Source organism: Eumetopias jubatus, unplaced genomic scaffold (assembly GCF_037043125.1).
Source record: "Eumetopias jubatus isolate StellerSeaLion01/CBP00866 unplaced genomic scaffold, mEumJub1_p1.0 scaffold_9, whole genome shotgun sequence".
Lineage (NCBI taxonomy): Eukaryota > Metazoa > Chordata > Mammalia > Carnivora > Otariidae > Eumetopias > Eumetopias jubatus.
In genome coordinates, this window is record NW_028274815.1 from 117,253,381 (window position 1) to 117,359,965 (window position 106,585).

At 51.1% G+C, this 106,585-nt stretch overlaps 3 protein-coding genes, 1 long non-coding RNA gene and 1 pseudogene across 5 annotated transcripts; 2 read left to right on the plus strand and 3 right to left on the minus strand.

The window, feature by feature from the left end:
• Positions 1-2,242: 2,242 nt before the first annotated feature.
• On the plus strand, positions 2,243-40,155 carry CEP250 (centrosomal protein 250). The gene is made up of 32 exons (XM_088026760.1): positions 2,243-3,119; positions 3,583-3,639; positions 4,585-4,667; positions 4,898-5,063; positions 5,783-5,889; positions 6,118-6,369; positions 7,926-8,022; positions 9,772-9,873; positions 10,407-10,568; positions 11,130-11,308; positions 11,887-12,069; positions 13,992-14,136; positions 15,046-15,192; positions 15,893-16,123; positions 17,017-17,210; positions 17,433-17,560; positions 17,759-17,928; positions 21,219-21,386; positions 21,781-21,915; positions 23,232-23,375; positions 24,209-24,342; positions 25,901-26,039; positions 27,238-27,577; positions 28,211-28,332; positions 29,294-29,414; positions 30,452-30,573; positions 31,027-33,642; positions 36,106-36,198; positions 36,401-36,556; positions 37,026-37,127; positions 38,137-38,199; positions 39,587-40,155. Exons 1-32 carry the CDS (start codon positions 2,934-2,936, stop codon positions 39,848-39,850), a joined length of 7,308 nt encoding a protein of 2,435 aa, XP_087882886.1. The 5' UTR covers positions 2,243-2,933; the 3' UTR covers positions 39,851-40,155.
• LOC114220645 (uncharacterized) lies at positions 11,620-21,541 on the minus strand. The gene is made up of 3 exons (XR_003611604.2): positions 21,426-21,541; positions 12,803-13,025; positions 11,620-11,962 (listed from the first exon to the last, which is right to left on the minus strand). It is a non-coding gene; the product is annotated as an uncharacterized LOC114220645 (long non-coding RNA).
• A 1,329-nt stretch (positions 40,156-41,484) lies between the features above and the next one.
• Positions 41,485-48,917, minus strand: CUNH20orf173 (chromosome unknown C20orf173 homolog). Its single transcript, XM_088026643.1, is given in 9 exon segments — positions 41,485-41,533; positions 42,067-42,192; positions 45,308-45,404; positions 46,850-46,997; positions 47,453-47,543; positions 47,847-48,041; positions 48,122-48,300; positions 48,511-48,821; positions 48,824-48,917. Coding segments are annotated over 9 exon segments (1,290 nt in total).
• A 7,846-nt stretch (positions 48,918-56,763) lies between these two features.
• On the plus strand, positions 56,764-71,366 carry ERGIC3 (ERGIC and golgi 3). 2 transcript variants are annotated; one of them, XM_028118755.1, is made up of 13 exons: positions 56,764-56,921; positions 57,060-57,130; positions 57,235-57,322; positions 57,537-57,656; positions 63,288-63,381; positions 64,196-64,361; positions 64,506-64,563; positions 68,612-68,643; positions 69,872-69,968; positions 70,046-70,110; positions 70,675-70,811; positions 70,891-70,946; positions 71,149-71,366. In XM_028118755.1, exons 1-13 carry the CDS (start codon positions 56,834-56,836, stop codon positions 71,226-71,228), a joined length of 1,152 nt encoding a protein of 383 aa, XP_027974556.1. In that variant the 5' UTR covers positions 56,764-56,833; the 3' UTR covers positions 71,229-71,366. The 2 variants fall into 2 exon arrangements, with proteins under 2 accessions (XP_027974556.1, XP_027974557.1); XM_028118756.2 differs by lacking the exon at positions 57,060-57,130 and having other exon boundaries at positions 56,769-56,921.
• Positions 71,367-73,000: 1,634 nt separating this feature from the next.
• Positions 73,001-104,053, minus strand: LOC114220744 (fer-1-like protein 4; annotated as a pseudogene).
• Positions 104,054-106,585: the final 2,532 nt, after the last annotated feature.

Sequence of the window (106,585 nt, forward strand, 5' to 3'; positions counted from 1 at the left end):
CTGAGCCAGCATTTCTCAGAGCCACGGTGAGCTGGTTGACACAGCCGTGGTGGAAAGGAAGGGCAGAAAAGGAGGATCTTTGGAGTGTGGGGGAAGACTGCATTCACCCGGGTCAGAGGCTAGGAGGAGGCAGCCTGGGGTATTGGTGCCACCCTACTCCTGCTGCTTTTTGCACTTTCCTTATGCGCTACTACAGGCTCTTCTGTTGTCCAGGAGGTAATGTAAATTAGTAAACGGAGTTTTCCTCCATAACTCTTACAAGAAAAGCAACAGCACAAGTGCAATGATAAATGACAACTAAAATCTGCTATCAGTGTGAGGGAGAGAATGGGAGGGGGCGGGTGGGGAGGTGAGGGCAGGGGGAGACCAGTGAACCAGAGAGCATATGCCCTCTCTAAGGGGGCAAACACTTCACAGAGTGGTGGTTTTTGCAGCTGGTTGTTGCCTTGTAGGAATGCGGGTCACGGGTCACTGGGTATTCTGATTTTCCAAAGGAGTCAGAAATAAGAATTTTTTTTTTTAAAGATTTATTTATTTATTTATTTGAGAGAGAAAGTGCGCGTGCACAAGTGGGAGGGGCAGGGAAAGGGAGAGAGAATCCAAAGTGGACTCCGAGCTGCGTGCAGAGCTGGACTCGGGGCTCAATCCCACAACCCTGAGATCTTGACCTGAGCTGAAACCAAGAGTCAGCCCCTCAACCGTCTGTGCTACCCAGGCACCCCCAGAAATAAGAATTTCTGTACACTTGATCTTAGCCAAAAGGCCGAGAAGCGATGAGAAATAAGAATTTTTGTATGCATTCTCCCAGTGGTAAATGTTTGTACCTAATTTGAATTCTTTTTTTTTTTTAAGATTTTATTTATTTATTTGTTTGACAGAGAGAGAAGACAGTGAGAGAGGGAACACAAGCAGGGGGAGTGGAGGGGGAGAAGCAGGCTTCCCACTGAGCAAGGAGCTCGACGCAGGGCTCGATCCCAGACCCCTGGATCATGACCTGAGCCGAAGGCAGATGCTTAACCTAACCCTAACCCTAACCCTAACTCTAACTGAGCCACCCAGGCACCCCCCTAATTTGAATTCTTAAAAGCTTGACATGGGCCACATAATGGTTGAAAAGAACCAGCAGGCCTCATTTGTAACCTCTGCTAAGGGTTTAGATCTGCCTGGAGTGAGGCCCACATGCATTTCTTCAACGTACTAATGACCGAAATGAATTAGACAGCTTCTGCTTTTGAGGAATTCACAGATCAGTAGAAAAGATAAACAATAATGATAAAATGTAATATAGTCATTAGGCTCTCTCTATTATATACACAGTTATACATATAAATATCACATAGATATGATATATATATGTGTAATGTCATGTATGTAGCTATAAAAGTGATCAACTCTTCCTGGGTACATCTGGGATGACATGATAGGAGGTGGCATTTGAGCCAGGATGTAGGAAGTCAACAGTTTGGTGCATTAAAGGAATTTGGGGCCCCTGAAACTCCCACTGTATATGCAAATGTTAGATTTGCATTTGCTGTATATACTACTTTCTTCAGATGTTCACACTGATGGGCTGCTGGCTGGACCAAGAGGGCAGCTCTAATATTCTATTATCTTGATAGGTAATTGGGAAAACAAATATTCCTTAACCCTTCTGGTGGGTGTCTCATGTTTCAGGGTTAATAAAATAAGAACTCTAACCTACCCACCTCCTCCCAGGTTATCATGTATTTTAGAGGCCTCAGAAACTCAGAGGTCACGTGGCTGGAAGCCCTCATCTTTGGAGGAGGGCCTGAAAGGGCAATGGTATGTCCGAGATCCCAGAGCCCATTAGAGGCAGAGCTTGAATTGGCACCCCAGACTCTTCCTGACCACCATGCCTCCCCCTCTACTATGTCTCTCCCAAGCTCTCTGCTTAGGCTGGTGTCCCTCCCTCTCCGTCTCCCCTCTGCCCCTGTGGGTGGTGCGTTGCCCTGTTTTCGCCCAGTTTGCTATCCTACTGAAGCTGATTCCTTCCCCTGCGCACCCCCCACACACACCCCCCCTCTCTTAATGGGTCCCGGGCCTGAAATACCTGCTACTCTGTTTCTTCGTCAGAGAGTCAGACTTGCTTGTATTCAAATCCCTAATCGACAGAATGCCAACTATACGAACTTGGACAACTTGTTTAACCTTTTAAATTTCTTAACTGAGGTTTAACCTTTGTAAGCTTCGGTTTCTTCATCCAGGTACAAAGAGTTATAATATTACCTACGCTGAAGTGTGATAGGAAGGCATTGGAAGGTTCCAAGATTCTTGTGATGACAAAATGACCTCGTACGGGTAAAGCACTTAACTGTGACTGACCTGTAGACATACTTGACAAGGATTAACTGTGGTGATGATGATTCACACAGTTCAAAGACCACCGGATTGGGTTAAATGCCCTTCCACTGTTTTCCCTTACTATCCTGTAATGTCTCTGTTATGATTACACAGACTACATTGTGTTGTGATTGTGTCTTTCTCCCCTACTAGATTAGAAATGCCTTCAGTGATTCCTTCCACAGATGATTAGGCACTGTGCCAGGCACCAAGGGTAGGTGGTAAACCAGTCACTCTTGGTCTAGTGCAGAGTTCCAGAAGGCGTGCCAGAAAACACTGGTCCCTTAGCACCCCCCCCTTAGAGATTAGGGTCCATGTTAGTATTTTAAAGGCTCTGATGGGTCCTGTAGTAAAGGAACCCATTTACTTTGCCCAACCCCAGCTTTGCCAGACCTAGTGAGTATTTGATGAGTAAATTTGAATCACTTACACATTCCTTTCAGCTCTTCTGTGTGCTTTGGTCCCCAGCTCAAGAGGAGGCCCAAGTGGCACAGCAATGATTAGAGACCTTACTGGGAGTGAGCAGCCTCTGGCTGGATAGGGGCCTGTGGGCTTACCTGTCTGGTGCTCCCATGGAGACGGGAGGCCCTGAGTTGAACAGTATGAAGCCCCACACACTGCAGCTGGTGCTGGAGGAGCAAGTACTGGCGCTACAGCAACAGATGGCGGAGAACCAAGCAGCCTCCTGGCGGAAGCTGAAGAGCTCCCAGGAGGCCCAGCAGAGGCAAGCAAGCCTCGTGAGGAAGCTGCAGGCCAAGGTGAGGCAGCGGCCTTTGCAGGGAGGCAGAGAACACGGCCGAGCGCTAGGTGCTGAGTGGGATAAGGGTTCCAGGAGACAGAGCCTTGTGGTGGGAATGCCCCTAAACAGCCCCTCCTGTGATGCTCACGACTACTCCGTGAGAGATCTGTCCTGTTGCTTTTAAAGATGGCAGTCACAAGGGCTAAATGAGTTGTCTGTGTTTGCTCTCCTCAGCTAGAGCTAGGACCTGGCCCTGTATTTTCTGGTTCCAAAGCCTCTAATCTTACCTCTCCAATACCACAGGCATAGAGAGAGTATTATTAACCGACCAAATCGAAACGACAAGATGTTATGGCCTTACCCCACTGTTATCACCCAGACTCTGTTCACAGCAGGTTTGCCCCAAATCCTCCCAGGCCTTTGGTTTGGGGCTGTGTGTACCAGCCATGACCGTCACCCACACCCTGCTCTGTTTGCTTCAGGTGTTGCAGTACCGGAGCTGGTGCCAAGAGCTGGAGAAGCAGCTGGAAGCCACCGGGGTGAGTGAGGCTGTTTTGTGTTCCCCGGAGTCCTCAGTGACTATACCTGTAAGGAAGGCCTTGTTTGCTGACTGAGGGAGGTTGGGGTATGATAAGGCCATGTTTGGTGGAAGCCTCTCTCTCTTCAGCCCCTGGGAGCTTTATCACACAGATACTTTCATTGGATTGGCTATTCCAGGCCTGTCAAGATGCCAACCCTTGGCTCTCTGAGGACAAAATGCAGCTTCAAGAGATTTAATCAGACTGGAAAGGATGTGGAATCAGAGGAAAGAAATGCATTTTTCCTCCAGAAGGTGTCACTGTTTATCTGTCTTAGATGTGGGCCTTAGCAGGCCTAAACATGTCTGTGGCAGAGGATTTAGTTGTGCCGTTGGCTGGGTAGAACTGGCTTTGGAAAACACATTGCCTTTGTTCCAGCTCCCTCTCGGCACCTTCTCAACGTTACCCTCAGAAAAGTTCTCTCAAAGGAAGGGAAGAACCAAAACTTACTGAGCACCATTCTGTGTAGGCCAGGCACCGTTAGGCATTGTCGTATATAATGACATAACTCAATCTATGAGGCAACTTTCTGAAAGGAACGGTGTCTCCTTCATTTTGTAGTGAAGACTTTGTGGCTCAGAGAAGTTGAATAACTTCCTGAGGTCCAAAATGTAGTGTCGTAGAACTCAAGGCCGTTAGTGAAAGCTCTATCTTAGGCTTCTTGGGTTGAAAGCTCTTTTCACTACCCAACGCCATCTTTCAGGAGATGTGTCCAGTTTTGGAGAAGGGGATGCAGTGGATTTAACTTCAGGATGGAGTGATTGAGAAAAGAGGCATACTGCTAACAGCTAACACAGGCGAGGAGGAATAAAAAGATAGCAGGCGGCTGCAGAAGGGGGCATCAGGGGACTGGTCTGAATGGTGTTCTCCTTGGAGGTAAATAAGGCTTGTTTCTGTCTGGCGAAGGGACCAACCCCTCAGAGGTGGGAAAGCGTGGAGGATCCGAACCTGGAGCAGCTGTTGGTCCGATTGGAGGAGGAGCAACAGAGGTGATCAACCCCAAGTTCTCTGGCAGGGGCGATTCTGGTGGCCTGTGGGTCGAGAAGGCGGAGGGGGCACCTACGCCCTGAGCACTAACAGGGCTCAAACCACAGACCTCAGCCTTAGCCCTCCAATTCCTGGCAATGGAAAATTCCAGTGTTTGTCATCTTACTCCAAGAGGTCCAATGGTAGGATTAAGCCTTTATTTTGCACTTGCTCCTGCCCCTCCCCAGTGCAGGTGTGAGAGTCTAGCAGAGGTGAACACCCAGCTTCGACTGCACATGGAAAAAGCTGACATGGTGAATAAAGCACTTCGGGAAGATGTGGAAAAACTGACAGTGGACTGGAGCCGAGCCCGGGATGAGCTAATGAGGAAGGAGAGCCAGTGGCAGATGGAGCAGGAGGTAGGAGGAACAGGAGGGCTTGCACTCTGGGGCCTGGTCCGTGCTGGAAAAGGGTACCTTCAGGACCTGGATGGAAGCTGAGCTGTGGCTAGGGTCCCTGGCTCTCCTCCCCACTCCGGCTGGTGGCTTTGCCCTGCTTTGGCTCTTATCTGACTTCTGTCCTTACCTGCCTCGTCGAGGTTTTGCTGGTAGGTGGCATGACACTCAGAGCAGCTCTGTTCCTGCCTGAGGGACTAGCTTCAGTTCTAGAAGGATCTGAAAGCGTGCTGACTCCCCTCTTCTGGAGGTCTACATATCTAGATGCTAAGGAGGTAGCTGTTGAAACTGAATGGGGAAGAAAGACCAGATACAGACCCTGGGGAGTTTTCAGATCCCAGTGCAAGGAAACAAATGTTTCCTGAGCCTTTGCTGGGCGCCAGGTACTATGCTAGTCCTCATTGTAAGTCTGTGGTAATAATGGCGGTAGCAGCTGCTGTTTATCTTTTTCTAATCAGCTCAGAGGAAGGTCATATGCCATCTCAAACCCTTTGACCTCTTGACTACCACTGCTAGCTTTATTAAATGCTTCAGTGTGACCTGAATACAGACACCTGTTCATAAGCTATCTCCCGTAAGTCCCTCCTGCCCTCCCCCGAGTAGTCAGGAGGAATCCAAGATTCCTGTGCTGGCAAAAGACAGCCCTCTGCCCTTTAATGTGACCTGGGTTTCTGAATACACAGTTCTTCAAGGGCTACCTGAAAGGGGAGCACGGTCGCCTTCTTGGTCTGTGGCGGGAGGTGGTGACCTTCCGACGTCACTTTCTGGAAATGAAGTCAGCTACTGACAGGTTAGTGTGGGGCTAAGAAGGGAGGTTTGCCCTGACCGATTCTAGACTTAGGACAGGGGGCTGCTATGGAAGCAGGGGATGGGGGTGGGGGGGTGGAAGAGTGGATGGGGAGGGATGATGTTTTTGGATTCAGATGATTTTCCGCAGACCTGCTCCTCAGGCTTCACTGGGCCTGATCTCCATGCTCCCATCCCCACTGGAGTCCGCTCTTTCCTTGCTTATACTCAGAGACCTGACGGAGCTCAAGGCTGAGCATGTGAGGCTTTCAGGGTCCCTGTTGACCTGTTGTCTGCGCTTGACTGTGGGCGCCCAGTCTCGTGAATCTGATGGGTATGGGAGACTGGATGGGAGTGAGCCAACCCAGCTGCTGCTTCTACTAACCAAGACCCAGGAACTGGAGAAGGAAGCCCATGAAAGGACCCAGGAGTTAATACAGCTGAAGAGTCAGGGCGATCTGGAGAAGGCTGAGCTGCAGGATCAGTGAGTTGGACTGGGGTCCTGGGAAGGGGTTGCTGAGGGTGTTGACTCTCATAGGGAGATAGAGCTGGTGGGGGTTGGGGGTTGTGAAGAGCGTTCCTCCCAGCAGAGGGGAAGGAGAGGTGCCAGACAGAGTCTAGTTTGGAACCCAGTGCCACATGGGGCCATGTCGCTGCCCTCTGCCCTCAGACTGTCTTGCAGCTCAGTTTCTCGCCTGTTGATTTATACAGCTATAGCTGTGACCTACGCTGTCAACACCACACTACTCCCATTCCCAGAGCAGCCAGGCTCGTCCACGCTTCCCTGCCCTGGTACATGCTGATTTAGGCTGGACGCCTCCCTCCCTTCTGCCTCCACCTTATCCTTCAAGGCGTGGTTCTGAGAAGCCTTCTCTGACCTCAGTAGGCTGTTAAATTTCTGTGCCCTGGTGTAGTCTTTTGACCTGCTTGTTACAGCATTAATCTCACTGTTTCTCTCTGATTATTTAGCTTTTTATTTTTGGTTAGTTTTTTTTTTGGATTATGACAAAATAGATTTTTTAATAATAATAGTAAGAACAGGGACCTAAGCAAAGAGCCCCACTTGAATTTCTGGGTGGGTTTGGGCTAGGGTTGTGTCACCACCTATTGGTGGTGTATGTAAATGGCAGTTTGTTTTGGGTTGAGTTGGGAAGGCACTGGGAACTTAAGGACAGAGACCATGGCTCAGTAAGCCTGTGTCTCCAGTGCTTTGCGCTTCATCTGCCGTATAGTAACATTCAATGAATGTTTGTTGAAAGATACAATGATTAAACGAATGGCCATACAGTGATGAAGGCTATTAGAGATGGTACAAAATAAAATTATTAAGACTTTGAAAAAAAAAAGAATTTTAACTCCTGAATAACATTCGTTCAAGAAATATTTATTTAGGGGCACCTGGCTGGCTCAGGAGAGCATGCAACTCTGGATCTTGGGGTCATGTGTTTGAGCCCCACACTGGGTGTAGAGATTACTTAAAAAAAAAAAATCTTAAAAAATATTTATTTAGCTACCCATATAATACCAGGCATTGAGCTCCAGGGTATAGCATTAGGTGATAGTTGTATGATGCTTTCCCTGAACTTTGAAGTCAATATCACAGAGGTTGACCATAATCTCCCCCAAATTGCCCCTCCATTTTCCTTATCAGAGACCCTTGGGCTGGAGGGACGTTGGGACTGTCCCATTTGGCAACTCTGGTATTCTTATTGGCTTCAGGGTGCTTGACTTCAAGATCAAGCGGGGCCTGGAAGGGCCTGGTCCAGGGCTTTCCTTCAGCTCTCGGGCCCCCAAACACGAGTTCCAGCCTTGAGATGTGGTAAATCCCTGCATGTGTCTGAGTGGCTTTTGACTCCTCCCCTTGCCCCCAGTTCAAGGCTATAGCATCATGTGGTATTCAGGGAGTGCAGGGGCTGGGGGTGCCCAGGGGTCTCTGGGGGGCTGCAGTGGGAGTGTCTGTTGGGGCTGGGGTGTGCTGCATAGTAGCTCTGTCCATCTCAGTGGGCCGCCCGCATGACAGTGTTGTGTTCTTCTCTTCAGGGTGACCGAGCTCTCTGCTCTGCTGACCCAGGCTCAGAAGCAAAATAAAGATTATGAGAAGATGTTAGAGGCTCTGAGAGAGACAGTGGAGATCCTGGTACATGACCCTTTGTTCTGGAAAGGAGTTGGGAGTGGGCCTATAGGTTCCTTGTCCTTTATGGACAGATGATGCAGGATACCAGTTAAATATTCCTTGAATAAAAGCAAAAAAAAAATAATTGTTGGCTGAATATGAAAATTAATTAACTCATTCATTTATTCATTGATCAGTAAATACTGTGTACCATCCCTACTGTATTCCTGGGGAAACTACCATGACGTGCGTGTGCAGTGTGCCCTCATCAGAGAGAGTGGGCCACGCGTTACGAGGCACACTGGCAAAGGATGGGGATGTGTGAGAGATTCAAAACCTAGTCCTATGGGAAACAACTGAGGAGTATGGCGACGGTCAGTCTGGAGAGAAAAGGGCTTGAGGAGGACATAATGGCTGCCATCACAGATCTGCAGGACTGACATCAGGGGAAAGAGTTGGCTTAGTTAACGTTGTCCAGCCGGCACAGGCAGTGTTGGTGACCAGCAGCTACAGGCTGCTAGAGTTTGTCTAGCAGCAAGAGCTGCCCAGTAGTTGAGCAGTCTGTCTTGTGGAAGAGTGAGGTTTGTGTCCCTGGCTTCTCATCTGCCAGAGATGTTATCAAAGGGACTCTGTAAGGTTGGACTAGTTAAAACCTCTGACTTGATTGCACATGTCCTTTCGTTTCTAAGAATTTTCAGATCTCTCTCTTTAGGCAGATCCTGAATGACCATCTACATGCAAACCTCTAGTCTTCTTATCCAAGCCGGGATCAGCAGGGACTCAAGAGTTGTTGATACCTTTTTGTTTCCTTTTGGTCAGAAATTTGCAAATTCAAATGTCCACAGTGCTCAGATAATGCCAAAGAGTGCAGTGGGTTCAATTGTAAGGATTCTGATTGTCCAGCACTGTCATAGTTTTGAGTACAGTGGAGGACACTTGATTTCAATATTAAGGAAACGATGAGGCGTCAGGGACCATGGGACCCCAAAAAATACATGTCTCCTCTGAAGGTGGCACCCACTGTTCAACCTCAGGAAATTATTGCCATGTAGGAATGGGGGCTGGTGTGGCCCATCTGTTAACTTTTTGAGAAAAGCCAGAAAGTCAGCATTTCTCAATTCATAAAATCTCTTGAAATCTCTCAATTTATAAATGTTGGTTCAAGTTTTGTGCAGGCCAAAGAAAACATTGCTGCAGGTCTGTGTCTTCAGGCCTTCACTAACAACATGATCAGAAGGAACTGAGGAAATCTTGACTCTTCAGGTTCATTGCCAGCTCTGGGGCTAGGGGTTTCTCTGATCTACCCTTAGGTCTCCAGCATTAATTTGCTGTTCGGAGACAACTGCCATCCTCCCTCCTATGATGGCTGACATTGATTATTTTCTTTGTGCCAGGCACTGTGTTCAGTAATTTACAAGCATCTTTTTCATTTAAGCCTCAACACAAACCTGTGAAGTAGTTGCTCTTAATTACTCCTTTTTTAAAGAGAAAAGCTCAAAGAAGCAGTTGCCTAAGGTTGCTAAGCTAGGACGTGATAGCGTAAGAACTCTAATCTAGGCAATCCAGTTTGGAGCTCTGATTCACTTACTCTGAGCTCTTACTCACCACATCACACTGTCCTCAGAGTCCTGAGACAACAGTAGCATTCACATGTGGTCAGGGAAAAAGTAGGGTTGACCGAAGAGACAGAATGAGATTCCGGTTGCTTTGGGGCCTGGAATGGTAGATACTTCCGTGAGTTTGGCTCACAGCTCTATCTTGTTCCCTGTTCAGGAGGCAAATCATGCAGAATTAATGGAACGTGAGGCATCTCTCAGCAGGAATGCCCAAGAGGAGAAGCTGTCTTTACAGCAGGTGATCAGGGACATAACCCAGGTACTGGTAAGCCTTCTGTCTGTGGAAACCGGGTCGTGGCTCATGCCTCCTCAGGCCTCCATGTCCTCTTAGTTGTGCCTAGATTTTCACACTTGGAGATGTTTGGGCTTAGGGTCTTTGAGGAATGAGTTCTCTGAGTGTGTCCGAAGACTGACACCCTAAGGGGTAGCTAAGCATTCACATGCCGGCCCCGCCTGCGGGGACAGGCCCTCTTCATCACTGCCACCTGCAAGTCTCAGGCCAGTGGCTGGATTCTGGTCTTTGTTACGTCAGTATCCTCTCCTTTCTTCATTTCTTCATTTATTATTACCTCAGAGAGTGCTCTAGGCTTGTTGCTAGTCCTAGGTTTGGGTGACCAAAGGTGAGGAGCTGGAGGAAGCAATCCTTTTTGCTCTCAGATACCCTCCTCCCACCCGCAAGGGAGAGGACGTGAGAAGAAAAACATCAGGTTTGTCCAGGACGTAGTGTTAATCTTCCATGTGGACTCTAGGCCTTGGTCAGTAGGGTAGCAACTCCGCTGTACTGGGTTTCAGGTCATGGTGGAAGAACGGGACAATATGGCCCAAGGCTGTGGTCAGGATTGCTCCTTGGAGTTGGACGCTAGTGGCCTCTCCTCGCAGTTTGATTCCCAGGACCCAGACAAGGCCCTTACTCTGGTGCGTTCAGTGGTGACTCGAAGACGCCAGGCTGTGCAGGTGAGGACCCCACCATTCCTCCTCAGCCACGGGTGTGGGTGTCTGAACTGATCTGTGCCCCAGGTACCCTCCTTGCCTGGACTGCCCCTTTCACTATGTTGACCAATTATGAGGTGTTGGGTCAACACTCCCAAAGTACTCATTAGAATCTCTCAGTGTCTGCCCAGTTGTGCTTGTGGCTAATGGGCACACTCTGTGTGCCCTCTGGTACGCTTCACTTTGCGTGCCATCTTCATATAGCACTACACAAAGATAGGCAACCAGAGCCCTGGGAGACCATGGGTAAGTGTCCCCGACTCTGAGGGTCCCAGCCACACTTAACCATCTCTGTGACGGCCCCTCACCGCACATCTGAAGATGATGGACCCTGCGACTCCAGGCACCACCGAAGTCCAGTAATCTCTGATCCTCTGTCTTCTCGACTGGCCACACCTCTATTCTTAGCTTACCCTTGTACCAGCCCTCAGCCCCCTCGCCCAGCCCCACTCTCAGGCTTCTGACACCCCTCCTTCACTCTGCCCTCTTGCTCACCATCTCACTTCTGTCACTCTCCCTCCACAGGACCTGAGGCAGCAGCTTTTGGGCTGTCAGGAAGCTGTGAGCTCCTTGCGGCAGCAGCATAATCAGTGGGAGGAGGAGGGCAAGGCCTTGAGACAGCGGCTGCAGAAGCTCACCGGGGAGCGTGACACTCTGGCAGGGCAGACCGTGGACCTCCAGGGAGAAGTGGAGTCTCTCAGCAAGTGAGCAGGGGGCTGTTCATCCCCCCCCTCCTCCCTGGCTCAGTCCTCATCCAGCCATTTACCCACTCCCTGTACGTTTCTGGTTGCCTAGCCCTGCCGTCCCTGACACCCAGGGCTATCTTGCTTTGTGCTCTGCTTATTCCTGCTCACTCACTTTGGGGTTTTTGTGATGATTAAAAAACAACAACAACAACAACAACAAAGCAGTTTCCTGCTCAAAAGGGAAGATGAGATTTTTTTTTTTTTAAAGTATACAATGTTTTCTTTTTTTTTTTTTTAGAATTTATTTATTTATTAGAGGGAGAGAGAGAATGAGAGATAGCACGAGAGGGAAGAGGGTCAGAGGGAGAAGCAGACTCCCCACTGAGCAGGGAGCCCGATGCGGGACTTGATCCCGGACTCCAGGATCATGACCTGAGCCGAAGGCAGTTGCTTAACCAACTGAGCCACCCAGGCGCCCGGGAAGATGACATTTTTAAAGGAAGCAGACACCTCTCTCCTTTGATCCTGTGATGTCTGCTTCCAGGAAGGATTTGAGGCTCCAAGGTTTCTGGTCACCTGTGGTCTCCTTGTTCCAGGGAGCGAGAGCTCCTGCAGAAGGCCAGGGAGGAGCTGCGGCAGCGGCTGGAGGTGCTGGAGCAGGAGGCGTGGCGGCTGCGGAGGACAAACGTGGAGCTTCAGTTGCAGGGGGACTCTGCTCAGGGCGAGAAGGAGGAGCGGCAAGAAGAGCTACACCTGGCGGTCCGTGAAAGGGAGCGCCTGTAAGTGTGCCCAGCCCCCTCCCCCCTGGGGCTTGGTTTTCCCTTCAATTCCATACCCTCCTCCACCCATTCCCAACTCAAAGAAAGTGGAGTGAATTGAAGCCTGGCGTGCAGTGGGTTCGCATTAGCTTCCTGCCCCTTCTTCTGCAGCAAGATGAGTACAGGAGGTTCAGCCTGGCTTTTCTGAGCCCTGCTTAGGGCTGAGACACCGCGGGGGTACAGAAACAAGTAAGACACGGGCCCTGATCTCAAGCAGTTTGCAGTCTAATGGGGAAAACAGACAAGTAAACAGCAAACTGTGGCATGAGGCCAAGTGAAGTATGAGTGAAACAGAGCTTCCAGCTAGGGCCTTTGGGAGTGTGGGAGTGACAGTTAATAATCGAAAGCCTCATGGAGGAGAGGGTGGCCTTTGAGCTGGGCCTTGACATATTTTGATGGGCAGAGAGTGGAAGAGGGGCAAAAGGGGCAGATTAGCAAAAGAAAAGGAGGTTCATGGCATGTTCAGAGTAGGCTAGGCTGGCTGAAGGGTAGGATTTATCCCAGGTGGTAATGGGAAATGAGTTGGTCAAGAAAGGGAATTTCAGAATCAAGAGACCTAGCGAATCTATAAATTCCTCTGTATAATGTCACAGAAAAAGCAAGGACTTTCGAGCTGGCGAAAGCTTGGTTAAAATTATGGCTCCGCCACCTGGGCAGATTATTTTATTTGTGAAACGGGGATGTGAGTATTTACCTTGAAGGATCACTGGGAAGGTTAGAGCGCTGTTTTGCAAAATGCTGGCGTAGAGCCTGGCATGTGGCAGGTCTTCAGTAACTGGTAGCAGGGACTGTGTTCTTCACCCCTGGTAGATCCCCACCCTCTCCTGCACTCTTGCTCCTTGCAGCCGGGAGGCACGGATAACAGAATCTTGGAGGACTGCTATCAGGATCATGACTCATGCAAGGAATGGTCTCCCCTGTGCCAAGGAGAAGAATAGACAACCCACAAAGATAATTATATGTTTTTAAATTTAATTTGCGTGAATCGATCACACATTTATCAATATTTATTATGACCTGAAAGTCAAAACTATTTAAAAAGACGAACACGGGTGCCTGGGTGGCACAGTTGGTTAAAGCACCCAACTCTTGGTTTCGGCTCAGGTCATGATTTCGGGGTCGCCCTGCGTCGGGCTCCGCGCTGGGCGTTGGAGCCTGCCTAAGAGTCTGTCTCTCCCTCTCCTTCTGCTCCTCCTCTTCCTTTCTCTAAAAAATAAATAAATAAATAATAGACAAACACAGAGATCCTCTTCTCTGTTTCATCCATCCCATTTCCCTTCCTTCTGCAGGCAACCACTTAAATTGCTTTCTTTTTTTTTTTTTTAAGATTTTATTTATTTATTTGACACAGAGATAGAGAGAGAGTACAAGTAGGCAGAGAGGCAGGCAGAGGGAGAGGGAGAAGCAGGCTCTCCGCTGAGCAGGGAGCCCAACGTGGGGCTTGACCCCAGGACCCTGGACCATGACCTGAGCTGAAGGCAGCGGCTTAACCAACTGAGCCACCCAGCCGTCCCTTAAATTGCTTTCTTGTTTATCTTTCCAGCTGCTTCATGCAAATACATGCATATTTTCTTTTTTATAACTAAATTTTATTTTATTTTATTTTTTTTATTTTAAGTGGGCTCCACCTCAACATGGGGCTTGAACTCATGACGCTGAGATTAAGAGTTTCATGCTCTACCGACAGAGCCAGCCAGGCACCCCTGTGCATATTCTTATTTCTCCCAATGTCTGGCTTTTTTCACTTTGTATGTCGCGGAGGTCTGGTTGGTTTTTAGAGACCTTCATTCTTTTGCATGGCAAAGGTAATCACACTCCTGTTACCTTTTGGAGTGCGGCCACTCCCTGAGATTGCCCCCAGCCTCCTCTCCTTTCTATCCTAGTCAGGAGTCGCTGGCGGGCCTGGAAGCCAAACAGTCAGAATCACTCAGTGAGCTGATCACTCTTCGGGAGGCCCTGGAGGCAAGTCGCCTGGAAGGAGAACTACTGAGGCAGGAGCAAACAGAAGTGACTGCGGCGCTGGCCAGGGTGCGTGGGCTTCCACCCCTCGCTTGCTGGGGGCGGGGAGGGGGCTTAGAAAGTTGTGTCTCTAGGCAAAGGGCATGCAGCCTGCTTCATTCTTCACCTTCCCAGCCACGACCCTTCGTATTCCCTGCGTCATTTACTCGCCTCTGCTTTTGGCTTCTGTCCCTCCTAATGTACTCTCTACGTTGGGGTTTGAATGGTTTTCGAAAGTGTAAATCCGATGACATTGGTCTCCTTCCTGTAACCATTCGGTGGCTTCCGAGCTGCTTGGGGACACGTTCAAAGCCCTTTGCATCTGCCCCAAACTGCTTCCAGCCTCCTTCCCTCTCCATATCCTGTGCTAACTCCCTACTCCACCTTGGTTCCCGCCACCCAGCACTGATTACATCCTCAGCTTCGCCCTGCTCCTTCATGACTCCGCTGCTTCTGGGTCCCGCCACCCAGCACTGACTACATCCTCAGCTTCGCCCTGCTCCTTCATGACTCTGCTGCTTCTGGGGTCCTCCTCCCTTTGCCTGGACTGCGTCTTTCCTCTCCCTCTAAGCACAAACTCTTCCTCCCCTCTCAATGCCCACCTTCATTGCCGGCTCTTCTACCAAGCACTTTTGATTCCCCCAAACTGAATAAATGCTTTCTTTGAGTTTCCAGAGCACTGGGTGCTTACATTGTCTATGACGTCATTGCGGTTCTAGTTGTTTATACATCCTGGTGTCTGTGCCTCTGTACTGTGAGCTCCGCTCCTTCTTCTCGATGATTGAATGAGCGAATGAGTGAGGGAAAACTTGTTTCGAATGTAAGGGAAGGAATGGTCTGATCTCTGTACCAGGACAGCAGCAGGTGTTGGGGACGTGAGCTGCTCACCGTGGCGAGGGAGCTGGCACAAGACAGTCCCTTAACTCTCTTTGTTTTTAGTCAGAACAATCCGTTGCAGAGCTGTCGAGTTCTGAGAACAGCCTGAAGGCCGAGGTCGCCGATCTTCGGGCTGCCGCTATCAAGCTCAGTGCCTTAAATGAGGCTTTGGCCTTAGATAAAGTTGGACTGAACGAGCAGCTTCTCCAGGTGAGCAAAGACTTCTCTGATCCACAGGGTAGGTCTGGGCCCTGACAGAAGGCAAGCCAGTGACTGATAAAGCTGATGCCTATGACAGGGGAGAGTCCGTAATAGATTAGCCCAAGACAGATCAGCTCCCAAATATGGTCCCGAAACGAGCAAAAGGAACATTGGTGGTGCAGAGGACAGCCAAGACCATAAGGCCTGAGCTTAGCCATTAAAAATAGTCCCGTTTCACACCTCTGGCAGAACCACCTTTGGGCTGTAGAGTAAAATCACCAGGGCTCATGTCCTCTGGAAGGAAGACTAGGTGTTTAATCCCATTGCATGAGGTAACAGCAATCACCAGAAAAGGATCTGCTGAAGAGCCTACATCTCAAAGAATCTTCTCTAGAGGTTGCAGATTTAACATGTCTCTTCACTACTCCTGTTACGTTGAGCCCTAGAAATGTTCCAGATTCCCTTTATTCTGAATTCTATGAGAGTAGGGTTTTTGCCTTTTTAATCACCATCCCCAGCATCAACCCATCCAGTACCTTGAATACTACAGGCACCAGAGCAAATGAATGCATGGTCCCCCTCTTATATAAGGCCCTCCTGTGTTCCTCTTTGGAGAACAGAGTCTCATCTCACTTGGATTTCTGTCTTAGCACTTGATCCATAAACTGTAACCGTTTGTCCTTGACGCCTTTCCCATTTTGACCAGTAGTTAGAACAGGAGAACCAGTGTGTGTGCAGCAGAATGGAAGCAGCAGAGCAAGCGAGAAAAGCTTTGCAGCTGGGCCTGGCAGAGGCCGAGAGGAGCAGGGAAGCCCTTCAGGAAAGGAACACTCACCTGGAGGCTCAGCTGCAGAAGGCAGAGGAGAGCGGGGCTGAGCTGCAGGCCGATCTCAGGGGCATCCAAGAAGAAAAGGAAGAAATTCAAGAGAAACTAAGTGAGGTGCGTAGACAAAACTGATTCCATCACACTAAGGTATTGAACGTACTCGTCATAAAAAATGAGAACTCTAGGGGCACCTGGGTGGCTCAGTCGTTAAGCATCTGCCTTTGGCTCAGGTCATGGTCCCAGGGTCCTGGGATCGAGCCCTGCATCGGGCTCCCTGCTCTGTGGGAAGCCTGCTGCTCCTTCTCCCATTTCCCCTGCTTGTGTTCCTGCTCTCACTGTGTCTCTCTCTATCAAATAAATAAATAAAATCTTTTAAAAATAAAAAATAAAAAATAAAAAAAAAGAAGGGTCAGAGAGAGAGGGAGAGAGACACTTAAGCAGACTCCGCACTGAGCCCGGAGCCAATGTGGGGCTCAGTCTCACAACCCTGAGATCATGACCTGAGGCGAAACCAAGAGTCAGACACTTAACCGACTGAGCCACCCAGGCGCCCCTATTCCTCCATCTTTTAACAAAATGTCTTAACACAGCAACAACTCAGTAAATTTTTTTCTGAACCAGTGACTCAGCTCACAGGTCATCTTTCTCCTCTACCAAACTTCTCCCTGCCCTAAAAATGATAATCTTCCTTCCCAGAGTCCCTTTCTCAGAGACTGATCACTTTCTTCCTGATGTCTTGTGTGTCTTACTACTTAAGACTAAAAGCTCCTTAGAGGTAGTTCTCTTGCAGCCCTAACACACAGGGTCTTGCACAAAGGAGAGCATGCTTCCTGGGCTGGAAGTTCTATAGGTTGATGCAGGAAGTAGTATTTGTATGAGCAAGCAACCACCAGGACGCACAGAGCTGGGTCCAGAATCTCTGAAGGGCCAGTGGCCCTAACCTGGTGATAGCAACCCCAGGGGAGACGCTGCCTCCGCTCTGTATCTTGCCGATTTCTTCCTCTCAGGCACGTCATCAGCAGGAGGCAGCCTTAGCTCAGCTGGAGCAGCTGCATCAGGAGACAAAGCGACAGGAAGAAGTGCTTGCCCAGGAAGTCCAGGAGAAGGAGGCCCTCGTACGGGAGAGGGCAGCCCTCGAGGTACGGCTGCAGGCTGTGGAGCGAGACCGGCAGGACCTCTGTGAACAGCTACTGGGGCTCAGGTAGGGCCCAGACCCAGTTCGGCCAAGGGCAGAGGGAGCATTGTGAGGCAAGGGGTAGCCAAACTAAGTTCCCTGCTCAAAGTATATGGGTCCTAAATGAGTTATGAGTTTATAATTGCCCCATAATTTCTCTGAGTAGTCAGTACTTAGAACCCATCTCCTCTTAAGGGAAGTTAAGGGGCTTGATGGGTAAGGACTCTTCCTGATTCCTGAACCTGACAGCTCAGCCAAGGAGCAACTGGAGAGCAGTCTGTTTGAGGCCCAACAACAAAATTCTCTGATAGAGGTCACCAAGGGGCAGCTGGAGGTCCAGATTCAAACGGTCACTCGCGCCAAGGAAATCATTCAAGGTGAGACCCCAGCTGGGATGGGGACACTTCATTCCATGGGGATGTGGAAAGCCAGGAAGGCAGTGAGAAGTTATCAGAGGTCGTTCTCTAGCCAGGCCCAGGGCCTCCGCAATGGGAGTTGCTCCCAAGATCTGGGGAGAGGGGTGCAAGGGGGAGGGCAGAGGCCTAGTGGGAGATCACCTGTCTCTGGCATCTCAGGGGAAGTGAAGTGCCTGAAGCTGGAACTGGACACCGAGCGGAGCCGGGCAGAGCAGGAGAGGGAGACAGCATCCAGTCGGCTGGCCCAGGCTGAGCAAGAGGGGCAGACTGCCCTGCAGCAGCAGAAGTCAGCCCATGAGGAGGAGGTGAACCAGCTCCAGGAGAAATGGGTAGGTCATGGATGTGGCTGGGGACAGGAGAGGCAGACATGGCCTCCCTCCGGTGAGTACTCCACCTGCTGACTCTTGGGCCAGATATTGCTGCTTTTAAGAGTAAAATCTGAGTAGGACTAACCTAGTAACCAAGATGCAAAAATCCAGTTTCTAGCTGTAAATGAGTAATATATGGAGAACCCTGAGAACAATTTCTGACATATAGCAAGCTCTATATTTGGGTTAGCTGTTATTGTTGTTGTTTTGCTAATGTACAGAGAATTAAGCATGGATCCTGGGATTTAGGATTGTTAAACTGGCCCCAGGATGTAAAGGGAGCAGAGGAACGAACGCCTCGGACCCCTTCTTGCCCAATTCAGAACTGTATTTCTTTTGTCTTTTAATGATATAATTTAGTCCATTTGCTTTGATTGTCACTATAGGTATATTTGGATTTATTTCCACCATCCTATACTATTTTTCCTGCCTTTTTCTATCTTTTTGGGGTGGGGAAGTCCCATTAACTTCTTTTAGAGCGTTCAATTGGATGATTAAGTTGTAGTCTTTTCTCAGTTCTTTTTTTCTATTACTTTGATGGTATATTCTCTAATTTAAAAAAATTTTTAGTTGTTTCTTTTCATATTTAAAAATATGTACTTAAGGCGGCTCAGTTCCCGGGGTCCTGGGATCAAGCTCCGTCGGGCTCCTTGCTCTGTGGGAGGCCTGCTTCTCCCTCTCTCTCTGGCTGCTGCTCCCCCTGCTTGTGTGCTCTCTCTTTCTCTGTCAAATAAATAAAATCTTTACAAAAAAATATGTACTTAATAAAATCTCAAGTGAATCGGTATGTTTACCATTTTCTGAATGACACAGGGACCTCAGAACATTTTACCTGCGTTCACTCCTCCTGACTCATATACTCTTTTATGCAATGTGTTTTAACTAGTTTGTTAACACCATAAATGATTTTGACTTTTTGTTTTATACAGTCAATATTTGTTTAGATACACTGAAAAAATGACATTTTTTCCCACTCATCATTCCTTCTTGCATATCAGACTTTCTCTTTAGATTTATTTTCCTCCTTGAAATAGAATTTCTTTGGTGAGGGTCTGTTGGTAGTTAATTGTCTGAAAATGTTCTATTTTACTTTTATTCTTGAAGGATAGTTTTACTGGGTATAAAATTCTAGGATTATTGTTATTTTCTCTTAGCATATTGATTATTCATTTGTGGGTATCAAGAAGACCCTGATCAGTTGTGTGTCAGACCTTCTTACGGTAACCTCCGTGTATCTTAACTCTTACATTTTTTATGTTCATTTTTCTTTTTCTATATTGTGTTGTAGATGATTTTTTCAGATCTCTTCTCACTAACTCCCCTTTCAGCCATGTCTAATCTGCTATGTAGTCTTTTTGCCAAGTTTTAAATTTCACTTACTAAATATTTTTTTATTTCTAGACATTCTATTTGGTTATTTTTTCAAATCTTCTTGGTCATGTTTTAATCTCTTTTCCCTGTTTTATATCTTAGTCCTCTCTTTTATTCTTTCAACACATGAAACATATTTTTATGCTGTCTAATAATACCAATAACTAAAATCTTTTTGGGCCTGACTCTGTTATATGTTGTTTCCATTGGTTCTCACTCATTGTTTTGTGATTCTTGACTCTGAGCTCATGTTCCTTAGAAATTTTTCTTTGGGAATCCTTTTAGGCCTAGGGTATAGGGGTTTTTCTTCAGAAGATTTGCTTGCACTTCTGTTAGGAATTTCCCAGCAGAAGAGGAGGACACTGTTGTTATCCCCATTTTTATAGATGAGGAAACTGAGGCATAGAAATATGATAGAAATTAACTCAGGTCACTTATACTAGTAGTGTTGGATTAAAGGTTCTAGCATCCCAGAACCACCTTAAAATAAAATTTAAAATAAAATGAAGTAAAATTTCTGTTGAAAATGTTTGGGGTCACATTTAGGCCCTGCACCCACATGAAGACCAGGTTGTGGTTGACTCCTTGAGGGAGATTTTTTTTTACCCTGTGCCAAGATTGAAACAAATCTTGCTATTCCCTTCTGTGCGGTTTATTGTTTTGTTTTCTCTCCTACTTTCTCTCCCTTTTTCTTCCCCATTTCTCTCCTCTTTCATCTCTCTCTCTCTCAAGTTTATCCTTCTACTGAGAGCACTATAGCCCAGAGATAGGCAAGTTTTTGGTAAAGGGCCACGTACTAGGCTTTGTGGACCTTATGGTCTCTGCCATAATTACTCACCTCTGCTGTTGTAATACAAAAGCAGCCATAGACAATATGTAAGCAAATGAGCATGTTTGTGTTCAAATAAAACTAAGTGTGGACACTGAAACTTGAATTCCATATAATTTTCACATGTCACAAAGTCTTTTTTTTTTTTTTTTACTTCTTTTTAACCATTAAAAATGTAAAAACCACTATTAGCTCACAGGCCATGCAGCAACAGGAGGCTGGCCAGATTTGGCCCACATGCCACAGTTGTTGACCCCTGGTTAGCCCTTCGGGGGCCCAGCTTTATGTGGGAATCTTCTGCTGGACTCCCCACCCTTGTCTTCTGTTTTCTTTTCCCCACATAGCATTAAGGTGAATTTTCAAGGTTATTAGGTATAGCAGATGCCTCCAGGAGAAAGCCAGTTCTGTGCTCATTTACCTCTTTGGGTCACAAGTCTTGCTTTGGTTTTTGACTCCTGTGAAATTCCTGCTGGCTCACTTATACGTTAAAACATATATTTAATATTTTATCCAGTATTTTTTGCCATTTTGCAGCCAGAGGGTTCAGAGATCTTGTTTGTCAGATTTCTGGAAATGGAAGTTGACTTGTGCCTTGTGTGTATTTGTGATTTGACTCTTATTACAAGGCAGACTTGCTGGCAAGATGGCAGCCAGAAGTTTGCTTCTTTGGGAATTATGTGCCTAAAGTAGGGGAGAATGGGCAGCAAAGAGCCAATCTGCTTCCTCAGTTCCTAGTTATAACATCAACTGTGGTGTGGTTGGTTTAAAATAACAGATATTTGTAACTTATATTAGGGAGAATTGCACTTTAGAAAAGACTTTTTCATGTATTGTATCATTTGATTTTTTTTATAAATCTCATTTGATTCTCATGAAATTTGATGAGATAGGTAAGGCAGGAGTTAGGAACCTCACTTTATCGATGGGGAGACAGGCCAAGAGAGGTACCAAAGACTCTCAGCTGGGAGTGTGGACCTTCTCTGCTCCAGCCCCCCTCCTGCCTCTTCTCCTCACCCACCGGGTTCTAACAGTGCTTCCTTCACGTGACCAGGAGAAGGAGCGCTCCTGGCACCAGCAGGAACTGGATAAGGCCCTGGAAAGCCTAAAGAGGGAGAAAACAGAGCTGGAAATGAGGCTGCGGGAACAGCGGGCAGAAGCCGAGGCCATCCGGACACAGAGGGAGGAAGAACGGGCGGAGGCCGAGAGCGCCCTCTGCCAGGTGGGAAGCTGGGGACATTGGAGCTGCGACTTCCCGTACCTCTGACCACTTCCTTTTCCACTCCCGAGGGTGCTGCTGTAGGGGGCTTCCAGAAGAGAAGTGCCTGCTCCCTTTGCTGCTAGTGACCAGGGTGGCCCCCGTGTTAGCTGCAGGGCAGACAGCATGTCACACTTCCTGAGGGAGGGCCTGTGCTCACCACATCCTGTCAGCTCACAAACCAGGGACAATCTTGGCACTTCCTGGTTCTTAACAAGCAGGTCCAGACCTTCTTTGACCCTCACCCCCCTCCCCATTTGCTGGAGGAGCCCAGAGCAGCTAGAATGTGCTTGCGGCCTAGTGGGTGAGCATGGTGACCCCTGAGGCAGCAAGCCCTTGCCTCCCTGCCCCTCCACAGATGCAGCTCGAAACAGAGAAGGAGAGGGTGTCCCTCCTGGAGACGCTGCTGCAGACCCAGAAGGAGCTGGCAGATGCCAGCCAACAGCTGGAGCGGCTGAGGCAGGACATGAAGGTTCAGAAGTTAAAGGAGCAGGTATGGAGGGCGGTCCTGGGCAGGGAGGAAAGGCAGCGTGACCAGCCCTCTGGTGCTTTTGTGCACCAGGTCCTGGGCGAGGTGCCATCCCAGGACAAACATCAAGGTGCACACAGCAGTGAACGTGACACATGTGGTCCCTGTCCTCAGAGAGCCTACGTTCTAGTGGCAGAGCAGACAAAACGCGCAGATAGAGAATACATGAGCTAATCGCAGGCGGTAAGAGGTGCTGTGAGGGAGACGGGTAGGGTGAAGTAATCGAGAGTGAGTCACAGGAGGCCAATTTGAACGGGGTGGTCGGGGGTGGGGCTCACTGAGAAAGTGACATTTTGGGCCGGGACGTGAAGGTTGACAAGAGCCAGCCTCAGGCAGCACTAGAGATGATCTCTGACAGCATTATGCTTAAACGGGTGAGTTGTGTGATACGTGTATCTGAGTACTGTATCTCAGTAAAGCCCTTTTATTTTTATTTTTTTAGGATTTATTCGAGAGAGAGAGAGGGAGCATGAGCGGGGGGTGGGGGGCAGAGGGAAAAAGAGAAGCAGACTCCTCACTGAGTGGGGAGCTGTGTGGGGCTGGATCCCAGAACCCTGGGATCATGACCTGAGCCGAAGGCAGACGCTTAACCAACTGAGCCACCCACGTGCCCCTTAGGAAAGCCCTTTAAAAAAAAAAAAAAAAAGGAAGCCAGCTATTTGAAGAACAGTTTCAGCAGGGGAAATAGCCATCATAAGGGCAGTGGGACAGACAGAAGGGGCTCGGGGGTGCCAGGACAGAACGGAGGCTACGTGGCTCCAGCGTGAGAGGTTCAGGGGCGAGTGGAGAGGGATGCAGGAGCCCAGGAGCCCTTGGTCAGCCATGGGAGGAGCTTAGAATTTGTTCTAAGGGCAGTGGGAAACTGTTGGATGGTATTTAAAAAGCAGAGTGGGACATGATTTACTACATGTATTTTAAAAAATACTTTAGCTGCTGAGTGGAGAAGTGTGTGTGTTGGGGGGCATGCGTACAGGGGGTGGTGGCATGGAGTGGGAGTAGGGATACGCAATGGGAGCCTGCTGCAGTGGTCTGGGTGAGAGACTGCTACTCAGGGGCCCTGACGGAGAGAGCTGGGGTGAGCCAGCACGCTTAATGAGGGAGGAGATGGAATAGGAGGTGAGGGTTGAGGTGGCATCGTGGAAACGGGGTGAATTGCTGGGTCCTGCCTCAGCTTTTGCTGCCAACCCAGTTGAAAAGCCAGTATTTACATGACAGAGACTTTAAGATGCAGGCCCTAGTGGGAGCTTTCTTCTGCTCACTGTGGTCTTCTCCCTTTGCAGGAGACCACCGAGATGCTGCAGACCCAGCTCCGGGATGCTCGGCAGGAGCGGGAGCAGGCAGGCCAGCGGAACAGAGACACCCTTGCTGCCCTCCAAGAAGAGTGCAGGGCCCTGCAGCAGGCTAAGATGGAGCTGCAGGAGCAGGTGCCTCCTTCTCTCTCCCAGCCCTGCAGCCCTCCCCCTAGCGTAGCCAGGCTCTCCCGCTCCTTCTGTAGGAAAGGTGGAGCCCTGGCCCTGCTTGGGAAGGAGAGGAAAATGGAAGGGTGGTTAGAGCAGAGCACATGCCCTTAGAGCCCAGGGATCGTCATCTCTCCCTCTGTGACCACAGAACTTAGGTTTTTCTCAGGCAGCCCCAGTGCCATCATTCTCCCACCCTCCCCAGAGATCTAGTATTTTCATATACCAGGTTGCTTTTCCTACTCTGATTGCTTTTCCTTCTCAGAATCCCATATCAGCTGGTGTTCTGATTGAGGTTATTTTTTAAGATTTTATTTATTTATTTGACAGAAAGAGAGAGCACAAGCGGGGGTAGCAGCAGGCAAAGGGAAAAGCAGGCTCCCTGCTGAGCAGGGAGCCCAATGTGGGGCTCGATCCCAGGACCCTGGGACCATGACCTGAGCTGAACATAGACGTTCGACCGACTGAGCCCCCCAGGCGCCCCTCTGATTGTTTGTTTTAAAAAATACAATTACTATCCACTTGCGCATCACTTATCACTTTGCCTTTGGGTGGTTATATTCAGCCAAGATTTTGATTTGTGCATGACTTTACGCAGCAGGCGTGAGGCTGGAAGACAAGGGTGAGGCTGAATGGTACTGGGGAAGGGGTGCTAAGAATAGTGTGTAAGCGTTGGCGGAAACCCCCAGAGCATTGGAAATGGGCCAGTGACTGGGACCTCAAAGGACCCTGGAGCCCTGGCTGAGAAGCCTCCCCGCCGCGGGCCCCCTGTCCTTGACCCTCATACGTTATCTCTCCAGGTGGAGGACTTGAAGTCTCAGCTGGTTTCCAGGGATGACTCCAGGAGGCTGGTGGAGCAGGAGGTTCAGGAGAAGCTGAGGGAGGCCCAGGAGTATAGCCGAATGCAGAAGGAGCTGGAGAGAGAGAAAGCCAGGTAGGCAGGACAGGCCGTGGAGTAGGCTTTTGCCTGTCTAGCTACTGTGGTCACTGTGAGGTGGACAGTTCTTTGCTCAGGTAACCTAGCCTCTCATGTCTCCAGCCCCGGACAGTACAGGTGGCTGTGTGGAGAGGATGTGGTCCCTTTAGCTTACACTTCATCCATGTAGTGTATAAACACTTAGAGAACACATGTTAGGCACCAGGCAGTATGTCAAGGGTTGGGGATGGCCCCCTGCCTCAGCAGAACTTACAGTTTTGTGGGAAAGACATTAATTAAGTAATCCCCCAGAGAAATTATTGTAGGTTATGTTACATGGTGTGGAGGGAAGAAACAGGATGCTAAAGTCAAAATGCGGGGTGGGGTTGTACTTTATTTTTTTTTTTTAAAGATTTTATTCATTTGTCAGAGAGTGCAAGCAGGGGGAGGGGCAGAGGGAGAAGCAGGCTCCCCGCTGAGCAAGGAGCCCGATGTGGGACTCGATTCCAGGACTCTGGGATCATGACCTGAGCCAAAGGCAGACACCTAACGACTGAGCCACCCAGGCATCCCATGGGGTTGTACTTTAGATAAGATTTTAGGGAAGGCCTTCCTCAAGGAGGTTGCATTTAAACTGATCACTGAAGATGAACTGGAACCAGCCAGGCAAAGGGGTGAGGGAGAGCTCTGTGGCAGGAGCAGAAATCTCAGTGGCCCAGAGGCGGATCAGAACTCAGGGTATTTGGGGACACTGGAAGCACTATGTGACTGGAGCCTGGTGAATGAGGACGGGTGCATTACTTGGGCAAGTCTGTGTCATTCAGGATTTGTGGGGCACGGCCAGGAGTAGGTAGTTTAGTAGGAAACCACTGGAGGGTTTTAAGCAGGGAAATTGACACGATCCAGTTTATGATGTATCGGAAGAGGTAGTGATGGCAAGAAACCTCAGGAGTGAGATACGGCCATCCAGGTGAAGCATGGCGTGTCTTCTCAGTGATGTAAGAGCTTAAAGAGGGACAGATCCTCTTGTTGATGCAACCATAGGCAGCAAGACATGTTAGGAGGTGGGTGCAGTTGTCTGCCTGAGAAATATAAGGCTGCACCAGGGTAGGGGGAGGAGGGAAGGAGCTCAAGGGAAGGAGTTCAAGGGACGTTGAAGGAGTTGGAGTCTATTATATATGTCATCACTGATTGGACAGAGGTGGGATAAAGGGAGGACTCTGTGATGTGGTCAAGGCTGCCAAGTTGGAGCACTGGGTGGATAAGGGTGCCATTCGCTGAGCTAAGGAGCGTAGTAGTGATGGCTGGGGGAGGGAGGTGCAGAAGGGATGGGAAGAATTGGACACGTCGAATTTGAGGTATTGCATAGATATTTCTGGAATCTGCCAGAGAAGAAGAAACAAGCTGAAAGGAGGTATCACGTGCATGAAGTACCTGGGAGCACTTTTATTGTTATGCTGTCATGTTATTTTACTATCTCTCTCTTAAGTATTAATGCTGTGTTTAGCACAGTCAGATGAGAAAGTCGTTCTTCATTCCCTGAGAGAATGACCTTAGCCCTCTGGCCTCTCTTTAGCTTGACTCAGTCGCTGATGGAAAAGGAACAGAGGCTCCTTGTTTTACAAGAAGCTGACTCTGTTCGACAACAAGAGCTGAGCTCCCTGCGCCAGGACATGCAGGAGGCCCAGGGAGGGCAGAAAGAGCTCAGTGCCCAGGTACTCCCCGCGCCGCTCATGGGCCCTGTTCCTTGGTGGAAGCCTGCTCCTGGAGTGGAGAAGCCGGTTGCTCAGGATCCTTCCGTAAAGAGGACCGTTCTCTTATTGCGTATTACAGGGTGTGCTGGGGCTTCAGCAGCCCTGGCAGGAGGTGCAAGTCAGAACTGGGTGGGGTGGGGGCTTGAGAACCTGACCCAGAGTTGAGAACAGCCCCTGTGAGGGGCCTGACAGCCCAAAACATGGGGCCTAGAGGGGCGGAGCTCACACGGGCCTGGGTCAAGCATGGCCACGTCTAAGTGTGCTTGGTCAGCCTGGCAAGACTCAGCAGCGGGACAGGTCATTACACAGATCAGGTAAGCAGCAGCAGGAAAACTTCAGGACCCCGTCTGCTCACAGCAGGACCCCAGACCTTGGGCACAGAGGAAAGCCGGAATTGGGAGGGGCAGAGAGAGCCGGTCAGAGCTGGAAGGGAGACTAGCGTGGAGAAGGACCAGGTGCGGTCATTAGACAGTGCTGGATTTGGCTCCCAGCAATCCCGCTTCCAGGTTGCGTGAGCATCAGTTTCTTCATCCATAAGACAAGGATGACAGTTCTTAGCAATTATAGGAACATATAAAGTGTCAGAACAGAGCAGGTATTCTCTATATGGTAGCCATTATCGTGACGGGTCTTACACAGGCTCAGTGTCAGGGTTTCGATTTCTGAGTTCGAGTTCTGATGGAAGCAGGGGGCCGACATTGCTGCCAGGGGGACTAGGGCTACAGCCCATTTGCATCTCCTAGGCCCACGTGACAGGAGTCAGTCGGTGGGCATGCAGGTCAGATTGAGGGTAACGCTCCTTCCAGAGCCCTCCTTTCTTTTTTAAAGATTTTATTTATTTATTTGACAGAGAGAGAGATAGCGAGAGATGGAACACAAGCAGGGGGAGTGGGAGAGGGAGAAGCAGGCCTCCCGCCAAGCAGGGATGCCGATGCAGGGCTCGATCCCAGGACCCCGGGATCATGACCTGAGCCGAAGGCAGACGCCTAAGGACCGAACCACCCAGGCGCCCCCTTCCAGAGCCCTCCTTACCCGCTAGAGAGCTGAGCCTCCCGGCCCTGACCAAGATGGGCCAGGCTTAATTGGGGTGAGGCCAGGGAGGGTCCGATGAGAACGTGTCCACTCCCCGCTCGGAGTGACAACACCGCCTTCCCGGCAGGTGGAGGTCCTGAAGCAGGAGGTGAAGGAGAAGGAGGCTGACTTTCTGGCTCAGGAAGCACAGCTGCTGGAGGAGCTGGAGGTGTCTCGAGTAACAGAGCAGGAGCTGCGAGCTTCCCTGCGGGCCCTGGAAGCCAGGGCAGCCCAAGTCCAGCTCCGACTGCGCAGCACAGAGAAGCAGCTAGAGGCGCTGGTGGCAGAGCGGCGGTCCGGGCATCGGGCCCAGGCCCAGCTGGCCAGCCTCTGTGCTGTCCTGCAGCAGGCCTTGGGGTTCTCTTGGGACAGCCGGCCTGAGCTGCGCGGCGGGGGAGACTCTGCTGCCCTCTGGGGCCCTGAGCCAGGTACGGCAGCCACCCATGGACTCGGGCCTTTGGGCGGAAGCCAGGCCTGGCTCCCTCAGGGGGGAGAAGGCGGGAGCCCGCGGGTCCTAGGGATTACTGCCTCAAGGCTAAGGCCACAGACCCTGGAATTAATTCAGTCCTCTCTGAGCTTGATTTTTTTTTCCTAGAAAGAGCGTGCATGCACAAGCAGGGGAAGGGCAGAGAGAAAGGGAGAGAGAATCTTAAGCAGACTCCCCACTGAGTGTGTGGAGCCTGACATGGGGCTCGATCTCATGACCCTGAGATCACACCTTGAGCTGAAATCAAGAGTGAGACACTTAACTGACTGAGCCACCCAGGTGCCCCATCTGTCAGGATTTTTCTAAGGCATTAATGAGATTACATAAGTAAAATAGGTCACACAGTTCCCGGCATTTACTAAATGCCTAACAAATAACAGCTAGTATTATCTAATGCCCACCATAGCTCCTGGCACATAGGAATGCAGAAAGTTCATGATGAATGAACTGCTCAGAAGGGGTTCTTTGGGGAGAGGAGGGATCCTTGGGAAGGGCAAGGCCATATCTGGGGAGGTTTGGCTATTTTTCCTTTCATAGTGCAGCCAAGTGAGGAGGTGTTTCCTCATTTTTTCAGACCAGAATGGAGCTAGGCTCCTCCTTAAGAAAGGGCCCCTCCTGACAGCCCTGTCAGCTGAGGCGGTGGCATCTGCCCTCCAGAAGCTTCACCAAGACCTGTGGAAGACTCAGCAGGCCCGGGTACGATGCTCTGCTCTCCTTCCTTGAACTCTTCACTCCCCAGAAGAGGACTCATGAAGCAGTTTGAGCTGTTTTATTCCCAAGTTGGGATGAGTTCCGTCCCGATCCTTTCCTACCTGGGCAAGCATGAGCACAGCATTTGGTTTCTTAGGCCTGGGTTTCACTAGTCAACTGAGGCAAACCATGCCTGCCTTGGGGTTGTGAGGATTGAGTGGGTGAGGGATTGAGTGGGCTCTGAACTAAAGAAGCCTGCACAGATGGGGGATATTGTTTTGTACCATTTTCCTCTTAGCTGTGAATTACTTATCCTTGGTGCCAATACCTCCAAAAACAACCCGACAGACAGGGACCACTGAGATTTGAGGTTGCCATTTATAGGAACATTCCAAGCCTAAGACTGAACTAAAAATCCCATAAATTCCACCTCTCGGTGAACCTATCATTCAATTAAAATTGAACACCACCTCTGTGCCAGCCACTGTGAGCTGATGGTACAGAAGGGAGAAAGACCAGATCTCCACCCTCGAGAAGGCTGAGGAAAGAAACTGCATTCTAAAATAAGCAGAACTGATAGAATTAATTGGATCAGTAACAGATGCAACTGATGATAATAGGAGGAAGGGACAATTCATTCCTCCTTGGGGACGGTCACAGGGAAGGAAGAAGGGACCTTTGAGTTGATCTTTGAAGTAGGAGTTTGGGCAGAGGAGAGGTGACCCTGGGCTAAGACTCCAGCAAGTCGTGTTTTAAAAGGCATACAGTGGTCAGACAGGGATTCTAGGCTCCAGTCAGTTGAAGCAGAGCATGTCATGGTTCTGGGGAGCGATCTGGGAGTAGATCCGTGGGGACAGACCCCGCAGAGGCTGAGAGGAAGTTGGGGGGGCGGTGTTTGGGTCTGGGGCCGGGATAGCTTTGTGGAAGATGAAGAGGTTGGAGTTTAGCCTCACCCTTCCTTTCCCAGGATGACCTGAGGGAGCAGGCTCTGAAGCTCGAACAGCGTCTCGCTGATGCAGAGGCCGAAAAAAGTCAGGTCTGCACAGAATTGCAGGATTTGCAGAGACAGCTCTCCCAGAACCAGGAAGGTGAGAAGCGCAAGGCAGGTAGGGAGATTTGGAGGGAAGAGAGAGGAGAGGCTGGAAGCCCAGAAGGGGCAGCCACTCTTCACTGCTGGCTCCCAACTATAGGTAGCTACCTAGAGACCTCTCCAAAGGGGTGATGACCCCCGTGAACTGTTTTTCTGCTTTGCTTGGCCTTTGAGGGCCATCCTAGAAGAAGAAATTCAGGGGGACAGAGTGGGTGAACCGAGAGAAGTTCCTGCCTAGGCTTCCCCCTTCTCTGTCTGCGTATTAAAAAACTGGCAATCTAGGGCCAGGACTGTGAGAACATTATAAAATTCTGTGTCTTGTCACTTATCCACGTTACTTATTTTTGTCATCTCCAGCTATGTTGTCAAAATTATTCACCTTCAACAGCAGAAGGATCATGGACTTGTTTGGGAGACAGCAAAGTGGGGGGATCTGGGGAGAATGTCTGCCCCACCACAGCCAAAGGCATGGGTGGTGACTATTTGGAAAAGAAAGGAGAGGGCAGGTCTTGGGGGCCAAAGCTCTGTGGTAGAAGAGAAGAAGACAACTTGGGGAGGGGGATCTGGGTCTTGAAAGTATCCCGGAGGGCGCCCTGAGAGCCACACGCACAGAGCTGGGTTCTGGTGCCTTTTGCAGAAATGGGCAGCCAACAGAGCAACAGTGGTCTCTGGGAACCTCTGCAAGCCATAGAATTAGAGACTAGAAAGGCCCTCCAGCGTCATCTGGCTCCCCCCTGGTTGGGAATCCGGGGTTGGAGATCTCCACGTGGTCAGGATGGGGCAGTGTTGGGAGGATAGTCAGGAAAGTGCTAGCACCAGGTGGCGGCTCCGGACGTGAGTGTGGGAGTCGCAGGAGCCCTGACAACCAGGAAAGTTGGCAGATGGGTGCTGTGGCTGTGAGACTGGATGTAATTCTCTCCTTCCTGGCCTTCTTCCCCTTTGATTCTGTTCCTCACCCTCCATCTGCCTCCATGTCCCTCTTTTCCTCTGCCCTCCACCCTGGGCCTCACTCTGCCACCTCCCCTCTTCCCAAAGAGAAATGCAAGTGGGAAGGAAAGCAGAACTCGCTGGAATCCGAGCTGACGGAGCTGCACGAAGCTGTGGCATCATTGCAGGGTCGTCTGCAGCAAGCAGAGCTGCAGGGACTGGAGGCCCAGGTGAGGTGACCCTGCTCCGGGGCAGGAGGAGGAGGCCTCAGGGCCCAGGCTGTAGCTCCAAAGCCACCTGGGCCTGTCCACGGGTAGTGCCCAACGTTCTTCAGCAAGGGGCTCAGTTTCCCTGGCTATCTCACTTGAGATAGCCTCTGACTGGCTATCCTTGAGGGCCAGCATGAAGGCCCCGGCGAGTTTTCCTGAAGGGAGGCAGAAAAGTTTGTCCCTTGCCCTGAAGGACCAGAGTCTGGGATTTCTCATTTGTCTCAGGTTTTCCCTTCTGGGCCCTAACGGAGCTGTGGAATTCAGTAGGGATGATCTTTTACTGGATCAGCTTAAGTGGAAGGAACCAGTTCTCTTTGTCCCTCCTTGACGGGGCTGGGGCTACCGAAGGGCCTGCACCGGGGTGATAGTATCCGGGAAGTGTAGCCTAAGGTGGTTTTTCGTCTTCTTTTCCAGAAGGAGCGAGGGCTCCTGCAGGCAGCCAAGGAGAACCTGACAGCCCAGGTGGAACGTCTGCAGGCGTCTGTGGCAGAAGCCAGGGCTCAGGCCAGTGCCGCCGGGGCTCTGGAGGAGGACCTGAGAACCACTCGCTCAGCCCTGAAACTCAAGAGCGAGGAAGTGGAGACTGAGCGTGAGCGAGCCCAGGCTCTGCAGGAGCAGGGTGAGCTGAAGGTGGCCCATGGGAAGGCTCTGCAGGAGAATTTAGCTATCCTGGCCCAGAGCCTATCCGAAAGGGAAGGGGAGGTGGAGGCTCTGCGGGGAAATATCCAAGAACTGGAGAAGCAACGGGAGATGCAGAAGGCTGCTTTGGAAGTGCTATCTCTGGACCTGAAGAAGAGGAACCAGGAGGTGGGCACGCAACAAGAACAGATCCAGGAGCTGGAGAAGTGCAGGTCCATCTTAGAGCACCTGCCCCTGGCCGTCCAGGAGCGGGAACAGAAGCTGGTCATGCAGAGGGAGCAAATCCAAGAGCTCGAGAAGGATCGAGAGACCCAGAGGAGCATCTTGGAGCATCATCTTCTCGAACTTGAGAAGAAGGCCCAAGTGATAGAGTCCCAGAAAGGACAGATTCAGGATCTGAAGAAGCAGCTGGTTACTCTGGAATGCCTGGCCCTGGAACTAGAGGAAAACCATCACCAGATGGAGTACCAACAAAAGGCCATCGAGGAGCTGGAGGGCCAGAGAGAAATGCAGAGGGTGGCTCTGACCCACCTGACGCTGGACCTGGAGGAGAGGAGCCAGGAGCTGCAGGCCCAGAGCAGCCAGATCGACGAGCTGGAGAGCCACGGCACCCTGCTGGCACGAGAGCTGCAGGACAAGGACCAGGAGCTGAAGTGCCAGCGACAACAGATCGAGGAGCTGCAGAGGCAGAAGGAGCGTCTGGTTCAGGACCTGGAGAGGAGGAACCAGGACATGCTGCTCCAGACAGAGAGGATTCGGGCCCTGGAAGACCAGAGGACGCTGCAGACCAAGATCCTGGAGGAGGACCTGGGACAGATCAAGCTGTCGTTGAGGGAGCGAGGCCGGGAGCTGGCCTCTCAGAGGCCGCCAACGCCGGAGCGGGCAGAGGAAGGGAAGGGCCCGGGTAAAGCACAGCGCGGAAGCCTCGAGCACATGAAGCTGATCCTGCGGGATAAGGAGAAGGAGGTGGAGTGCCAGCAGGAGCGCCTCGGAGAGCTGAGGGAGCGCAAGGACCAGCTGGAGCAGGAGCTCCAGGGCCTACACAGGAAGGTGGGTGAGACCAGCATCCTCCTGAGCCAGCGAGAGCGGGAGCTGGTGGTCGTGCAGCAGCACCTGCAGGACGCCAGGGAACGGGCGGAACTGAAAGAGCAGTCACTTCAGGGTCACCTGGAAGAGGCGCAGAGGGCCCTGGCTCAGAGGGACCAGGAGCTCGAGGCCCTGCGGCACCAGCAGCAGCAGGCGCGGGAGCAGGAGGAGGAGACGAAGGAGAAGGCGAGCATGCTGCGGAGCGCCCTGGAGCGGGCCCACGCCGACCTGCGGGAGCGCCAGGGAGAGCTCGAGGGCTACAGGGAGCATGTGCGAAGGCTCCAGGACGAGCTGGCTGTGGAGGGACAGCGCGGGCAGGCCCTGGAGGAGGTGTTGGGTGCCCTCAGGGCTGAGTCTCGGGAGCAGGGGGAGGCTCTGCTGGCCCTCCAGCAACAGTGTGCCGAGCAGGCCCAGGAGCACGAGGTGGAGGTCAGGGGTCTGCGGGATCACCTGCTGCAGGCGGAGGCCACGCTCAAGGAACGGGACCAGGAGCTGGAGGCCCTGCAGGTGGCCGGCCGCTCCTCCCAGCAGCGGGAAGAGACTGCCCGGGACCAGGCCAAGGCTCTGCAGGAGGCCCTGAACAAGGCTCAGGCCGCCCTGCAGGAGAAGGAGCAGCGGCTGCTGGGGCAGGCGGAATTGAGCCACAGCCTGGAGGCCAGCACGGCCACCTTGCAGGCTGCCCTGGACTCCTGCCAGGCACAGGCCCGGCAGCTGGAGGAGGCCCTGCGGAGGCGGGAAGGCGAGATCCAGGACCGGGATCTCCGGCACCAGGAGGCCGTGCAGCAGCTCCAGCGGGCACTGGCCCAGAGGGACGAAGAGCTGAGCCATCAGAAGAGGCAGGGGCAGCTGCTTGAGCAGTCTCTGGCCCAGAGGGCCCAAGAAGATGCCATCCAAGAGAAGCAGGGTCCAGGCCGGGAGAGAGAAGAGGAAGAGATGGGGGGCCTTCGTGAAAGCCTGAGGGAGTTGCAGCTGACTCTAGCCCAAAAGGAAGAGGAGATTGTGGGGCTGAGGGAGGCCCAGCAAAGGAAGAATCTGGAGGACTCACCCCACAACCACACAGCCTCCCCAGTGGAGGAGCCCTCTACAAACATTGACACTTTAGGACCCCGGCTGCAGGACGAGCTGGAGCGACTGCGGGCAGCACTGAGGCAGACAGAGGCCAGGGAGATCGAGTGGAGGGAGAAGGCCCAGGACTTGGCGCTGTCCCTGGCCCAGAGCAAGGCTAGCGTGAGCAGCCTGCAGGAGGTAGCCATGTTCCTACAGGCCTCTGTTCTGGAGCGGGACTCAGAACAGCAGAAGCTGCAGGTGAGTCACTCCACGGGTAGTACCGGCCAGGGGGACAGAGCCTGTCTGGCTGAGCTCAGGGGCCTCCTGCCACCCTGGGCTTGTGACACCTCAGGGTGCCAGAGGGTGGAGATATGTGGAATCCAGGGTATTGTGCTAATATGGGGAGATATGGAGAGAATAAGACAGCCACAGTTCCTGCCCTCATAAAGCTTATAGTCTAGCAGATAAGCAATTAGAGTGCAGTGTCTGGTTCTAATTAGAGCCTCATTAGGGAAGTTTAGTGTGCTCTGAGCACAGAGAGGGCACCCAGCCAGCCTTTCCTAGTAGTAAATCCTGGAAGGCTTTCCAGTAAAAGCAGGGTTTAAGATTAGATCTGATTCGACCAGTAAGGAATTAGCCAAGCCCAAGTCTGGGAGGAGCTTTCTGGGGAAGAGGAAAGAGGGAGGAGAGCACGGGGCATTTGTACAAGGACTTCGGGCTGAATGGGACACAGAGGGGCAATTGGCAACAGACAAGGCAGCAGGGGCCCCATAGTTCAGGGCTTCTGAGTCGTGTCAAGGACCTGGGTAACCAGTGGGGCCTGGATGAAGTGTTTGGGGTAGTGGAGGAGGGTGACACATCCGATGCAACAGTAGATCTGGGGAGACCAACAAGGACGCAGGTCATCGAAGTCGCAGGACAGATGGTGACCTAAGACAGTAAGGGTGGACGGTGATGTGGGGGTGGGCCTAGAAGCTCACAGGACTTCTGGCAGTTGACTGGCTAAGAGACGGGGGAGTGAAGAAGGGGCAGAAGGAAACCAAACCCCCAGGTTTCTGCTCAATGGCAGGTTTCGGGAATACTATGGAATGGCAGTGGAGTGAGGGGCTTACAGGACCCGCAGGGAGTGACATCCAGGGGGCAGGTCTGTAAAGTAATCTAAAGGTGAAGGATGATGCTAGGGATAGAGACTTGGGGTCCTCAGCAGTTAAGGACAGGTGCACTCCTCTAGGCGGAATATCGAGTGAGAAGAGAAGTGGACCTTAGGGTACAGCATTCAACCTCAAGGTCAGGGGCCATGTGTTAGTCCCCTTTGCTTCTCCAGCACTGGGCACAAGGCCTGCACAGAGTAGGCAGTCAGGAAAGCAAGGTTGACTTTTGGCCATAGAGAGGCATTGTCTCTTTTGCCAAGAGGAGCCCAGCCCATTTTTCCCAGGAAATTGACTCCACATCATGGGGCCTTGACCAGGGTTGAGCCCCAGAGAAACCCCTCCATCATCTGAGACACACAGTGCTGCAGGGACTTGCCTTTTGGGAGCAATGTGCAGAGAAGGGGATCCATGAGTGAACTTTGGAGTCAAGTTCCTGGGTTTGCAATACTATCCTATGGTTTATAGGCTGTATGACCCTAGATAAGTGCCTTCACTTCTGTGACTCTTGGTTTCCTCTTCCATAAAATAGGGAATGACAATACCAGCCCCATAAGGCCATTTGAGTATGAAATGAGATAATACATATAAAGTGCATAGGAAGGAAGCATTCGATAAGTAGAATTCCTTTCCTATTTCTAGGCTCATTCTTACAGGCACAGAACAAGTAAGGTCTGTTGCAGGGCAGGAGGGTTACTGAGAGTAGCGTAGCTCAGGTCAAGGTCCCCCTGCACTCCCCCCCAAACACTCAAGAACATCTTTCAGATGCAGCCCTTCATCGCAGTGCTATCATTTCTTATCTTAAGCATTTTCCATGCCATGCACAGTTACTCTTGCTTCCTTCTACAACAACCCTGAGAAGTAGGAATTATTATCTCCAGTTATAGTTCAGAGAGGCCAAGTAACTTGTCCAAGGTCATACGGCCAGTCAGTGGCAGAAATAGATCTAGGGAATCTGACTCCAGAACACAGCCTGTTGACTGCCGGGCGCTCCCTGTCTCCCAGACGACCTAAATCCATGTACACTCCCTTCCTCTCATCTGTCTCTTTTCTTGACCATTATCATTTATGAGACACATGGTGCCTAGAGAATATCTAGCACTGGGGTCCCCACTTATCAGGAGGGATTTAACCCCAGAGGCTTGATCTGTGCTTCATGGAGCATGTGGTCATTTTACAAATGAGGAAGTTAGGTTTTGGAGTGAGCTCATATCTTGACCCAGGTCATATAGCCAGTAAGTAATGACAGAATGCCCAGCTCTGTGTGATCCCAGAGTCCATGCTCTTTCTACAACACCTCAGTGCTCCAGGTTGTTGCTTAGCTTATGGAAGATCTCAAACGAGCCAGGTTTTAGTCCTAGCCCACCATGTATTTTTGAATAGACCCCTCTCTGCTTCTTTGCTTTGTCCATCTGTAAAATAAAGATTCTGCACTAGAATAGCTCAGAGTATCAGGAACAATAAGACTATAACCTGATGAGAAAATTAACTGGTTTTTATGAGGATGGAAGGTAGTGTGGGTCTGGATATGAGGTTGCCGTGGTGTGATTTGCTCCACAACTTGATATCCCAGGATGAGTTGGAGCTCGCCAAGCAGGCTCTGGAGAAGGAGCGGCTCCTCAGCCCTAGCTCAACCAGCAGAGCGGAACGGGGGCCCAGAGCAGAGGTAGGTGCACAGCTGGAAGAGGTGACCTGGGGGCCTGGTGGGAACTGTGGCCAGGAGGAAGCTTCTTTCTAGGGGCTTGTTCCCCTCCTTTGGGAATTGGGTCCCTGAAGCTCAGACCTGCCAGATTGGTCCCTTTGTCCTCTATCGGTTCCCCATCTGTCTAAGGAGCTGGCCAGGTGAGAGCCCCAGGTCTGTCCTGCAGGTGTCAGGAGTAGATGCTGAGCCTGGTCTCGGGAGGGAGGAGAGGCAGCTCTGGGGACAAAGGCTGGAACACCTCCAGCAAGCCGTGGCACAGTTGGAGATTGACCGGAGCAGGCTCCAGCGCCACAATGTCCAGCTGCGGGTCACCTTGGAGCAGGTGAGTCCTTTCTCCTGTCCTCAGCTCCCACGTCTGGGGTCCGGTGTGCAGGCATCTCCGCTTCTCATGTAGCCCTCAGAGCAGAGTGCTAAACTGTAGCCCAGGGGCCACATCCAACACTGCCTTTTGCTGAAAAGCAATGTTCATGAGAGACTGCAATAGTGCAGTTGAATAGTTGTGCCAGAGATTTGGTGGCCTGCAAAGCCCAAAATACTACAGAAAGCATTTGCTACGCCTGCTTGGAAGGCCTGAGAGGCGGGCCCTACCTCTTCCGCCCCGGCAGCATCTCTGTTCTCAGGGCTGCTCTGGCCTGTGCCCTCCTCATCCCAGTTTAGCTTCTCGTGGTTGCTGTCCCTTGCTCACACCTACACCCGCAGCCGAGCCCACACCAGCCTTCTCTCGCAAAAGGCAGTTCTGCTCCAGCCCCAGAGCCAAGCCAAACCCTGACTTCTCACCTGCATCCCGGCAGGTGGAGCGTGAGCGCAGGAAGCTGAAGAGGGACTCCATGCGCACATCGAGGCCCAGCGTCCCAGAGGTCAGGGAAGCCACAGCTTCACCCCCCACACAGCAGGTATGCCTCTTTTTCTTGACTGCAGCCTCCAGAGAGCCCACATGCGGCCACCAGAAACTGCGCCCTGCAGTGCCTGCCCCAGGCTACCCCGAAGGGGGAGACGGCCATGTGAGCCAATCTGGGGAGCCCCCTCCTGGCTGGCTTCTGCGAAGCTCAAGTCTGTCCCTGACCCAGGAAGGAGGCCCATCCTCAGTGGGTGGGGATGGAGTCACGGCTTGCAGCCCTACCTTCTCAGGAGCTCAGAAAGCCTTCCCTGATGTATAACCTCCCTGCTTCCAGACCAGGGCTTCAGGCTCATCCAGGAGTGGGGCTTATCAGGCTTTTGGTCAGAATCCCAGGCGAAGGGGTGTCGGGTGGTACTTGCCAGAACCTAATGTGCCTACGATCCTGATAGCAGCTTTGTGGGCCTCTCGGATCTCCTCCCTTGTAGTACTGAATTTACAAAATTAGAGTCCATGGTATTTCCTGGGACTAGACTCCCTTTTTGGGGTAAGGAATTGGGGGAAGACTTCCCAAACCAGCACTCTTTTAGCTGGGTTATGCCCATCAATAAACAGCGCTGCAGCCTGTTTGGGAGAGACTGCTTCTGGTGGCTGAGCATCTCCTAGCTCTCCATCCCCCTTCCTTTATAAAAAGCTTCCCAAGGGCAAGCACCTTGTCTTACTTCCTTTCTGCATCCCTAGGTCACAGCCCAGGGCTGGCACAAGGCAGATGCGTGGCATACTTCTGTAAATGAAAAGGTGACTCAAAGAAGCCAAGCCATCCAAGCCTTTTGGATGTTCAGCATCAGGTCTCCAATGGGCGTCATCCACTAGGCTGCCTTGGGCCCTCCTGGGCTTCCTTGCCCAAGGGTCAAGGCACCTTATGGAGTCCAGTCTGATTTCAGGCACTTCTGGCCCGTAGCCCTTGCCTTGGCCCCCAGGATTGGGATGAGCTGGCTGAAGGTGGCCTATAGAACCCCCAGGGCGGGAAGGCCTATTCCAATAGTAATGGCATTCGTCTTCCATAGGATGGAAGGGGAGGACAGAAGGGCTCCTCAGATGCTAAGCACATCGCTGAACTGCAGAAAGAGGTATGTTCTAGAAGGATCAGCTTTCTAAGCCCCTTTTCCCTCCCTTGCAGTCAGGCAACAAGGCGTGAGTGTCTGCTGCATGCTTGACTCTTTATGTCCTTCCAGCAGGGAGATGGGAAATAGTTCCTCCCTCAGAGAACTTCAGTCTCTGTGGGAGGCAAGAAGAGCCCAGTCCCAACTCAACCTCCCATCTGCTTAGGGTAGGAGAGGGGAAGAAAGCACACTCTAGACCCCAGACTGCCAGGCTCCTACCTAGGAAGGAGAAGGAGAAGGAAGAGCGTTGAGGAGCAGACGGAAGATTCTAGAGGACAGAGGAAAGCAGACACGAGCATCCTGGCCTCCTCTGCCCTCACATGCACCTGTGCACGCAGGACTGTTGCCAGCACACCAGGCAGAGTAGCCTGGCACCAGCACCAAGATCCATACCTCAGAGCTCAGCTCCAGCCACCACGGCAGAGAAAGCCAGGATCAAGCGCCTTCTTGCCTCATAGGCCTCACCTGAAGGCTCACCCTGTTTCTCAAGGCCCGGGAGTCATAAGAACTGTGGAATTTTTATTTCTGAGCCCGTTTCAGAAACTAATAGTCACTACTGGCAGAGCCTAACTATACAGCTAGACTCGGCTATTAATTTGAATTCATACAAAAAAGCCCTGAGATGGGGCCCGGACTAGGACAAGGCAAGGGAGGCACACGGGGTGAGAATTTAAGGAGATGCTCGCTGTCGACCTGGAGTCCCTTCTTAAATTTTACGCCCCACGTTCCTCTCTGCCTCACCTTAGTCCTGGCCCTGCCCTGAGCGCCCAGTAACCACCTTCTGGTAGTCTCAATGTACTCATCCAAGAAATAAGGGTTCATCACTGATTCTCAACCCTGGCTGCACATGAGAACCACCTGGGGAGCTTTGAAAAAAATACTGATGCCTAGGCCTCACCGCAGTCTAATTAAGTCAGAGTATTTATCAAAAGCTTCCAAAGGGGCACAGTAGAGCTTCCTGCAGTGATTAAAATATCCTGTATCTTGATCGGAATAGCGGTTATAAGTGTGTATGTAGATAATCAAACTCATCACAATGTGCACTTGAAATCCCAGCATTTTATTATATATAAATGATCCCTCAATAAAGTGGATGAGCAGTTCTGTTGTTGCTGTTGTTTTTAAGGTCCCTACTTGAGTCTCCTATGCAGCCAGGGTGGAGAATCACTGGATTTCCCGTGACTCCCGAGGCTCTTCTTGCCTCCCAAACACCCCAGAGCCTGATCCTGAGATTTGTGTGTGGTAGTTGATTCAAATGCTCTCTCCCAAGAGCCCCAAGAGCGGAGCAGGGGGGACTTGGGGCAGCTTCAAGGCCCTTAATTACTCTTTCCTTCTTGGTTCCCCCCCACCGCAGGTGGCCCTGCTGCGAGCCCAGCTGGCCTTGGAGCGGAAGCAGAGGCAGGACTACATTGCTCGCTCGGTGCAGACCAGCCGTGAGCTAGCGGGCCTGCACCACAGCCTCTCCCACTCACTGCTGGCCGTGGCCCAGGCCCCCGAGGCCACCGTCCTGGAAGCCGAGACCCGCAAGTTGGACGAGTCCCTGACTCAGAGTCTGACATCCCCAGGGCCAGTCCCGCTGTGCCCCAGCCCCAGCACTACCCAAGCCATCTCCAGATAGCAGCCACAGTCAGGGCAGGATCCGGGTCAGCCTGGGACTACATGGACGGACATGTAGTCCGTCCATGTAGTTTGTCGTGGCCCAAGGAGGAGGGAAGGAAACCTGCAAGGCTGGGGAAAGGCCCCGGCTCACATGGGAATGAGGCAAGTCACAGCTGCCCGTAGCCCACAGAGTCACCTAGAGGAGTTTCGCTCTGGCCAAGGGGCGTCTGCTGCCTCTTGTCTCGAATATATTATCTCAGCACCCACCGAATCTTTCTCCTCCCCGCCAACAATAAACCCCGCGTCTCTGCCTTTGTTCCCTGATGCTGTCTCCACTTTGTCACTGGACGGCCGCAGCACAGCAGGGCAGCTGTGAAGGAAGGATTTGCTAAAGATTCCTGTCAGGTGGCATGAATTTGCTGTCTGCCTGCATTCTGACAGAGAAGGCAACAAGACAAAGCCCCTGTCCACAGGGAGCTTGAGTCCAGTTGGCAAGAACGCTCATCGGCGAGTCACAGACCGTTCTCTGTGCTGACCAGAAGTGCATAGAAATTCCGGGGACCGAGGAAGGAAGGCATGAGCTGACCCTTGAAGGATGGACGAGTCCGGCGGGGTTGCTAAGCCTGCTGGTGAGATGGGTCGGCCTGTGGCAGAGTGTGCTGGGGCTAAGGTTGGATGGGGAAGCAGGGAGATTATAGAGGGCCTTGGAATCTAGATTTGAACTCATGGATAATGAGAACCATCATATGTTCTTGACTTAAAACCAGTTCTAGGCCTTCAAAAACACTGAGTTGACCTTTGGCTAGTCGGTCTCTAGAGTTCGGACACTCCATCTGGCCTCATCCCCCTTCTGCTCTGGGTGAATGCCCTTGGTGTCCCTTCCTGGGCATACCAACTGGGACCAACTCTGGTCCCCCGTAATCCAGCCACGTGTCAAGCCAGTAAAGAAGATAGATAATGGCAGAATTCGTCACTTAGGGACTGACCCTGGTAGAGGCACCCTGGACTGAACCTCGTTCACTGGCTTAAGACATTGTTGGCAACTTCTTCGAAGCCTAAGAGAACTGTTTTCTTTAAAGAAGCTGGGCTTGGCCTTCCTCTGGCCTTTCAACTGTAATCTGGAATTTCCTAAGCCTGAGGATGGAGCTAAGGCCCAGTTAAGAATGTGGGGGTTTGAGAGCAGCACTCCACTCCCCCAAACCTACTTACTCAGGGTTCAGGCCCCTTGTATTCCATCACATCACACAGAGCAGATGGGGGGCTGTTCACCACAGCCAAGCTTTGTTCCAAAAACTCATGGTATGGGACTCCACAACAGATGCTTAGTAAAAAGTTGCAGTTTAGAACCCCCCTCCCCCAGAACTAGATCTGGGGCCCCAGAGATGCTGGGCCCTGGGCGCCACCTCTAGTCAGTTTCCCTATGACTGAGAATCCTCACCTGGTCTTTTCTGTGCTTGGAGTTCTCAAGGGCAAACAGGACTTCTCTTGGTTCCTTACTTTTTGATCCTTCGCCTCCAGTTCTTTAGCTTAGAGAAGAGTGTGGACCTTCCAGACAGGACCCAACCTTGCCTAAAGTCATCGGGCCAGAGCTTTCTCTGCTTCTCCTTATCACATGCCACAGCAAGTCGGTGGTTGGGAAATGTCCCTGACCAGCTAGGTCTCGTGGATGTACTTGAGGACGGTGAAGTTGGTCACCAGAACCCTGAGGGGAAAGGTCAGAGCCAAGCACAGAGGTCTCCTTTCACAAAACTTTTCTCCTCCCACCTCCTCCTCATCTGTTTTGCTAGAGGCTGGTACAGGCCAGAAAGTCCTGAGAGTAGGAGGGGACAAGAGCTGAGCCAGCGTCTGGGCCACGTTCTTGTTCCTGGGGAGTGCCTGGGTCTGGTGGGTGCGGCACCCCATTCTCTCAACAAGTCTCCAAACTTGGCTTGTTACAACAAGGATCACCAGAGCATAACCTAATTACCTTGCCTCCTCTGCTTCCCTACTTGGGACTAGCAGCAGCTTAAAGGCAGAAAAGCTGCCTAGCATGAGGTAGGGAAGGAAAAACTGGTTGTATGTTAGCAAGGGGGGTGGGGAGCGCACAATCACAGGCGGTAGAGTGACGGCAAGATCAACATTTACACCAAAAAGCCAAGGGCTGTCCACTCCAGGCCTGGGGCCTCCGCCAGTCACACCACCTGATAAAAGGTGCCCTTGTCCGCCTTCGCTCAAGACCCCTGCAGTCCACACTACATCTGGAGCTTCAGCAGGCGCCTGGATATTCTTGCCAGCTCACAGGCGTTCTCGGGTCCTTTATGTGCCCGTAGGCTCTGTTTGTTGCCCGTGTTCCCTGAACCTAAAAACAGGGCCTGGTTCATTCTGCAGAGATAGGAAGTGAGGAGGGCACTGGAGCTCACAGGCCAGCCCTGCTCACCACCCTCATCCCCCCGACCCCAGGACACAGTGTGGTGCTCATCAGTGGCTCGAAGACTGCAGACTCCCCGAGTCCTGCACTGTTTACCACAGGACTGGCGTGGGCAGGTCTTGGGGTTTTGCTGGGGCCTGGGGATCAGCTGAAATAGTTCCTCCTTGGCCTACTGGCACTGGGTTGGGTCTCCCAGCGTCGGTGCCTATGGAGAAGAGCACAGACCACTAGCCGCTTGACCTCCGTGTTCTCACACAGAGAAGGCTGGACTTCATCAGAGTAGAGAAAGGAGTCAGAGAGGGGATACAGCCCAGAGCCCAGGAGCTCTGGAGATGGTGGTCTCCAGCTTCCTGAGGAGCTTCGGGGCCCATCTGGAAGCGCTGGTCAAATGAGGCAAACAGCCTGCCAGTGAAAGCAGGCTATGCAGATGTGGCGAGCAACCTCAGAGCCTCTGCAGCTCTGGGGCCCGTGAGAAGCACCTGTGGGGGTGGGGATACTTCACCCACAAAAGCATCAGGGCAACTCCCAGGCTAAGACTTTGCATGCAGGCCTCCTCTCAGCCCATGGAACAGGTCCCTTTTCAGCCAGCTGGTTGTTGAATTGGTCTTTGGACACCTTCATGCGTTGTGTCCCCCCACCCCCAGCCCTCAATACCTCACCTCCTACCCCCTGACCCACTGACCACCTGTTCACTCCCCAGGCCCAGGGAAGGGAGCAGCTGAGCTCCGTGCAAACGCTAGCCCTGAAGAGCAGGGGTTTGTGGCACAAGGAGGCAGGGGACCAGAAGAGCAGGGGCAGTGGCGCGCGGGGGCGGTGGTCCGGAAGAGCAGGGGCAGTGGCGCGCGGGGGTGGTGGGCCGGAAGAGCAAGGGCACGGGGAGGCGGGGGGGCCGAGAGAGCAGGCAGGGGGTCGGTAGAGCAGGGGCTGTCAGTGTGCCGGAAGCAGCGACGTCCCCTGTGTGATCCTCCTGCACAGTGGGGAAGGAGTGCAGGCTCAGCTCAGCTCTGCTCACCACACTTAGAAAGTAGACAAGGGAACATAAAGAACATAGGGTCTTACTTGGGGCCCTGGAATTTCCTCCCGTCTACCCTGCTGGGACCCGGGTTTGCCTAGACCCAGATGGAGGTGAGGCTCGGAAGGGAAGCTCCTCCAGAGAAGGTAGAGCGCTGCTCCCAGGTCCCATGGGTCTCACCCAGTTCATTTATATCGGTAGCCTGTGTGGACATGGTGACCTTCCTTCTTAGTCCTTTGTTAACCAATGTTAGCAGCTTTTTATATGCCTTCGTGAGGCCCGAAGCTTGACACGGATGGGAGGGCTTGGAGGTAAAAAGGTGAATGAGTCAGGGGTTCGAGGAGAGTGCGTTTCCCCGCTAGTGCCATGCATCGTGTCCCACTGAGAGTGGCTGCTGTCTGATCTCAGCACGTGGCCTTGTGTGTGGAGGCGGGGAGGGAGATGAAAACTTGTATTCAAATTTGGTTCTTCCTTAATTACTGCTAGTTGTTGAGGTGAGGGAATCAGGGAAGGCTTTTATCCAGTGCCTGATAATCCATACATCACTCTTATACCTCCTATCTTGGTTTCCTGTCATAATCTCTCCTAGATCTGAGTATTCCAGCCCTACCTGGCAGCTCCAAGAGCCTAAGGCTTGTGGCAGGCCAAGACTAGCCTCACATTCTAGCTGGCTGGTTCCCTGGCCTTCTGCTGTTGCATTGTGGCTTAACAAGTACTGGAGTGGATGTAACGCCCTTCTCTGTATAAGGGCCCACCTCTTGTCTGCCCAACTCCAAATATAGAAACCTTGTGGAGAAAATGGGCTGGTTGCTGCCCCTGCCCCTAATCCAGTTCTTCATTCACTTGGCAAATACTCGTTAAACCTGCGTGTCACGAAGCTGCACAATGAGCACTGAAAGGAGGAGCTCTTCTCCAGGGAAGGCACGCCTGGACATAGACAAACACTCACAGAATGAACTGGAGGTCCAGAAGAGACTCACTGGCCGCTTGTTGAAGCCAGAGAAAGTGTCACAGAACATCTTGGTGGAAGAGAGGGCTGGAGAGCCCTTTCAAAGTGTTTCCAAGCTGATTGTATGGATACACTGGGTTTATGGGGTCCAGGGGTGCGCCTGTAGGTCCCAAGAACAATGGCAGGCTCTTGGAAGCTCTACCAGCTAAACCGCTCAAGTCAGACCTTCCTGACCAGAGCAGAAGCATCAGTCACGGGTGAACATCAAGGCAGCCCACGAGCCTAAAATCCACCATGAAGGCTTCATTACTGTCCCACGCTCAAGGCCAAGTGGCAGGCTAACTCAGACACCAAACACTGGGAAAGGTAGGAAGCTGTGGTCACCGACTTCACCAGCACCCCACTGTGCCGGCCGCCTCCTTCACAGTCACCTGCTAAGCTCTACAGGATTCGTCCCTGGAGGCTGAGAGGAGGAAGGGGAGAGGCAACATTTGGTGTGTCCTGTGGCCTCCCTGTAGGAGAAGGGGCTGGTGCCCCATGGGGTTCTTCATGCCAGCCCGATATCAGGGACCCCACCACACAAGTCATGTTGTGAATTCCTGCATGGAGGCCTTGTGGATAACCGCCTTCCCCTTGGCATTCAGCCCAGGGCCCAGCAGACAAGGGAGGGCTTGGAAATCAAGTGTAATGGGGACGGGAATAAAACAGGCAAGATTGTGTGCCAAGGCTGGCGTGGGGTACCTCTCTGAGATGGAGGCCTCTTGGCGGTGCAGGGTTGCTTGGGCAGGAGGCAGACGGGGGAAGGAAGAGCCTCCTGGCCCCTCTTGAGAAAAGAATCTACAGGAAAACTTCGTGATGTGGTTAAAAGTACTTTTCTGTCCACTCAAACTTTTTTTTTCTCCGCAGATTTTTGTTTCGTTTATTTAAAATGAAACCAGTGCATGCACCTGGTTACAAAATTAAGTAGAAAAGAAGGTAGCAGTTTCCCATCCAATTCTTTTCCAACCTCTCTCCGGGGACAGCCAATTCTTGAAGACGCTATTTTTGTAGTGGGTAATGTTATTCCTCTAAATAATATGTTTATATGATGTCATGATGGGTCCAGTACCTTGGAATAACATGACGATGGGCTGGGGCACTGCTCACACCTTTGGGGATTTTTGGACTCTGGCTCCACGCTAGACCAGCCAGTACGCCGCAGCGCCCTTGGGGAGGCGGGTACATGTGCGCCTGGTCATATGAGGGTATATGCATTTTGTTAGTGTGTGTGTGCTTATTGGGCAGACAAGGAGGTAGAATGTAGTGGATATTTGTTTTACACACCCAGCAACCGCACACCCTCATTGACTGAGGCTATTTGGTTACCTTGAACCACCGTTTCTACAAAGAAAGCAGGATAAATGCTTCCCCCTCCCCAGTTGATGTAATAGTCTCCGCCAACGAATTGTTTTTATTTCTGAGTCTCATTATGGACTCGGGATTTTTTATATATTCCCTGTAAGTCCATCACGACAAGTGCTATTTTTGATGTTCAGATCTTCCCAACTTTGAGGTCTGGGTTTTCCTTCTACTTTTCCTGTCCAGACTTGGAATCTTTTCATGGGAAAGAAGTGTTTAGAAAACAAAATCTGAGTTCTGGGATTGATCATTGCTACTGATATGTTCAGGCTTTTAGACCGTTCAGATGACAGAGCAGAAAGTGTATTTGGAAAATCATGAGTTCACGGTGGTGTTGGTTGCACAACAGTGTGTACTTAATGCCCTTGAACTGCACACTTTAAAATGGTTAAAATGGCAAATGTTATGTATATTTTGCCACAGTAAAAAATAACTTAAAAATTGAGTTTATAATATTTCCAGTTTGAATTTAATGTCACAGGGTTTTTACCTATCTTTGTATTTGGTTCCTAATAATATTAATATAATTACTTATTTACTTTATTCCACGATAGTCATCATATAGTTTCAAAAATAATACCAATATTATAATAAATCTACTGAGTGAAGTTTAAAATTTCTTTGTAGTGGGAGCCTGGGTGGCTCAGTTGGTTAAGCGACTGCCTTCGGCTCAGGTCATGATCCTGGAGTCCCGGGATCGAGTCCCGCATCAGGCTCCCTGCTCGGCAGGGAGTCTGCTTCTCCCTCTGACTCCCCCCTCTTGTTCTCTCTCTCTCTATCTCATTCTCTATCTCAAATAAATAAATAAAATCTTTAAAAAAATAAAATAAAAAATAAAATTTCTTTGTAGTTCTTTTTGTACACAGAATATATCCTACAAAGGATACACAGTGTACTGAATTCCAAAGGAACTTGAAATAATTCTTTTCTCTGGTGCTTATGTTATCAATTTGATATACGGTTAGATCCATTTGATTTGTTCTCAGCTTTAGGGTTTGCTTGTTTCCCCTTTTGATTTGATTATATTTATTGGTTATATATATAAATATTTATTGGTGCTATGCTGTTAAGAATCTGGAATAGAATGTAGCCCTCTAATACCACCAGGAATCCAATGAGAGAAATAAGCTATAGTTTTATTTAGCAGCAGATCTATATCTGGGGTCCCCTTTCTGATGCTGTGTGGTCTCCTTGACTACCTGTCAGCTCCCAGGGCCTCCAGGGGGCTGAACAGGTTGGAAAACATTCCAACAGTAGATAACAACCTTCCCCTCACACTGCAGCTTGAGGATGACCTTCTGTTCTTTGAAACTGTGCATGTTATTCTCGAACCAATATTTATCATACCAGTAATGGGACCACCTCATGAGCTGGTCTGTCCCCAAACCAAATAAGGACACCTGGGAAAGAGGATAAGACAGGAGAGAGCCACAGGGTCGCAGTCCGGATCCTGTCCTGCCCCCATGTCCACCAGTCACCCTTCAGCACTCATTTAACATCTAGTGTGATAGGCTTCCTCTTAGAGCTGGGAGAGCAGAGCTCTCCTTCTCCAGGGAAGACACACTCTGAACACACAGTGTGACCCCGGAGCCCAGCAAAGAGCATCAACTAGCTGCTCCTCCTCCTCATATTGGAGGAAGAGAGAGGACTCCCCAGGGAGACAAGAGAAGGGCATTCCAGGCTGAGGCAGCAGTGTGTGAGAAGGCAGGAGGCAGCTGGTGTTTGGGGAACACCGAGAAGCCCCGTGTGTGAGCCTGGGAGAGAGGAGGGGAGGGGAGGGGGTCAGATGATGCAGGGTCTTGAAATTTTTTAGACTCTATACTTGTGTGAGAAATAGACCAGAATCTTTCCTAACCTGGTCATGGGTGTGCAAGGCACAGAACAGAGCCATGAGCCCCAGGAATGCATACTGACCCTGATCAGCCAGCCAGTTGCCCTGGTTATACCTGAGGAAGGTGGGGCTGATCACCAGGAGGTGGAGAAGAAGGGAGAGGGGGCCGACCTGGGCCCCTGCCCACAGCAGCCCACAGCCCCGTCTTCCTCCCTCCTGTCCCCTTACCTGGGCTTTGCTGCCTTCCGTTCCATTAGGGAAGAGGACCACCTTCCAGAATCTAAGATCATTGGGAGGTGGGGGAGTTTCAGCAGTCTGAGACCTGGGAAGGTTCTGCAGGTGCCCCTAATAAGCCAGCAGAGGGTCTCCCTGGAGCCCCTCTGTCCTCCCCTGCAGTGACCTCCCCTGACCCCCGTACCAAGAACGTCTGGGTTCCCAGACCATCACCTCCTCACTCGGGGCATCTGAAGTCCACGCCAGACCAGAAAGCTGCAGCAGCAGCAGCACCAGCTGTCTCCAGGAGCCCCGGATGCTGGCGTTCCAGGGATAGACGAAGCATCCTGTGGTTTGGTTCCCCGCCGTCTCAAAGCTCTGGGCATGGTCCTGGTTCATCCTGGGAGGGAGAGCAGGAACTGCCAGCACTCTGAGGGCAGCCCTGACCTTCCCATGCCCTGCGCTCTCCCCAGTACCCACCTGAAGGCTGCGGTGCACTGGTTGACGTTGTGGCTGAGGCCAGAGGCCCGCAGGGTCGTGGGGTCCCCCACCAAAGCACAAGTCCCACAGTAGAGATGGAAATGGCTCACTGACGGCCTGGGAATCACCTTGAACAGCTTCTCCCACATTTGGCCAAGTCCACTTGCTGAGTTCATGCCCTGGAAACAGCAGAAAGGAGATTGGGGGCTGGGACCTGGGTATCACCTGGTAGTGGGTGAGGCCCTGTGCTGGCGGTCAGAGGTCAAGGCCGTGAAGATGAGAGGTGCGCTAAGCCAGGGCCAAGGGCAGGGGCTTGGGTGGGAAAGTGGGACGTGGGCTAGGCTTTGGAAGGACAAGGGGTGGGACTGAGCTCAGGGTTCACCACTGACCAACCACCAGAGCACAGGGGTCAGGGACTCTGTCGCCCCCATCAGGTACTCTACGGTCTTCCCATAGCATGCAGCAAACCCGTTCCCCTCTCCAACTCTGTGGTGCTGGAGGGAGGAGTTTAGCATTTCAGATGGGCAGCCACTTGTCCTGAGTTTGAGCCAAGGGCGGTTGCAATGCCGGGGTACCAAGACCATCAGTTTCTCCTGAGGGGCCGATTCAGGTCTAGGATCCAGACACGGGGCCATCAGCCACAAGAAGAGCACCCAGAAGACCCACAGGACAAAAATCTGCCACAAGTGCTTCGTGTTCAGCCACATGATGGGTCCCGTGGCAGGCAGCACACTGACTTCTCTACCTGGGACTGGGAAGGAAGAGGAAATGAGGCCCCTGCATCTCTCTGTCCCATCAGCCCCAAGGGCTCCCAAACCCTCCACACAACACCACACCACCTCCCAGCCCCTCATCTCCTGCCTCCCTAACTATTTGCTCACCTCCAAAGAGGACTTTGGCTGGCCCTGGGATGGAAGGTGCTAGGGCAGAAAGATAACATATGGTGGGTCCCGTATCCTCCCCACAGGAGGAAGGCTTAGCTCTCAGGGTGCTCCTCCGTGCCACCAGTTATACCATAGACCTCATCACAAAGTATACATTGTGACCTCCGTCCTGTAGCCTGCCTGGGCACAGCCGCCACCCTATCCAGTCTGTGATACACCAGCGGTCTACACTGAATGTAAGACCCACGAGGACAGGCACAAACCTGTCTTTTTTAGCTCTGCATCCATAAGACTTAGAATCATTTAGTAAGTATGTATGGGATCCATGAGCAGAGTTGAGAGGGAATTTAAATACTACTTAGTGTAAGTGTGATGCCCCCTCTCCAGTTGTGTAACTTCGGCTCAGACCTCTCTTCTTCTATTCTCCAGACCTCATACCCAACAACCCAGTGGACTTCCACTTAGATGTCTCAGAGACCTGGCCTGCAGAACAAGCCTGAGGCTAAACTCAAGATTTTCCCTTTAAACCAATCCCTTCCCAAGACTCCTCCATCTCGATAAACGTCCCGCCAGTCACCGAGTTGCTGAAGCCAGAAACCCACGTGCTCTCCTGGAGTTCTTCTCCTAGGATTTCCAAAACCATTTTCCATCCAGTTGTTTCTGTCTCCCCTTCTTCTGACCACCTTCTTCACCTCCCCTGCCACCCGCTTAATTCAGTCTTCACCGGCAGAAGATATTAAAAAACAAAATGACAGGGATCCTGGGTGGCTCCCTGTTGAGCATCCAACTCTTGATTTCAGCTCAGGGCATGATCTCAGGGCCATGAGATCAAGCCCCACATCGGGCTCCATGCCCAGCTTAAGAGTCTCTCTCTCCCTCTCCTTCTGCCCCTCCCTCCTCTCTCTCTCTTAAAAAGAAAGGCAAATTTTCAGTTGTTTCTAAGGTTTTAGAAAAGAAAGGTTCAGAAACCTTTTTTTTTTTTTTTTTGAATCAAAATGTTTTCTTCCCTAGGATGAGAACAATAGAACCGTTCAATCTCAACTAATGGAAATCTGCACTGGGTATTTTATAACTTTTAAAACAATTCGCCAAAAAATTTTGAGTAAGGTCTGTAGGTTAATTAATTATATTGTACCAATGCCAGTTTCCTGGTTTGGACAATGTACTGCTGGTACGATATGGTAAGATGCTACCATTAAGGGAAACTGGGTGACAGGTACATAGGACCTGTCCTATTTTTGCAATTTCTCATGTGCCTATAGTTATGTAAAAATAAAAAGTTGTGGGTTTTTGGTTTTTTTTTTTTAAGATTTATTTACTTATTTTAGAGAGAGAGAGACAGAGAGCAGGGGAGGGGTAGAGGGAAAGTCCTAAGCCGACTCCTCGCTGAGTGCAGAGCCAGACTGCTGGCTCTCACAACCCTGAGATCATGACCTGAGTCAAAACCAAGTCAGACACTCAACTGACTGCACCCCCTAGGCACCCCTCAAGATGAAAAGTTTTTTAAAACCCTCTAGAATGCTGAGTGAAATAAGTCAATCAGAGAAAGCCATGTATCATATGACCTCACTGATATGAGGAATTCTTAATCTCAGGAAACAAACTGAGGGTTGCTGGAGTGGTGGGGGGTGGGAGGGATGGGGTGGCTGGGTGATAGACATTGGGGAGGGTATGGGCTATGGTGAGCGCTGTGAATTGTGCAAGACTGTTGAATCACAGATCTGTACCTCTGAAACAAAATGCAATATATGTTAAGAAAAAAAAAAAGAAGATAGCAGGAGGGGAAGAATGAAGGGGGGGGAATCGGAGGGGGAGACCAACCATGAGAGACGATGGACTCTGAAAAACAAACTGAGGGTTCTGGAGGGGAGGGGGTGGGGGGATGTGTTAGCCTGGTGATGGGTATTAAAGAGGGCACGTTCTGCGTGGAGCACTGGGTGTTATGCACAAACAATGAATCATGGAACACTATATCCAAAACTAATGATGTAATGTATGGTGATTAATATAATAAAAAAATAAATAAAAACCCTCTAGAAAAAGATGCATAGTAAGCTTTATTGCAGTTTCCTTTATAACCAGTTATATCTTCTTTATTCTGCTAAAACATTCAAAAAATTACCTTTGCAACCCTTTTAAAGTGTACAATTCAGTGACATTTAGTACATTCCCAGTGCTGTGCAGCCACCACCTCCGTCTAGTTCTAGAATGTATTCATCCCCACAAAAGGCAGCTCCATTCCCATTAAGCAATCAATCCCCATTTTCCTCTTCTCCAGCTGCTAGCAAGGTAGGACTTTTTAAAAGTTAAAACGTCTTGAACCATTAGCTTTGCTTCTCTTCTTAACAACTTTGTTGAGGCACAATTTACGTGTCAAAAAATTCACACATTTTAAGTTCAATGATTTCCTAGTAAATTTGTACAGTTGTGCAAACATCACCACAACCCAGTTTAAAACATTTCCATCAGAGACCCCTCATTCACATTTACTGTCAATCCTGCTCCTCATTCCAAGCAACCTCTCACTCACTTCCTCTATAGATTTGCCTTGTTTGATCATCTCATATAAATAGAATCACACTATGTGTAGTTTCTTGTATCTGACTTCTTTTTCTAGCATGTTTTTGAGGTTTATATTGTAGCACTATTGCCTATCATTAATTCTGGCTAATTCTTAGCTATACCTTTCAAATATTGCCTCTCCCTCCTTCCTTCTTACTACTTTCTCCTACTGGAACTCCTATTAGTCAGATGTTGGATTTCTTCAGTCTGAATCTCTCTCTTATAGTTATGATTTCATTTCTCTATACTATATTCAGCTCTTTGAGTTTAATATTCCTCTCTTCGACTGTCTAATTGGCTGTTTAACCCTCCCCCTGATTTTCTAACTTAAATTACTGTATTTTTCATTTCTAGAAATTCTTTTAAATTTCTTTTCCTGTTGTTTTGTTTTGTTTTGTTTTTTTAAGAGAAGTGGGAGAGGGGCAGCGGGAGAGAATCTGAAGCAGGCTCCATGTGGAGCCTGATGTGGGGCTCAATCTTACAACCCTGAAATCATGACCTGAGCTGAAATCAAGACTCAGACACTTAACCGACTGAGCCACCAGGGGCCCCAAATTTTATTTTCAAGTCTTCCTGGTGTGATACCATTTTTACATCTTTATTGTTTCTTAAATGTTAATTATTCTAAACATAGTGGGGTGTTTTTTGTTTTTGTGGTTTGGGTTTTTGGGGGTTTTTCTAACACGGAGAGAGAGCACAAGCAGGGGGAATGGCAGGCAGAGGGAGAAGCAGGCCCCACCCCCTGCTGAGCAAAGAGCTAGATGTGGGACTTGAGCCCAGGACCCTGGGATCATGACCTGAACTGAAGGCAGACGCTTAACTGACTGAGCCACCCAGGCGTCCCTCTAAACATAGTTTTTATCTGAAAGATCCATGATCTCAGGTTCACAGGAGTCTAATCATGCTGATGATGGTGTCTATTGACTCTTTCTCATGAGGGATTGTGTCCTTATATATTTTGGAAGATTAGGTCAGTTGCTCATCTTTAGCAGAGTTTTATCCTTGAGAATGCTATGTGGCTTAGGTTGAGGTGTGCTTCCTGAGAGCAGTTTCATGCATGCTTCTGCCAGGCACCCTCAATTATAAGTTAATTTCTCCACTTTGGAGCTTCCAGACTAAGCAGAGAATATAAATCCAAACACCAAACTTATATATGAGGACAGGCCTGTGATCACAATGTCCAGCAATACTTTGTTTTTATGTTTTTGTATTCCTATCAAGGACACAAGTTGAGACAACCTCAAGCATTCTCTTTCTCTTCCTGTACAAGTGGATGCTTTGTTTTGTTTTTTCTGGCCTACCCTCTTTCTAAGGGCCTAGCTCTGTTAAGAAGCCATTTTTTAGGGCGCCTGGGTGGCTCAGTTGGTTAACCGACTGCCTTCGGCTCGGGTCATGATCCCGGAGTCCTGGGATCGAGTGCCACATCGGGCTCCCGGCTCAGCGGGGATCCTGCTTCTCCCTCTGACCCTTTCCCCTCTCATGCTGTTTCTCTCTCTCTCTCTCTCAAATAAATAAATAAAATCTTTAAAAAAAAAGAAGCCATTTTTTATTGAGGCCTGGAGGTATCATCTCCTTTCCCTACATAGGTATTAATAACCAATACCCAAAAAGGACATCCCCCATCTATTTTTGACAATGATTATAAGGCAAGTACAATATGGTCATGGAAAGTTCAGGCCACACTGACTAAAAAATATTTTATGAAACCATTATCTTCCCATCTATTTGATTCCAATAAAAAATATTCAGTTCCTTCCAAAGCCTTCCTAAATTAATGTAGCATCTTACCACATGATAGCTACCAACACATTACTCTCCAATGTATAAGATCTTTTGTATGAAAGTGCTTTGTGAGCTATAAATGTCTATGTTACTATGAATTATTATGTGCTAAGAACAAAAGAAGAAAACCCAAGCTTGTAGATTACTGACACCCAGCCCCTTAGCCACCTCTCCCCGTCCCATCCCCAGATTCATAAAGTCAGCTCACAAGTTTATTGCTTTTTTCAACTCTTTTCACTTCTAGCCCCTGGGAATTTCTCTTACCTTTTCATGAGTCAGCTGTATGTTCCGAAGGATAATTGTTATTTAGCATTTCAAGATGTTTTTCAGCAGGAAGGTTTCCAGGATTAAGTCTACATATTATTGGAACTAGCATCTTTATAATTAGCTTGCTCACTGGTCATTGTTTTATGATTTATGTAATTATTTTTTTAAGATTTTATTTATTTATTTATTTGAGAGAGAGAGAGCACAAGCGGGGGGAGGAGCACAGGGAGAGGGAGAAGCAGACTCCCCGCTGACTGAGCACTGACCTGACTGAGCCACCCAGGCACCCCTGATTCATGTAATTACTTAAATGATGTTTTACAAACATTGAAAGAAGATCCTTCCTTATGTGGGTTGCACCACAATGCATATAAAAAGTATTTGCTTGAGACTTTTAGCCCAGTGCTTTCCAAACAAGAGTATGCCTCAGAATCACCTGGAAAGCTTAATAAAAGAATGCTGAGCCTCATCCCCAGAGTTTCTGACTTCGTTTTTCTGGCGTGTGCCTGAGAATTTGCATTTCTAACAAGTTCTCAGGTGATGACGATGTTGGTGGTAGTGGGGACCACACTTTAAGAACCACTGTCTTGGCTTAATAGATCTACCATGGAAAGGATTTTACAGAAAAAAAATGATTCCTTTATAGGGGACGCCTGGGTAGCTCAGTCAGTTAAGCGTCTGCCTTCGGCTCAAGTCACGATCCTGGGGTCGTGGGATGGAGCCCACTTTGGGCTCCCTGCTCAGCAGGGAGTCTGCTTCTCCTTCTGCCTGCTGCTCAGCCTGCTTGTGCTCTCTCTCTCTCTGTCAAATAAATAAATAAATCTTTTTAAAAAATGATTCCTTGATTAAAATGGAAGCTCATGTTCTAATTATATTTTTGCTTTCTAAAGAGAAGTTTATGTTTTCCTTCCACAACCTACAATAGCATCCTAACTGGTATATCTACTTCTGTTCTACCCATCCCTTATCCATTCTTCACCTAGCAACTGGCATGATCTTAATTTCCTGCTTAAATCCTTAAAATGGCATCTCATTGCATGCAGAATAAAATCCAAAATCCTCACTCATCTCACATTTTCCAGCCATTCTGGCTTTTCCTTGTTCCTAAAACTTTCTAAGTTCTATCTTGCCCCAGGACCTTTGCACTTGTAATTCCTCTTCCTAGAACACATTACTCCCTCCCACTCAGTACTTCACCTCTCTGGTTCCTTCCTTTTCTTCAAGTGTCATTTTAAATGTCATTCATCTTGAGGTCCATTCCCTGACCCCAGTATTATCAAAGTCTGTAAGAAGCTCTCTTAATTGGACTCTAAGACACACTGACACAGCTGTGTCATTCTTCCTTCTCAGGGGAAGCAGTGAGATTTCCACACTGTGACTATTGTTTTCAAACCAGATACACTGAGGTCTCTGTATTTCTCCCAAGAGAAAAATGGTCCATCTGCACTGGGGAAGGAGAACATGTAACATCTGCAAATGCATTTATTTCTTTAACAATTAGGAAAAGTTCATTTATCAGTGTGAAAATAAAGTGAAAGAAGACTGTGATGGGGCAGAAGGAACCGACGAAAGGGACTGAAACCCTCTTCTCTGGCTGGGCTTGTAAGCTACAGCTACAGGGGACCAGTGACCCCCTCTGCTGGCAGCCGCATGTGCAGAGTGAACCAGTCCTGTGCAGGCCCCACCTGCTCAAAGGTTGAAGGATTCCACCCTGACGGAGAAGATTGAAGCATTAGTATAAAGCCTGACATTATGAAGAATGAAGTCTCTAACTAGTAAGTGTCTTGGTCTCCTGTCATGGCCACCTAAAAGAATTCTGGAAAGGGAAGGACCATCTAATTCTAGAATTCCTAAAACAGAAATTTCCCCACCCCTATTGTCACTGTTACAGTTCCCTGATTATTTGCTTCACAGCACAAGGCACATTCTGCTGTTTCCTTTCCTTTCATTCTAAGTGGGGTTTGAAATAGCACCTACCTCCCAGGGTAGAATGGATTACAGCAGTTGGCATATTGTCAGTTTCCAGTTAACATGAGCTTGTTTTCTTTCCCCCACATCCCTAGCAAACTGCAGCCTGAGGGCAAAAGGGGGACTCTGACATCGCTCAGCTTCTCCAGAGTCACACCGCCACAGGTCACCCAGTTCCAGTGTCCCTTCTCTTCCTGGAAGCCTTCCCTAACCCAGCACATCAATTTCTCCTACAGACTACAACAGTCCTCCGGGCCACCTTTTATCAAAGTTCTGGTCTTACATCCCTGAAATGATTTGAGCCAAGCACCTTCATGAGCCATGCTCAGAAGCACGGAGGCTCCCAGGGTACTTTGAGGTCCAGAAGAAATGGGCTGGAATCAACCCAATCACAATCCAGGGTATAACAGAGCAGAGTCAAGGTTAATTCCAGGATTTTGGCCTCAGCAAATGAATGACTTGCAATAAGCATGACTAGAGAGGAGAAAGGATTTGTGTGTATGAGAGACGGGAATATTACCTATCTGTTGCTGTGTTAACAAGTTATCCTCAAAATTAATGGCTTAATAGAACAAAAATTTGTTTTTTCAGTTTCTGTGGGTTAGGAATTCAAGAGTGGTGTGGTGGGGTTGCCTTGCCATTAACTGGCTGTGATCCAGGGCAAGTTACTTAGCTTCTCCAGGGCAGTTTCTCTTTCAGAAAATGGAGATAAAAGTCCCACCTACTTTCCACAGCAGTGATTCTCAAACTAACTGCAGGGAATCACCTGGGACCAAGTCCTAGAGTTTCTGATTCAGCAGGTCTGTGGTGGGGCCCAATACGCATTTTTAACCAAGTGCCCAGGTGATGACGAGGTTGCTAGCTGGAGACACTTTGAAAGCCACTGTGCTAGGAGGTTCCATGTTGTTCCAGGCCTCTGATGCGAAACTCTTGGCGCAGTTCCTAGGTCAAGGCAAGCGAATGCTGCTATTACTGTTTCTGCCCCGCAGAGTCGTCTCCGGGCGCCCTGTCCACAAGACAAGACCAAGACCGCCGGGACTGAGAGAGCTGTTCCCGCCACGGTGTTAAAACTCTGCCCTCCCCAGCACCCGTGGGCGTGGCGACCGGAGGGAGAATGCGAGCGAGGGGCGGGGCCAAGCGTGCGCATTGCTGCGCCTGCGTGCGGACGGGGGGCGTGGCTCAAGCTCCGAACCGGAAGCAGGAGGTTGCAGGGGCGGGCCGGCTGGCGTCCCCTTTCCGGCTGGTCCCCATGGAGGCGCTGGGGAAGCTCAAGCAGTTCGATGCCTACCCCAAGACTCTGGAGGACTTCCGGGTCAAGACCTGCGGGGGCGCCACGGGTAGGCCGCGGCGGGGCCGGGGTCGCGGGGACATGGGTGTCCGAGAGCTTGGCCGGGGCGCCTGGACCCTGCCGGGCCTACGGGGGGCTTGAGAGAGTGGAGCAGAGGCCCTTCTGACCCTCGCTCCCTTCCCCGCAGTGACCATTGTCAGTGGCCTTCTCATGCTGCTACTGTTTCTGTCCGAGCTGCAGTATTACCTCACCACTGAGGTAAGGGGCGGAGCCTAGTACGTGGGCGGGGCTCGGCATTCTAGGGATGGGAGTGGGGAATGAGAAGCATAGGGCCAAGTCTTACTGAGGTGGTGCTGCTCCAGGTGCATCCTGAACTCTACGTGGACAAGTCACGGGGAGATAAACTGAAGATCAACATCGACGTATTTTTTCCGCACATGCCTTGTGCCTGTGAGTACCCACCAGGGGTGGGAGTTGCAGGTTCTCAGGTGGGCTTCCAGATTCACACCTCCAGCCTTAGGTTCTGGACGGGACTCCAGGACAGCCTCTTTCCCCTAGTCCACTGCTGCCCCCAGACAATCCCAGCATCCTCTCACCCTCCAAAACCCAGATTCTCCCCTTGCCCCTAGGTTCCCAGTACCTTACCCTGACTTCCTGCTTCCAGATCTGAGCATCGATGCCATGGATGTGGCTGGGGAGCAGCAGCTGGATGTGGAACACAACCTGTTTAAGCAACGGCTAGATAAGGATGGCATCCCCGTGAGCTCAGAGGCCGAGCGTCATGGTAACTGTGGGGAGGAGGCCAGATCTCAGATCCCAGAGCTGGACATGCCCAAGCCCTTCCTTCTGGCAAGTGGGATGTGGCTGGCCAAATGACAAATGAAGCAACTAAGACCCAGAGAAGTCAAGTAGCTTGCTTAGGGTCCCCCAGTTATTAAGAATCAGAGTGGCCTGAAATCCAGGCTTCTGGCCTATGTATTGAGTAGAGTACTCTAGTTGGCTATCATTCTCAGAGGTCTCCAATCCCTGCCTATCACAGATGAGTAACAGAAGTTTGAGGATGGGACTCATGTGCTGTTGCCTTGGCAGAACTCCTCTAGATGGACCCACATTTCTCTGGGTGTTTGCTTCCCCGTCCCGTTAGCTGAATTCAGCCCTAGTGCTCTTCCCCTTTGGAATGCAGGGTGGCTTAAGGTTAAGAGTTTACATTCTTGAGTTAGATTGCCTGAATTCAGATGTAACTTTGTCTGTTGCAGTCTACGATCTCAGCTATAGAGTGGTGATAAACAGTAGTACCCACCACATGGAATTACAGGATCAAATGAAGTCATATATGCATGATGCCTGGTACAGAGTGGCTGGTCACCCTAACTCCGTTTCCTGTCCCTAGGCGGCCTCCCAATGCTTACGTTAACTGTTTCCCACCATAGCAAAACCCTCCTCAAAGCTATGATTTCTCACACCTTAGAGATTGCTGTGTTCTGAGTTTTATCAGTTGTTTGTTCAACAGCAATATATTGAACACCAGTAAAACCAGAGAATTGGCTGGTTTGGATATAGGGTATAAGAGAGCAGAGTCAAGGTTGATTCCAAGGTTTTGGGCCTGAGCAAATAAATGACTTGCAATAGGCATGACTATAGAGGAGAAAGAGGATTTGTGTGTGTGAGAGACAGGGGAGTATTATATATCTGCTGCTGTGTAACAGATTATCCTCAAAATTAGTGGCTTAATAGAACAAAAATTTATTTTTTCAGTTTCTGTGGGTTAGGAATTCAAGAATGGTGTGGTTGGGTAGTTCTAGCTTAGGGTCTCTCATGAGATTGCAGTCAAGCTGTTGGCTGAGGCTGCAGTCATCTGAAGGCTTGACTGGGGCTGGAGGATCTGTTTCTAAGATAGCTCACACGTGTGGCTGTTGGCAGGATGCCTCAGTGCCTTCACTACATGGGCCTCTCAGTAGAGCTGCTTGAGTGTCCTCACAGCATGGCATCTGGCTTCTCCCTGTGCATGTGATCTGGGAGAACACAAGGTAGAAACCACAGCATCTTTTATGACCTAGCCTCAGAAGTTGGACACCATCATTTCTGCATTATACAGGTGGTTACACAGATCAGCCCTATTCATTATGGGAGGTGGGGACTACATAAGAATGTGAATCCCAGGAGGTGGTGATCATTGGGGACCTGGGGACTCGTCCCACAAGGAAGGATGAGGATTGGGGAATAGATTTCAGGTTTGAGGCATGTTAAATTTGGGATGCCCATTTTATAGCCTTATGATGTTAAGGAGGCACTTAGATGTACCAGTTTAGACATTAGAGAAGGACTGGAGATATAAATGTAGGAGTTATCAACATTCAGATGGCATTAAAGCCATGGGACTAAAAGAAAACCTAGGGAGTAAATGTAAGGAGAGGTCTAGGAACTATACCCTGAGCTCCCCCAATATTTAGAAGTCAGGAAATGAGGATCCAGGAAGGAAGACTGAGAGCCATTAAGGTAGAAGAGAAATAGGAGATGTTGCAAAAGCCAAGTGGAGGAAGAGTTTCAAGAAGAGAGAGTGAGCAACTGTCAAAAGCCACTGATAGTCCCGTAAAATGAGTAAGAGTTGACCATTGCAAATGGCAACATGGAGGCCACTGGGGACTTTACAAAGAATAGTTTCGATACTGTTGAGGATGAAAATCTGATTAAAGAACAGAAAAGGAAAGAGAGACATTGAGTGAAAATAACGCTTTCAGGTGTTTTGCCATAAGAGAGAGCAGAGAAGGGGGGTAAGGGCTGGCGGAGAATGCATTTGGTGTGGTGGATTTGGTGGGGAGATTAAGTAGACTCGGTTGCTTCTCTGTTCTTCGTAGAAATTGAAAGCAAGGTCATTAACTAAGAGTGAAGAAAGGGAAGCGGATTTTGGGAGCCTAAGATGAGAGGAAAAGCTATAAATTAGTCATCTCAGGCGGTGCCTGGGTGGCTCAGTTGGTTAAGCATCTGCCTTTGGCTCAGGTCATGATCCTGGGGTCCTGGGATCAAGTCCCGCATGGGGCTCCCTGCTTAGTGGGGAGTCTGCTTCTCCCTCTGACCCTCCCCCCTCTCATGCTCTTCTCTCTCTCTCTCTCTCTCTCTCTCTCTCTAATAAAATCTTTAAAAAATTTAAAAAAATAAATTAGTCATCTCAGAGAATAGGAAAGTGAGCTGATTAGTGAAATGAAGTAGGATTGCCAGACAGTCTTAAGGGAGGCACAGGCAAGAAGTAGGTCCAGAGAGTTGAATTTAACCAGCGTTTGGGTTTTGCTAGGCTTGCACAACAAAGAGAGCAAGGAACAGACGGGTTCTGGTTCTGTGCAAGGGAATAATTAGAGCAGCGGGCCGTGGAATTTACTTTCCAGCTTTGTCAAGATATAATTGAAATACAACATTATGGGGGTGCCTGGGTGGTTCAGTTGGTTAAGCGTCCGACTCTTGGTCTCAGCTCAGGCCTTTATCTCAGGGTTGTGGGTTCAGATCCCACGTTGCTCCATGCTGGGTATGGAGCCTACTTAAGAAAAAAGAAAGTAGAACATTGTGTAAATTTAAGATGTATCATTTGATGATTCAATTACATATGTATTATGAAATAATTACCACAATATGGTTAGTTAACACATCCATCACTTCACATACTTATCTTTTGTGTGTGTGGTAAGAACATTTAAGAACTACTCTTAGCAACTTTCAAGGCGCAGTTGGTTAGGCGACTGCCTTCGGCTCAGGTCATGATCCTGGAGTCCCGTGATCGAGTCCCACATCGGGCTCCCTGCTCAGCGGGGAGTCTGCTTCTCCCTCTGACCCTCTTCCCTCTCATGCTCTCTGTCTCTCATTCTCTCTCTCTCAAATAAATAAATAAAATCTTAAAAAAAACTTTCAAGGATACAGTACAGTATTATTAACTATAATCACCATCCTGTACATTAGATCCCAGAACTTACTCATCTTATAACTGGAAGTTTGTACACTTTGACCAACATCTCCCCATTTCCCCCACCTCCCAGCCCTTGGCAACCACCATTCTATTCTCTGTTTCTATGAATTAGGCTTTTTTAGATTCCACATGTAAGTGAGATCATAAAGTTGTCTTTTTCTGACTTATTTTACTTAGTATAATGTCCTCAAGGTTTATCCATGTTGTTGCAAATAAAGGCTTTCCTTCTTTTTATGGCTAAATGATACTCCATTATGTATATATACACCATATTTTCTTTATCCATTCATGTGTGACGGACACTTAGATTGTTTCCATGTCTTGACTAAGTAATGCTGCAAAGAAAATGGGACTGCAGATACCTATAAGATGTGATTTTTTTTTTTTTTGGATATATACCCAGAAGTGGGATTGCTAGAACATATGGTAGTTCTCTTTTTAATTTTTCAAGGAACTTCCATACTGTTCCATAGTGGCTGCACCAATTACATTCCCACCAACAGTGCACAAGGTTCTCTTTTCTCCACATCTTTGTCAATACTAGTTATTCTTGTTCTTTTTTTTTTTTTAAGTAGGCCCTACACCTAATGTAGGGATCAAATTCACAACCCCGAGATCAAGAGTTGCATTCTCTACTGAGTGAGTCAGCCAGGCACCCCAAAACTAGTTATTTCTTGTTTGTTTGTACTTATTTATTTCTGAATGATAATAGCCATTCTAACAGGTGTGAGGTGATACCTTATGGTTTTGATTTGCATTTCCCTGATTAATGATGTTGAGCTCTTTTCCATTTGCCTGTTGGTCATTTGTATGTGTTCTTTTGAAAAATGTTTATTCAGGTCCTTTGTCCATTTTTAATTAGATCGTTTGCATGTTTGTTTTGCTGTTGAGTTGTATGAGCTACTTATATATTTTGGCTATTAACACCTTATCAGACATATTATTTGTGAGTATTTTCTTGTATTCCATAGGTTGCCCTGTCATTTTGTTAATTGTTCCCTTTGCTGTGCAGAAGCCTTTTATTGTGATGTAATCCCACTTGTTTATTTTTGCTTTTGTTGCCTATACTTTTGGTGTCGTAACCAAAAAACTATTGCCAGGATCAATGTCAGGGAGCTCTTTCCTTATTTTCTTTTAGGAGTTTTACAGTATTAAGTCTTACATTTAAGTCTTTAATCATTTCGAGTTAATTTATTGAGTTGTGTAAGCTAGGGGTCCACTTTCATTTTTTGCATATGAATATCCAGTTTTCCCAGCAGCATTTATTTATTTTTTTAAGATTTTATTTATTTATTTGAGAGAGAGAATGAGATGGAGAGAGCGAGCATGAGAGGAGGGAGCATCAGAGGGAGAAGCAGACTCGCCGCTGAGCAGGGAGCCCGATGCGGGACTCGATCCCGGGACTCCAGGATCATGACCTGAGCTGAAGGCAGTCGCTTAACCGACTGAGCCACCCAGGCGCCCCCCCAGCAGCATTTATTGAAGACCAACAGTCCCTTCTCCATTTGGACCATGGAACTTAAATACGGAGGGAAGCGAGGGCATGAGGGAGTGATAATGTTAGTGTTGTCAAAGAATTGGTGGTTTCTGGGTACCAGAGACATTTCCCAGATGAGCTGGGAAAATAAGGATAAATACTCGAGATTGGGATACTCGAAATTGTGGAAGGTTTGCGGTCATTGGAAATAAGGTCTAGGTGTGTGTGGAAATGAAGCGGGATGAGGCTGAGATGAGATGACAAAATACAACTGTGGGAAGACAGGAGGTCGGGTTATTAAATATTGAAGTCTGCGGTTAGGAGGAGGTAGTTACAGGCAGGGAATCGGGCACGGAGAGGAGGCCTGAGGTGTAGCTCCAAGGTGAGGGGGTTAAAGGCACACACTTTGGAACTGGGGGCTGAAATCTGCCTCTTACTGTGTCGCATTGGACAGAGCCACTTCTCATCTCTGAGTCTCCGAGCCTTTGCAAGTATGATGTGGGTAATAATAATCCCCACCTTCCTAGGGTCCATGTGCAGGTGAAAGACATTCTGTGCACAGTGACCTATAGTCAGGTAACATTTAGTATTTGCGGTTATTGTTTCATTACTAGTACTTTTATTTAGAGAAATAATAGATGTGTGGAAGTGCTTAGTGCCTGACACATAGTGTACACCACATAAATATTGGCTATTTTTTTTAAGATTTTATTTATTTGAGAGAGAGAGAGTGAGGGAGAGGGACAAGCAGACTCCCCACTGAGCAAGGAGCCTGATGCGGGGCTCGATCCCAGAACCCTGGTATCATGACCTGAGCTGAAGGCAGACGCTTAAGCAGCTGAGCCACCCAGGTGCCCCAGTATGAGCTATTATTATAGCTTTTATTATTCCCAGGCCACAGGCCAAAGGGCCTATGAGGGGGTCAGGGGTGCAGATTTCACTCTCTCTGCTCCCAGCTGATGCCCCTGCCTCTGTCCTCCCCTTAGAGCTTGGGAAGGTCGAGGTAAAAGTGTTTGACCCTGACTCCCTGGACCCTGATCGCTGTGAGAGTTGCTACGGTGCCGAGACGGAAGACATCAGGTGAGCCAGAGGTGGGGGGCTCCTGCTGGGCACTCTGTTTCAGCCATCCTCAGCCTGTGTCGGACTCCGCAGCAGGTGGGTGAAGTTGGACCAAGAGTTGAGCGGGGATGGGGTGCGTGCCTCAGTCACTGCTCCTGCTGCAGGTGACTGGGGCTCTGTGGCCAGGCCCTGCGTGGGGCCACAGCGGGGGGGCGAGGCTGGAGTGGTGCCCGCTCTGGTTCAGAAGTGGCCTCTGGAGTCCAGCTGCCTGGGTTCCACCCCTGTGCCTTGGGCAAAGCCACATAACCTGTCTGGTGAAGGGGGTGATGGTAACACATTTCCTGTAAACAGTCACATCAGGATTAGATGTATCCTGTATAAAAAGCACTGAGATTGAAGGCCCAGCCCAGGTAATTAGGCCCGTGATATGTGGCCACTGCTCTTATGTTCCTCGGGCCCTGGCCCCTGAGAAGCTGATTCGGCGGGTCTAGGGTAGGGCCTGGGGATATGTATTTAATATTTTTTGCACTGTGGTAAAATATACATAACTTTTAAAACTTACCATTTTAACCGTTTTCATGTGTACCATTCAGTGGCATTGGCTGCATTCAGTGTTGCGCGGCCAGCACTGCTCTCTGCCATCCCAAACAGAATGGAGATACGTACTTCTAACAGTCCTGCTGCCTCTGAGGGAACGGAGTTTGGGAACAGTTGGTGGCCAGGGATGAGGCCGGCAGAGGCTTCGTTAGTGGACAGAACTGCTCTGTCCCCCAAGCTGCGAGCTCGGGGTCCGTGCCTCTGTGTTGCTTTCACCCCGCACCCCCCTCTCCCGCAGGTGCTGTAACACCTGTGAAGATGTGCGGGAGGCCTATCGCCGTCGGGGCTGGGCCTTCAAGAACCCAGACACTATTGAGCAGTGCCGGCGAGAAGGCTTCAGCCAGAAGATGCAGGAGCAGAAGAATGAAGGATGCCAAGTATATGGCTTCTTAGAAGTCAACAAGGTACGGGAGGGACTGAGGTGGGAAAGGGCCAGCTCAGCTGTGGGCTGGCCCCGCTCCACGGTGAACCGAGGGCCCACTGAGGCCCTCAGGAGACCAGAGGAAGGGAGGAGACGGCTGGAGAATGAGACAGAATATCCGCTACAGGTGGCCGGAAACTTCCACTTTGCTCCCGGGAAGAGCTTCCAGCAGTCCCACGTGCATGGTGAGTGGGCCTGCATCCGCCAGGGAGTTTTCAACCCCGGATGCCCTGGCGAGTTTGAGCGCCCCTCCACCTGGCCCGGGGAGACCCCCATCTCGGGGCAGGAGTTCGGTCCGCGGTTAAGAGCATGGGCTGGGGAGCCAGACTGCCTGGGTTCAGAGTTCAGTGTCAGACCTTACTGGCTGTGTGAAACTTGGAGGAAGTTTCTTAATCTTTTTGGGCTCGTTTCCTCCTTTATAAGATGGAGAGGCTGGTCCTTCTCTCCCAGGGTGCTTGTGCAGGTGAAGGCCGCAGCACTGCGCCCGGCTGTCTAACGGGTGGCTCCCAATATCACGTGAGCCGCATGGGAGGCTTTGGGGTCAGCAGAGCCGGTTTGAAACCCAGGTTCGGCCCCTCCTGAGTTTGTCAGATTTGGGGACTTCAGAGCCCCGCTCAGTTTCTTCTCCTGTAAAATGGGGCTGCAGATACTAGGACCTCCCTCACAGGGTGGTTCCCAGGGATGAATAGATGGGATTTATTTTCATTCATGTATTCATTCGTGCACCCGCTGGATATTTAGTAGTCACTGCGTGCCCCCTTCGAGTCTGGGTGCTAACAGTACAGCACCGAGCAAAACAGTACTTGTCCTGAGCGTTCTAGTAAAGCAGACCGTAAACAAGTATGTAGAATGTATGGACTACCAGATGCTATTAAGTACTACAAACCCAAGAAAGGCAGGATAAAGATGACAGAGGTGAAGGGCTCTGGGGAGATGGTACATGTGTGCTGCTGGGTATTGGGCAGGCGGTGAGGGCCTGATGGGGCGGCATTTGAGTAAAGACCTGAAGAAGGTGAAGGAGCTGGCCATAAGGGTGTCCGGGCGAAGGGTTTGAAGCAGAGAGAAGAGCAAATGCAAATCTCTGAGCCGAGAATGGGCTTGGTGAGTTGGAGGTACGGTAAGAAAGCGGGGGGCTGGAGCACAGCGAGCGGGGTGGTGTGGTTAGGGATAAGGTGAGCCAGGTACCCGGCTTGGGAGGCCACCACAGGGACAAGGACTGTCACTCTCCATGAGACACAAAGCCATCGTAGGGCTCTGAGGAGGTGCTACATGATGTGACTTGACTTTGCAGAGGTGGGCAGCGCTCTGCTCTGTGGACAAGACTGGGGGGGGCAGGACAGAACCAGAGAAGCCGATGGGAGGCCATGGCCGTGATCCATCCGGGCACAGGATGGTGGGGGCCGGGCCAGAGTGGTGCGGAGGGGCAAGCAGGAATTGCTGATGTTGGAGGGTAATGCCGATGGGCGAGGTCAGGGACGACTCGGACATCTTGTGGCTTAGGAGTGAGAAGGATGAAGTTGCCATTTAGGGAGAGGGGAACATTCAGATGAACGGGTTTAGATGGCTGGACGAATAAAGCAGGAATTCGGCGTCTGACGTGTTCTGACCGGTGGGCTCTGGGTGTCTTTTTAGACAGCCCAGATGCAAGTAAGCAGCTGGCTGTTGGATCTGGAGGTCAGGGGAGAGGTCTGGCCCCAAGATGCATATGTGGGAGTCCTCGGGTATGTAAAACCATGGAACGGGATGACGTTGCCCTGTAGGTGAGGGTGGGCGGGGAGGAGAGCTCCACCATCAGAGGACACAGGCGTCGGGAGAAAGCGGCGCTCGTCAGACGAGAAGCCCGCCGAGAGGTGGTGTCCTGAACGCCCGGGGAGGGAGGCGTTTCCAAACCCAGACCAGATGTTTCTGGACGTGGGGTAAGAGTTGCCCATCGGGTGTATGACCTTGACAGCCGTTTTCGTGGAGCAATAGGGAGCACCCACTGCGTGGCTCAGGAAGTAAAGGGAGAGGAGTTGGAGCCAGTGAGTAAGGACCGCTCTTCCGTGGAGTCTGCTCGAAAGGGAGGAGAGTGGGCTGGAGCTGGAGGGAACGTTTGGACTCAAGGGAGGGGTTTTGCAAGATGTGTGAGGTAGCAGTCGGTTATATGCAGAGGGGACAGTCTGCGGCAGAGCTGGCCAGTCATGCTCTGGGGCGGGTGGGACCGTCGCTGGAGTGAGGGCCTTGAGAAGGAAAAAGAAGACAGAATTGAGTGCCCTAGGAGTGTAGGAAGCCCAGACTTGGTGAAAGGCAAACGAAATCAGGACAGGTAGGATGGCAGCTGGCTGATGGGGAGATTGTGGGGAAGGGCAACAAGGTTGTGGGGGAGAGAGTTGCGGCCAGAGGCTAGAGCCATTGAGTAGAGGCGCGGAAGGGCCAACCTGCGCTTCTATGTGGATCTCGAAGTGACTAAGACAAGTAGGGAGAGTTGGTATAGTTTGCCATGAGCTGCAAAGCTGGGGATTTTTAGGGCAGCTCTAAGGGCCATGGTCTGGAAGTGGCATTAAGGAGCAAGGCCTCACTTCAGGCCACGGAGGAGGCTAAGTGTGGGGGAGAAATTGTCACCCCTGAGGGGGCTGCGGGGAAAAGTACCTTCAAGGGAGGGCCAGGCCAAGGTTGGAGCGAGACGGTGAGTGGCATGTGTAGTGGCGGAAGATGTAGGGGTTTTACTGATGAGTCACGGGGGCCCCTGGGAGGGCCTGGGAGGGATAGGAGTCAGGATCATATTAGGGGACGTACAGAGCCACAGTGTGACTGGAGTCCGGGAGTGAGAGATGAGCTGGCAGTCCTGAGCTGCCCAGGGACTAAGGTGAGCGGGAGCAGCGGCCTGCTGGAGGTAGCCCTGCTGGTCTGGAAGGCGGCGTGCGGGGGTGAGGCTGATGGCTGGGCCGGGGCAGAAGGTGAGTCCAGAGCCCCCTCTTCTGGAGGGAGTCAGGGGAAGGGTGGTCTCACGGGGATGCTGGGAGATGGTCAGTGTCGAGGTTGGCACGGGCCCTGGTGCAGAAGAAGGTCTGGTGGCCCCCGCAGCTGCTCTGTTCCTCCACTTGGGCAGAGCAAAGGTGCTCTGCATCCCGAGAGGATGTTCAAAACACAAAGCTACAGTTGCCTGAGACCAGAGATCTGGTTGAATGGAAGGTCTGGGAGCTAGTTTCTGACATCTTTGTTGCTTTGGGGGTGGTGGGGGGATTATAAAGTTTACCTCATACTTTTCCATCTTAGATCCTACCTGGTCCTCAGGACAGCCCTTTGTAGAAATCACTGAGGCCCAGAGAGGGCAAGTGACTTGCCCAAGGTCACACAGCTAGGGAAGTGGCTTATTGGGCTCTAAATCTTTTATTCTTCCTAGGCCACCATACTTCCGCCCCCAAGACCCCTTGCATTCCTCCCTGGCCAGGGAAGAGTTCCCCTAGGGGCGGGACCAGGAGGAGGCTTGTTAGCTGGGTCCAGACCCTGCTGCTGAGGCAGGAATATTCCAGCCTTCCTTTCTACCGTGTGTCTTACTCCGTAGTTCTCGTTGTGAAGCTCTCAATCTTTTTTTTCTTCCTCCCTCTCTCTCCTGCCCTCCCCCATGCTGCAGTCCATGCTGTGGAGAGTAAGTGGCCCTGCCCCAGGGAGGCAAGCCTCCGCTTCTGGGGCAGTCTACCCTCCCAGGACAGGGGGGAGGTTTGGATGGTCCTGGGATTGGGGTCTTACTTTTCAGGTAGGGTTCCTTGAAGTAGAGATCAGGGCCAGAGGGCAGGAAGCACTGGTTCTGGAATAAATGGTACAGGGTACCCATGGCATTTCCTTTGGGGGTTGTGAGGGTGGGGGGGCACAGGGGTCGGGGAAGACCACCTTCTCAGGGCCCACCTCACTTGGGGCTCAGCGATTGGCCCTCAGCTGTATTTAGTGAGAGACCAGAGTCAGTGGGGTTTGTCTCCTGAGGTGCAAGCGGGGACTTGATGGGAGTGGAAACCCGGGAGATGCCCGTGGAGGGCTCCCTGTACGTGTCAGGAGGGAATCAGGGTCTGTGTTCTTAAGGCCCGAAGAGGGCGTGGACTCGCACACAGGCCCAAGGCAGGCCTGACGGGGGATGAAGGGTCAGAGGAGCTGGGCAGTCACACTCCCAAGAGGGGTGAGGAGGCCTGAGCAAGGACGCTGAGGGAGCCAGGAGGCCAGTCCTCTACACCTGGTGACATCTTCTCCCTTCTCTCCTAGTCCATGACTTGCAGAGCTTCGGCCTCGACAATGTACGTACCCGCCGGAAGTGATGCAGGGCGGTTGGGTGTGGGAGATGGTTGCTGCCTTCGTGTCTCCGTAGGGGTGTCCTGTGATGGGGGAGCAGATAAAAATATACCATATTCTTTTTTTTTTTAATTTTATTTATTTATTTGACAGAGGGAGAGAGCACAAGCAGGGGGAGCGGCAGGCAGAGGGAGAAGCAGGCTCCCCGCAGAGCAGGGAGCCCGATGCAGGGCTCGATCCCAGGACCCTGGGATCATGACCTGAGCCGAAGGCAGATGCTTAAACGACTGAGCCACCCAGGCGCCCCCAAAATATACCATATTCTGCCAGGGGATCAGTCTGAGGGTCAAGAACTGAGGTTTGCACAGGCCAGAGATGGGGGATGGGGCTGGACCGGAGTGTCCTGGGCAGAGGGATCCTCCGGCAAAGTCAGGAGGGAGTGGAGCACTTCTCAGAACCCACAGCGGCCGGTGTGGAGGAGGAGGCTGGAGAGGTTGGCTCGGCCTGGACCAGACCTCACAAGCCTCAGGCTGAGCAGCGGTTGGGTCTCTCTCCTGTAGGCGGTGGAGGCTATTGGCCCTTTAACCAGGGTCATGATGTAATCAGATTTGCATGTTTTTAAAAACCCCTCTAATGGCTGAGGTTAATAAAGACTGGAACAGGATGCCTGCGTGGCTCAGTTGGTTAAACGACTGCCTTTGGCTCAGGTCATGATCCTGGAGTCCTGGGGTCGAGTCCCACATCGGGCTCCCTGCTCAGCGGGGAGTCTGCTTCTCCCTCTGACTCTCTCTCTCCTCTCATGCTCTGTCTCTCTCTCAAATAAATAAGTAAAATCTTAAAAAAAATAAAGACTGGAACAGGACAGGAGTCAGAGCTGGGACACCTGGCGCCCCCCCCACCCAGTCCGAGCTCCCTTCGCTTGAGACTTCCAGGCAGAGCTGACACCTGCCATCCTGTCCGTGCCCAGCCTTTACTTGCTTTGTGCTTGGATGCAGCCAGAACCTCAAACTAGAGGCCCTGGGCTGTGGACTCTGTGAGAAAGGAGTTCCCTGGTGGGGTATGGGGAGGCCCGTGTTGGTCATGTTCTCCCAGGCAGGACCTCTCCCTCCCTCCCCCATCTGCACACATCCCCTCCCCAGCATCCTGTCTGCTGCTGTCCCGAGGAACCTTTGATGGGGTGAGGCCTGGTGGGGCCTTGAGTGCTTGAGGCTCAGGTGCTGGTGTTGCTTGCAGATCAACATGACCCACTACATCCGGCACCTGTCATTCGGGGAGGACTACCCTGGCATTGTGAACCCCCTGGACCGCACCAACGTCACCGCACCCCAAGGTACCAGCCTGGGAGGTAGCCCCCGGCTGCCAAAGCCCTGCCCGGCACCCATGTCCGGTGCTCTTTTCTTGCTGCAGCCTCCATGATGTTCCAGTACTTTGTGAAGGTGGTACCCACAGTGTACATGAAGGTAGACGGGGAGGTGAGTCTGCAGGAGCTCAAGTATCAGAGTCCGTCTTGGTGCCAAGCACTTGAGTCCTGCTGACCTGGGAAGTGGGGTGCTGCTCTTATCCCCGTATGATGGATGACAACCCGGGGCAGGGGGTAGGTGAGGTACCCTCACAGCCGGAGTGCCTGGTGCTCACTGTCCCCACGGTCTGCCCTGGGCTGGGGGCTAACCCTTCCCGGGTCCCCTCCTCCCCTTTCTGCTGTGGCCCGTGGAGCAGCATCTCGGCAGACAGGAAGTCAGGCCTGGCCTTGCCAGGAGCTCATGGTGCGGCCTTGGCGAGGTGCTTCCCATCCCTGAACCCACGCTGAGAGAATCACCCCTTGTAGCCCGGATCGGGACCAGAAGCCGGGGTGGTGAGGCTGAGAGTGTGTCTGGGTGGCCCCCGGGCCTTGCGGTGTTCATTAGCAACCTGGGGCCTCGTTTTCTCTCCCACACAGTCCGGGCGCTCCGGACAAGGGCAGGAGCAGGCGTAGGGCTGAGGGGGTTGGGAGCCAGGTCAGAGCCTCGGCCCCGGCCCAGATTCCCTTCCTGTCCCAGGTGCTGAGGACAAATCAGTTCTCTGTGACCAGACACGAGAAGGTTGCAAATGGGCTGATGGGCGACCAGGGGCTTCCCGGAGTCTTCGTGCTGTATGAGCTGTCGCCCATGATGGTGAAGCTGACAGAGAAGCACAGGTGAGGGTGGCGGAAGGGAGGGGCCCGGGACTGCGGGGAGGAGGGGTGCCGGCTGACCCCCGCCCCGTCCCTCCACCAGGTCCTTCACGCACTTCCTGACGGGCGTGTGCGCCATCATCGGGGGCATGTTCACAGGTTAGAAGCCCCAGGGCGTCTGTCTGGGGCTGGGGCGTGGTGGGGCATGTGAAGCCCGGGCTCCCTGCCAGAGTTTTAGTTGGGGAAGGAGGGCACATCAACGGCCAAGGGCAGATGCTGGCCTAGCCGGTTAGGGGACAAGGCTCTGGGGTCCAGCCAAGGGCCCAGCGGGGCCAGTGCCCGCCCTTGTATCTCTCCCCAGTGGCTGGACTCATCGATTCACTCATCTACCACTCGGCTCGAGCCATCCAGAAGAAAATTGATCTCGGGAAGACAACGTAGTTGTCTCCTTCCCCTCTGTTGTTCTCTTCTCCTCCTGTTTCTCTTTGGCCCTGTGGTCATTCCCAGCCTCTTCCCCACCCCACCCCCACTCAGCGCCGGTCTCAGTGCAGGTTGATAAATCTATTGATTGTGATAGTACTTGCTGGTCTCCATGTGCTTCTTGCGTCTGGCCAGAGCCTAGAAACAACCTCTCATCACAGCCACTTACTGAAGGCAGTCAGGACTGACAGATCGGGCCCTCTGGGAGCCCCACGTGGACATCCCCTGGCTAATAGGGCTTTATTCAAACCAGACGGATGTCCATCCCCCAGCCCTGTCCTCGGTCCCTCTTCTGCGGTGGTCTTCAGGCCTTTTGGGTTCAGCACCAGGGCTAAGATGGCAGTATGAGCTTCCTGGAGCCACCATGGCCCTCAGGCTCATGACGGTCTGAGCCCAGGGGTACTAGCCCTGCGTGCAGGCTGGGGCTTGCCACCTCTTCCGGGGCCTCTCCCTGCCACCCTGGGCTCAGTCTACTGAGAGGGGTCCAACCAGGTCATGTGCAGTCTCCTAGGTGGAGGCAGAACTGGAAAATGGAGGGAGGGTAGCAGTGGCCATTCTGGAGCAGGGCTGGCGTCAGACCCCCAGCTCTGGAGCTCATCAGGGCTTCCCATCACAGCCCTTAATACGTGCACAGAGCTAGGCCCAGGACCCCACTGTGCGGCAGCCCAGGGAAGCAGGGACGTCCAGCTGGTCAAGTTCATCTGATCGTTTCTCAGGGAGTGTCTGGGTAAGACAGCAGTAGGGAGGGAAGTAGGACGATGAGAGCAAAATATCTAGAGGCAGAAAGACCTGAACTTGAGCTCTGATGGGAGCCCTCACGAGTTGTGTGACCTTGGCCGGGTCTCCTCTGTAAGTTGCAGATCAGGTTGCCAGTTATGGTGAGCCTTGTTTTTTTGGTCAGCCAGAAACCATTCCTACTTAAGAGTGTCCTGAATTTCCTCTAGGAACCTCCCTGTCTACCTTCTCAGCTTCTGTGTTAGGGAGGAGGTTTGATGTCCCACCCTAAGCTCCAGGGAGGCCCCAATCAGCATAGCCCACCCCCCACCCCACCCTCCCACCCCCAGGGACCCAGTGCGGGCCAGGCTCCTTCAGGACTAGGAAAGCTTTCTCCTGGATGTGAATGTGGGCAGATGTGAGGTTGGTGCTGCCATCCTGCAGTTCTGATGGGGGACCCTGTCTACAAATGAGCTAGCCCCCAGAGGACAGCAGAGCTGAGCCCAGAGGCAGAGAACCAGTCCTAGTGACATCGTCTGAACCCTGTGACGAGCTGCCTGGTAAACCCCGGGAATTGCAGCTATGCCGGCTCCCCAGAATCCCTTTTTGCTTAAGCCAGCTTGGGCTGGGATTTCTGTTTGCAACCAAAAGTGTGCTGATGTGCTTACTCTCAGCGTTGAAGAATAAACTAATGACGTACACAAAGTGCTTGGCTGTCACAGAATGGATGGCAAAAGCCATAGCAGGTTAAGTGAAAGGGACCCAGTCATCGTCAGGAGCAGGTGCAACAGGTGGGCTGCCCAGAGGGCATGACAGCTCGGTGGCCAGGACTCCTCTAACTTGAACTTCCTGCCAGGTCCCGTTCTTCCTCGGGGCAGCCTCCCACACCCCTGGGTGACTCCCCAGCACCTGTCACCCAGGAACATCTCGGTTTTCCGCCCCCTGTATTACCACGTACAACCTATGTCCAGGCGTCAGAAGGGAGGCACGGTCAAGTTTATTCAAGGAAAGCAGTGAACTCAAACAGCTCGTGTGGGTGCGACGGACTCCCCAGGAGCGGGATTTGAGAGGCTGGGGTTCCGGGAAGAGGGTCCACGGTCGGTTAGGGTCAGGGCCGGTGGAGGGGGTTGGAAGATGACCTGCCTGGTCTGGCCGGGCATGCTGTAGACAACCAGGAGGAGGAAGACGGTGCCCAGGGCCAGCAGCAGCGGCGGCGCCTGGATGCGCCAGTACCGGCGCCAGATGAAGAGGAAGGCCTTCAGCGGGTTCACAAACCAGCTGAAGGACGTCTTCGGGCTGCTGCGGGGGGAGCGGGGGCGTTGGAACGCCGAGGAAGCCCCTGGGCCGCCCCGGCTCGAGCCCCGCCTCCCGTGCCTCCCCCTCACTTGGGCTTGTCCAAGGGCTCGGGCTCCTTCCGCCCCTTCCCCACTGGCCGCTTCTCCGCCTCCTTCGCGGTCAGCAGCTCAAACTCCGCCTCCACCTTCCCCTAGAGAAAGGGGGAACAGAGGCGGCGCTCGTAGGTGGGCTCAGGCCCGGCCCCGCCCCCACCCCCCGCCGCCCCCACCGTGAGGATGTGGACATTGCCCCCGGGGTCTGTGAACGCCAAGTCCTCCGGCCGGCCCTTCCTCCTCTTCCTCCGCCTCTTCTTGTCCGCTGGAGCCTCCCGCTGCTCCCGGGTCTCAGCCTCTGGCTCCCGCAGCTTCACCACAGGCCCCCAGCCCCGCAAGCGGCGGCAGCGAAAGAGGTTGCACCTGGGCCCCGCCCCGTCGCAGGCCAACTGCACGGAGCAGAGCTCGGGGCCTCAGCACCCCCCGCCCCAATGTCCGGCAGTTGCAGCCCCAGGGATCCTGCAAGTCCAGAGCTCCCGGGGTTAGGCGAGAGATCAAGGTCTGTCTGGGCCCCGGGGGAGAAGGCCGCACAGCAGGACTGTGCCTCGGGGCATCAGAAGCACAGCCCACGCGTCAGCAGCTTGTCAGAGCCTGGCCAAACGGCCAAGGATGGGACCAGAATGCCAAAGCAGGGACCATGGTGTCAGAGTCCAAAGTGACCTTGGATCAGGGACTTTGGGTGGGAATGGAGGTCACTGTGCTCTGGGCTACGTTCAGTAATGAGGCCAGAAAGCCAAGATTAGTGACCTAGGGTCTGAAACCCGCGATTCAGGGCTAGGTTAGAGTAGGGAACCAAGGGCCAGAGGGGCAGGGGCAGCGGGGGCAGAAATTGGGGCCTCGGGGGTGAGGCAGGAGGAAGGCCAAGCTGTACCAAGAAAGGCGTTGGCGGAGATGCGGTCATAGTCCCAGACCTGCAGGACCAGCACCACCGGCTGCCGGAACTCGGCCTCCTGCAGGGCGAAGGGTCCAGGCCTGCGGCAGACGCTCACCTTCCGCTCCATGGGCAGGTAGTTGAAGTGGAACACAAAGCGCCAGCTGAAATTCCCCTCCCCAGAGTTGAAGTGAACGTCTGTCTCCTGCTTGTCGTGCTCCAGGCCCTTCACCCAGCTGCAACCAGGGGAGAGGGGCAGGCGGAGCGCTGGGCCCAGGGCACAAGGACCCAACCCAAGACCCAGCTCTCCCCCAGCTCCCGGCACCCATCGTGGGCCTAGGAGACAGGGCTCTGGCTCAGCCCAAGGCCCAAGCGCCTGTGATCTCACCTTAGTCCACAGCCATCTGCCCAGGTGGCCCGCAGGCTCACCTTTTCACATAGATGTCACTGGACAGCTCTCCAGTGAGTGGGTTCACATCATCCAAAACCACATCCTCCCTGTTCCAGATGATGACTCTGAGCTCACAGCTGGGGGATGTAGTGGAAGAGTTTTCAGACTCTTGAGGGGGTCCTGACAGGGGCTGCAGGAAGCAGGAAGGACCTAGGCCATGGCCATCACATTCACTGAGCACCTCCATGTGTCCAGCTGGGTGATCAGGATGTCTGTGGGGCTTAAGGGGATCACCCCCACCACAGCAGATGGCACCAGGAATGGTCTGTTGACCAAAGCTGGTCTAACTAGTTTCTCCCATAAATTTGGAATCCAGAGCCTGAAAGGTTGAGTAACATCAGACACAGAGTTGGAGCCACCACCAGCCAGGGTGACATGCAAGCTGCAGTTCTAGGGTACAGGGGAGAGAAAGCCAGTCTGCAGTGACACGTGGGAGGGGGAGAGAGACAAAGTGGGGATGAGAGCGAGCAGTCCCTGAGGGGCAGGAGGGGCTCCAGCTTTCCTCTACTACCCCAAATAGCCCTGTCCTTAGCTGTCATGGGTTTTCCGGGATATCTCGTTTTCTCTTGCCCACCAGCAATTTCCTCTCATTTGTTGATAGCACCGTGATTTTCTGTTGATGAGCCCCCCCACCCCACCCCCATTGGCAGTCTGTGTGATTCTAGAGGGGAAGACCCACCTCCCCCTGGCTCCAGAGGTGGCGACACCCCCTAGGACATCACCCAGGACTGGCCAATCAGCGTATCCCAGCCCCCCAACCACAAGGATTGGTTAAGCGATCAGCATTGGAAGCAGGCTGCTCCGAGGAGAGTCAGCCCTGAGACTTTTGCTCTTGCTGGTAAAGACGTGTTTATTTTTCTGCTCAAGGAGTCTAGCTGGTAAGATGTAAGCCTGGCACTGTTAGCAGCAGCCACCCTGCCCCCAGACTGCAGAAGCCGCCCTGAGAGTGACAGCAAAGAAAGCAGAGCCCAGAGGGAGAAAGTGACAGATTGCGGACAGCATCTGAAGTACGAACCCCCTACGCACAGCTCCACTCCGACGAGCTCAAGTCCGAAGGGGGTTTTTTGGTATTTAAGCTCTTGGTTACAAGTGACAGAGCCCCTCCTCACAATGGCTTATGAGAAGGAAGGGAAATTAGTGGCTCACCTAACTGAAAAGCCTGGGTCACCAGCCTGTGCCTGTCCCAGGGGAGGAGGGGTCAGAGCGCTCACCTGATTGCCTGTCGAGGCTTGATGTCACCTGGGGGTGGGGCAGGCACATCGTGGGGGGAAGATATCGATCCACATGTGAAGGGATCCCTGGGAACACAGGACCAGACTGAAGGGTCCCACTGAGGACCCAACCTCCCCTGATAGCCTTGTGGCTAGAGGCTGTGCCTTGTCCTGACGGAGGGAAGAGCTGGGGTCCAGAGGGCACAGTCGGGTAGATCCCGGGGTGGCGGCTAGGGGGTGTGGGCGAGAAATGAAGGTAGAGTCTGAAGTGGGGGTTCCAGTGCTGAGGTTAAGGATCAGGCCCTGGAGTGGAAGGTTGAGGTCAAAAGTAAGATCTGGTGTTCCCAAGGTCCAGATCCTAGGGACCTGGGGTTGAGGTCAGATTGGGAGTGCCAGATCTGAGCCTTGGTGGCCCAGAGGTGCGGGATCCTGCAGGGACAAAGTCAGGGGAGGAGGTATGGAGTCCAGGATGGGGGTCTAAGACTGGAGTGGGGTTGCTGGGGACCAGGATCAGGAGCCAGAATCGGAAGTGGTCAGCAAAGGTCTTGGGGAAAGGGCATCATGAGGGCCCAGGGTCCAGGAGGAGGTGGGAGTCCTGGGGTTCTGGGGTTGGGTGCTGAGCCCTCCCTCACCTGCAGCAGCCCTGGGCTGCAGGGATGGTAGAGGGGCCAAGTTTTCATGTGCTCGGGCACCAGCTAGATCCCAAGCTCTGGCCTCTCTTGCCAGTGCCACAGCACCGGCAGTGCCTGCGCCTCCTCAGGGACCTCCCTGGTCCCCCTGGAAGCCCCCCCACCTGCAACAAGAGGTGCGCAAGCTTGGCTTCTGTACAGTTCCCAACGCTCCTGCCTTCCTCCCCCACCCCTCAACGGAAGTGCATAGCTGAGGTAGCTGCTGTTTGGGACGAAGCCCATGGGCTGGGAGGGCAAGTCCACAAGGCACAGAAAGTGGGGAGATGCTTCTCTAACAACTTTTCCCAGTGAAAAGCCAGCAGTCGAGGGACAGTGGGATTGAAGGGGCCACGGCTTTGCAAAAACTCTTGTTTAGGGACAGACCACCAGCCATTTATGAGGCATGAACTCAAGTCTGCAGCCATGTCTTGTCATATGAGACCCCTTATGGGCCACCCTATGTTCTGGAAGCTTGATTAGCTATGCCTCTGAGAGGTCTGCTTTGACTCTTTGAGGATCATGCTCACCTACAAAGACCATTTTCTCCCCACCATCCAAGAACCTCGTCCTTACTCAGCCAAACTCCCTTCCTCTGCTTGCCAAAGGAGGCAGGCTCTTCTGGGGACACACTAGAGTAGGCCCCAGGGGCCCCCTGTACCTTGTTTAACCATCTTGCTCCCTTGGGGTTGTCCATCAGAGAGGGGCTGGTACCTGGGGGCAGGGTCTCAGGTGGTGTCGGAAAGACTTTGCTGCCCACCTTGACGGCTCCGGCTCAGTATTCAGGGCCAGAGAGGCCACAGCGTTGGCACAGCCCCGCCAGGATCTGCGAAGGGTGGAATGCATCCCCACCAGGCATTGTACCCATCCCTGTGAGCAGAAAGAGAAAAATGCCTCAGTCGGGGTTAGCATATGGACACAGTTGGGCACAGGGGCAGGGATGGGGACCCCTGAAGACACGGGATCCAGGAGGCAGATTAGTCCCCCCTTATGGTAACCATGAAAATCGAAGATGTATGCCACATGCTCCAATGGAGGAGATATTGGTGTTACCTCCAATTTTGCAGCTGAGGAAATGGAGGCTCAGAATGATCAAGTGACTTATTATAAGACCCCAAATCCTAAGCCCAGGTCTTGACCCACTATGCTATATGGTCTTGGTCATGGGGAGGTCCCCTTCTATGAAATCAAAGGATCTGGACACACCAATGGGAATGTAAACTTGAATGTCGTTGGTCAGACTCAGAATGGCTCCTGAGGGTCTGTAGGACTCACATGTCATACTCGGAGGCCAGCCCACAGTTCACCCTGTGGTGGCTATAGAATCGGTTTTCCAGGTCAGTGTGGGTCTCCCTGATGAGGTCATCAGAACCCACGAGGTCATAATCAAACACAGCCACACTCAGCTCTGGCTCAGCAGGGAGAGAGATGCCGAGCTCCAGGACCCTGGCCAGGAGGGAGAATGGCTGAGGACACCCCCATGCCCTAGGAGGTGGTCTTGTGGGGGCAGGGGCTCCGGGGGTCTCAGCAGCCTCTGTCCATTCCCTCACCATCACCACGCCAGCTGCCTGAGTGGGAGCCCTGGGGCCCTGGGGTCAGATGGTAAAGGTGCTCCCATTCCCAAGCCCAGGGCCCAGCCTCACTCTCCAAAGACGGGATTCAGCTGCTTGGGGATGTAGTGTTCCTTGGTGCCCCACCACTCTCGGCCAGCACTCACCACCATGTAAGGGTCTGCCTTGCCGTTGGGGTCCGCAGGAGCCAGGTTGGTGGCCTAAGGGGACAGGAATTGGGGCTGAGAGAATTGTCACGGTTGTAACCCAAGGTTACCCTTGGTGGACCAAATCTCAGAGTTAAGTGTAAGCAGCAAGTTACCAAGGAGAGATCTCCCACCGTGAGGAATTAACTGAGGTTTGACAACATGACTTTTATTTTCTTTTAAATTAATTATGAAATGTTTAAGACCTACAAATAGGTATAATGAAAAATATAATGAAACAGAAATTATGTGGCAAGATGTATAGGGCTTTAATATTCAAATCATAACTTTCTGTATTATTCACTTTTATTTTTTACAATGATAAAGATATTTTAACTAATATAAAAATAAATCAATGACCATGTGTGTGCCTGGCTTAATAAAGAAAACACTACCAACAAATGGAATCCCCTTACCTGATTTAATTCCCTTTTCATCCCTGAAGTAGCCAGAACCCTTTACTTGAGGTTTAGGACTCACACACAAAAAAATGAAATAGTTTTATTACATGTACACACATCCCTAAGCAATATATAGCACCATTTTGCATGTTTTTTAACTTTATGTATTACACTTACTTTTCTGGTTTGATAACTACATCATTTAATAAATACATAACAAATTACTGAAGTATAATTTATATACAACAATATATTTTTAGTGTTTACACTCCTATCTGCAGTGGTATGAGCATTCCAGTTGCTCCAAATCTTTAGCAACACTTGGTATTGTCAGCCTTTTTTATTTTAACCATTCTAGCGTATGCAAAGTGGTAGCTCACTGTGGTTTAATTTGCATTTCTCTGATGACGAGGCATGTTGAGCATCTTTGCATATGCTTATTCACCTTGTGTATGATAACTCACTGCCCAGGGCACCTTTCATATGGAAACCAACCAATCCAGAGCCCGTGCTCTGAACCATCTCCTCCATCTGGCTCTTCTACTCCAGGAAGTAAGTTCCTCTGTCCTAATCACTCCAGAGCCAGGTACCAGATAAGAGACAGCGAGACAGCCCCTGTACCCAAGAGCCTGCTGGAATTATTCAACACTAACCAATCCTAAGTCGGCTTACCCTGCCTTGCCTTGCTTTTCCTGCAGAAACCACAACAGAGGCTCTAGCCCTTGCATTCTCCTTTGGACTTCCCTGTGTGGCCCTGTACTGCCCAGCCCACCCCGTCCTCTTGAGAACTGAAACAAACAACAGACTATCTTTCTTCTTCTTTTTTTTTTTTAATATTTATTTGTCAGAGAGACAGCGAGTGAGCACACAAGCAGGGGGAGTGGCATGCAGAGGGAGGAGGAGAAGCAGACTCCCTGCTGAGCAGGGAGCCCAATGCGGGACTCCATCCCAGGACCCTGGGATCACAACCCAAGCCCAAGGCAGACACCCAACCGACTGAGCCATCCAGGTGTCCCCAGACTATCTTTCAAAGGCAATCACCTCCTGATCTGTTGGCCTTGCCATACATGGATAATAACAAAATCCTGGATACATGATTTTAAAACAGTTCCTGCTTTTAATGTTTTTCCTCTAAAACCATGTATTTTCTTGGGAAGCTCAGCACTACGTTTAAAGAGGTTTTTACATTTTCTCTAGTATTTTTAGCTTTCAGTGAGCAATGCAGGCTTTAACCCTTCAGGTGTGCCCTTTCCCTTTGAGACAAAGATGCTGCTGACACTGAGCTCCACTGAGTGATGTCCTCCCCTGCTTCCTCTCTCTCTCACACACACACACAAACACACACACACACACACACACACACACACACACACACACAAACTTCAACCACGTGGCTCTTGATAGCTCTCCCAGGCTTCCTGCTGGTTTGCAGTTGTAAAGCTCTCCTGATTTCACCATAAGCAGAAGCTGGATTTTTGTTGTTCCCTTTGGTTTGGGATGATTTTCAGGAAGAGAAAGGGGAAATGCCCTGTTGGTGCCAACTTCCACAAATTGGGAATCATCCAATTTGCTTACTTCACCCAAATTTAAGTTTTTATTTTAATTCCAGTTAGTTAATATACAACATTCTGTTAGTTTCAGGTGTACAATATAGTGATTCAACACTTCCATACATCACCTGGTGCTCATCACGACAAGTGCCCTCCTTAATCCCCTTCACCTGTCTCACCCATTCCCCGCCCCCCTCGCCCACTGTAACCATCAGTTTGTTCTCTATAGTCGAGTCTGTTTGTTTCCCTTTGCTCATTTGTTTTGTTTCTTAAATTCCACATGAGTGAAATCATGGCATTTGTCTTTCTCTGACTGACATATTTCACTTATACTCTCTAGCTCCACCCATGACTTCATCCTAATTTGTGTTGGGAGGGATGCCTGGGTGGCTCAGTCAGTTATACATCTGCCTTCAGCTCAGGTCATGATCCCAGGGTCCTGGGATCAAGTCCCGCATGGGGGGGGGTTCCCTGCTCAGCGGGGAGCCTGCTTCTCCCTCTGCCTACCACTCTCCCTGCTTGTGCTCGCTCTCTGACAAAGTCTTAAAAAAAACCCACAAATTTATGTTGGGAGATTTATTTTTTGGGGGGGATTTATTCGTGTTGATACATGCTTCTGTACTTTGTTCAACTGAACTAGAGTATCTGTTGTATGGCTAACTCTCTCCCCTATTTAGGGACATGAACACTTTAGGTTATTCTAAAAAAAATTTTGTTACAGGGGCACCTGGGTTGTTCAGTCGGTTAAGCATCTGCCTTTGGCTCAGGTCATGATCGCAGAATTCTGGGATCGAGCCCCGCGTCGGGCTCCCTGCTCAGCGGAGAGTCTGCTTCTCCCTCTGCCCCTCCCCCTGCTCATGCTGTGTGTGTGTCTCTCTCTCTCAAATAAATAAAGAAAATCTTTTAAAAACACTTTTTTTGTTACAAATAATGCTAGGATGAGCAATTCTTATGTTTCCTTGTACACATATGTAAGAATTTGCCTGGGATCATATCTAGAAGTATAATTATTAGGTATTGACAATGAAAATCTTCCATTTTCCTGAATATGTCAAATTGTTCTCTCAAGCTGTTACAGCAATTTACATTCTGTGGCAGGCAGAATAGTGCGCCCCCACCACCAAGGATGTTCACCTTCAAATCCCCTGACACGGCAATGGGAACTCTGCAGATATGGTTAAGAATCACGAGTTTGGGGCGCCTGGGTGGCTCAGTCGTTAAGCGTCTGCCTTCGGCTCAGGTCATGATCCCAGGGTCCTGAGATCGAGTCCCACATCGGGCTCCCTGCTCAGCGGGAAGCCTGCTTCTCCCTCTCCCACTCCCCCTGCTTGTGTTCCTGCTCTCACTGTCTCTCTCTGTCAAATAAATAAATAAAATCTTAAAAAAAAAAAAAAAGAATCACGAGATTGACATTCCGTTCTCAACCAAAGCTTCTCTTTAAGTAGTTTATTATGGAAAACTGTCACACTAACTTAAAGGAAAGGGTGGGGAGATACTCTGCTAAACAAGTAAATAGAAATACTGAATGTGAAAAAAAAAGAATCATGAGATTATTCTAGTTTATCCAGGTAACCCAACGTAACCACAAATGTCCTTATAAGTGGAGGGGAGACAGGAGAGTCCGAGAGAGATCTGAAATTGCTACCCTGTTGGCTCTGAAGATGGAAGAAGAGGCCATGAGCCAAGATACAGAGACAGCCCCCAGGAACTCGAAAAGGCAAGTGAATGATTCTCCCCAAGAGTCTCTAGAAGGAATGCAGCCCTGCCAACAACTCTATATAGTCCAGTAGAACCTATTTTGGATTTCTGCCCTTCGGAACTATAAGATAATACATTTCTTGGGGAAGACATTGTTTTCTATTTCCCCCAGTTGGAGCAGAAGCTGAAACAGACCATTTCCCTAAAAGGTTCCCTTCCCAGTGGGTAGACTTCCTCTGGCCCACCTTTCACTAAGACCAGAGCCCTTCCTGGGCGCTGCTTCACGCAAGGGTCTTGGTTGTGGCTCCCATCTTCAATAGATTATTAGGACCCAAGGCTCGGGGTCCAGGTGTGGACAAACCTCTCAAGACAGCCTGCACTTCAGGAACTGGGATTCCTGCTGCCTCTTCATCCTATACCCATTGGGAATTCTTATTTTTCCATTCCATTGCCCGTTCTTATAAGCTTAGCATTCATTTAAGATTGTTTATCCAGCAGTTCTAGATATATTACATCGGGAAGTTATTTCAGACCATCTAGTCTGTGATACTGCTAGAAGCAGAAGATCAAATGACTCCTACCATCAAATTATGCACTAGGATATGCCACAGAACATTTCTTTAATTTCTGTCTTACTCAGAATCCTTATATTTAAACCAGATAAAAGCACAGTATCTATTCTGGGGCTGGGATCGAAGGGAACAGAGCAACCCACTCATTCCTCTCAATTCCCTGAGATGCCTTTCAGGAAACTTCAGGGCCCTGCTGAGTGCTGTATGCAAACCATAGCAAGGCAAGGACCTGTGTGAAGGTACTGAATGACACGCAATTGTGAAACTTGAGATTCAGAGCTGCACTCTTCTTGGAGTTATACTCACCAAGCTACGAACTAAGGGTCTAGAACTATGAAAAAGGAGTCAGAAGACCTAAGCTCTAAATCCGGGTTGTGTCATGAGCAAGCTCTGTAACCCTGGGGAGTCTCTTCACTTGTGCCTAAGATTCCCCACCTGAAAAATGAAGGAGGTAGACTCTGAGGTTCCTTCCAAATCCTTCAGTCTGTAGCTTTTATGTATATTACCTTTGCTGGAGTCAGAGGTGGGCTGGGGCGATGGATGCTCACCTTTACCACATATACTCTGACCAGGACCTTGATGGGCAGGTTCTGTGGGACTCCCCGGGAGATCTGGGGCTCAGAGAATGACACTGCCTCTGATTCAGGGTAAATAAGGAAGGATCCCTGGATTTGGGGGAGACAGAAAAATCCCTGGGAAGAGAGTCTTCCTCCTACATCCCCACCTGTACTCCTTGCCTCTCTTCTTTCCCCCAAACATACCTTGAACTTGCCTACAAGATGTCCAGACGCTTCTTCTTCTCCAACTCCATCCTGGCCCCCTTGCCCTCAGTACAGGGGAAACACATTCAACCAGTCTTCAAAGTGGTTAAACTCTTCCTCCAGGGTACCATTGTAGATCTGAAAGGCAAGGGCCTCAGTGACCCTAGCCGATGGCCAGAATCCTAGCACAATTCTCTCTCCCAGACACCCACTCACCTTCAGGGTGGCGATTGCCTTCTTCTGGGGTATGGAGCCTTTGACTTCAGCCTCATCCTGACCCTGGTCTTGGGTCTTGGGCCTCCCCATCCACAGAAATGAGGTTGACCCCATCTGGGAATAGCAGAAATGCCACAATTAAAAATACTGGTGTCAGAGGAAGGAGGGAGACAGACAGAGCAGGAGCAAGAAAGCCAAATCTCCTACCTGACTGCCTGGGATCATCCATTTCATCCTCCTCAAAGTTGGTCTGAAATCAAAGGGCAAGTCAGAGATTCTTCCCTTTCCCTCACCTCCTTTATCTATCCCTTTTCTAGGACAGGGAGTTGGGAAACTTCAGTTCAAGGTCCAGCTGTGTGAACCACTTGCATTTTCAAAGCTTAAGTTTGTCTAGTCCTGCGCTGCCCCAGACAGTAACCCCCAGGTACGTGTGTCTAATGAGCACTTGAACTGAGTGCAAAATACACACCAGATTTTAAAGACTTAGTATAAAATAAGAATGTCAAATATCTCATTATTAATTTTGTATAATGGTTCCTTGTTGAAATGGTATTTTAGATATGTTAGGTTAAACAAAATATATTAAGATCAATTTTACCTCTTTCCTTTTACTTTTTTAAAAAATTTGTCTACCTAAGAAGTTAAAATGACATATGTGGCTCACATATTTCTGGGAGCACAGCTGTAGATAATAGAATTAGTAATTCTCAGCTTCTAGAACTTTTATGAAGATGAGAAGAGGTATCTAATGAAGAGCTCTGAAAAGCTGTGGAGCATCTCACGCCACATTTCATGAGATCCTTCTTCTTGCCATTTATCCTCCTCAACCTCCAGCTGCAGCCCGGGACCCGCCCCTGCCCCCACCTGCCCCTGGAGCTCCTGCAGTGAGGCCACCAGTCAAGCTCTTCAGGATCTGGGATGTCCTCCTCCAGCTCAGGGCCTTGGTTCAGGAGGCTCCCCAGGGGAAGCTTCTTCAGAGAAGCCTAAGAGAGAGAGAACTCAGTGCCCCTAACCCAGCACCACCCCAAGCCCCGCCAGCCCCTTCTCCACCCATCTCCCATATCCCATCACCTTCAGAAGCTGTCTGGGCATCCCCACTTCAGCCAAGAAAGGATCTAGGGACTTCTGTCCTGGGAGAGGGGAAATGATACCAGGAGGAGGTCATGTGAGTAGAAGTCAGACTCCCTGGAGCCATCTCAACCAGGAACCAGAGGGGATTCTGTCTGGTGGCCCCTTACCTTGTGGTCCCTTGAGCACTAGGTCCCCTGTCTCCTCCTGTTCTCCTTCCTCCTCGGGGGGTCCTCATGACCCCGGAGTGTGAATCGCAGCATGTGGGAGACAATATGGGAACTGACAAGCACAGTGCAGCCAAAGACCCGGCGCTCAATCACCAGGATGCTGAGGGGGCGCTGCAGGTAAGGCTGCTCGGGCAAGTCCTGGGGTGGGGAGAGAGGAACTGGGTCTCTGAAGGCCTGGAGAGGAGGAGAGGCAGCAGCAGGGTGGGACAGAAAACAATGGAGCTAAATCTGCCTTCTCAGCTCAGCTCTGCCACAGCCTCATCGTGTCATATCTGGTAATGACGGAGCCTGTTTTCCTGGCAAACAAGGGACACAATCCTGGACTCCAAAGACTGTTGTAAATATCAAATGACATAATAGATATAAAACTACTTTGGAGCCTACAAAGCGCTATCAGAAACATGTGGTGGTGGTGGTTGCTATTATATAAAGGACCAATGTTTAGTTTGCTAATATAGATTTAGAGCCATAAAAATGTGTATGTCCTTTATTTTTTTTAAGATTTTTTATTATTATTTATTTGAGAGAGAGAGAGCACGAGGCGGGGAGGTCAGAGGGAGAAGCAGACTCCCCACTGAGCAGGGAGCCCGATGTGGGACTCGATGCTGAGACTCCAGGATCATGACCTGAGCCGAAGGCAGTCACTTAACCAAGTGATCCACCCAGGCGTCCTGTGTATGTCCTTTAATACAGGAATTCTATATCTATCAGTGGATCCTAAGGGGGAGGGACAATAATTAAAATACTGTATTGTTAGGTTTATTTTATATATGTGTGACAATTATCTCACAAAGGAGGAAGAAGGTAAGAATGGTGCTATGATGGAGAAAAGTTTTACTGGAATGAAATTAGTATTAATCTGAAGTAGACTGTGAAAAATCAGTCTGTATACTGCAATCCCTAGAGTAACTACTAAGTGAAAATCAACAAAGGAATTAAAGCAGTACAATAATAAATATCTATTTAATACAAAAGAAGGTGGTAAAGGAGGAACAAAAATATATATGAGACACATAGAAAACAAACAGCAAAATGGCAGATGTAAATCCAACCATGTCAATAATAACATCAAATGTGACTTTGATGTGAAAACAAAGGCTAAAGAAATGTAGAAAAAAATGAAGTTTCCTTTGCAGCCCATTAACAAGTACTTAAGACAGGCAGAGTGACCTTCCTCCACACTCAACTAACTGCCTGGTTGCTAATCCTTTGCGAGAGGCAAAAGGCAACCCTAGCCTGACATTAGCCTGACCTCCAGGATCCTGTAAATCTTCTTTAACATATAAAAATCCCTTGGGAAACTTCCTTTATCTCTACCTCCCAAGATATATCTTAGCCATCATCCTCCAAGCATACACCCCACTGATCGACACCTGAAGGATCTCATGACTGAAGTTTTTTGGGGGTTTTTTGAGATTTTTTTTTTTTTTTTGACAGAGAGAGACAGCGAGAGGGAACAAAAGCAGGGGGAGTGGGAGAGGGAGAAGCAGGCTTCCCGCTGAGCAGAGAGCCTGACGTGGGGCTGGATCCCAGGACCCTGGGACCATGACCTGAGCTGAAGGCAGATGCTTAACCAACTGAGCCACCCAGGCGCCCCATGACTGAGGTTGTTATTAAACAGTAATAAATGCCCTTTTCCTAACAACAACTAGACCTTCAAATCCTGGAAACCTTGCTTCCAAATTCCTTCGAGATTTATGCTATCCCTAACCCCCTCCCAACTTGAAAGTCTATAATGGGGGCACCTGGGTGGCTCAGTCGTTAAGTGTCTGCCTTCACCTTCAGTCATGATCCCACAGTCCTGGGATCGAGCCCTACATTGGGCTCCCTGCTCAGCGGGAGGCCCACCTCTCCCTCTCCCACTCCCCCTGCTTGTATTCCCTCTCTCGCTGTCTCTCTGTCAAATAAATAAATAAAATCTTTATTAAAAAGAAAAGATGCAACTACTGGAACACCTGGGTAGCTCAGCCAGTTAAGTGTCTGACTCTTGATTTCATTTTGGCTCAGGTCATGATCTCAGGGTCTTGGGATCAAGCCCAACATCAGACTCCATGCTCAGTGCTGAGTCTGCTTGAGATTCTCTCTCTCCCTCCGCCTGCGACGCTTTCTCTCTCTCAAATAAATAAATCTTTAAAAAAAAAGATGCAACTACCTAATGTCTAAGAGACACTCTTTAGAAAGACACATAATATAGGTTGAAAGGAAAAGAATGAAGAAAGATACATGCGAAAGATATGCAAACAGTAACCATAGCGAGCTGGAGTGGCTATACTATCAGGCAAAATAGACTTTAAGACACAAAATTTACTAGAGGCAAAAAGGGACATTTTATAATGATAAACACCAATTCATAGGAAGCTATAACAATTGTAAGCATATATGCACCTAACGACAGAACCTCAAAATATAAGAAGTAAACTGCAACAAAATTAAAGGGAGGGAAAACAATTTAACAATAATAGTTGGAGATTTCAATAGCATATTCTCAACAATGGATGGAACTAGTCAGAAAATCCCCAGGAAGGCTTTCTTTAAGGCTTACATAATGTTATCAACCCAGCTTGACCTGACATCCATAGAGCATTCTACCCAACATGGGAAGAATGCTCAGGCATTCTTTTCAAGTGCACAATGGAGAGAGGGATATTCCTCACTTTGCATAATGAGATGGGAAATGAAAGGAAACACTCCCTAGAAGTTCAGTGAGCAAACTGCTTTCAGCTTCACCCTCTTACAAGCACAATCAAGTTTTCAAACTGAAAACTCCTACATGTGAAACAGAGTCAAGAAACTGTTAAGGTTTTTGTTGTTTTTGTTCTTTGTTTGTTCTTGTGGGGTTTTACCCCCTTGCAGTCTGGAACCACTACACTTTGTCACCCAGGCACATCACTCTTCAGTTTACAAACCCTTTCACCAAGATCCTTTCCCTCACTGGCTCCTCATAGCACTCCTCTAAGGAGGCATTTGGTGTATCATCTTCAATCTTTTTTTCTTTTGTACCTGTTACTCCTTTAAACAAACAAACACTAAAGCTCAACTAAGACAAGTGATCTGACAAGCTCCTAAGTGGCATTCTCAGAATTTGAGTCCAAAGTCCATACTACAAGAATTACAAAATACACAAAGGATGCATCTTTCTTCTTAGCCCCTGGTGTCTCAGAGACTAGATAGATTCCTTTTGACCTATACTTCATGACACTTACCTAACCCACTCATTCAACAGAGCCAAGAGAGCACCACCAGTTCATGGATTAATCCAGAGATTAGCAAACTATAGCCTGCAAGCCAAATCTGGCCCACTGCCTGTTTTTGTAAATAAAGTTTTATTGGAACACAGTCATACTTATTCATTTACTTGCTGTCTATGTCTGTTTTCATGCTACTAAGTCAGAGGTAAGTAATTGCAACTGAGACTATATGGCCTAAAATATTTACTATCTGGCTTTTTACAGAAAGTTTGTTGATCCCTTGATTAATCTAAGATAACTGGCTGGGAATTCACCATCCCACTGCCCTTTCACTTCTTAGTCCAGCATTTCCTGCTCCCAGCCCACATCCTCACCACTGTCAGATGTGACACTCAGCCTGACGAGTTCAGTGAAATTGGGGTTCTCATGGTAATTGGCCAGGACCTCTGACTCCACACGTCGCCCAGCCACCTCCAGCACAATCTGGGCCTGCTCCACCTCGAACAGATGCACACGGCCAAGGCCTCTCAGACCCCAGAACAGCACCTGGGGTCAGGAAGTGAGAAATTCAGTGGCCTGCATCTGACAGAGGGCACCCAGATGTGCGTGTGGTGGGGGTGGGGGAGATGTGAGTGTGCCCGGCAATACCTCAACACAGAACTCCCTGAGCGCTGGACGCACATCAGGTCGCAGGGACAGGCGTCCGGAGAGGTGCTCAACCAGTTGTGTCAGGTCCTGGGGCTCTACATCACTGGGCACTGAGGGCTGCAAGGGGCAAGAGATCAGAGATCACGGAGGAAGGAGGCCAAAGGAGGGAGATCTGGGCTTAGGGAGGGGACATTGAGAGCTGCCAGTGAAATCTCAAGCCAGAGGAACTGGGCAAGGCTGGATGGGCAGGAAGGGAGCATCCCAGGAAACAGCCAGGTACAGGAAGGGAGGGTGGGCGTCTGAGGCACGAGGATCCACCTGCAGTCTCGGGTCTCTAGGGCTGGAAGTCTGGCAAAGTGAACCTACAGTGTGTCTGCTTCTAATGTTCCCTGAAGTCAGGGGGTCCAGTGAGGTGACCCCAGGACAGATCTGCAGCTTGCATTCTCTGGGGGCAAAGTACTTGGAGGAGTAACCCCAGGATATGTTCCATAATCTCTGGAGCTGGACCACTTGAAAGAATAACAAGAGGAGTCCACAGCCTGTGCCGGCTAAGCCAGGGTACCCTGACCTCGAGCTGGCCGTTGTAGTCCAGTTCAATGAGTTCAAAGGTGGCAATGAGCTCTCCGGCTGCCCTGGGCCCCTTCCTTAGGGGGAAGAACTGCAGCCCAGGGCGTTGGTAAGGGTCCTCCATCAGCTTTTCCCTTGGGGCAGCCAGTGCCCTGCCCAGGAACACAGAGGGGCACCTGTGGAGAGCAGGGCCGTGAAGACAAAAGTAGAAGACACTCAGGAGCAAGGGGAGGGGGGCATCAAGATGAGGAGTGGGGGGGCGCCTGGGTGGCTCAGTTGGTTAAGCGACTGCCTTCGGCTCAGGTCATGATCCTGGAGTCCCGGGATCGAGTCCCGCATCAGGCTCCCTGCTCAGCAGGGAGTCTGCTTCTCCCTCTGACCCTCTTCCCTCTCATGCTTTCTATCTCTCATTCTCTCTCTCTCTCAAATAAATAAATAAAATCTTTAAAAAAAAAAAAAAGATGAGGAGTGGGGGCGCTCAGGGGTGGAAACACAGGTAGGGCCCAGGCCACACTCACAAACTTATTGTGGTCAAAGACATTGACGACCACTAATGGAGGCTCCTCCTGCAGATGCTCCCTCCTCCGTCTATGATCAACTGATCAAACACCAAGAGCTCAACCCACAGGGGGCTCAGCGTCTGCTCCAGGACCTTGGGGGCCATGCCGAGAGGGAGTCAAAGGCAGGCATCCAAAGAATCTCCCAACATACATCCCAGGTGAGCATTCTTGCCCTAAAGTAGTACTTTAAGCAGCTGTTTATCACAAAAGGAGGGAGAGTGTGATAAAGATGAGAGTGCCCTTCAGACTGGGGTTAGAGCCTGCCCTCCCAGCCTGGTCCCCCTAACTGTAATCTGCCGCCCTTGGGGCTAGTCCTACAGTCAACCCCGGAAAACAATTCCTCGCCCTGAAGGCCCTCCAGTTTTATACGACCCCCTAAATCAGGGCAGTCCAAACCAGTATCCTGTCCTGAAAATCCAGGGCAGGAAGACAGACTTAGGGCCTGAGGAAATGCTCAGCCTTTACCCCACAATTTCTCCTGGAGCCCCCCCAACCCACACCCCAGTTCAGGCCTCACCTGTGTGGTCTGGCACTGGGTAGAGATGAGGACTCGAGCAAAGGGGTCTGAAAGCCCACTGTCATCTGCTGCCAACACCCCTCGGGCCTGGTACAAGTGAGCTCGGGGCTGGAAGTAGCTGAAGTCTGGGGTGGGGAAAAGACAAAGATGTTTGCTCAGTGGACCACTGGAGTCCCTGACCCCAAGGCCCCTACCCCTGCCCCCAGCTGGGCTTCTAGCCTCACACCTCGGGCAAATATTGAGCTGGGCCCTATACTCGCCATCCCAGCACAGGTGGTGTGGCAGCCCCTCGGAGGGCTCGGGCAGCAGGTCCCAGGGGAGCTCTGAGGTGCAGGCCTTGGCTTGCTTACCCGGCCCCAGCCACAGAAAGAGCTCCAGCCTGGCACAGACCTCACCAGGAGCTGTCCCAGGTGCCTATTGTAGGGAGGTGGCATGATAGCGTCTGCCTCTTATTACCCCAGCTAGACCAGCCCCTGCTCCCCTAGGGCATGCCCACACTCTTTGTATCGATAGATCATTCCCCGATGCCAAATCCAAAGAGTACTCCCTGTACCCTACCCTTTCATCCCACTTCCTGCCCTCCATCCAGTACCCCATGACCCTGAACACTCCCATTCCCTAGTCTTCCTGCCCCAACACTTACTTCCTATACCAAACCCCACACCCCCAAACTGTGCACTCCCACACCCCACACTTACCTCCTCAGTCCCCTCCGTCCCAACACATTTAGATTCCCTGTCCCCTACCCCAACAACCACAGCTCCTCAACACTCGGGACCCCTGTTGGCATCTATTCCGGGGACACCTCACTTAGAAGCATTTTGCCCCAAACCAGCTGTACTTATAAGGAACTGACTAGTCACTCTCCCATCTTTACTACCTGCCCGTCTGTCAGAGCCCAGGCAGCCAAAGGGCCAGTGTTGGCCCAGAGCTCTCAAAACTTGGTGTTTATCTCACATCAAAGGGGACCTAGGTAAAGGCACAACCTCTTTTGGCTTTTGGGATAACTGAAAAGGTATACTTTTAAAAATTAAAATAAAACACTTTTTAACTTTAAAAAAATTTCTTTTAATTGAAAAAATTTTTAAATAAAAATAGTTTTTTTCATTAAAAAAAGACTTTGAGGACTCCTTGTTGGGAACCACAGGTCTCTACCCTGTGCCCCTCACCCCACTCCAGTCTCCAGCAACCCACACCCCCTCACTGTGAGCAGTAGACTCTAGATCTTCCCACAGTCCCGGCCCCGTTCCTCCTCGACCACAGAGAACAGCACATCCTGGGCAGGGATCCGGGCTCAGGCCACATGGCGCCGCCCACTGAGCATCCAGACCAGCACATCTGGGAGGGGTGGCTGGGGCTGCGGGCAGAGAATGGGGTCACGGATAGAGCTGAGACCACCTGCTCCCACAGCTTCCACTGGACAGATGGACAAAATACCCAACATAGCCCTGATACAGACCCATAAACCCCAGATCCATGTGGCCATCTGCCTCCTAGACATCTCTCCCCTGGATGCCCCACAGGCAACCTCAAAGTCCAACCTGACTTCTTTGTGTGGGTGTGTGATAAAATACGGGTAGCATAAAATTTACCACTGCAACCATTTTTAAGTGTACAGCTCAGTAGTAACTGTGCATCAATCACTGTTGGGCAATCATCACCACCAGGGTATTCAGGGTAGGGAAATGGTGGCCCGGTGTTACCTCCTGGGCCAGGAAGCACAGTTTTGCCAAGAGCTTTTTGGCCAGTGCCACCTTCTCTTGCACATTGCCCTGTCTCAGACCCCGTAGAAGCCACAGTCCTTGCTTTGCCAACAGGTTCTGGAAGGGCAGGAAGAAAACATGAGTGGAGGGCCCCAGCTAGGTGCCCCTGGTCCCCCTTCCCCAGACCGTACCAGGCTATACACCAGCAGTTTCCCTCAGCAGCAATCCAGAGCGTTGGGCCGGGTCATTGTCCTGCGCTCAGCACTGTGACAGAACTGTCTGCCGCGAGCAGGGGCAGGCATGGCAGGTGGGAGTCAAAGGAGGGAACGCTGACCCTTGGGGGCCACCTCCCTCAGAGCAGGCCTCCCACCCACAGACTTCCTCACAGCCCCTCTCTCTCACGTTCCTAAGCCAACCATGGCTTCTGTATGTGGACCACTCCCAAATTCAGAGGCCAGCCTCCCCTTAGAGCCCCAGAATGCACTAGTATATAACTATCTACTGTCTGGCTACTCAAGGCTGGCCCAGGACCAACAGCATTAGTACCACCTAATTAGAAACACAGCACCAGCCCCACCCCAGAACCTGCTGCTAGAACCTGCATGCTGATTCCCTGGCGGATTCCAACGCACACTAAAGGCTCAGATGGGCTGTGCCTGACAGTCCCCAAATTGACCAGAGGTAGCTCAAACCAAGTGCACGATTTCCAATTACCCTCCACCCCCCAAAAAACCCTGCTTTACTTCAAAACTTTAGAGAAACCCTTCACTGCTCTTTCACTCACATTCCACATGGATCCATTGGCATATTATTTAGGCTCTACCTTCAAAATATGTTCAGCATCTGACCACTTGTCTCCTTTCCTAGCACCGCCCGAGTCCAAGCCACCATCATTTCCCACCTAGGACTACTGCAACAGCCTCCTAGCTGCTCTTACCATGTCTGCTGTCTACTCTTCCCCCACTCCCCCTGAATAGTCTCAGTACAGCATCCAGAGTGATCTTGTCAACACTTTTCCAGACTATTTCACTCCTCTCCAGAGGTTTTCTCACCTCAGAGTAAACAACAGAATTCTTCAAAAGGCCCTACATAATCAGTCTCCCTTGATCTCCCTGTCCTCATCAAATATTACTCTCCCCTCATGCACAGCCCACCCGTTACACGGGCTGTTCTGCTCCTCCAGGAATACACCCAGCCCATCACCACCTCCAGGCCTTTGTATTAGCTGCTCCCTCTGCTAGAATGTTTGGCCCCTGGATCTTTGCATGGCTCACTTCCCGTCTCCATTCAAGCCTCTCTTCAAATGTTACCTCCTCTCAGACTGTTCCTGATCATCCCACGTAAACAGCCCCAGCCACTTTCTCTATCCTCATAGTCTGCTTTATTTGTCTCTCCAAATAAAAGGTAATAGAAGGTCCCTAGGGCAGGGACTTCATTCTGATTACCACTGTACCCTCAGGCCCTGGCACCTAATCGATGCTGAAAAAATATTTGCTGGGTAAAGTAAAATGATTTTTGTAAAGATTTTATTTATTTATTTGAGAGGGAGAGAGCACAAGTAGAGGGGAGGGGCAGAGGGAGAGGGAGAAACTGACTCCCTGTGGAGCAGGGAACCCGATATGGGGCTCGATCCCAGGACCCTGGGATCATGACCTGAGCCAAAGGCAGACACTTAATGGACTGAGCCACCCAGGCACCCCAAATGATTTTTGAGACATAATATTTTGGGCCCTTTATGACCCATGATGATTTCTTAAGTTTTTATTATGGAAATTTTCCAAAATATATAAAATAAATAACTCCAAGGATTTTTCACCTAACACTGCTCCCAGAGCTTACACTTTTAGCTTACTAATGCTCTCTCCTCCCAAGACTTCCATTGGTAGAAATAATCAACAAAATAAATCTTGAGTCAAATCTTCTTGATAAGATTTAGATCCATAAGATTGGATTCACGGAAACTGGATCCGATGGAAATAATAGCCACAAAAGAAAACCACACTGGCCAAAGCTATAAATAGTGAAATATGATATGGACAAATCTTTCATTGAAATTTCCTTGCCAAAGAATAATTTCAGTAAAAAAATAATTTTAGTAAAGTGAAATAGAAACAGTGTAATCGCACCGTATAGAAAATCAAGCAAGGAATTAAATTGGATTAAGGGTGGTTACTCTTTGGGAGATGTAGAGAATGTAGACAGAGAAAAGATACAGTGAAGCCCTGGGACATAATCGCACAAACATTTGCAATATGTACAAGTACAAGAAGAGAGAGGGAGCCAGCAAAAGAGAAGGAATGGCAAGGGAAGCGGAAGGAAAACCAGGGGCATGGAAGCCAACAGCAGAGTCTTCCAAGAGGAGGGTGGAGTCAACTGCATCCACTGACACTGAGGGCAGAAAAGTGTCCACCTACAACCCACCTACAACCAGGCCCTTGACTGAGTCCAACTTTCACCCTACCTCTGCATGCCAGAGCTCTCCAGTTCCTCAGATTTCTTTTTTCTCTGCTCCCTAGGTAATCTTATCCAGTTCCATCTATGTGTTGACAGCTTGCTATTTTTCATTTCTAGCCTAAAAGTTTCCCCAGAACTCAACTCATACAGCTAGCTGCCTAGCAGACATTTCTGCTTCTGAGTCTAATAGACATCTCAAAGTTAACATACCCCAAAATGAGCTTCTGATATTCCCTTTGTTCCCATCAGACTTTCTCCCTCTTGTTTTCCATCACTCAGTAAATAGCACCATCTATATAGTTGTGCAAGCCAAGATCTTGAGAGTCATTCGTGACTCTTTGCACATTTTCCTCATCCCCTATACTTTCCATTCACAAGTCCTGAGGTGTCACCTCCAAAGTTCAAATTGCTCTTGAATCCATTCATGTCACTTTATGTCCACTGCAACCACCCTAGATTCATCATTATTGGTCACCTGGATTATTACAATGCCCTCTTTAGTAATCTCTTTGCTTCATCTCTTATATCACCCCTCTGCCACCAACCCTTTTTAAGGGTAAGTTAGAGCATATCCCTTCTCTTTTCAAAACCGTCAGTGGCTCCTGATCTAACTCAGAGAAGAAGCCAAGGTCATTAGAATGGCCAATGAGGCTTCCACATGCCTCTCCCCACCATCATCTTCCTTCCCCCCACCCCACACCCTGCAGCCTCATCTACTCTGCTCCACTCTGCTGCATTCACACTGGTTTCCTTCCTTCTCCTCAAACACACCAGGCATGTTTCACCACAGTGCCTTTGCTCACGCTGTCCCTTCTGCCTGGAACACCCTTACAGATACAGCTTGCTCCTTCGGTTTCTTCATGTCAACTTCACAACGGCCTCTCCTCGCCATCCTTTCTAAAATTGCAACACCTCTCTCTAATATTTCCTAGCTTTGTTTTCTCCCTAACACTATCCTTATCATAATTCTTATGTCTTCCTTGCTGTTTACATGTTTCTTATCTGTTTCCATCCAACTCCCACCCTATCCCCCACCAAAATATAAATTTTAGGATTTTTTTGTTGGCAAGAATGCTTTTTCACTGTTATTCCTATACCTAAAACAGTGTCTGGCATGGTAAGTGCCATAAACATTTATTAAATGGATTAATAAATCTTTTGAGAAGAGGATCAGAAAAACACTCAAGTACCTGGAGCAGGTTATAGAATCCAGGGCAGTGAAGGTCAAAGATGGAAGTCACCAGAACAAGTATATGTGGTTACAGTAATGACCTGGTAACTAGGGACCAGTTGATGCTGCAGGAGAGAAAGTGGACAACTGCAGAGCTAATTCCTCCAGTAGGTAAGAGATGAAATCAAGATCACAGCCATGGCTATGGGAGCAGGGACCCTTCCTCTGCTGTAGCAGGAGGGGGAGTGAGCAGATGGATGCAGAGCTGGCAAGGCGGTAGACTGGGTGGAGGAAGCCGAGGCTCCTATTTTCTCCATGAAGAAGGAGGGGAAGTCAGGAGCTGGAACAAGTGTGGAGAAAAGAAGCAGGGGAGATCTGAGGGGAGGGCGGGTTAGGGAGCTTAAGTCTCTAGAAGAGGGAGAAAGGGAGCCTACTGGAGCAGAAGGGCCTAACCCCCAATAATTTCCATCAAGTTCCCTTGATACAGATAATCATCTCCTTCTCATTCTTCTGTAAAAGTGCTGAGCAAACGCAGCTTCCAGCCGCCCTTGGCTCCAAACAGCCGCGGAGAGCCTCCCTGACCCTGGAATTTGGCAGGGTGACCCGCCGCAGTGAGGCGGAAGCCCCCAGATCACCTGCTCCCCGCCAACAGCTCTTCCAGCGCCTGTTTCAGCCATGTGTAGGCGCCAGGCCCGGGCCTGCGCTGCAGAATCTCAACCTCGGCAGCCCCTGGTCCTGTGCAACAGGGCCCCAGGGTCAGAGTCAGGAGTCCAACCTCTTTTAGAACACACACACACCCGCCCACCAGAGCCCGGCCCACTCACGGCCGCACCTCTGGGCCCTTTGCTTCTTTAGCCTCACCTGGTTCATGGTTCCTTTTTTCTAGCTCTCTGCTGGCTCCACGTCTGGGGGGCTGGACCCCCAGTAGCTCTACCCACGTCCTTCGCCTGGCCCCTTCCTGGATGTAGCAGCCCTGAAGCCCTGTCTTCCCACAATTTCTGGCCTTCTCAGTTTGCCCAGTGCTGTGCTCCTTGGCTGTCTAGCCTTGCACCTGCGAGGTGCTGGCTCCCTCATGCTCTACCTATTAGCCTTGCCCCGGAGCTCCCTTCAAAGGCCACCGTCTTCCCGACACCCCTACGTGCTGGCCTCTCCCTATGGGCGCCCGCCTCGCCCTCACCAGCCTCTCGGCCACTTTCCATACGCAGTTAGTGCTCTGCAGGCGCCACGTGTGATCTTCCCAGCGGCTCCACATTCTCACGCATGGCTTGCGGTGACGCAGGGGCAAGCAGAAGTACGGCCTGTGCGGGGCAGAGGAGAGCAGAGGGGGCAAGGGGCAGTAGTGGGCCGCTGGGGACCTCCCAACGCCCTCCTTCCAGCCACCAGGAACACTTACCCGTTGCTGTCCATGGGCTCAGGCCGCTGGGCAGGGGTCCCTAGCTCCTCCTCCTCCACTGGCCCGACTCCCACGACCGTCTCCAGCAGAGGCTGTGCTTCCATGCCCTCCGCTGCCTCCCCGGCTCTGGACCCTCGGCCCAGTTGCTCCTCCCGCCGGTGGCCTGTGCGGCTTGCCAGAGCAGCAACGGTCAGGGGGCACCAGGCTGAGGGGCTGACCCCTACTTCACACCTCTTCTACTTCAATAAAATTCAGAACCTACCCCTTACTGAGGGTCAACTGTCCCTTCCAGGGGCCTCAGTCCAGAACAAGAGTCACCACCCTCAAACCTGTGACCCTCAGGGGTCCAGCTAGGCCACACACCAATGGAGATCTTGAAGCTGATGGGCTAGGAGGCCAAGGCAGGGTCAATCATGGTGGCCTCGAAAAGCACACCGAGGAGCAGGAAATCTTGCAAGGGCACCAGGGCATTCTGAGGAAGGAGGGTCAGTCTGCAGTCAGCCCCCACCTACCCAGGTTGCAACCCGGACTTTGCTTGGCCACAATGCCCACTGAAAGACATGGCAACCAAGGCCTAGATAGGTCACTACAAGTATCTTCTGACTGGTCAGCCCCCTCCCCACATATGTATATTCACAAGGGCGCATGTATACACACACTGCATTCTTTATCCAGACCCCAAAATTCAGACTCCACTTTCTGTGTCAAATGCCTGGGAGCCAGTTACACACCCCAGAGCTGAGAGTAACCCTGTGGCTTTGCTAAACCCCAGCCCCCACCTCTGGCAGAGGCAGCAACTCCTCCACCTCCACCTTGATGGCACTAGGAATCTCAGGACCATCTCCACTGGAGCTGGCAACCAGGTGCTGTGGGACCCCATTGGGGTCTGGCCCCGCATGGCTTTCTTCTTTTTCATGAGCCGGGATAATCTGGGTCCCTGTGGGGCCTGGGGAGGCTCAGGTTCAGCTCTCCCTTCGGACACTTCCATGGACACAGCCACCAGCAGGCTGCCACGAAGCCAAATGCCTTGGTCAAGTCCTTCATTGAGACTTTGAAGACCATCCAGGAGCCCCCCGCTGGGGGGAGATCCATAGAGAGCCACCAATGCCGCGCCGAAGGTGGGGTTAAACCCCGAGGTGGGAGACAAGAACAGCGTTTTGGAGGGGAGCATGGGGCAGATGGGCACAAGGTCAGTCTATGCGGCACACCCTTATCTCCTGCAAATCCAAGGGGGCGGGGAGTCGGATTGGGCCTTGGCGGCTCCGAGGGTAAAGTCTGCGAACAGCTGCGGACCGACAGCTACGGACCAAGACCCGAAAGCCACTTCTAAACCAGTCCAGCTCCCAAAGGCGCTAGGGACAAAGGAGCTGTGGCTCTGGGGCCGGAGCCAGAGCCGTGGGGGTGGAGTCACGATTGGGGCGGAGCCGCGGGTGATCCCCTGAGGGTCTGGGGAAACCGATGAGGTATGTGACTGGGATTGTTTCCTGTACGTGTACTTCTGTAGGGAGAGCACACTGGCGTGGTGACTGGAGAAGCGGCTGTACTAAGGATTTTGTCACCAGAGGCAACCCGAGAGCGGGGTTTCTAGTCTGGGGGCAACAGGTGAGGCTCCAACGGGAGGGGCCGGCTTGGAGCACAGGTTACTAGGGGTGGCCCGAACTCTCTAAGCGGAGCGGGACCTCCGGGGTGGCGTTTGCCGTCGGGCGCGGGACCCAGGGCAGGCCGGGCGAGGCGGACGCAGCAGACGCTGGCTAAATGCGCTCACCCGCGCCAGCCCGGGTGTGAGATCTGCTTCAGGTCCAGCACGTGCGTGGCGACGGCCACATCGACCAGGGGTGCGTCGTCCCTCAGCTGCAGACGGAGGCCGCGCGTCAGCGGCGGGAAGAGCTCCACGAAACTCAGCTGCTCGTTCCACTCGGGCGCAGCCGCCTCGCCGCGCACCGACCTCTCGCCCTGAGGGCCGCGCCGAAGGCCGGCGGAGAGGGGTCAGCGCGGCACCAGGGCCCGAGCCTCGGCCGAGTGGGGACGGGAGGGACTTACCTGCTGCCCCAGGAAAGACACGCTCACGTAGGGGTCCATGAGGACGCGCCGGTCCTGCAAGGCGCGGGCCAGACTCCCCAGCAGCCCCGCGCGCAGCGCCGGCAGCCCCTCGGCGCGGAACACGCGCACGCGCAGCCGCGCCCACGTCCTCCGGGCCGGCACCCGGCGCTGCAGGAGCAGGTTCCTAGGGGAGCCCCGCGCTGAGGCCGGGTTGGGGGGGGTGCCGCCGTCTCGGCCCCTCTCCCTCTCCGCCTCCCTGAGGCCACGCCCGGTCCTCCTTACCCCCTCCTCCTCCCCACTCGCCCTCACCCCAGCTCCCTTGTCGATGTCCGGGCTGTGCCCGGGGCCCGGGGTTGGTAGCGGAGGGGACAGGTCCCCGCGCGCCCGCACGGACAAAGTGACCTTGACGAAGCCTTTGGTCCCGGCACGGGTGTCCCGGGGATCGTGCAGCGGAGCCCATTTCTGGTATAAGTGGCCATCTGGGGGCGGAGGGGCGAGCCACGGGTCAGGGGAGACCCGCGGGCTGCACGGGGCAGTCGTGGGGCTGCGCTGACCCGGGTTCATGTCCGACTCGGTAGGGAGGAGCGGGAATGCCTGGAGGTGAGCCTTAGGAAGAGGCTTCTGTCCCCGAAGTTAGTATCTAGGGATCAGGGCCCAGAGGGTCAATTTCCCCTGTCGGTACAGATGAGTCTAAAGGAGGGGAGGGTTCGGTACCTGGCTGGTCGAAGATAATGCCCAAGTCCATCCTGAAGGTTCCTATCCGGGAGGCCATGAAGGGGAGGGTCTGCGAATGGAAAGCCTGGGGGAAGGTGGGGTTAGTTCTGGAACTTCGGCATCCCCCTTTCTCTGGAGGATACCTCTTATTCCTACCCGCCTCACCGTGATCTCCAGCAGCAGCAAGTCTTGGAGGTGAAGCCGGGTCTCATGAAATTCGAACAAGTACTAGGTTGAAGTGGGGTAACGAGAGGTGAGAGAAAGTATATGTGAAGGGTTCACGCCAGCTGGCCCCTGCCTCTTGCAAAGAGAACGCCCCCTCCCCGTCCTGGCGCCCCTTGGCACCCTTTCCCTCATGGGGCCCCTCTTAACCTCAGGCACTTGCTCCGTTCCACCTAGGCCACGCCCCCTCCGCAGACAGGGTAAATCCTGGGTCCCACCGGTTCTCTCAGGCCCCACTCTTCCTTAGTCGCACGCACCTCGTTGTAGAAGGAGCAGTTAGTCCCGCGCTGCGTGGCGGTCACTCGGCGCTGCTCCCCGACACGCACTGCCACATAGGGGTTAATGTTGATTTCTACCAGCTTCTGGGCCTTGAGCACTGTGACCCCCACCTGAAGGGGGCAGGAGCAAGAGAAAAGGAAGCCATCCCCTGCCAAAGTAGGGGGGAAACCCAAGTGTGTGGAGAGCAGGTGGTATTCCCCAAGAGTTGGGGCCCAGAGGGAGAGCGGTACCTGGAAATTGTGAGCTCTGGACACCTGGAAAGGATCCCCTCGGTCCAGGCCCCGAGCTCAGCTGCCTGGAAGGACAAGGTCAGCTCTCACTTCACTTCCTCTCCCGGACCACCTACACACTCTTGCTCAGTGCTACGGATAAGACCTCCTCTCCCTCTGAACTGGATTCTGAGTGCTTTCAGTCTGTCTGGCATCCATCTCAACCATATACCCAGAATTTGACTCATTCCTGGAGCCCTGAGACCATTCATTCATTCAACAGAGATTTGTTGAAAACCTACTATGTGCCAACCCTATTCTAGGCCCTGGGACACTGCAGTGAACAAAAGAGACAAAATTCCTTACCCTTATCAAGACTTCATCCCCTAAGTGGGCTCCAGAAGCCCCACGTGTGCCAGTGTAACTGTGTGCGTGAATGGAGCAGGGTGTATGTCTAGGAGAAAGTGACCCTTGGCCCCAGGATATCCACTCCTCACCCACACCTTGGGATCGTGTGATTGTGAGTGTGGATGAGCACAGGCCTACATGTATAAGCGTGTGAGGTTGACACACTGGTGGGTGTGGGAGCAGGTGAGCAGTGGGTACAAGTTACCTCTTGAGGTGGCTGAACACGACACCAGAAAGCGCCACATCAGTCTCGTCCTCCAGCTCCAGCTCCAGCTCCTTGTCTTCATCATCCTGCTGAGCTAGGCCTCGAGCTAGCCTGTGGCCCAATGCCACTGCCCACCGCTCCAGCTGGGCCTCCCCGGCCTGATAGGAAAGGCCTTCAAGGGACATGTCTGGAACCTGTCACCCATCTCTGGGCACCCCTTGACTTCCCTGACCCTAGGACTGACTTCTGACCATTGGACTGACCCCACCCACTATTTGCAGGACTGACCCCTAACCTGGGACCCCTAATTCCAGAATTGACTCCTGATTCTAGGACTGACTTCTCACCCTAGAATTGATTGAATACTGATCCCAGACCCTGGGACTGACCCTGTGCCACTGACTCCTAATCCCAAGACTGACTTGGTGATCCGAGATCATCCCCATGTACTTACTCCAGCTCCTGGAAGCCCACATTGGGGATGATCAGTTCTGAGCTGGAAGAAGGATAAATGAAAGGAGTGAGGGGCTGTGCGTGACTACAGAGCTGCAGCCTGGGCGGCACAGGCCCGAGGGTCACCACATCCAGCAGATCCAGGTCCCACTCTCCCTCCCACGACCTGCCTGGGCTGGGACAATCTGGCCTGCCTAGATGGCAGGAGGTTGGGGAGGGTACCTGTCCCGGATGGATGCTCCAAAATCCTCCTCTGCCCTGGCTCCAGTTGCACCCTCTGGGGGCTGAGACTTCAGGTCAAGACTCCACCTGTATCTGAAACCAAACACACAGTGCGCCCCAGCGCCCCTCAAACTGCCTGGAGCTAAAAGAAGTCCAAAGACAATGCCTTTTCCTGGCCTGCATCTGTGATGAGTTTGTGGTTCCTCTCTGGTCATTAATAATATTGACAACTTATTAAGAACTTAGCATGTGCTAGTTACCTCTTGAAGGGGCCAAACACAACTCCAGAATTCTCTTATTGCTCTTGGAAATTCATGACTGTGGCTTCACTGTTCTGCATGGTCTGGTCCCTGCCAACCTTTCCAGCCCTGTCTCATATGGGGTTTGCTCCTGCCCTGCACCCCAGTTATACTCTCTCAGAGCACTGGAAGTTAGTTAACTCTTATCATCCTTCCATTCAAAGTTCAACCACTACTTCCTCAGGGAAAGGAAGTAGTAGACCCCCCCTAGGGTCAGGGAAAGACCCTAGCTGACCCCCAGGTAGGTTACATCCCTCTGTTACACACTTTCCCAACCCCCTACCAGCTCTTTTGTAACACCCATCACTGACAATTTTGCATTTATTCGTGGAATATTTGTTTAATGTTTGCCTCTCTCTTTAGATATAGAATTCTAAGAGGGCAATACTTATCTGGCTGTGCTCACCACTCAATCCTCATTGCCTGGCACAGCTTACAATCAGAGCTCAACAAACAACAGACTGATTGAAAAATTCAACATTTCCTATGACTCCACATAATGTAAATGAGGAAACAGCTTAGTGAAGCTAAATAACTTGTCCACGTTCTCAGCTGGGAAATGGTGGATCTGAGATTGGAACCCAGGTCCATTCCTACCAGGTTATATGACCCTCCATGAAACACCAGGAAAATCCAGCCATGTTCATCTTTGCCTTCCAAAAGAACTTAGTCTGGTCCCGGGCCAGGGAGCAGAACAGAACTTCTCTTCCCCCATTGCCACACCCCTGGTCCTCAGAGCGGAGCCTGGCCCTTAGCCCATGTAGGGGCTAGCCCATGTAGGGGCCACAGTGAAAGGAGTCCTGGCTGGGTGGCCTTGTTATCACTCCTGTCTGGACCTCAGAGGGACTCTCAGGCTTGGGGATGGCAGGCTGAGGACTGGTGGGACTCACCGGGGTCACTCGCAGATTCTCAACCACTAGGGCCTCCCGTAGCACCACATGCCCAATACTCTGTAGCTGCTGCAGGGAGATCACCAGTGTCCTGAGGGACCTGCGGGTGTGGCAGGGAGCAGAAGAATGACCCAGGAGGATGGCCCCATGCCACGTCCAGCCCTACCTGCATCCTTGGCTCCCCCAAGCCTACTCACCTGGGGCTGAACACACAGCTGCAGTTAACCACCTGCACAGACAGGCACTCCCTGACCAGCGGAGCCCCATAGTGTGGCCAACAGAACTGCTGGGGATAGGAGGAATCTTGTGATACACAACACTGCGCTGACCCTGACCGCCAGTCCAGAGCCTATCTTAACCCTGAAACAGGATCCAACCCTCCAAACTAGGAGCTAATTCTATGACTAATGTCCCAAACCTGGAACCAACTCCCCCTTCCCCAACACAGGGTTGACTCCACCCTAGGGCTGATCTGAGGGTAAACTACCAGCCAAGAACTAATCCCCCCTCACTCTTGATTCTGACTGGGTCTGGCTTCTCAAGCCTGAGACTGACCCCACTTCCTGAGAATACAGCTCCCAAAACCCAGGAATAAGCCCCCCAACTCATAAAGAGGGACTTGGATGTGGCACAGATCAGCTTCTCCACATCCAGGACCCAATCCCACTCACCTCACCGATATCTGCCTCTTGACCACAGTGAATTCTCATTTTTTGGGTGAAGGCTGCTCAGAATTGAAATAGTCATTTATCAGTCCCTCCCCACAAAAAAATCACACACACACACACAAACACACACACACACACACACACCACAGACGTCCAGCCCAGGGTCCAGTCTCCCAGGGTTCACCCTTAAAGAAAGGTAGAAAGGAAAAGAGGCAGAGAACTGGGCTGTGGGGAGGAAGGAGACAGGCTGGAGAGATGCCTAGGCACTGGATTGGGGGCCTAGGGCATGGAGAAATGGGAGCCCCCCAGTTCCAAAATCCTTAGAGCACCCCTACAAAGCCTCACCCCGAAACCTGAGCCTCACTTGTCGGTCATGGGTGCCTGGCAGCCCTGTCAGTCGCCGCACACATGCAGTCAGAGCCATTGCCCCAGGGCCACTGGCTCTCCCTCTGCCCGTCTGCCCTCCTGCCCACCTGCCCACTCACCCCATTTGCCTCTGACTCAACTGGACTCACCCAGCAGGTTCAGCAATCCCTGCCCTTTAGTCAAACACACAGGCAGGCCTGGAGGTCATGGGTGGAGAGGGAGCCGAAGGACTGAGAGAAAGGGGTAAGGTCCCTATGGTCAGCTCAGTCGTCCGCCTGCACCAGCTTTAGCCTCCATCCTGCATGCATCCTGGTGAAGTGGGAGCTGGAATAAGGTGGAGTTGTAGTTAAGGGAAGAGACAGAACCCTAGTCTGTCCCCACTAGCCAAGGAGGCCTCAAAGGCACAGGTCTCAGGATGCTCCTTAATCATCTCTCTGTCCTCAGTGCCCCACTGAGGGTCTGGTATGTGGTAGACCCTCAAAAAACTGACTAAATAAATGGATGGATTAATAAATGAATCCCCTAGCCCCCAGCATTAGTGCAGTAGGCACTCAACACATTTTAATTAATGAGTGGTTGAATGTATGTCCCTAGCTTGCACACGGCAGGTGTTCAGAACACTTCTTAACCAGGAGCCAGAGGCCCTTAACTTGGGGTCTTGGGGGGACTTGGGGTCCTACTAGTGGGACCATAGATAAGCTTCAGGGGGTCTGAAAATTCTTGAAATTGTCTATAAAATATTGAACAATTGTGCATTTTTCTGGACATAGAGCTCCTCGCTTAGGTTAGTAACCCTTTAACAGATGTGCAGTACGTTTACCGAATGAAGGAATGAATGTATATGGGAGTCTGTACCCATGTGTGATTGTAACTGTGTGTTGAGTGCATATCCTGGCCATCCATTTAATCGTTCTGTTTAATGACACCTGCTATATCCAAGACTTGTGCTATGCCACCATGTAGGGGAAGGGTGCAGCCACAGAGGTGAATCAGACATGTTCTCTGTCTTTCAGTAGCTTCACAGATTCCAACACCAAACAAAGTGTAGAAAGACTGCAATTGCCATCAAGACCAGGATAGGGTCAGGACCCAGGGACTCAAGAGGAGGGAGGCCAGAGGCACTTTCCCTGAAGAGACAGCATTTAAGATGGGCTTTTGAGGGGGCACCTGCCTGGCTCGGTCAGAAGAGCATGTGACTCTTGATCTCAGGGTCATGAGTTCAAGGCCCACATTGGGCATGGAGCCTAGTTAAAAAAATAAATAGGTAAAATAACATGGGCTTCGAGGACAGGAGTTGATCAGAGAAGGACATCCAGAGGAAGGACTGCAGGGTGGGTTCCGGAACCTGAGATTTGTCATTTTGGCCTGTGTACAAGGAATGTATCAGGCAGCAGCAGAGATAAGATTAGACCTTCAGAGGAGCTGGGTCTTGCTGTGTGGGCCGTGAGCCAGACATAGTCCCTCCTTGTGCTTCAGCTTCTCCAATTCAACAGAGGGGTTGGAAAGCCCTGTTCTACCTGTTTCCCAGATAATCAGGCATGGGTTGTTCTGTTTTTAAGTAAGGTCCAGGTTAGAACTTAAGGCCCCAGATGTTGGGGGAAGGCTTCACCTCCCCAGTTGACAGATAGGGGCAATGGGATCCAAAGGAAGGCGGAGAGGGGACCAGAATTCTTAGCTTGCAGTGCCTTGGCCTTTCCCTCCCTTCACCCCTAAACTCTGTGGCATCTAATCAAGCAGGGTATTGATGCCACCCCTCTGGAAACTAATGTGGGCATTTCCCCTTCTTTTTTTTTTTAAGATTTTATTTATTTGAGAGGGAGAGAGAGAGTGAGAGCAAGCGAGAGCACAAGAGCAGGGGGAGGGAGAAGGAGACTCCCCGCTGAGCAGGGAGCCCCATGCTGGGCTTGATCCCAGGATGCTGGGATCACCACCAGAGCCAAAGGCAGACACACTCAACCAACTGAGCCACCCAGGCATCCTGGGCACTTCCCCTTCTGGGCAGGAACACAGCCTGGCAAGTTCTCGCTCCCCCTCAACCCTTCTAAGAACTGTCACTTTCTCTTCCTAACATTCCAAAGAAGTTGGGATGTGGCAGAAAGTATTGGGCTCGAGGGCAAGATTTTGGAATTCTAATCTCTATCATACACTGTGTGGACCCTAGAAACTCCTTTCCCCTTTCTGGATCTATTTGCCTAGCTGTGTAATGTGCATAGAATGCACTGCATTGCTTTTCAAAGTGTGCTCCTTAATCAGGATCACACACATGGTTGTTAAAAGTGCACATTCCTGCATCCACTCAAGAAATGCTGAAGTAGAATCTCAAAATGTATCTGGGAACCTGAATTTCTATTCTGTTGCACAGTAGGAGTGTGGGAACCTCTGGTCTCTTGGCTGTGACCATCTGGGATTCCTCATTCCATTTTCTGCAACGCAAGATGGATGGTCTGAGTGCGGGTATGGTGGTTGATAGAGACTGAATTCTCACACCACGGGCCTCTGGTGAATATGGGTTTGGGAGAGGGAAGCACAGATCCCAAGGTCAGAGTTCTCTGGCCTGAGGACTAGGACAAGTGGAGGGGCCTGAAGGGTT

Coding starts and splice junctions, on each gene's coding strand:
- CEP250 (XM_088026760.1), top strand. CDS start 2,934: ATGGAGACGGGAGGCCCTGAGTTGAACAGTATGAAGCCCCACACACTG. Junction 3,640..4,584: donor AGCAGCTGGAAGCCACCGGG/GTGAGTGAGGCT, acceptor TGTCTGGCGAAG/GGACCAACCCCTCAGAGGTG. Junction 24,343..25,900: donor CTGGAGAGAGAGAAAGCCAG/GTAGGCAGGACA, acceptor GCCTCTCTTTAG/CTTGACTCAGTCGCTGATGG.
- ERGIC3 (XM_028118755.1), top strand. CDS start 56,834: ATGGAGGCGCTGGGGAAGCTCAAGCAGTTCGATGCCTACCCCAAGACT. Junction 57,657..63,287: donor CTCAGAGGCCGAGCGTCATG/GTAACTGTGGGG, acceptor TCCTCCCCTTAG/AGCTTGGGAAGGTCGAGGTA. Junction 70,812..70,890: donor AAGCTGACAGAGAAGCACAG/GTGAGGGTGGCG, acceptor TCCCTCCACCAG/GTCCTTCACGCACTTCCTGA.